General features: G+C 37.6%; 5 protein-coding genes across 8 annotated transcripts; all 5 read left to right on the forward strand.

The window, feature by feature from the left end:
* Positions 1–14492: 14492 nt before the first annotated feature.
* Positions 14493–78097, forward strand: LOC143849830 (linoleate 13S-lipoxygenase 2-1, chloroplastic-like). Of its 4 annotated transcripts, none has more exons than XM_077359056.1 (10): positions 14493–15051; positions 55678–55952; positions 57310–57547; positions 71560–71877; positions 71969–72054; positions 74172–74282; positions 74499–74800; positions 75717–75983; positions 76840–77181; positions 77494–78097. In XM_077359056.1, exons 1-10 carry the CDS (start codon positions 14700–14702, stop codon positions 77909–77911), a joined length of 2709 nt encoding a protein of 902 aa, XP_077215171.1. In that variant the 5' UTR covers positions 14493–14699; the 3' UTR covers positions 77912–78097. The 4 variants fall into 4 exon arrangements, with proteins under 4 accessions (XP_077215171.1, XP_077215193.1, XP_077215159.1 ...); XM_077359044.1 differs by lacking the exons at positions 55678–55952; positions 57310–57547; positions 71560–71877; ... (4 more) ...; positions 76840–77181; positions 77494–78097 and adding exons at positions 17433–17707; positions 18791–19028; positions 23956–24273; ... (4 more) ...; positions 28267–28608; positions 28912–29436 and having other exon boundaries at positions 14592–15051; XM_077359067.1 differs by lacking the exon at positions 14493–15051 and adding an exon at positions 49627–50010.
* On the forward strand, positions 41100–45592 carry LOC143849823 (phosphoinositide phospholipase C 2-like). Its single transcript, XM_077359031.1, has 5 exons — positions 41100–41259; positions 41432–41549; positions 44189–44341; positions 44435–44521; positions 44994–45592. The coding sequence occupies exons 2-5, from the start codon at positions 41514–41516 to the stop codon at positions 45285–45287; spliced, it is 570 nt and encodes a 189-aa protein (XP_077215146.1). The 5' UTR covers positions 41100–41259; positions 41432–41513; the 3' UTR covers positions 45288–45592.
* An 8003-nt stretch (positions 78098–86100) lies between the features above and the next one.
* LOC143849840 (phosphoinositide phospholipase C 2-like) lies at positions 86101–87254 on the forward strand. Its single transcript, XM_077359099.1, has 3 exons — positions 86101–86265; positions 86359–86445; positions 86918–87254. The coding sequence occupies exons 1-3, from the start codon at positions 86137–86139 to the stop codon at positions 87209–87211; spliced, it is 510 nt and encodes a 169-aa protein (XP_077215214.1). The 5' UTR covers positions 86101–86136; the 3' UTR covers positions 87212–87254.
* Positions 87255–113717: 26463 nt separating this feature from the next.
* On the forward strand, positions 113718–128254 carry LOC143849836 (linoleate 13S-lipoxygenase 2-1, chloroplastic-like). The gene is made up of 10 exons (XM_077359092.1): positions 113718–114181; positions 116519–116793; positions 117858–118095; positions 122780–123097; positions 123183–123268; positions 124396–124506; positions 124718–125019; positions 125965–126231; positions 127093–127434; positions 127741–128254. Exons 1-10 carry the CDS (start codon positions 113830–113832, stop codon positions 128156–128158), a joined length of 2709 nt encoding a protein of 902 aa, XP_077215207.1. The 5' UTR covers positions 113718–113829; the 3' UTR covers positions 128159–128254.
* A 10711-nt stretch (positions 128255–138965) lies between these two features.
* On the forward strand, positions 138966–141494 carry LOC143864514 (phosphoinositide phospholipase C 2-like). Its single transcript, XM_077375415.1, has 5 exons — positions 138966–139202; positions 139312–139547; positions 139719–139836; positions 140599–140685; positions 141158–141494. The coding sequence occupies exons 1-5, from the start codon at positions 138966–138968 to the stop codon at positions 141449–141451; spliced, it is 972 nt and encodes a 323-aa protein (XP_077231530.1). The 3' UTR covers positions 141452–141494.
* Positions 141495–144179: the final 2685 nt, after the last annotated feature.

The raw sequence follows: 144179 nt of genomic DNA on the forward strand, positions 1-144179 counted from the left end.
TTCTTCGAAGTGGGTTTGGAAATGGGTTTTGGGTAGAGATGGGGGTGGTTGCGGTGGCTGAGAAGGGGGTTTTTTTTGGGGGTGGTGGCTGGTAAAGAGGAAATGGAGAAGAAGATGCAGAGAATGGTCATGTGAGGTGGGGTTCCCATGGAGGGAGGTGGAGGTAGAGGTGAAGAAGGGAGGTGGCTGTGGGTGGATTCGGTCGGCGGCTCTTCCTCCTCCCTCTCTCTGTTTTCTTTTCTTAATTTTTTTTCTTTTCAAAATGAGGCCTCCCCCTCCACAGAACCCTAATTGAATGGCATTTTATAGGTGAGGTGAGGTTTTCTTGACCAAGAAGCAACCGAATTTTCAGTACCCTTTCTTTCCCAGAACAACCCTCTTTTGGATTTTTTTCACTGGCTTTTCTCTGCCCAGGGCACCTCCTGACTTGACTAATTCGACCCCCTTCTGCACTATTTTTCGAAATGAACCCCATTACCCAGGTAAATTCTGTTGAATCTCGTTGAAACTTCATGGGGGCCCACTGACGGTCTCGAGCTATCCCAGATTTAACCCCGGAGCCTTAAGCTGCTAATTTATAGGCTATTATTATCTAGTTTTTTTTCTTTTCCTTTTTTTTTTTCTCGAGGACCTATCCGGGTCCAGCTGCTCAGGGATTTTCCAATTTTTTTTTGTTGTTTTTTTTTTGTTTTGTTTTTGGGGCTTGGTCAAAATGGGGTGTCTACACAAACTAACAAAACTTAAAAAACAAAAGAGGGAGTCAATCCAAACCACTGATTACTTCACATGGGAAGGATTCCACGTACACTGCAACTGGGGCAGTGCCCCGTGTAAAAGGGGCGAATTATCATTTCCCTTAAACTATTTGAAGCTGTTTCTTTGTGCCACTTAAAATTGGGCATGAAATGAGATGTAAATTTATTTAGGGAAAATTATTAAAAAAATACAAAGTTTTGTCTAAATTGTGAATAAAGGATAGTGATTTGAAATTTATAAAAAAGGTGTTGTCAGGTGAGAGAAGATGGCTTTTAGGACAAATATACCCCTCCTACCTCTTTTTTCCATCCACCTTTTTGCACCTATCCTTGTGCACTTATTACCTTTTCACCTACCACCGTCTTCTTTCTCAAGGCTTTTCTAACGTGGAAAACTCCATGGAAGGGTTTTGAATGTTGCCATTTACAACAGGGTTTCGTATTCACGAGGACTTATTCATTATAAACTTATCGAAGTAGTGTTACAAAATGCAAAGAAAATGAATTTTGAGCTTAAAACTGAATTTTGTTGTTTTCCCCATTTTCAAGATAAATCCATTTTCTTTGCATTTTTGGATTCTAAAACATCAAAACCAAGCTTCAATTTATGGTTGCCTGCATGATACTAAGATCACAACGTATATCTTTATTATCCTTGGAATTATTACTCAATTTGAAGATAAAAATCCTTGGAATATCCCTATTCTACTGGCTTATGTTGGAAGTCCGAACAAAACTTTGGACTTATGAATGGAAGCCAGTATACGTAACCAAATTACTGGTTCCATTTGGAAGTCCGTAGGTTTGTTCGGACTTTCGAGGGAAGGTAGTCGGACTTTGTAGTTCGGTAATTGTCATATGTTAGTACATCATTTCGATATTTTTTTCGTAATTTTACTACTTTGCTTCCATTTTTCTGTAATTTTTCATTTAAAACTTAGAACTTTTGCTACAAATCTGTAATGATTACTATTTTTTGCTATTATGTTTTTGCTAGCCACCTTTGCACCCATATTACTTCTGCCAATCTTTGCATCAAAGGATGGGCCACAAGCCGACAAGTGGCCTCGGTGAAGGTGGCTAGCAAATTCCTATACAAAAAAAAATCTTAAAAAATACGACAAAAATCCGGGTGACCCACGGGTCGACCTGGCTCGTACGGGCTGGGTGCGGGTCCAGGCTCAGTGACCCGTAATTGCCAGGTCTAAATAAAACTCAAAAGATAAGATTTGCCCAAGAATTTCTCCCATTTTTTCTGAGGGAAAAAATATAGTGGGGCCTCCTTATTTGAGGGATCTAAACCATTTACTTGCTGGGCCCATTCATGTAGTGCCATAAAATCTTCTCTACAGGATGATCATAAACCTCTGATTTGTTAAGGCTGTTTTTATGGGATCCATTCATTCTAACCCTCTATAATCCTAATGGTTCAGATCATCCTATGGGATCCATTCATTCTAACCACATTTTCTACCCCGGAATCACTAGGGAACCACATTTTCTACCCTGGAACCACTAGGAAACCACATTTTATACCCTTGAACCATTAGAAAACCACATTTTCTGCCCCGGAACCACTAGGGAACCACATTTTATAGTCCAGAACCACTAGGGAACTACATTTTATACCCCGAAACCACTAGGGAACCACATTTTCTACGCCGGAACCACTAGAGAACCACATTTTATACCCTGGAACCACTAGGAAACCACATTTTATATAACAACCCGGGTTTTTTTAGAAATACCAACTTGGTGCGTAGAAGATATTACATCATCTTTCTCAAAAACTTTCATTATTCCCAAGATCTCAAATACAACAACTATGTTTAGAGGGTTTACAGAAATTAGGTCTAACTTATTACATCTTAATTCAAGACATAGTTAAGACATATTTAAAACATATTTGTCCTTTGGAACAATTCTGGATTCAACTCTAACGTTCCTCGTCTTTCATCTTTATTTCACCTGGGGGTTGGAACAATAAAATAAGGAAAAAAGAGTGAGCTCAAATAGCCCAGTCGGGTATAAACAGCAAGTGATGTAGAATTGTCAAAGCTCATAAGAACATGATATTTTGCAGATAAAACATCTTACATTATAAACATGGAAAGAAAGAATAAGCACAACATACTTTCCAAACGTATAGAGAAAACTTACATAATATGATATTAAGAAATATATATATATATATATATATATGGACTTCATTAAGCATAGATGCTTTCATTCATAGCCATATCTCGGCTCATTCATAGCCATACCTCGGCTCATAATCTTCTAGGTTTACACTCTCTAGAGTCGTCAATACCCACGTGCACATGGAGGACTATAGCGAGTCCACCCGTTATCATATCATAACTCAGTTCATATTTAGAATTAGGGCATCACAAGATAAACCCTACACATATCTCAAGGAAACAAGTTTCAAAATACCAATAGAATTATAGCTTTATCATTTATCTGAAAGGAATGGGGTCTGAAAGAAAGGATCCCCCTTGGATTCTCATCAGTTGTGGATCTCAGAAGGATAGAAACTCTTATAGCAATTGCATATAAAGAGAATCAAAGAATAGAAAATAATTTCATCTAGTATAGCAAAAGAGAATCAAAGGAAGAAAACCCTTACATCAAGTTTAGCAAAAAGATAATCAAAAGATAGGGAACCCTTACATAAAAAGGGAATCAGAAGATAGGGAACCCTTACATCAAATATAGCAAAAAGGAATCAAAGGAAAGGAAACCCCTACCGAAAAATTTTCCGATCACAGGTTTTTCGCGCTTACACCTTGGAGTGGATTGAACTGCAAATATCCTGTAAAAATTTAATATATTATAATTTTAATATATTCTAATCTCAAAACAATGTCCTTGTTATCCAGATAGTGTCATTTCTATCTAATTTATGCTTCAGGGTAGCGTCCTTTTGTCAAATTTATTTTATGGTTACTATGCGTAGCAGTTCACCATTCTTTGATTTAGTTTACTTCTTGGCTACTATGCTCAGCTGTTCGTCTTTCCTTAATTAAAGTTTATTTCAGGGCTACTATGCTTAGCAGTTCACCTTTAAGTTTATTTCACGGCTACTATGCTAGTAGTTCACCGTTCAAATATTTTTAATGCTTGCATCATGAGGCATTGTTAATCCACCTGGCTAAGTCAATTTTATAAATTAAACCTTCATTGTGAATAAAAACTTCTCACTGGAGTTTCTAAAATATAATAATAAAACTTGCATAATTTATAGTGAGTTATCGCCTCTTATGCATGCTTCATCCCAATATTTTGGAAACAAAATCTAACATAGGTGGTAGAACCGACCCATATTAGTAATACCCATAACAAATAACTTTAAAACTATCTATTATGATGCATATTAAAGACTTACTTTGGTGGTGATGAACAAGGAAAAGTAGTTTTCCTAAGTCTTTTTATTCCTCTTTTCTTCTTCTCTCTCTTCCTCTCTCTCTGCTTTTTCTTAACACTCTTTATTCTTCTTTTTTCTCTCTCTCTTCCTTTATATTTTTCTTCTTCTTCTCTTCCTCTATTTACAGGGGAAGCTGAAGTGAATAATGACATGAATAGTGTTTGAATAGTGACATTTGAATAGTGACTGAATAGTGAATGGATAGTGACACTGAATAGGGAACAACAACTTTTGTAACTTTCGTCAACTTTTTCAAGTACTGTCTTAAATGCATTTACGAAAATATATAAATAGTGAAGGTATAAATAAATGAATAGTAAAGGCTGCTTAATAGTAATTGAATGATTAATATTATTTTTCTAGGTGAAGCGCAACTACTCATTAATGATAGTGGTTGTGGAGTTCATCCGCTTAATCAGTGAGTTAATGAAAGTGGTTGTGGTGTGTCCTTTGGTAATGGTTCCTACTAGTGATGGGTCCCGCTGGCGGTGGGTTCCGCTTGTGGTGGGTCCCACTGGTGGTAGGACCCGCTTGTGGTGGGGGCCACTGGTGAATAGTACTTGGTGGGTCATACTGTGAATAGTAAATATGAATAGTGATGTAAATACTGTCAATTCATAGTAATTTTGAATAGTGACTGTTGTGAATAGTAAATATAAATAGTGATGTAAATAATGTCAATGCATAGTAATTTTGAATAGTGATTATTGGTAATATTCAATATATGTAAGTATATCTACTCATTTCTAATTGACATCGGGGCGGTGGCTTAGTGGCAGGAAGCCATTCAGTCCACGCTCAGCGTCGGGTTCGAATCGCGTAAGCCCCATTATGCCAGATGTCCTCATGCCCGATTAACTCGGAAAAAAATGAGTAATGGCCGATGATTACCCACCTATGAGGCTGTCACGCCCCGAACCCAAAATCCGGGGTCCGGCGCACGTGACAGCCATCGCACACCGGTAGGGTCGCCCCTACAAGCATGCAAGGCTTCTACACAACCAACTATTCTCAATATTTAGAGCGACTAATAAAAGCGGAAATTTTAGTCTCAATTAAAGCTCAAACGAAATACATATATAGGTCCAAAAGTCTAAATCCACAATAAAATAACAAACACTTCTAAACTAGAAATATTGAAAGAAAGCAAGAATTGTCTTAGGTTCCAATCCAAGTGCTTGAATTCCTCAGCAAGTCTACTGCCGCTCCTCTGTATCTGAAAATTGTTAAACCACATAATGAGCTAACAGCCCAGCCGGTCGGTTTTCCAAATCCAAGTCAGCTAATAGGAAAACGAAAACATGCTGGTGCGAAAAAGAAGTAACATGCCATAAAATTTAGCCAATGCAGAAATTGATAAGAAGCAAGAAAATCATTTCTACATAAGTTACATACAAAAAATACATTCTTTTACTAAAAACGGTTCCAACCACTCGGTTATGCAGTTTTCCACTTTGAAATCAATGATAAAGAATATATATTTTCAAACACTTGGTCTTGCAGTTTTCCATTTAGAAAACAAATACTTAACAGTCTTCTCTATGGCCAATTTCCAACCTTATTGGCAAGTAGCGTAATCCAAGGTGAACACTCGTTCACAGGACTCACAGGTCCTAAAGCGCAATATCACAATATCAATAGCCAGAGGACTACCTACTGGCCGCCCGAGATCAACCTTACGGGCAAATAAACTCGACCGGTCTACGTGATCACGTCCAGTGTACTCACCCACTGGCAGGTTGGGCACTAGATCCCCACCAGAGATCAACCTTACTAGCGGAATCCATTCCATACCAAGACTGCATAAAAATATAGAGAGAAGCAATTTAATGTTTGCAATACCGTGCCATAAATTTTGTAGACGATGCAAACCATGGGGGCTCCCCCGTTCCAAACCATCGAAACCATATCATATATAAAATGATTTTCAATAGTGTTTCATGAACTTGAGTTTCCAAAAATCATGTTAGTCACAAAGCTCTTTTCTTTTTTTTGTATAGATAAGGAAGCATGTTAAGACTAAACCATTTCATGGATAATGACAATTCAATCATTTGGAATGACATGCTAAAAGAAAACAGTGAGAAACCTTTTCAAAACAAGTTCCATGTAATGAACTGTAATAAAAGCTTGCAACAAATCTAAGTATATGAAATATACATAATACACTGACATAGGGTAGGATCACCTACTTTAAGCGTAATCTCTAGAAATTTCCTTTTGAAAGGTTGAGGCCAAGACCCAAGAGTAGATCCTTCTAAACAGCAGAGAGACGAGAAGTAGTGTAAATTCTACAATCCTTTGTCTGCAGACATAACTCTTAGCCCGAGAAATATGGACAAAAGATGGTTACAGATCCTCGAAAACAAATGGGGCAGCGGGTATCTTCAACGCTAGACTCTTGACGTGATCTACTTGGCAACAAAGGGCAACAAATAAAACAGTTGTTCTAGGCTTAACACATGAAGCAAGGGGAAGGATTTTAAGGGACAATTTGATCTTTCAGGGGAGGTTTAGGTAGCTAAGGCATTTGATGGCTCAAACTCTATGCTGGATTTTGCGGAAGAACATGCAATGAAGACCCATAGGACTTCAATCCGAGAAGCAACAACAAAATGAACCCACGACAGCCCATGCACTCCCTTTTTTTTTGTGTGTGTTAAAAGAAGCCCAATAGTCAAAGCCAATTCCCACAAGAGAAATAATCTTCACATGATCAACGAACTGCCCTTGATCAAGGAGGCTCACGGTAGAGACTCGACTGAAAAATTAATTAGTCATCAAGAATAGGTGATTCCATCAAGATATTCATCTCATATGATTAGGAAGAACTCCCTTCTACATCTAAATTCGAAACTAAAAGAAACAGTACCTCAAGCAATTCTTGGATGAGTTTTATGATCTTCAAAGGAAGTAATCCATTAGCCCTCTAATGAGATGACCACCCCACAACTTCAATCGTTCACGAGCATTTGATGTCTTCAAGAGATCTAGTGTAAACAATGTGAAAATGGATGAATGAATTCTCTCAATGTGTTTCCAAAAGAAAACTCTGCCTTCCTAATCTCTCAATACATATATAGAGGAATAGATTTATGTTACAATTGTTAGCCGAATGAGAAAGAATCTTGGCACTCCAAATTGGTAGGTTGTAATTGTATTGCCATGGGTAAATGGGTCAATGAAGGAAACTTGCCTATGACCGACCATTCCAACTTTAATTTCTAGTTATATCAGCCCAAAAATCCTAAATGGAAGTTACTTCCAATAAGGGATAGAGAGGTGAAAGATTACTAAAAAAAATGGAATCTCATCCCACATGAAAATAGTAACATGCCACTCCAATTAGCCTAGAATCTTCTCCTTTCTAATTTGCCCAAATGCCCAATTGATTCTTACTGGAATTAGTCCAATTTGTGGTTCACATGCCCTTTTTATAAGGAAAACATCCAAAAGAAAGTTGACCGACCCACATATAAATAGTAACTTTGCTTTCCCAAACATAGTCTTACTATGTAAATCATGTTCCACTTCTTATATTGGATACAAGTCCAAAGAAAACTAGGCTTCTTATAATAGACCCAGTCTCATTCGATCCCTCCGCAACTATCTGCAATCCAAATTAGAAATTGCCCCTTGATAAAATATAAAATAAAATACCATAGCAATAATTTAGAAATAGGATGTGCTATTTGACTCTAATCTCATCCATCCAAACATCCATATTACTCATCCATTTAACTGATAAAAACACCCCATTTCAAAGATCATAAGCTCAATTGCGATAACAACACCCATTCCAAGCAATTAATCCTAATCTCGATATTGGTAACAACACCCATTAGAGAAATAGAAAAAAAAGGCTATAGTTCAATTTGATATTAACACCCATTTCAAGTAGTTAAAACATATTCAAGCATTGGGGCTGGGTGTTACAGAGGCCATTTTTATTTATTATATATATATATATATATATATATATATATATATATATATCGGTTATTACATTTTATACCCCGGAACCACTAGAGAACACATTTTATACCTCGGAACCACTAGGGAACCACATTTTATACCCTGGAACCACTAGGGAACCACATCTTATACCCCTAAACCAGTAGGGAACCACATGTTATACCCCAGAACCAATAGGGAACCACATGTTATACCTCGGAACCAATAGGGAACCACATTTTCTACCTCGGAACCACTAGGAAACTACATCTTATACCCCAGAACCACTAGGGGACCACATCTTATACCCCGGAACCACTAGGGAACCACGTTTTATATCCCGGAACCACTAGGGAACCACATTTTCTACCCCGGAACCACTAGGGAATCACATTTTATACCCCGGAACCGCTAGGGAACCACATTTTATACTCCTGAACCACTAGGGAACCACATTTTTTACCTCGGAACTACTAGGGAACCATATCTTATACCCCGGAACCACTAGGGAACCACATTTTATACCCCGAAACTACTAGGGAACCGCATCTTAACCCTGAAACCAATAGGGAACCAAATCTACTGCCTTCTGTCGGAAGTTCGAACGTTTGTTCGGAAGTCCGACTCGGAAGTTCGAACAAACCTTCAGACTTCTGAATGGAACCAGTAATTTGGTTACGTATATTGGCTTCCATTCGGAAGTCTGAAGTTTTGTTCGGACTTCTGACGGAAGCCAGTAGAATAGGGATAATTTCAAGGTTTTTATCTTCAAATTGAGTAATAATTCCAAGGATAATAGGGATATACGTTGTGATCTTAGTGTCGTGCAGGCAACCATAAATTGAAGCTTGGTTTTGATGTTTTAGAATCCAAAAATGCAAAGAAAATGGATTTATCTTGAAAATGGGAAAAGCAACAAAATTCAGTTTTAAGCTCAAAATTTAATTTCTTTGCATTTTGTAATACTGCTTCGATAAGTTTATCATAAATAAACCCTCGTGAATACGAAACCCTGTTGTAAATGGCAACCTTCAAAACCCTTCTATGGAGTTTTTCACAATAGAAAAGCCTTGAGGAAGAAGAAGGTGATAGATGAGAAGGTAATAAGTGCTAGGGATAGGTGCAAAAAGGTGGAGGGAAAAAAGAGGTAGGAGGGGTATATCTGTCCTAAAAGCCATCTTCTCTAATCTGACGGCATATTTTTTTATAAATTTCAAATCACTACCATTTATTCACAATTTAGACAAAACTTTACATTTTTTTAATAATTTTTTCATTTATTTATGTTTAGACTCCCACGTGAACATGTTGGAGAGACTAAGATACTTCTCCAAAAGTCGTGGTATTTAGATGCCATAACTAATCCACATGACGTTTGTGGGGACTACTAGTTCATCACCATGATGGCCGGATTCCCACGTGTACGTGGAGGAGAAAGTCAGATACGTGACACTTGAGGATAATTTTTGGGGAGTGATCAAGCGACCCCTCTATATCTTAAATCGACCCCTTTTAATGGGAAGCGTTAGGGCGTGTGAGTTGTATTCGGGGTCTTCGGTCTTTCATTAGGAAAATAATTTCGCTCCCTTGTTGTGATAATAACACCCTCATTTTTAAAGATAATAAATGGAGCAAGTCTTTACCTCGGTCTTTAATCTCTCCTTCTCTCTGAACTCCCTCGTTTTGATAATGGCAGTCCCTTGTTTTTAAAGATAATAAATGGAGAAAGTCTACCACAGTCAATAGTCTCTCGCTTTGTACTCTCCCATTTTGATCATGACACTCCCTTGTTTTGATAGTAAAACTCACTCATTTTTAAAGATAATAAATAAAGAAATTCTTTACCACAATCAAACTGTCTCTACCACTTTGCAAGCCCTAGTTTTGATATTGGCACTCGTTTTGATTATGACACTCATTTTTATGAAATAATCGATGTAAAGGCCTCTACCATGATCAATAGTCTCTCTCTTTGCACGCTTTCTTGTTTTGTTAGTGGGCTGTAGTACCGCCCCCTGCCCTTTAGTGAGCTAACCTATTTTGACCCACGTATGCGTCTCCTACATTAGTCTGTTTGGGTGAAGAATCACTATCAGAACATAAGATATTTTGCTCAACAATACATAAATCAAATATCAAGGGCCTGAGGATGGATACGAGCATGTCCGCTCGTTCATCATATAATTTCTCCTTAAAAGTATTTAGAGGGGAGATTTTCCATCACAAAAAATATTTTGCAGATGGTCTGTCGCACGTCAGACCTGCCACCTTGTGAACGGAGACAGGTGCGAATGGTCAATTCGCGAAATGCCCTTAGCCATAGAGGCTGGCAAATCCCTTTATAGGGATATGTCTTTGCCTGTGTAGGGCAAGCGTCGGTCATCAATAGTTTAAAAAGTGAGATATTATTTTTGGTGATAAGACAACCTAGGACACAATCATATTTATTCCTACATAAATTAATACATGAAACACATGGGCAGCTTATCGGGACCACTATTATTTTAATTAGAAAAACTTGTTCACAATAAGCTGTCCACGTGTCTCGTTAGCAACAAAATCTACTGTGGATAGGATAACGATTCCAACTTGTTTGGATTCTTTTTCATTTTTCTTAGGCATGCAAAATCACTTCTCTTTCTTTCATTTTCTTCCTTTCTTGTCCATAGAGTGAAAGTCACTCTATGTATTGTACACCCCCATGCCTCGTGGTCCCCACACCATGTGAATTGAACGTACGGTTTTAATTTAAACGTCACATAAACTTGTTGCCGATGGAGGGGAGAAAGAGTAGAATGCACTGTGAATTCGGATCCCTTATTACTCTACTCACCTACTCCCACTATTCTAAGGCAGGTAAGATATTTTTTACAAGGATTTTTTTCCTCTATGACTTTTCCCGAGGAACGATATTCTTTTTTGCAGTGGAAAAACTCGTGCTTTATTCTAGGGTTCTGTACAGCTACCATGATCAGGACATATTGGAACCTTTCAGGAAAGGGGGGCCCACATGAGAAACCCAAACAAAGTCTAAATGTGGGCCCTCCTTTTGTTCAATATTGTTCCAAATCATTTAAGCCTTGCTATGGATATACATGCATAAAAATGTAGTCGTGGACGAATACGAATATAAGCTAGCTAGGGGTGCATCTTGAGTTTGGATCAATCCGACCCTGAAGGGCTCGGATTGGTTTGGCATTACCTCAGATTAGGTTGGGAAAAGCAACCCGATTTAATTTCTTGTTGGGTTAGGTTTGAGGCCTTGGGAAACCTACCACCCGAACCGGACCCAAGAGTTCTGAATTTTTGGTACTTATTTTTTGTTCCTCCAACCAAAGTATACCTGGCAGAAAGTGACTAGGACCCGTGGGTCGACTCGGGACGTCAAAACTGGTCCGGGCCGGGTGGACCTGCAGGTGCCCGTCTTAAATTCCTGGACGAGAAAGTGGAAAACTGTGCAATAAAATATTGTTTTAGAAACCTGTGCAATAAAAAACTGTGCTGCGCTAAAACTGTGGAATAAAAAATTGTTTTTGTAAGTCCTTTCTCTCTCTACTAGACTTAATTGGAGGTGGAAAACTGTGCAATAAAAAATTGTTTTTAAACCCAGCCATTAGTCCATCAAAACTTCTTTTAACATACGGGTGACCCACGGGTGGACCCGGCCCTTACGGGCCGGGTGCGGGTCCACATTTAGTTGTTGTTGTTGTTGTTTTGCCATCCGTTCCTTAAATAACAACAAATTATTGAGTTGGAATCTTCCTATAGTGGTGAATTTTGCTCCATTGTCCATATCATTAATTAAATAAATAGGCCTGTACGAGAACCCAACCTGATTTTACTTAAACATAGGCACCGGTCCAAGGAAACAGTGGGAGGTAGACGAGGTGGGTGGGGAAAGTGCTGATATCATTATCAGCCATGAGAATCTCGTGATGCGTATTGAACATATTTGGTAAGAAAGTATCGTTTAAAAGTTCAACTATTTGTATCTCATGCCACTTGTGCAATGAGGCACATGCTTTGATGATTAAAGATACTAGCTTCTAGAAATTATTTTTATTTTAAATTATTCAAATTGGTATCTCCACACAGTATCTCAACATTTCCACCTTTTTTGAAAAGGGTAGCGACTGCTTACTGTAGGGGGAGTGAAAATATCATTTCCCACCCCCTGCAGTACTTGCACACCCCCTTATAACGTGATTTGACATAAAGTTGGTTGCCCACTTTTCACGTCATAAGGGGGTGTGCACGTACGGCAGGGGGTGAAAATATCATCTCCCCTTTTTAGGTTTGAAGATAATGTTATATTCGACCGAGAAGATGACCAGCTCAGGTCAGACAGATGAGTAGGGCTGCAATTCGAGCCGGGTTTTACCCGATCCGACCCAAAAATAGCCTGGGTAGGGTTCAGGTTTCATGGGTTTCGGGTCGAGCCGGGTTCAGCATTCAAAAACCCGCATGAATCTCGGGTCGAGCCGGGTTTGAAGGGGCCCGACCCGACCCGACCCGACCCAAGTTACATAAGTTATAGTATATACATTTTTTTCTATTGTTAGTTAAAAGTTAAAGGGATAATTACATTTACACTCTCTCTAGTTTCTGACACATCCACTTCCACCCCTATAGTTTAAAACATGACAAATACACCCTTGTAGTTTCAATTTGTTTAAGGTAGGCCCCCTCAGCTGAAGGTTCGTCCATAGATTGAAGGGTTAGGATGATCTGATGGAGTTTGATAATTTACAAATAGAGACATCACATTTGAGTGAATTTTCCAAATCAAGTCATGCCATCAATTTGTGACCAAAATAGCCGAGATTCTTTTTGACTCGTAAAAAGATCACAGTATCCTTATATGTGAAAAGACATAGATATGACCCTCAGTGATACGTTTTGAATAAAGGGTGTGGGAAAGATCATTTCTTTATGTGCTAGCATTTTTTGCTTGTGCTAAGCTCCCACCCCATCAAAAGTTGAGGTGTAAAATGGTGGGGCCCACCCTATAAACAGGCTCGGGTGGAGGTCGTAGTAAGTAAAATGGTGGGCCCTACCCAATGCATGGGTTTTAGTTGATTTGGTGGGACCAACCCTATCAAAACATATACTTGAGCATCCCAGGTATTTTGGTCATTTTACAAGGTAATGCTCGCCCTTTTCAGGTATAAAAGGACATTTTGGTCTTTTTACGAGTAACAAAAATCTAACATGCATGTTTTGGTCACAAATTGATGGTATGAACTGATTTGCAAAATTCACTCAAATGTGATGACTCTATTTGTGAATAGTCAAACTAGAAGCCTGTTTTTGCAAATAAACCAAAGTAGGATCTTAGTCCTCCTATCCTATAGAATTGATTTTTTGGGCACAATCTATTTTCGTTGTGGTCCATCACATGGACACTTTGGACCATCCAATTGTGTGGTTCTAAAAAGTAAGGGACCTCAAGGGCTGACACCATATAAAAACACCATCTTATATTTATATTTATGCAAGATGATAATGATTGACTGATTGTGATATAGTTACCAAACAAGAGAAATAGGCATGGACGCTTAAAGTAATTTAGCAACTTTTTAAAATATAGCCATTACTATTGAACGTTTCAGAAGTATCACATGCCTTGATGTACTGTTCTTCATAAAAAAAAAGAAAAGAGGAGGCTGTGTACTTGTGTGTGTCAGTGTGTGTGAGTGAGAGAGAGAGAGGTTTCAGAAGTAGGGCTGCAACTCGGGTCGGGCGGGTCGGGTTTTGGAAAACCCAACCCTACCCGAGAAATATCTCCGGTCGGGTTTTTTTTCCGGAAAACCCATGATTCCCAAACCCGGCCCTACCCATGATAAATCTCGGGTCGGGTTGGGTTTTTTCACGTTGACACAATTTTTTAAGGAAAACTCTTGTTTGGCAAGGCAACTCAACTCATAGAAGCAGAAATTACACTCACATTACACTTGAATCAAACAATGTTGTAATCAAACAATGCTGTAATTACAATCAATCAATGCTGAATCAAACACTTGAATCAACTCAACTCAACTCATAGAAGCAGAAATTACACTCACATACTATAACAGTGCGTGCGTGGGTTTTCACTTTTAACTTTTAACTAACAAATGAAAAAAAAACACACTATAACTTATGTGACTAGGGTCGGGTCGGGCCCCTTCAAGCCCGGCTCGACTCGAGATTCATGCGGACTTTTGGATGCCCAACCCGGCTCGACCCGAAACCCAAGAAACCTGAACCCAACCCAGGCTATTTTCGGGTCGGGTCGATGCGGGTCGGGTAAAACCCGGCTCGAGTTGCAGCCCAATTCAGAAGAATCACATGCTTTAATGTACTGATTTTCATTAAAAAAGGTGGGTGAGAGAGAGAGAGAGAGTTGCTTAAAGTAATCCGAGGTGAGGTTAGCAATATCCAATTGTATTCCACCACAATTATACCTCATGAAACTCATGTACATATTTTTTTTTGTAGAAAGAGGAGAGAGAGAATTCTTTTATATAAGGTGAAATTGCACAACCCATTCCTCATATTTCCTAACCCTTACTACACCCAAAATGTTGAAGTCTCAGCTCCACCCATCTCCCCTTGCTCCCTCCCCCATCCTCCTCCATAGCTCCGTCACTTCCCATTACTGGACGCCTGCATCTATTTCCCAACTCTCCCCACTCATTTTCCGTAACCGGAGACCAAAATCCGGTAGCATTCGCTGTGAAGCCGTGAGCAATGCTCCCCTAGATGGGACCACCACAGCACGGACGACTGTCAGTGTTAACGCCGTTGTCACCATTAAGAAAACCATCGGCGGCTCCCTTACAGACGTAGGGTGGGATCGTGGCCTCGATGATATAAGCGATTTGCTTGGTAAATCTCTTCTTCTCGAGCTTGTCAGCAGCGAGCTTGATCCAAGTAAGTGATTATCAGAACAAAATTTTGGCTCCTTTCCCCTCTTTCCTCAGTATAGTTTTTTTCAGAGATTTTTCATACTATTATTATCATTGAATTTTTGTCAAAATAATTAAAATCTCCTGGGAAAGCCGATCCGCCCGTTCGATTCGTTGATCTCCTAACATGGAGGAATTAAAATCTTACATATATTAGAGCTTGAATAGCCCATCCTGGACGAACACCATATCTGTTAGATCAACGCTTAGGAGAATCCCTTTCCATTCAAGGGCTAGGATAATCCAAATGAGATGGGACCAACCCCAGCAGTTCGGGCTCATGGTTGCCTATTGGGTCAATGGAAAGGATCACGTACAAGTGGAAAATGTTGGGTCCAGGGCCTGATCATTAGGAAAAAGAACTACCAGTGACCGTTGGATAAGAATTTTTGAACTGGTTGGGAAATAAATATGTAGGAAAAATCTAAGCAAGAAATGAAAGGTTATGGATAGGTTCTCTACCAAAATAAGGGAGAGTAAGGCCATGTTTGGATTGCTGGATTTCTTTGGAAAAGTTCGTAAAAGAAAAACTTTTCCAGAGTTTCTTGCTTTTTTATGAAAATTAAAGAAGTAACTTTAACCGCATCAGTTCAAGTTTTATTTTGAAGAGACCTTCAATTTATAATGATAACCCTCTAAATAAGTCATAACCATATCAGTTCCTCTAAATTGTGGAAATGAAATAATTTATCCAGGAAGAAATTTTTCACAAGAAATATTTTTCTTGCAATTCAAAAAGATCCTACTCGAAAAATCACTGAATTACAAGGTGGTCTTGCTGATTTCTATGCAACGTTGCATAGAAATCAGCCAAAAACTTATTTAATTTTTCGCTTAGAAACTTTGTTTGGATGGATCTTAGTTCACGGCAAAGCTACAGGAAAAGTTACTTTACTACTTGTCATAAAAATATAGGCTACTGATATTGACACTAGCATGTTTTAATCACTGTTCAAACTCAGCTTGTCTATTCTTTTTTAATTGCCTTATTAAAGCTTTTTAGTGAATTTAATAACCTTTTGACAGCTGTTTAAATAATAAAAGACAAGATGAGAATGTGTGAATATCAGAAGCCAAAATATATTGTACCATGATGGGAAGTGATACTTACGCCCCTTTTCATTTCCAGGGACACCTGGCGCCAGTGTATCAATGACTAAAAGGGGGCTCATGTACTTGACGTAAAAAAAAATCCAATGGCCTTGATTGCCACGTACACTGGCGTTGGGTGTCCCTGGTGATCAAAAGGGCGTAAATATCACTTCCCTTTTTTGAGGGGCAAAATTATTGGGAGCGGCGCACACATGGCTGCGTCGTGCCTCATTAGTCCGACTATTCTAACCTATGATTGTTTTTTTTTTTTTTTTTAAATTTCTGCTGACTTTCTCATGAAAAATCTTCTTAATCTTTGGTAAAACATCTTTCTCATTCAAAAAATAGGGTAAAAGAACAGATGAAGTGTGTGAGGTAGATTATGACAACGTTGTCGTTACCTGTAGTACAGATAGATCTTGAATATTGGTGTACAAATGAAGACAAATAATGGTTTCGTAAATGGATGAGATGCAGCACATTTTAATGGGAGCGAATGATGCGCTTTTGGTGTCTTCCCAACCACAAACTCCATTCATTCTGGACCATTTGGAGTAGCAAATGTGGGTACCGAGGCTGAATCTTGTACAACCATAACAGTGACGGTTGGATAGCAATTTGTACCTAGACTAGCCACCACCCACATAGTTCAAATGAAAACTCAACTCGAAAAGTGAGTCAAATACGAGTCAACTCAGACGAGTGACCATGGGAGGGAATAAAAAAGTAGAAGAGGGGGACATATATACCTAGAATGCCCAAAGAGCCGGTCCTTTTGGCCTCAACTCTATAACCAAAGATTGAAGTTCCTGTCAATAATATTTAATGGACCATGGGGATTCCTTCTTGTCAACAACCTTATCAATCGAGGTTTAATTGTCTGCTTCCAGCCAAATGTTAGATAGGCCAAATACTTTACAGTACCTCAGCTCATCCAACATACTTCTAGTCTCTGCCTACAAGTTAGTGCCATTATCATAAAAGTGAGAAAAAGCAAATAAAATCTCACATTTATGGTTTCTTATAAATCCTCCACCACAAAACCAGGATTGCCTTTGGAAGCACCATCTCTGTTCAATTTGAACTCATTCTTCTTAGGCCAAATTATTATTATGGTATTTATGCTTCTAATCATTAAATTGTGCACCCTCTTGCACTATACATAACTATTTGAAAAACATAACTGTTGAACTCCTAATCTGCAATTTGATTTCATGGTCTAGACAAAATTTGTTTTATTTATTTATTTTGAAGGAACTGGATTGGAGAAGAATACAATTAAGGCAGAGGCACATAGGTCAAAGTTGAGTCATTCGAATGATGAGGTGAAATATGAGGCTGATTTCGAGGTTGAGAAGAATTTTGGTGAAATTGGAGGTATTTTTGTAACAAATGAGCACCACAAGGAGATGTACTTTAAAGACATTGTTCTCTCCGGATTTCCCAACGGACCTCTTCATTTTACATGCAATTCATGGGTTCATTCCAAGACCGCTAGTCCAGAGAAGAGGGTCTTCTTTGGTAGCAAGGTCTGCTCTCTCTCTCTCTCTCTCTCTCTCTCTCTCTCTCTCATCACTTAGCATATTTGCAGGAAGAAGCTCTATTTTATTCTAGTTGCAACTTATTGAAGTATAAATGATAAAAGTTTAACATGGTATCATGGTATCAGAGCAATTGCCTCAGGGCAGGTCTTGGGCTCCAAACCCAACAACTTATAGAGTTGTAAAAAATCCATGAATACGATGAACCCAAAAAAAAGGGGCCACGCTTGAGGGGGAGTGTTGAAGTATATATAAATGATTAAAGAACACTAACTCTGACAGGTTAAGCTTTAAGAGTAATTGGTTGTTTAACACAGCTGTTCAATAGCACCTACTAAGAAATAAACACCTAAAACTAATTAAAGAAAAAGATTAATAAGAAATTGGTTTTTAATAGCAACCACCAACAAACTTGTAAAGCAATTATTAAAATTGACTAATATCACTACCATGTTTTGAAAATGGGATGAACTCACCCTGTTTTTTAAAAAACAACTGGCTAGTGAGAGTTTTTGGGAATTGTATTAGCATTTGATTACTGGTTAAGTAAAAAAGACAAGGTGAGTTTGGTTATATCAAAACATGGTAGTGGGAATATCAGTAGCCTTAAAATAAAGAGAGCTTAGAGATAAAGGATTTTCTCTATGATCCCAAATGAATTTCCACTGGCAAAAAATGCATTAACTGGCAATATTTTTGGATAAAAATACCACTATCTTTTTAATAGCAACCACCCACGAACTTGTAAAATAATTATTAAATTAATTCAACCGACAAACAATGCACTAATTGGCAATGTTTTCTGGACAAAAATACCCCCATCTTTTTACAAATTGACCAACATATCTCTACTTCAGTGGACATGGCCATTTTATGAACCTGACACAAGGTGTCAAGAACACAAGCTCATGTCTTAGTATCTTTTTCCAAACTTTTCAAGATCTTTTGATGAAATGTTTTACCTGGAAAAACCTTTTACCTAAAGATATGGGTTGAATTTTGAAATACAATTTTTCAACCATTTCAGCAACAGTATTTTTACGTACTTACGTGTATTTGTGTGTGGAACAGTCTTACTTGCCATCACAGACACCAAGTGGTCTGAAGCGGCTGAGGGAGAAGGAATTGGAAACTCTACGAGGCAATGGAGAAGGAGAACGCAAGACCTTTGAGAGGATTTACGATTATGACAAATACAATGATCTAGGGAACCCTGACAAGAGCGATGACCTTTCGAGACCTGTTCTTGGTGGCAAAGACCACCCTTATCCAAGGCGTTGTAGGACAGGGCGGGGAAGATCGAAGAAAGGTTCGATGCCATAAACTTTCCTCTTCCATGCATGCAAACTCAAAAGGATATATGTTCTAAAGAGGAATAATGATCATGTCTTCATTAGAGAAAACCCTTTTTTCCGAATTTTCTCCCATTTTGTTAAGGGTGTCAATTGGTCAGGGTCGGGTTGGGTTGAAGCCAGCCCAGCCCTATAACCCAATCCATGGTACCTCAACACTAACCCAGCCCAACCTGAAGATCAGGTTGATGAGTGTCAACCCTAACCTAACTCTCCTTTAAATCACTCAAACCTGACGCCACCCTTCTGTCCTTGGGTCAGCTCGGTTTAGGTTGGCCAAGGGCAAAATTAGAAAAAAAAAAAAAAAAAAACTATATATATATATATATATATATATATATATATATATATATATATATATATATATATATATATATATATGAGGAAAATGATTGTGAGCTTGAAGCTCATATAGCTTATATGAGCTTGAGGGCCCAAACACATGTGGGCCCACATTATTAGGATGATCCAAAGCATTCATTTGAAAGGCCCTTACTTAGATAGGGTGTGTACAAAAAATCAGCTCCATAGGATCATCCTAACCCATCCAAAAGTGGAGGGCAAAATGGACAGATACCATTTGCCACAAATCTGCCCATTTTTGCCCTCTGCTTTTGGAGGGGTTAGGATGATCCAATGGAGCTGATTTTTGGTACACACCCTATCTATGATGGGGCCTTGCAAATGAATGGTTTGGATCACCACAAAAAGTGTGGGACCCATGTGTTTGGGCCCTCAAGCTCATATAAGCTATAGGACCTTCAAGCTCACAATCATTTTCCTATATATATATATATATATATATATATATATATATATATAGAGAGAGAGAGAGAGAGAGAGAGAGAGAGAGAGAGAGAGAGAGAGAGAAAACAGTTCCTACACATATGTGTAGAGAGTTCTCTACACACTAGCTTAAAATACAGTGCGGGCCCACATTGTTTGGGTGATCCAAGCCATCCATTTTAAAGGCCCTCACATAGATATGGTGTCTACAAAAAATCAGATCCATAGGATCATCCCAACCCTACGATTTGTGGAGGTAAAATGGATGTCTTTAAACCTTCACAAATTAGTCCTTTTTTTCCCTCCACAGTTCGAATGGTTAGGATGATCCTATGGATCTGATTTTTTGTGGACACCCTATCTATGTGAGGACCTTAAAAATGAATGGTTTGGATCACCCAAATAATGTGGCCCCCACTGTATTTTAAGCTAGTGTGTAGATAACTTATCTACACATGTGTGTAGGAACCGTTTTCTCATATATATATATATATATATATATATGAGAAAAGTGTTGGTGTGCTTAAGTGGTTATAACGCCTCTCATTCATTTAAATGTTTGGGTTCCACATACAGGAACCAATGGGAGACGTTATAACAACTAAAGGGCACAAAAAATGGTGCGCCAACAGTTCTCTCTCTCTCTCTCTCTCTATATATATATATATATATATATATATATATATATATATATGTTATAACACTTCCCATTCGTTTAAATGTTTGGGTCCCGTTGGGCCCCGCTTAAGCACACCAATGTGGGCCTTATAACAACTTAAGCGCACCAAAAAAGTGGTGCGCCTCACCAACAGTTTTCTCATACATATATATATATATATATATATATATATATATATATATATATATGTATGTATATATACTAGTAAAAAAACCCTTTGCAATGCACGGGCCGACAAAGAACTGTACGGACCACATCATAAGTTGATCCAAACCATCCATGTGATGGAACACAACGTAAATAGGCTGGATCCGTAAAATCATTTCCATAGGCTGATCTTAGCCCTCCAATCTATAGAGGTTTCTATAATTGTTGTTCATCTGAAGGTGTCTGGAATTCGTCAATATTTTTAAAGGTGTCTTGAATTCGTAATATCATGTAATTACTACAAACTTTCCATAATTTTGCATATAGAAACGCTGTCAATGTTGACTTTCGTGACACATTTATATTAAAAAAAGTAGGGGGAAAATACTAAAATGACTTGTTGACCCTCACATAGTTAGTTTGGACATACATATGACAAGGGCATTAACTGTAAAAAACCACCATGTTGATGTGTTAAATTAGATGAATTTTGAAATAAATCAAAAAATTATTCTCTTTTCTCTTCTGCTATATATATATATATATATATATATATATATATATATATATATATATATATATACTAGTAAAAAATCTCGTGCGATGCACGGGCCGACAAAGAACTGTACGAACTACATCATAGGTTGATCTAAACCGTCCATGTGATGGAACACAACATAAATAGGTTGTGCTCGTAAAATCATTTCTATAGGCTGATCCTAGCCCTCCAATCTATAGAGGCTTCCATAATTGTTGTTCCTCTAAAGGTGCCTAGAATTCTTCAATATTTTTAAAGGTGTCCAGAATTCGTAATAACATGTAATTACTACGAACTTTCTGTAATTTTGCATATAGAAAGGCTGCCAATGTTGCCTTTCGTGACACATTCATATTAAAAAAAGTAGGGGGAAAACAATAAAATGACTTGTTTACCCTCATATAGTTAGTTTGGACATACATATGGCAAGGGCATTAAACAGTAAAAAACCACCATGTTGATGTGTTAAATTGACAGAATTTTGAAATAAATCAAAAAATTATTCTCTTCTCTTCTATCTATATATATATATATATATATATATATATATATATATATATATATATACACACACACACACACACACACTAGTAAAAGACCCCGTGCGATGCACGGGCCGACAAAGAACTGTACAGACCACATCATAGGTTGATCCAAACCGTCCATGTGATGGAACACAACATAAATAGGTTGTGCCTGTAAAATCATTTCCATAGGATGATCCTAGCCCTCCAATCTATAAAGGTTTCCATAATTGTTGTGCCTCTTAAGGTGCACGGAATTCGTCAATATTTTTTAAGGTGACCGGAATTCGTAATATCATGTAATTACTACAAACTTTTCATAATTTTGCATATAGAAAGGTTGCCAATGTTGACTTTTGTGACACATTCATATTAAAAAAGTAGGGGGCAAATAATAAAATGACTTTTTTACCCTCACATAGTTAGTTTAGACATACATATGGCAAGGGCATTAAACAGTAAAAAACCAACATGTTGATGTGTTAAATTGACAGAATTTTAAAATAAATCAAAAAATTATTCCCTTTTCTCTTCTGCTATATAGATATAGTGGGATCCAGAATATTTTGACAGGTGGCCGAAATCCGTAGTATTATGTACCAAACGCACGCGTTCTGTGTTAAAAAATAATCGGGTTCGTCAATATTTTGAAAGATGTCATGAATCCGTAGTATTATGTAATATGTTCACAAAAATACGTAATATTATGTAACATATGCACCAAATCCGTAATCTTGCAAAGAAAAAAGGCCACCATGTTGACTGTGGACAAAATATATAATAAAAAATTGAAAAAGCAGGGTAAAATAGGTATTGTGAAGGGGTATGATTGGAAATATGGAGCTTTAATGGGGGCTTTTGTTAACAAAAGCAAAAAAAAGTGATGTATAATTCTATTAGAATTTTGGAAGAAATTCAAATAAATGTTTCCTTTTATACTCCTTTGTTAACAAAAGCAAAAAAAAGTGATGTGTAATTCTATTAGAATTTTGGAAGAAAATTCAAATAAATGTTTCCTTTTCTACTCCTTTGTCCATTTAAAGCTGATTTTTGGTACACACTCCATCTATGATGCGGCCTTTCAAATGAATGCTTAGGATCAGCCCAACAATGTGGCCCACCCTTGTTTTACACTAACGTTAGCAGCTAAGCTAGCTGCTAACGTTAGCAGGAACCCTTTCCTCTCTCTCTCTCTCTCTCTCTCTCTATATATATATATATATATATATATATATATATATATATATAGAGGAAAGTGAAGCTACACCACCGGTGTAGCTAACTTAGCTACACCGCCCGCTTAAAATACAATTGGCCCACATTGTTTTGGTGATCCAAAGAATTCATTTGATTGGCCCTCACATAGATAGGGTGTCCACCAAAAATCAGCTCCATAGCATCATCCCAACCCTACGATTTGTGGAGGCAAAAATGAACGTGTAAAAACCTTCACAAATTTGTCCATTTTTGCCTCCATAGTTTGAAGGGTTAGGATGATCCTATGGAGCTGATTTTTGGTGGACACCCTATCTATGTGAGGGCCAATCAAATGAATGGTTTGGATCACCAAAACAATGTGGGCACATTGTATTTTAAGCGGGTGGTGTAGCTAAGTTAGCTACACCGGTGGTGTAGCTTCACTTTCCTCATATATATATATATATATATATATATATATATATATATATATATATATTTTGGGTTCGAAGTTGCGGTCGGGTCTCAATAAAATTTTGAATTTTGAATTTTACATGTTCTTTTGCATCTCCTAAAGAGATAACCTCTGCCTTCTCTCTCTCTCTCTCTCTCTTGTAATCTCTTATAACAAGAAATTGTTGTAATATTTTATAAATAGAAAGCATCCCCTCATACCAAGCTCGTGTATCTATCCTTCTTATGATGATGTGCCTCAACACTAACCCAATCCATAATTAAATCGGATTGGCTTTTCCCAACCCAACTCAACAGAAGGCCAACCTAACCCCGGTAGAAATCGGGTTAAACCCATTGTTCGGGTTGGACCCGACCCAAGTTGCGCTCCCACCTTTTGTTTGTCATTTCACAAACATCACTTTACTTTCAGTAAAAGACAAACAAAACGGGTGGAATTTTGGGAGAAGGGGTGGAAATATCATTTCCCAGACGCAAATAGAATGTCCTAAATCTATCTTTGAGAAATTAATGTTGTTTATAGTGTGTGCATGACTCAGATCCTTTATCGGAAAAAAGTGGGTCGACCTATGTGCCAAGAGATGAAGCATTCTCGGAGGTGAAGGATGTGACCTTCTCAGCAAAGACATTGAAATCAGTATTGCATGCTTTAGTTCCTTCCATTGAGACAGCTTTAGTGGATACGAAGCTCGGATTCCCTCTTTTCAAGAACATAGACGACCTCTTTAATGCAGGTCTGACCTTACCACCCCCTAAAAAGGCTGGGTTCTTTCAGCTCCTCCTCCCAAGGCTTGTTAAGGCTATTAAAGATGGTGAAGATGACCTCTTACTCTTTGAGACCCCCAAAATGATTAAAAGTAAGAATAAGATCAATATCTCTCTCAATCGTTTTTTGAATGATACCTCTCTCTTATCCATTTTTTCCTTACTTTTTCTCCATAGGAGACATATTCTCTTGGATTAGAGACGAGGAGTTCGCTCGTCAGACTCTTGCAGGCATCAACCCTATGGCCATTCAATTGGTTACGGTAAGAACATATATTGAAACCTAGAAGCTTACATGCAGAAAAAACCTTTCTAAAATCATGCCAAAAGACCAAGATTTGATGCTTTAAAAATATGCAACAAATAAAATGACGAAAATATAAAAAATAAAAAATAAAATACTTGTTAAGATGACGAAAATATAGAAAATAAAAAATAAAATACTTGTTCAACACCAGGGGCGGAGCTACATGTCGCATAAGGCCCAACTTAATTAGGCCAAAGTCCTTAATAGGCCCAACCCAATTGAGCCTAGCCCCCTTTAAAATTTGAGCTGCCCCCTATGTATAAGCTTGCCCCCCTTATGTGTAAATCCTGGCTTCCCCACTGTTCAACGCCATGCGTTCTCTATCAAATTGGTTACTGTAAGAACATATTACATAGAAGCATGCATGCATGCATGGGATCCTATGTGTGAGGTGTTTAATACAAGGAATTCCTAACTCAGGGGGCACCCTTGCAACAATCAGCTGAAAGGGTACCCCGATTGGCGGCACGTCACCAAAGTGCATTTAATCTTAAACTCAGGGGCATCCTTTCATATAATGCACTTTGGTGACATGCAGCCAATGGGAGCACCCTTTGATCAGCTGATTTTTGCAAGGGTGCCCTTGAGTTTAGCATACCTCGTTTAATATACATAAGTATATTAACGTCGAGGATATTGAAGTATAACTGCTAGCAAAATGGGATTTCGTTTGGGAAATACAGAAAAAATCCGATACATGCGCTGATGTGCGCTGATGTGCAAGACGACAAAGTGAGCTCCCCTCTAATGCAAATTGTTTGACTTTCATCTTTATTTTCAAAACAAAATCCTGTTTTGGAATTGTTTTCCAATGATTAAATAACATCAACACTAACAGCTTAAGCTTTTGGAGTACTTGGTTGCAGCAATTGCCTCATACATATGGCAGGTCCTGAGTTTAAAACCCAACAACTCCATGATATTAAAAATTACCAGCTCAAAAAGCAAAAAGAGAGGCAGTTATGCTGGGATTGAACCTAAGACCTCTAGATTGAGATACAAAGACTAACCATTTGAGCTAAAGGCTCAATTCCCATGTTAATTAAATTGCTTCAATTATGCAATTTAAATTGAAATTTGTGCAGGAATTCCCATTGTCGAGCAAACTCGATCCTGAGATCTATGGCCCACCGGAGTCTGCAATCACGAAAGAAATTATCGAACGAGAAATAAAATCGGTTATGACAGTGGAAGAGGTAAGGAAGAAAACAACATGCTCTTATATAATTATTTTTTTTATCAAAGTTCAGAACACAGAGGGTTCTCTCAGGGGAAGTGGTATGACCACCCACGTTTTTCATCTCATTAGTTCATATACAAATAATAGGGTGATGCTGAGATGGTATTAGATATGTCGAAGAGCTACAGAGAAGGAATCATCTCTCTAACCCCACTTATTTTTTGCAGGCCATAAAGCAGAAAAAGCTGTTCATTCTAGATTATCATGATTTGTTTTTACCACATGTGAACAAAGTAAGAGAGCTAGAAGACACCACACTGTATGGGTCACGCACGCTCTTTTTTCTTTCCCATGAGGACACTCTGATGCCCATTGCGATTGAGCTTACTCGCCCCCCTTCGCCAACCAAACCCCAATGGAAGAGAGTCTTCACTCCTGGCTGGGATGCCACCAACGCCTGGCTCTGGAAGCTCGCTAAGGTTCATGTCTGTGCTCATTGCTCTGGCTATCACCAGCTTATCAGCCACTGGTAAGAATTCACCCTCCTTTCATTTCATTAGCCCTTTTTTTGTTGCCCCCAAGTTAGTAAGAATTCGAAAGATCAGACATTAAATAAGCTTGTATTTCTTTAAGCATTTTGTTGGGTTCGTCGTGAGAAAACATTATATTTCTATTAAAATAATATTGAGATTGTCTATGGCTCTATGCCACCAAAGGATTGATCTCAAAGTTAAATGGTGAAACATCGAAGTTCTTATAAGAATCCACCTACCTTTCGTTTCATTGTTGGAAATCTAAGCTTGACAATTTGACTATCTTGAAACTTGCTACATGCATGGAGCTAGCCATGCACCCATTGAATGTTGATGCATTGGAACTTTGATACTTTAGGACCAACTAAATTGAGACTTGTCACATTGACTTGACTGCATGGGAAATTTACTCTCTTGTGGGTTTATGTTCGTGGGCCTTAGGTTTTGTTTTGGAATTGTGCTAGTCATCTACTTTACTTATGTTTTACATTTGTTAGTGTTTTCGTGGCAGCTTAGGGAAGCTAAATATAGTTAAGAAATGTTAATCTCCATTTTCCCATGTAAGCCTGTTGACTAGTGTAACATCTTAGGCTTCATTCTTTGTGCTTTTGGTCTTAAGAGAACAATTTTATTCTCTTGAGTCACATGCATCTTCTCCTTCCATCTAGTTGGTCTCATTCCAACATTCATTAAGCCTATTTCCCCCCCAAAGTTAGCCGGGATTCAAAAGATCTAAAGTTGAGAAAAATTATGTTTCTCTAGGCATTTTGTTTGATTCGTCATGTTAAAACACTACATTTCTATTAAAAACACTATTGAGATTGACTTTGCCAAAAAAGATTAATCTTTTATAATCAAACTTAACTGGTGAAACATCGAAGTTCTCTCATCACTATGTTTCAAATCTAGCTATAAGAATGTGATCTATGCTTTTGCAGGCTAAGAACACATTGCTGCACAGAGCCTTACGTAATTGCAACAAATCGGCAATTAAGTGTGATGCACCCAATTTATAGACTTTTACACCCCCATCTCCGGTACACAATGGAGATCAATGCACTCGCACGGGATTTTCTCATCAACGCGAATGGAATCATAGAGAGCAGCTTCTCTCCAAGGAAGTACTCCATCGAAATAAGCTCTGACGCCTATGACCAGTTGTGGAGATTCGACACTGAGGCACTACCAGCTGACCTGATTAAAAGGTAATCCCATGTATAATCTTGAGTTGTTGATTGTTCAGTTACATTAGCAGAACTAGTAATTTAACATTAGAGGGGAAATTTTCCTTTATATAATCTCAAAATATGGTATTGCTAAAAGTACAAGATATTTAAAGATTGAAATAAATCAATAATCTTATATAAATAGGACAAACACTAATCCTAATCAAATTATGATGAAAATACCTTAGTATTTTCTTCATTTTCTCCAAACAATTTTTTCTAAACATACAATTTTCATCATACTATTGCTGTGAATATTGCAGACTGATCCATCCACAATTTTCTCCAGCACCTTCCATTTTTTTTTCTAGCGTATTCCATTTTTTCCTGCTTTCATTTTTCTTTTCCTTCTCCTTCCGTCTTTTCTTCTTCATCTTCCTCTTCTTCTTCCTTTTTTTATTCCTTCCTCTTCCTCTATTTTCTAATGGCTCCTCTTCCTTTTCCTCTTCCTTTTTTTGATTCTTCCTCTTCTTCTTCCTCTTCCTCTTCTTCATCTTCTAAGTTGCAGCGCGGTGACGGAGATGGAAAAGAAGAAAAATTTTGAAAAGAAGAAAAAAAGTGAAAAGAAGAAGAGGGCAAAACTTTCTTTTAGGGGCACGTATATTAAATCAAATAATAGTGTCATTCACCTATCATTTCAGATATTCAAAGCAATTCTTTTGTAAATTTACCTAAAATAAATTAATCAAAAAGAAAACTCATTCAAATAGCATACTACTTCAATGAAAAACACCCAAAGCTCGAGGTGGGAATGTATAAAATAAACCACAATCTTTGGAAGTGTTTTCCTTTTCAATATCTTAGCTAACTAAAGCTACTTTCATGTTCCAAAATAATAGGGGCATGGCGGTTGAGGATCCAACGGCCGCCGAAGGCCTAAAATTGACGATTGAGGACTACCCTTATGCCAAGGATGGCCTCCTCATCTGGTCAGCCCTCAAGCAATGGATCACCGACTATGTAACTCACTACTATCCTGATCCAAACGGCGTTTCATCAGACTCTGAACTCCAATCATGGTGGACTGAAATCCGAACTAAAGGCCATGAGGACAAGAAAGACGAACCATGGTGGCCGGTCTTGAAAACCACTGACGATCTAATCCAAATCCTTACAACTATCATTTGGGTTGCTTCCGGCCACCACGCCGCCGTCAACTTCGGCCAATATCAATTTGCAGCGTAATGTGAATCAACCAATTACTCCAAAAGCTTAAGATATTAAAGTTGTTACTTAATCATGGATTTTGGTAGGGCAATGATTAATTAAGGTGCATTGGAAATATAATTTTACACGTTTTGAGAATGTTTTGAAATTTTTACATGTGTTTTAAGACTTTTTCAATGGAAACTTGTGGAAAATTATGTTTCCGATGTAATCATTTATACTTAACACCCGTGTGTAAATGCCATGTGAATCGACCAATTACTCAAAAAGCTTAAGCTGTTAGAGTTGGTGTTATTTAATCATTTATACTTGAACAGGTACTTCCCCAACCGGCCCACGATTGCTCGAAAGAACATGCCAATAGAAGATGAGTCAAGCCAAGAATTCTCACGCTTTCTGGATTGGCCAGAATCTACACTACTAGAGCTTTTGCCTAGCCAAATTCAGGCCACCACAGTGATGGCAATCTTGGACGTGTTATCGAACCATAACCCCGACGAGGAGTATTTAGGAGATGTGCCAGAGCGGGCTTGGGTGGAGGAACCAATTATAAACGCGGCATTCAAACAGTTTAGTGGGAGATTAAAGGAGATTGAAGGGATCATAGATGGGAGGAATGCGGATCCAACTCTGAAAAATAGAAGTGGTGCTGGTGTTGTCCCGTACGAGCTTCTTAAACCCTTCTCTGTACCTGGGGTCACAGGAATGGGTGTTCCTAACAGCATCTCCATTTGAAAGTAGTTCTTATTGCCCCTTGTTTGGTAATCTTTTTCATGTTAAGTCTAGCATGTCCTTTTTTTTTGAAAAGGGCAACAGAATATATATATATATATATATATATATATATATATATATATATATATATATATATATATATATATATATATGTAAAAACAGAACCGAGGTGGTCCTGAAGGAACAAAGATAATACAAAGATAGCAGTACAATAATTTAAGGAGGTAGATAGTCAAAGCACTCAAACGCGGCCCGAAAGACTCCTTTCTTGGCAAGGGTGTCTGCTTCCGCATTGGCTGATCTCCTGACATGGCGAAAAACTATTGAGGAGCCCTTAGCTCTGTCCTCTATTTCCTCTAAGAGAGGCAAAAATCGCCAAGGGGGAGAAGCGTTACCCGAAAGCCAGCGAATAACATTTAAGGAATCCCCTTCGACGATAATTTTGTCGCACTCTAGACGAGGCATCGAGAGAAGCCCGCTATGAACGGCTCGGACCTCTGCCTCGTTTGAGTCTGCCACTCCGATAGGCCCCGAGTAGGCCTAGAGGACTTCCCCTTTGTGGTTTCTACATAACCCCCCTACTCCTGCCATTTCTAGCATGTCCTTTTTAATAAGATATTAAATGCCAAATAAGACGACTCATGGTAGGAATTAATGTTGCTATGTTAATTTTGCCTCTGGTTAAGGCTTTCATTAAAATAAACATCGAAAGGTACACAACCGTAGTAGACAGATATTGTAGCCACTTTGGTTAGTTACATCAACTAACTAATAGTGGGCACAACTATGTTTTGATAATTGCACTAATATCTTGTCTTTTAAAAAGGTTATGACAGTTTCTAAAGTGCTCTATGAAGCCAATTAAAAAATAAAAGACAAGCTGAGTTTCTGCGATTATTAAAATATGGTAGTGCCAACATCAATAGCCTTTCAATTATTAGATTGAAGATGACTAAGTCAAATCACAACATTTGGGGTAAATGTCGTGGGAGAAGGGAAGCTACTTACCCCCACGAGAACGGAAAATTGAGGGGAATAACCCCACTGGAACAATCATAACGTTAGGATAGAGGATAGCCAATTATTTAACGCAACTAGAACTATAGAAGACACCCACACCTCTTCATGTCCGCTTACTCATGGGGAAGCTTGGATTTGAAATACACAGGGAGGTAGCGAGCGCAATAAAAAAACAACGGAAATATATATTTCTTATTTTTTTTTATGGCCAGAGGATTATGGCCTAAAATAGGGACAGGTTTTCAGAGGAATTTAGGCTTGAATGTAGGTGGTTGATTGAAATATGTGGGTAGATGGGTTGTCACTTGTCAGTTGAAGGATGGAATTGATGGTCGGTGGTTCCATTGGCTGCAAGGCTAAAGGTTCTATGGTCTGTCAAAACAAGACAACGACTAGGGGTAGTGGCAGCCAAAGGGAAAGTGTAAAACATACCTTGTAAATCGATAGAGGCAAGCAAAATATGGCTGCCTCTTCTCTAAACAAGGAACGGATTGCTTGTTCTTCTACGGTGAGCGGCAACAATGATAAGCAAGCAGCAGATGGCTTGCGAAAGGCGACAACAAGTAGCAGTGGACTTGTTTTCAATGATAACAGCGGGTGGCTATCACGTTGGGACGCAAATAAAGGCAACTAAAATTTTATTCACAATAAGATATCTAAAAACAATTACAATGGATGGCCTTTTATAGATTTTCTATGGCCAACATAAAGAAGAATCCTAAATAAACTCTAACTTCACTATAATTAAGAAATAAAACAAATCCCTAGGATATCTCCTTATTTGGACGATCAACAGTGAAAGCCAAATTTAGTGATAAATCGACTCCCCAAATGGATGAATCGACTCCCCATGTGTCAATTTGGGGAGTCGATTTATCACTCCCCATTTTAGAATCCTAAAGTTTCTCTACTACTTCCTAATTTTACTCAAAGAAAATCCTACCAAAAGTAAAACTCCTAAATTCTCTCACCTCAATCCACGTAAAAGTAAACCTCTCTAAATACATTCTCACCTTGGACGTCCCAATTAAAGAAAATATCTAAAAATAATTAAAACAAGTCCAAACTAAAATAGGACTCTAGAAGAGTAGTAATCAACGTGGACCATTGATCTAGATGCCATCTTATATCTTCTGATCTGACCTTTGATCAAGGTTCTGACGATCTTGACCGTTGATCTTTGTCATCGGGCGAGATGCACCTGCATCATCCCCCCCACCAGTCAACCACAACAAGGTAGGACAAACCCAAAAATATGCAGATCGTACATTACCTCTGTCCCTGAGAACCCAAGGCCTACTACCTATTCCATCTGCACCTTCAATCCGTTTATTCTAGCCCCTACGTCCAGTGAACTCTGGATACAACCCGAGACAGCAATCATTCTTGGAAGTACTATTGTCCAATTTCCAACCAAAAATTCTCGACCTTTTTGGGATCTTGTGAGTTTTTTCTTGAGCTCCTGGATAGCTGATTATTAGCATCGTGGCCCAACAAGGGTTTGATTTTATGGAAGCTAGTATTGTTGACCTGATAGTCCTTTGGAATTAGAGGAATGCTAGCACTTTCAAGTAAGAATTGTGATGAGATCGTCGCCTCACATGGAACCCCCCCAACACCCACGCGCCCTCTCAAACCTCATCCATAAATCTAGGTTGGTTGAAGTTAAACTTTGATGGTTCTACCGTGGGTAATGTTGCCGGTGGATATCGGAGATGTTCTTAGAGACGAGAAGGGCTCTATCAAGTGGGCCTTCTCTAGGTCGATAAGACAGAAGTGAGGGTGATCCTTCAACGCATTAGATTGATGGTGGATAGTGAGATGGATAATCTTAGACTGATCAAAAATTAAATTGCCCTCTGCCCCCACTTTATTTCTCAAATTAACAAAATGCCTAATGTACCCTCTGCCCTCCTTTATTTCTCAAAGGGAAATGATATTTATAGGGAATTGTTATAAGCAATACCATATTTTGATGATCGCACTCCTCACTTTATTAAAAAGTAAGGTATGGCCCGCACCATAGGATGATCCAAACCTTCCATTAGATGAGCCACAGCCTAAATAGTTTGTGCCCTAAAAATCATTTCCATAGGTTGATCCTAACCCTCCGATCTATAGAAGGTTAGGATCAACTCTCTAATATTCAGTCCCTCTATAGATCAGAGGGTTAGGATCAACCTATGGAAATGAATTTTGTGGCACAACCTATTTAGGCTGTGGCCCATCTAATGGACGGTTTGGATCATCCTATGGTGCGGGCCATACCGTACTTTTTTAGTAATGTGTGGAGTACGATCATCAAAATAGGGTAGGGGTGATATCATTTCCCTTTCTCAAATTAACGATAAACCTAATGTACCCTCTGCCCTCCTTAATTTCTCAAACCCTTTGCCCCATTTTAATTCTCAAAATGGGATCCCGTGCTTGGGAAAAGCACGAGATCTTCTACCGTGACACCGGCGCATAAAACAAAAAAAAAGAAAAGAAAAGTGGGCGCCTATCTCGACTACACATCAAGATTGCCAAATCGATCGGCCATAGTTATCCCGTCTATACTTTCGGGAGGGGCCCTTTTCAGATTTTCGCAAAACTCATCAATTTACAAAAACACACCTTGAAAATTCGTTATTTTATGGAAAATTGAAATGACAAGTTTTGTTCTAGTGTTTCTCGTTCTCCACGATGGCACAACTCCACGGACCCCAGTGATTTTGATTCATGTATGCTCATTCCTTAATGTCTCTCTCTCAATCTCTCCCTCTCTTTTTTCAATCTCTATTCGTCTCTCCCTCTCTCTGGGTCTCTCAATCTCATGGTTTCTCTCGACTTAGGGTTTAGGTTTCAATGATTTGCGGCTTGAGATATAAGGTTCTGTTCAATCACTATGCCAAATACGTTAATTTATGAGGAATGGGCTGAGATCGGCTAACCATATTATGGGAAAGACCCTGCAACTCCCAGAGCCCTTCTAGCAATCCATGGAGCAGGCGACTACTTTTGTAAAATAGTAATACAAAATGAACAAAGCAAAGCAAAGTACACGTAATTGAAGAAGTGGGCCCCAAATGAGCAAACCAAAATCATCTGTTAGTTAACTTTGGACCCTGAACTGTCCAAGGAAGCCAGGTAGGGTCCAGTCTGGGACAGTTCAGATTGATGAAGTGGGCCCAAAATGTGTGTAACGATTTATGCTCCACCCACTAGAGCATCCCCTTTGGTTCTTTATATTGTTTCGTTGTCTTCTCATGGTGTCTTTGAATGAAGTCTGGGTTTTCTAGTAGACACTTTGGAAACTCTTCCCTTAATTAAGTTGGCAAGTCAATTCATTATTTTAAAGTTTGCGTTATTTAAGCATAGTATAGTGTTTACCTTTTCTTTAGAGGTTTTGCTCGTAAATGAGCATTTAAAGCACCTATTTTCATGTACCCCACGCATATATCCTCAAACACCCCATGCATATATATATATATATATATATATATATATATATATATATATATATATATATATATATAGAGGAAACTGTTGAGCTCACCAAACTTACGGTGAGCTAGCTTGCCCAATCACATGAGGGCCCACTTTGTTAGGATGATCCAAACCATTCATTTGAAAGTCCCTTACATAGATGGGGGGTGTACCGAAAATCAGCTCCATAGGATCATCCTAACCCCTCCATTTGTGGAGGACAAAAATGGACAGACTCACCCTATCTATGATAAGGCCTTGCAAATGAATGGTTTGGATCACTCCCCAAAATGTGGGACCCATGTGATTGGGCAAGCTAGCTCACCAACAGTTTCCTCATATATATATATATATATATATATATATATATATATATATATATATATATATATATATATATATATAAGAGAACATTTCCTACACACTTGTGTAGGTAAGTTACCTACACACTACCTTAAAATACATTGGGGGCCCACATTGTTTGGGTGATCCAAACAATTCATTTGAATGGTCCTCACATAGATAGGGTGTTCACAAAAAATCAGATCCATAGGATCATCCTAACCATTCAAACTATGGAGGCTAAAAATGGACTAATTTGTAAAGGTTTATACACGTGCATTTTACCTCCACAAATCGTAGGGTTGGGATGATCCTATGGATCTGATTTTTTGTGGACACTCTATCTATGTGAGGACCATTCAAATGAATTGTTTGGATCACCCAAACAATGTGGGCCCCCACTGTATTTTAAGGTAGTGTGTAGGTAACTTACCTACACAAGTGTGTGGGAAATGTTCTTTGTCTCTGTCTCTCTGTCTCTCTGTCTCTCTCTCTCTCTCTCTCTATATATATATATATATATATATATATATATATATATAGAGGAAAGTGTCTCTAGTCTCTCCCCTAGATAAGCTTATCTACTCCTCCCTTTAAAAAAACACAGTGGGCCCACGCTGTTTGGATGATCCAAAGCATTCATTTGATAGGTCCTAACATAGATAGGGTGTGCCCAAAAAATCAGCACCAAAGGGTCATCCTAGAACTTCGTTTTGTGGTGCATTGTGGTACCCAGAATGGACGCATATAAACGTCCACATTTATATGCGTCCATTTTGGACACGGTGTGCCCCACAAAATGAAGTTCTAGGATGACCCTTTGGTGCTGATTTTTTGGGCACACCCTATCTATGTTAGGACCTATCAAATGAATGGTTTGGATCATCCAAACAGCGTGGGCCCACTGTGTTTTTTTAAAGGGAGGAGTAGATAAGCTTATCTAGGGGAGAGACTAGAGACACTTTCCTCATATATATATATATATATATATATATATATATATATATATATATATATATAGAGAGAGAGAGAGAGAGAGAGAGAGAGAGAGAGAGAGAGAGAGAGAGAATGGTTTCTGTACACATGTGTAGATAAGTTATCTACACACTAGCTTAAAATACAATGGAGGCATACACACTAGCTTAAAATTAGGGCTGCAACTCGAGCCGGGTTTTACCCGACCCGCATCGACCCGACCCGAAAATAGCCTGGGTTGGGTTCAGGTTTCATGGGTTTCGGGTCGAGCCGGGTTGAGCATTCAAAAGCCCGCATGAATCTCGGGTCGAGCCGGGTTTGAAGGGGCCCGACCCGACCCGAGTTACATAAGTACATTTTTTTCTACTTCTATGAGTTGAGTTGATTCAAGTGTGTACATTTTTTTCTATTGTTAGTTAAAAGTTAAAAGTGAAAACCCACGCACCCACTGTTATTGTATGTGATTGTAATTTCTACTTCTATGAGTTGAGTTGATTCAAGTGTTTGATTCAGCATTGTTTGATTGTAATTACAACATTGTTTGATTACAGCATTGTTTGATTCAAGTGTAATGTGAGTGTCATTTCTGCTTCTATGAGTTGAGTTGCCTTGCCAAACAAGAATTTTCCTTAAAAATTTGCGTCAACGTGAAAAAACCCGACCCGACCCGACCCGAGATTTATCATGGGAATCGTGAGTTTTCTGAAAAAAAAAACTCGACCCGAGATATTTCTCAGGTAGGGTTGGGTTCTCCAAAACCCGACCCGAGTTGCAGCCCTACTTAAAATACAGTGGAGGCCCACATTGTTTGGGAGATCCAAACCATTCATTTGATTGGCCCTCACATAGATAGGGTGTGCCCAAAAAGTCAGCTCCATAGGATCATCCTAACCCTTCGAACCGTGGAGGCAAAAATGGACAGATTTGTAAAGGTTTATACACGTCCATTTTACCTCCACAAATTGTAGGGTTGGGATGATCCTATGGAGCTGATTTTTTGTGGACACCCTATCTATGTGAGAGCCAATCAAATGAACAGTTTGGATCACCCAAACAATATGCCCTCCACTGTATTTTAAGCTAGTGTGTAGGTAACTTATCTACACTTGTGTGTAGAAACCGTTCTCTCTCTCTCTCTCTATATATATATATATATATATATATATATATATATATATATAGAGAGAGAGAGAGAGAGAGAGAGAGAGAGAGAGAGAGAGAGAGATTTGCTAGCGTCCATCACAAAAGGCATTTTGTGGATGGTCTGTTGCACGTAAGAGCAGCCACACAACCCTGAAAATGAGCCGGGAGTGATCAAAGGTGATAAACGCTTGATTGTATTCTTGAATGATTCAATTGATAAGGAGAGATAATGGTACCCCAACTATCCCCAAGGGCTGTCGTGTTTACCATTTTCACCAGTGTTTAAAAACACGGATGTGACGCGGAACGCGGCTAAGAAAAATCCTCGTCGACTAAGCGCAGATACAGCCAAGAATGTGGTTATAACTCGGGAGAGTCAAAGGAGTTTTTAGAGATTGTAGGGCAAAACACGGAATGCGGTGGTGCAATGCAGAATGCAACCAAGAAAAATCCTTGCCGACTCGGGCGAGTTCCTTGGCTTGTCAACGAGTTTTTAAACACTGGTTTTCACCAAGCGAGCTTTTCAGAGAGGCTTTGGGGGGGGGGGGGGGGGATACTTGTGTGAGATGGGATTTATGCTCCGCTCGCCCTCTAATCGGCAGTTTATCCTCTATACACCTACCCCTTCGCCGAAGCTTCTGGCTTTTGATCAAGGCCCGTAGACTCCTTATGTTCACGAGAATGGACAGCTATGAGCTCCTATCTGTCAGATTCGTTAGATCATGATAGAGTCTTCGCGCTCTACTCTGGCGAATAATCCAGTGAGTGTGTTCAGGTAACACTCTTAAAACATAATAGAACCAATCAGTGTCTCATAGCACGGGTGAATAAAAGCACTTACTACAAAAATATGCCTTACTCGAAACTTCAAGTTGTAGTGGAGAAACACCAGATGAATCAATCTTTGATGCTCCAATTTGTTTATCTTCTTGAAGTGTATGTCTTTGAAAGTACTCTAGTTCCTTTTGCATGCTATCGAACTATCCTCCTCTCTTTGAAACAAGAGGCGGTTCCGGTTCTGCCCGTGCTTCAAACAATTTTGTCTTTGTTTGACATTAGCATTTGAATTGCAAATCTTTGCAATTTGGGACATCATTTGCCAATTTGTGTATACATGCAAAGTGCAATAATAGAGTTGACTCACTCAACAATGCCTTATTAAAATTTCAAATCTAATTAAAACATAATATAAACACATAATAATTAACAATATTAATTAATTTACCTAGACTTAGCTTCTTTCAGTTGTGGATTGCCATAGCCAATGACATCAATGTTAGTGATTGCGCCTATAATTTATGCGGTCTATATAAGCCAAAGGATAGAAGTACTTTTATGCCCTCTTGTAATAGTCTACAGTCCATGGCCATATATGGAATTATCCATTTATTTAATATATAATGGAGAAGGAGACGAGTTGTAGGGTTTGTCTTGGAACTCTTTGCCCAGAGACAGTTAGTGTGATGTGGTTTGCTCTCCCTCTCTCCCTTGCGCAACCCAACCCCCCCCCCCCCGCCCCACACACACACACACACACCCTCTCTCTCTCTCTCTCTCTCTCTCTCTCTCTCTCTCTCTCTCTCTCTCTCTCTTCTCTCTCTCCAAGCTACTAGTTTGTCAAACGAGTAAACTTCAAGAAATCTTTTCATGTGAAGGAAGGGATACACCCATCCAGTCGATTTTTTATTTATGTTTATATATATAGTCCTTCATATCTCCTATGTGGAGTTTAGGATTTGTTTAAGTTTTTTTTTTCTTTCTGTTTTGGCAAATTACAAATCATCTATGAGTTGTTCATGATCTGATTTGCATTGGATTTCCATGCTTCTAATTTGATTCTTTTACGATTTATAGTTCTTTAGCTCTTGTGATTTAAAATAGTTAGTTTGATTCATGACCTGTTGAGCACTTTATGAGGTGATTTTGAGGTTCTTGTACAGAACATTGTGAAGGTATTCAGTTCCTCCCTTTGGACTTGTTATCATTTTTTACATAATAGTGGTTGTTTCAATTATACTTTAGTGATCTATCAGTGTTGGCCCAAGTGATAGATCTAATTCCATCTGTCAATTTTTATGAAATAAGTGTTCCCTTCACTCTTAGAATTCCATTTCCGCATCTTTGTTGAAGGTAATGGAATGATGGAGAGGTTATACAGGTCTGATATAGAACCCTCTTATGGCAAGGAGATGACTCACTATTCCCAATATCAAATGGGAGTTGGATAACTACCGACCTATTGCTCTCAACGTTAAATATACCAGAAATTAGACATAACAGATGAGGATCTTTGATTCTTAACAGGATTGAACACTTAAGGTATAGAGGGTTCCTGTACAGATTCTCTTCCTCTAGTTGTGGTTGTCTACAACTATATTAGAGGTATGCTGAGCAAGAGAGAAAGTGCAAAGCTTCTCAAAGGAGGTAGTGATGTAAACTCTTGTCTACTTGTTGTATATAGTAGTAACTAGAATTTAATTAGGTTGCACCTAACATTTGTCAACTGCCAGTGACACTATCTACCAGTAATCAATGTCATTGATAAGGTTTAAATTGTTCACATGTGTGTCAATTTCGACGGACCTGTGTCGACATCCATTGGCACCAAAGTCGAAGTCCAGTTCTAAGTTTGATTCCTTGAGGTGCACCCGCATAATAAAAATGCCTCGTATATCACAAAAGTATTAGTACCATTCCATTAATAAGATGAGTTAGTTGAGCAGTAAAAGAAATGGCACACTCATCAATTTTCAAAAAATATTTATTCTTAAAATGATCATTATTGTTTTATGCGTGTCACTAGGTGTTTGATCTTGATAAACCATTATGGATGGTTGTCTTGCTTATGTGATTGTTTCTAAGTGTATGTTTGTACTTATTTTAGTATTTTTTGAGGTTTTATCTTAAATTTCAATAATTTCCATGGACTTCCCTAAGCTTCTATGATTTTTACAAGATTTCCATGGACTTCTATAGGCTTCCACAGAATACTTCCACTTTCGTGGGGACTGAAGTGCATACAAAATCCGAAATTTGGAACTTAGTCATGTATCCATGGATCTGGTTCCACATCCGAGTGTATGATTTTCCTTTTGAAAAATGAAAAGTACTAAAAAGTAGGAAAATTAAATAAAAACAGTACAAATAATGAAATGTTACTATTCTGCAATTACTCAACAGTCAACATCACTTATCCATGTATATAGTGCCAAATCAATGCATTTATGATGTTGCATTAGAAACATAAAAACATAGAAAAAGGAAAAAATGTTAAAGCATTAAAATATACTAGTCTACCATAGTTACATCATTGATGCATGGATTACAATATTATTACAGGTCTACATCTAAATCTAGAACACATAAAATGCTATATCTCAAAAAGAAAAGAAAAAAGGAAATTGGATGCTTTGTCTGATTTGCCAATTTCTGCTCCAATCAATGTTTTACGGTAGCTTAATCACCTTCAATTGTATTTCTTTGTTTGATTTTGAGAATCAAAGCAAATAAAATTGGGGAAGAATGGCGGGGAAATGAGTTTTTCTTATCTTTGAATCATTATTTTAATGAAAAATTTAAAGGAAACATGCCATCTTTTCTAATACCTTCAGAAGTTTTAGTTTGTCTTTAGAAGTTGCAGTTCGTCTTTTTTGTAAAATTTGGACAGAAAAATGTATTCTTCTTGCCAATTCGATGTTCGTTGTCTCATAATAAAAATTAGTTTTGCGTAGTGATTATCTAAGGGTTGCAGCGAACTTAATTTGGGTAGACTGGACTGATTTGTGGGTTTAGGATTTTTGGTACTGTTTATGTATTCATAATTGCAGCAAATTCAATGGAAAGTACTTACATGTTTCACTTTTATGGTGCTCATGAGCATATGTTTGAATTTCGACGTTTACTTATTTATTTCTCGAAGTAGCTTCGTTGAATTCTCTCTACCTGTATTGTGAAAATTCAATTTGTATTTTGTGAGATCTTATTTATTTCTCAAAGTAGCTTTGTTGAATTCTCTCTCTACCTGTATTGTGAAAATTCAATTTGTATTTTGTGAGATTGTTGATTTTCCAAAGCAATTCCCCTTCTTTTGTTCGATTCCTAGTGATTTGCTTGTATTATATATGCATCACCTTTTTTCTGTTTAAAATCGTTTCGATTAATGGATTACTCTAGGACTTTGACTGCTCCGGTGGAACTAATCAACTGTTTGAGGTCCATAAAAGAGCATGCCTTCTCTGCATCTCCGTACCCTGTCGTTATAACTCTGGAAGACCACGTTACTCCAGATCTTCAGGCTAATGTCGCTGAGGTGAGGATTCATTTTCCTCTTTCTCGACTCTTACCACCCAGTTTCTTTTCAGTTCACCATTTTTATGATTGAACGCTTTTTTTTTGTCTACATGGTCCACGAAACATTTGGAGATATACTGTTTTACCCGGAGTCAGATTGCTTACAGGAATTTCCTTCTCCAGAACAATTGAAGCATCGGATAATTATTTCAACCAAACCACCGAAAGAGTTCCTTGAGTAAAAAAGTTTTAAGGAAGATGGACCCAAAGTTGGAAAGGAAGCTGACGAAGAAGCATTGGGAAAGGAGGTCACAGACCTTAAAGTTGGACCTGTATCTGATGTTAAGGTGCACTTAAAAGTTACATTCATTGTGTTATTCTATTGATATAGTACACTTTATCCGACCTATTAACATCCATTTCTTTAAATTCTTCCAATTTGCAACTTGCGAGCAGAATGAGCATGATCAGGGTGAATTCAATCATGATGAGGAAAATCATGAGGATGGGGACCAGAAGTTGCATCAGAGGTCAGCACCGGAGTACAAGCGGCTAATTGCTATTCATGCTGGGAAACAGAAAGGTGGGGTGAAAGACTGGCTAAAAGTGGACCCCTCTAAAGTTAAACGTCTCAGCTTGAGTGAAGTAGAACTTGAGAAGATCGCAATCACTTATGGAACTGATCTTGTCAGGTATTTAATATACTTATCCGAAAGGTTCAGTCATGGGAGATTTGTTTGTGTGCATATGTGGGTACAAATGTACAATTATAGATTATGATTCCACTTGGCATTTTGGGGTTCATAGTTCAAGCATTTGCTTAAATTTCTGAAGTTCTTGGTGATGATTGCCATTTCTTTTCAGGTTCACCCAAAGGAATTTGCTTAGAGTATACCCAAAGGGTACACGTGTTGACTCCTCGAATTACAACCCACTAATTGGGTGGATGCATGGTGCTCAGATGGTTGCATTTAATATGCAGGTTAGTCTCTCTCCCTGTGTTGCAATTCAAATTTCAACTTCTTTTGGACATATTATGGTAAACCTTTTGCGTAGTCTCCTTGTGTTGCAATTCAAAGTTGAACTTCTTTTGAATATATTATGGTAAACCTTTTGCTTTTACCCCTCTTCAGTTTCATCTGTCACTTCTTGCTGAAATTTTGCTTCACGGCAGCTAAGAGAACTGAAAATACAGTTCAGGTTATATTTCATCTCATTAAGTACTTGTTAGAATATTTTAGCCTCTAGTAGATATTCCATGAGAATGCATTTCTTCTCAAAAAAGATTGGAATGAGTATACAATATGTTAATTCATATTAGCTTCCTTAGTTGCACAAAGTCATAGATGGTGCAACTGTTCTAAAAAAGTCAAGAAATCGGATCAGCTAGAAACTGTCTGAATGAATGAAAAAAATTCAACTTTTTGACAGATAGGACGTTTGCATTGCTTGTCATTGCTTTTACATGCATAGTTTTAAATTTTGTACGATTTCGGATGGGACCGAAACCGAAATTTGCTTGAAATCCGAAATTTTGGATTTCCCAAGTTTCGGCCGAAATGTCAGAAATTCAATTTTTTAAAAAAAAAACTAATATTTTTATGAAAATTCTGCCGAAACTTCCGAAATTTTGTAAATGATTAATTAATTATTATTATTTTTTACCGAATTTCGGCCGAAATTTCGGTTTCAGTCAAGTCCGAAATTGGGACCGAAACCGAAATTTAAATCCATATTTACATGTATGTTTTGAAGGTTATTAATGACCAGTTAGAACGGCGGCCATCAACTTGCAGCTATTTTAATCATCTTTACATTGATTAATATGTATGTATCATGGGCTACTGTAGTGTATTTAGATTGAAAGTATTCATAATGGGAATTGATTGGAGTGAGCAATATGTTGAAATCCATGTACACAGGAGGGGAACATTTAAACCTGCTTCCAACACGTACCACCACCTCAAGGAATTGGAAGGATATTCTAAAGGTGTGGCTGGATCCAAAATAGTAGATGGTTGGGTAAGTTCTTACTACAAGTACTCCAAAGCTTAGAAGTACAAAGCGGGTGTGGGTGCGGGGGCGGAGGTGGGAGCGGGGCTAAGGAAGCGTGGGGGTCTAGAAGAGTCCAAGTTTGGGAGCGCCATGAGAGCGTCTATGTAATATTTTCTTTATATATCTTTCAAAATTCAAGTACATCAAAAAATAATAGTTTCTAACCATTTTCATACATATTTTTCAAATTTTAAGTACATAAAAAAGCAGTAATTTCTAACCATCTTCATTTCCGTGTACTCATTCCTCGTGCCTTCTGAAGATGCACAAACCTTTGTGCTTGCTCCAATGAAGTGCTTTGAAGAGTTGAAGGAGTTTGATGCAAGAATGTAGGTGATGGTGGGACTTATGGAGTAATAGAAGCAGGCTTGGAGCGTCATGGGAGGTTCATGTCCCTTTGGGGTCGCGCTCCCTGGAAGCTCCTTCCTAAGGAGTGCCGAATCGAGGTTCCGAGGTGGGAGCAGCACCCCGAGGAAAGATTCCTGCTTCTAAGCTCCAGAGTTACGAAGTGTTCTTTCATGTCAACTAGCCTAGCTTGAAGGGTAGCTCTTCTTAATTCCATGAGTGTGCAACTTGAAGGTTTTGACATCATTAGAGACATGTATGCCAATGATGAAGACTTCTGTGAAATTTGGAAGCTTTGTAGACAAGGGAAGCATGATGATTATCTTCTCCTAGATGATTTTCTCTTTTAGGGGATTCGCCTTTGCATTCCAAAATGCACCCTTAGAGAGAATGTTATTAAAGATCTACATTCTGGAGGTTTAGGAGGACATTTTGGAAGAGACAAAACTATTTTTCTAGTGAAAGAGAAATATTTTTGGCCTACCATTTACCGAGATGTGACTCATTATGGGAGGAGGTGCCGAATATGCCAAACATGCAAGGGACCATAGATGGTTTCAACACTTCCCCATGTCATCCTGATTGGCCTGAGTCAACTCTCTTTTACCTTAGCCGCATTCTTGTCCGAGTCCGCATTTTACCCTAGTCAATCAAAACTGCTTGGTCTCTCCTAAGTTACGCCCACATCAACCGTGTACTCGGCCGCATCATGCCGAGTTGAGTAGGATTTGCTTTCGCCGCGTTTTGACCCACATCCGCTTTCTGAAACAATGAATTAGACATCCACGATTCCTTCCTTTCCTTTTTTTTCAAAAAAGTTAAATAAAAATGATGATTAATAAGAAAAAGATTGTGCCACTTCAAGTTATTTAAACAATTGTTAAAATCGAAAAACAATTTTTGATGATACTTGATGCATTTGGAGTTGTTTCCTGGGTTTTTTTTTTCCTGTGATGAGGTCGGTCATCTCATCTTTTCTTTTTCAATACATTACCTTAACCTTTCATAAAGAAAAAGTCTATAGAAAAAGATTCCATTTGCGTAATATTTGACTGCTTAGATCAAACCCGTGTTGTTTGCATTAGTATCACCATCATAGGTTTAAGCAAAAGTATTTACATTAAAGCTTAGTAATTACAGAACCAAATCATTTACTTCATACATGATTTCTCATAATTTTGCTGGCATCATTAAAGAATCAAGTGGGTCTTTCTGTGATAGGGATTTGGAAGATCACTCTGGTTGATGCATGGAATGTTCAGAGCCAATGGAGGGTGTGGTTATGTAAAAAAACCTGATTTTCTGTTGAAGACTGATTCAAATACTGAGGTCTTTGATCCTCAGAAACATTTTCCTGTGAAGAAAACATTGAGGGTGAATATTTTCCCGCAGAACTGACTTTTTTGAGTCCTGAGTATTTTCTTTTGCATATCCAACTCTGATTTGAGCTCCATTATTACTAAACAGGTGAGAGTATATATGGGAGATGGATGGCATTTGGATTTCCGTCGAACACACTTTGATGCATACTCGCCACCAGACTTCTATGCAAGGGTAAAATGATGAATCTCTAATCTTTTGCTCACACATCGCGCCATGGTTGCTCTTAAGGTTATCTACTGCCATGAGCTGCGCTCGGTTAGTCAAGTACTATTTACTTCAGGAGGACAATGTAGACCACCAATCTCTCACTGAAATTGTAGTCGACTTTTAAACAAAACTGGTTAAGACAAATTAATATGTGCCCATTCTTTACTGATTTATTCTGTCCATTTATTTCTGCGTGTATTGATGTTTCTAACAATCTATAAGCCAAAAGAGTCCTTTTTTTCATTGAAAGAGCGAAAGATTGTCAGTCTCTCATGTACTATACTCATAAGAGCGGCATAGGGCCACCATTAATGTATAGTACTTTTGAAAAACAGAAAGTGTGGGAGAAATATCAATGAACCACACCACAAAAGTTGTGAAAACATGGATAGTGCAAAAATGTAAAACCTGTATCCACTAATCAATCTGTCTACAGGTCGGGATAGCAGGAGTACCAGATGATACCATAATGAAGAAAACAAGAACTATCGAGGATAACTGGACACCTGTTTGGGATGAGGAGTTTACGTTCCCATTGACTGTTCCAGAACTCGCTTTGCTTCGGATTGAAGTGCATGAGTATGATATGTCTGAGAAGGATGACTTTGCTGGCCAGACTTGTTTGGCTATAACAGAGTTGAGGTCAGGGATCCGAGCTGTGCCGCTTTGTGATCGCAAGGGAGAAAAGCTCAAGTCTGTAAAGCTACTTATGAGGTTTGAATTTGTTTGAGATTGCTCCATACTTGAATTGATGTTCAGCTTTTCCTGCAATTATTCATTGTGTTTATTATATTGGCCATATATACCTGGCTTTAGAACTCTAAATGTTGTATATTTCTACATGAATCTTTTGAATGCATTCTGTATATTATAGTACTCGTTTCTACTAAAGCTTCAGTGATATAAATGTTTTATATTGCAATCTAAATGTTGTTGTAACGTCTTGTTGCTTTATTTTATGATTAGCACATCATGAAATGGGTCGGACAATCGACAATAAATGGGAAGGGTGTTTGATTGTTGATTTTTCGTCGAGTTTATCTTAAGTGCGGTTGTTTTGTTCATTAACTTTTACAGGCCTTGATCTGAGTAACAAATTTCTCCCATATACAGAAAAATTCTTGAAATAATCTCAGAATCTTTTATGCCAGGTTAATTTTTTTTTTTTAATTAATTTATGCCTGGTTTCAAACTTAAAAAAAATTCATGAATAATTCAAAATTTCTAGCGTCTTTGAATTACACACACATAAAAATGGTGGTCCTCGCCCCATAAAAATGAGGTGTAAAATGGTGGAGCCCATCATATACACGGGTTTAGGTGGAGATGGTACACTCCACTATATCAAAACATGAGGTGTTATATAATTCCATAGAAAATAATATTCAATGAAAAAAAAATCCAAGGTCTAGTAGGTTTATAATTTTTCTTGAAAAGGAAAATATTTATTTTTCAAAATAATTTCCATGAAAAATGAGTTACAAAATGCTGAAAATTTTATATTTGATGGAAACAATTTCAAAAAAAATAAAAATATATATGAGGAAACTGTTAGTGCGCTTAAGCTCACCAAACTTATGGTGAGCTTAAGCGCCCAGTCACATGGGGCCCACTTTGTTAGGATGATCCAAAGCATTCATTTGAAAGTCCCTTACATAGATGGGGGGTGTACCAAAAATCAGCTCCATAGGATCATCATAACCCCTCCATTTGTGAAGGACAAAAATGGACAGACACAAATCTCCCCATTTTTTGTCCTCCACAAATGGAGGGGTTAGGATGATCCTATGGAGCTGATTTTTGGTACACCTCCTATCTATCATAAGGCCTTGCAAATGAATGGTTTGGATCACCACAAAAAAGTGGGCCCCCATGTGATTGGGGAGCTTAAGTGCACCATAAGTTTGGTGCGCTTAAGCTCACCAACAGTTTCCTATATATATATATATATATATATATATATATATATATATATATATATATATATATATATATATATATATATATAATTTTATTTTTTTTTCAACAAGGAAATCTCTTTCTAAATAGCCAAGCCTCAGTAGTTGTACTAACATGAAAAGGTTAGCAATGTAAGGTATTCACTTTTTGAGTGTAGAATGAGACCTTTGAAGCAAAGAATGATCAATAGTATCAAGGTTTTTATTTAGTGCTAAATACCAAAGTTGGTTCTATTCGTATGACTTATTTTGGCTATTTGAACCCATATTGTACTGTGGATCCGGAGAGAATCTCTCTCTCAACTGTACATACGACTTTCATCTCCAGGCAAATGGTTGCAACTCCTCAGTTTAGATTGCAGGCTGGAACTTGTTATCATGGGGGTGACCACCTAATTGATACCAACGAGTACAATCTCCTTGTGCCTCAGGACCCATGATAGCAACAAAGAATGCGCTAAAGAAAAGAACAAATTGTGTCTAAATGCCTCAAAAGAAAATTCAAGACGGGACATCAATCTTCTAAAAATCAATCTTCAACAGTTCAAACTCAGTTGAACCATGGTTCCATTAAAACTAATTTTAAAATAAAAACGACAAGTTTAAGATAACTTTTTCCCACCTCAACCCTCTTTTAAGTATGGAGAAGATGGAAACAGAGTTAAAACGTTTGGTACTTCCCTTTTTTATTTCGAATATTCTACTTAGGGAATGCTTTGTTGACCTGGAAAACTATTCCATGGAATATTAGTGGAGCCAATAGTGAGAGATTGGTGGAGAGAGAAAGAAACTTGAGAGGATGTGGCTGAGGGGGACATGAAAAGCCCCTCAAAAACAGGGGAAAAACTCAAACTTGAAATACGGTGTTTGGGATTTTGAAGGTCATGTGAATTCTTGCTAACTCTCCTTAACGTACAGTGAGAGACTTTGACTTCGAATGTGGGGGACATCTAGTCTGTCTTCAACTTTCGTGAACTTTGATGAGAACTTTGAGTGAATTAAACTTTTAGGAACTTGCCAGTGCCACTAACCGTCCATTTTTGGAGTTCTCCAAAAAAGACGCACACGACTCATAATATGCCCAATTCCTCAAATCCGCTAAAAGTCGTGTAAATCCATTGCAACTAACCCCCCAAACTAGCCGTTTGAAGCAACTTTTGAGGGGGTATTTTCAGGTTTTTCAAAAATAAAAAATACATTTTATAAAGGGGGAACCGGACTAGCGGGCCGCCCAACCAAGCCCGGCACAGCCCGCTGCTTTGTGCCGTGCCGGCACGGTACGCGTCACTGTAGCTATCCGTGCTTGCCGGCCACCTTCATGTGCATCTTGCTAGCACTCTTTATTAATAATGACTAACCAAATAGAAGAGGGAGGATTCGGCTAAAGGTGGTTGAATGATATTATAGACGACTTTATGACTTAGCCCTTGACAACTATTTAAGTAAATAAATATCTAAAAATTGGTGATCCATCAATGCAAGGGCACTCGTTAAGGAGCATTTAAAGCACCTATTTTCATGCACTCCACGCATATATCCTCAAACACCCCACGCATATATCCTCAAACACATTTATTACTGGAGCAACGATTGTAGTCGAGATTTTATTTCCATAATTACAATTTCAACAAAAGAGGCTTGGTTTTGGTTTTTACAAAAATACCCCCACCATGACAAAATAACAAGAATACCCTTATCTCATAAAAGATAACGAAAATATCCCTACTTAAATCTCATGAAAAATGATAAAAATACTTATATCTCATAGAAAGTGTTAAATACACCTATCTCATCGAAAAAAAAAAAAAACTCATATATCATGGAAAATAAAAAGACCCTATCTCATAGAAAATGATCAAAGTACCACTCACTCATAAAAAATGACCAATATACTTATATCTCTAAAACACACGTTTATCAACCCTACAGTATACTTATTACTTAGGGCTCGTTAAGGAGCATTTAAAGCACCTATTTTCATGTACCCACACTTTTATCCTCAAAACACATTTATTATTAGAGAACCGTTTCCCACAATTTCATTTCTATTACGAGAAAATAACAAGAATACCCCTATGTCATAAAAGATAATAGCCAAAGTACCTTAGCCCATTTTCCATGAGATTGAAATATTTTATTATTTTATATGAGATAAGTTTATTTTTTTCATTTTCATGAGATAGTGTATTTTGTCATTTTTATGAGATAGTGTATTTTGTTCATAGGATCGATGATCCTATCCTTCCAATCTATGCATTTTTTTTTATTGTGGTGTCCATTTTAAACTTCCTCAAATCAAAGGGTTAAGATCATTCTATGGAGAAGATTTTACGGGCCCACATTATCTACATTAGGGCCCAACAAATGAATGGTTGGATCACCCACCCAAACAATGTCGGCACACGTATTTTTTTCATTTGTTGGGGGTGTGCCCAGAAAATATTTTTCAATCCTAACCCCGATCTATGTAGATTTTTATATTGCGGTGTCCATTTTAAACCTTCTCAAATCAAAGGGTTAAGATCATTCTATGGAGAAGATTTTATTAGAGAATAAAATTAGATCTGAATTAGAGAATAAAATCAGGGCCCAACAAAATGAATGGTTGGATCACCAAAAAAATGTGGCCACCAGTATTTTTTTCGGGTTGTACGTAAGTGTAGAGGCATCCACCATGTAAATTGTCTTGCATTAGATAGGTCTTTTTTATTATTTTCTATGAGATATAAGTGTATTGGTCATTTTTTATGAGTGAGTGGTACTTTGATCATTTTCTATGAGATAAGGTCTTTTTATTTTCCATGATATATGAGTTTTTTTTTTTTTTTTTTTTTTTCCGAAGAGATAGGTGTATTTAACACTTTCTATGAGATATAAGTATTTTTGTCATTTTTCATGAGATTGAAGTAGGGATATTTTCGTTATCTTTTATGAGATAAGGGTATTCTTGTTATTTTGTTGAAATTGTAATTATGGAAATAAAATCTCGACTACAATCGTTGCTGCAGTAATAAATGTGTCTGAGGATATATGCGTGGGGGTGCATGAAAATAGGTGCTTTAAATGCTCCTTAACGAGTGCCCTTAGAGCACTTCTTCTATATAAGGTACAATTGGTTTACCCATTCCTCATATTTCCTAACCCTAACTACACCCAAAATGTTGAAGTCTCAGCTCCACCCATCTCCCCTTGCTCCCTCCCCCATCCTCCTGCATAGCTCCTTCACTTCCCATTACTGGACCCCTGCATCTATTTCCCAAATCACCCCAGTCATTTTCCGTTACCGGAGACCAAAATCTGGTAGCATTCGCTGTGAAGCCGTGAGCAATGCTCCCCTAGATGGGACCACCACAGCACGGACGAATGTCAGTGTTAACGCCGTTGTCACCATTGAGGAAACCATCCGCGGCGTTCTTACAGACTTCGGCAATGATACAAGCGATTTGGTTGGTAAATCTCTTCTTCTCGAGCTTGTCAGCAGCGAGCTTGATCCAAGTAAGTGATTATCAGAACAAAATTTTGGCTCCTTTCCCCTCTTTCCTTAGTATAGTTTTTTTCAGAGATTTTTCATACTATTATTATCATTGAATTTTTGTCAAAATAATTAAAATCTCCTGGGAAAGCCGATCCGCCCGTTCGATTCGTTGATCTCCTAACATGGAGGAATTAAAATCTTACATATATTAGAGTTTGAATAGCCCATCCTGGACGAACACCATATCTGTTAGATCAACGCTTAGGAGAATCCCTTTCCATTCAAGGGCTAGGATAATCCAAATGAGATGGGACCAACCCCAGCAGTTCGGGCTCATGGTTGCCTATTGGGTCAATGGAAAGGATCACGTACAAGTGGAAAATGTTGGGTCCAGGGCCTGATCATTAGGAAAAAGAACTACCAGTGACCGTTGGATAAGAATTTTTGAACTGGTTGGGAAATAAATATGTAGGAAAAATCTAAGCAAGAAATGAAAGGTTATGGATAGATTCTCTACCAAAATAAGGGAGAGTAAGGCCATGTTTGGATTGCTGGATTTCTTTGGAAAAGTTCGTAAAAGAAAAACTTTTCCAGATTTTCTTGCTTTTTTATTGTTTGATTACGCATGAAAATTAAAGAAGTAACTTTAACCACATCAGTTCAAGTTTTATTTTGAAGAGACATTCAATTTATAATGATATCCCTCTAAATAAGTCATAACCATATCAGTTCCCTCTAAATTGTGGAAATGAAATAATTTATCCAGGAAGAAATTTTTCACAAGAAATATTTTTCTTGCAATTCAAAAAGATCCTACTCGAAAAATCACTGAATTACAAGGTGGTCTTGCTGATTTCTATGCAACGTTGCATAGAAATCAGCCAAAAACTTATTTAATTTTTCGCTTAGAAACTTTGTTTGGATGGATTTTAGTTCACGGCAAAGCTACAGGAAAAGTTGCTTCACTACTTGTCATAAAAATATTGGCTACTGATATTGACACTAGCATGTTTTAATCACTGCACAAACTCAGCCTGTCTATTCTTTTTAAATTGATATAGAATAAGCTCGTTACACAACGATTGACATTTAACGTACTATATATAAAGGCAAAATGATGGGTTAATGTCTTCCACCCTTTGCCGAAAATTCCATCTGTATCCCAGTTGTATTATGCATATTCTCTTCAATAAGACCTTATGATATTACCTACTTTCTTTAGGGTAAAATTATAATCTACATCTATCTACATATGTAAAGGTAAAATCTTGGGTTATTTTCTTCCACCCTTTGCCAAAAATTCCATCTGTATCCCAGTTGTATTATGCCTATTCTCTTCAATAAGACGTTATGATATTACCTACTTTCTTTAGGGTAAAATCGTAATCTACATACGAAAAGTACCGACACAGGGTACCTGTCTATGACAATTACGGAAAAAAAGTACCAAGAAGAGGTAAAGACATATGACAATGACGAAAGAATTACTTGATATTACGCATGCAGGACACTTGCAAAATATTGACGGATTCCGGACACCTTAAGAGGAACAACAATTATTGAAACCTCTATCGATTGGAGGGCTAGGATCAGCCTATGGAAATGATTTTATGGGCACAACCGATTGATGTTGTGTTCCATCACATGGATGGTTCGGATCAACCTATAACCCACTATAGATCAGAGGGTTCAGATCAACCTATGAAAATTCTTTTGGGGGCACCACCTATGTGGCCCATCTAATGGAAGGTTAGAATCATCCTATGGTATTGGCCATACCGTACATTTTAATAAAGTGAAGAGTGCGATCATCAAAATACGGTGAGTAGTGCCATTACAAAATATGGTAGTGAGGACATTAGCACTATATATAATTTGAAACCATCGTTGTTACTTGGATGTTCCCACGCGGGTTGGGTTCAACCCGAACCTGACGGGTTCAACCTGAATTTGGGTTGGGTCGGGTTAAGCTTTTTGGCAAATCGGGTTGGGTCGGGTTAGGAAAAATTAACCCGAATTGGAAATCGGGTCGGGCTGTCGGGCAACCCGATCCTACCCGAAACCCGAATTTGGGTTCCATCTGAAGAAGTTCTGTATATGTGTTTTTCTTTTTCAACATTGAAATAGTCTCCACAGTCCACAATAGATGGTTTGGATAATGCTATGGTGCGGGCGATACCGTACTTTAATAAAGTGAGGAGTGTGATCATCAAGATATAGTAGTGCAGATAACATTTTCCTTTGTTAATTGTTAGTCCCTGTTTGGTTTGGGTTTTGAGAACCTATTATGAGTTACAAACTAATTATTGTTGACTCACTATTGCTTCTCAAAATCCAAAACAACCCGACTTAAGTTGAGGTGGTCATCAATTGGTACTATATCTAAGTGACATAGATTCATTGACATAGATGCAGTCCAATCTCTGCCAAAGGGGATAAAAAATCGGTCAATGCATTGGAAATGAATGATTGTGAAACTCTATTTTTTGGCAAAACTAAGAAGGTATATTTTATAGTTTACATTTACTTTCTTCTTAATTTGTCATCTTCATATTAACACATCATTTAGTTATTTAGTGACTTGCAAATTTATGTCTCTCATACTTCTTCTTTTTTTCTTTTGAAAATTTTACTTTTATTTATTTATACGCCAATACTTACATTGTCTCTTCGATTTATTTCTTTTTCTTTTATTTATATGCATCCATCTAAGAAATAAGCTCTCAACTTTATTGTAGGTTAATTAATATAAATTTCCTTTGTGAAGTCTTCTTAATCACATTGTCTTAGGGTTTACTTATGCTAAATGTTTGTACCAATTCACATGGCAAATGGTCTTTATCATAAAAAAATTTCATTTGTGCTTATGGCTATCTATATGCATAGAGTTCACTTCTGTAGGTTTTACAGCTATTTTTAGGCCATTACTTAATTTGTGGTTATTCTTACGCGAAATGTATTGCACGTGCATTTTTACTAGTAACCACTAAAACCAAAGTGAATGCAAACATCTAAACACTGAAAATTTCCAAAAAAACAAAGCCCATATGCACTCACATCCAAAATCCCCCAAAAACGTGAAAAGTACCCTACATACGCTTTTATCCAAGCATTTCCATGAAACCTAGCTGAGGTTTGCATTAGGATATATATATATATATACTTTTCCTTGGTTCAAAAACCAAGGCAGCAGGTTTTGTCTCCTTCCGTCCTTTACATTTTGACAGTCGGGCATCATATAATTTCGAGAGAGAGAGAGAGAGAGAGAGAGAGAGAGAGAGAGAGAGAGAGAGAGGCAAATTGAGGTTTCGAGATAGGGAGATAAAGACAAACGTTGATTTAGATCAATCAAAAGATTAATTGAATATTTGCAGCCATCAAATTGCTGTTATTATTATTATTATTTACAAAAGTGGCATACGGGAGCATGGTTTTAAATTTCGAACTGAAATCCAACCGAAACTGAAATTTCACATAATAAGAAATTTCAAGTTTGCCAAATTTGGGCCGAAATTTCTTAAATATCGATAAATTGAATATATTCCAAATTTCATCCGAAATTTTGGATATATTAAAATATTACTTCTTTTTTTTCTATTACTGGATTTTGGTCGAAATTTCGGTTTCAGCCAAGGCCAAAAATGGTACTAGAATCAAAATTTAAAACCATGTACTAGCGTAGCCAGAAGCGCAAAGAACAAGTCAAGATTGTTCACAATCATCCGCCGATTAGGTAAACCATCGAAGGGACGTTCACCAAACACTCGAAGAACAAAGTAAAACCAAGAAAAAACATTTTAATCCTTTGATTTTCAGCAAAAATAAAGTCAATCCTACAAACAACCCTTTCACATAGGTTCTATAAAATTACTAACTTCCTATTCCAAATAAAACTCTACCTAAGCCATTGATCTTATCTAATGACGGTGATTAAACCCCTAAAACTCAGACTCCTAAATCTACTATGACTCTCATTCTAAGACGGCTGTTGTCTCCCACAAAAGTGAGTCGCGAAATGGCTTTCCGCAAATTTACCTAGCAAATCCCATACTATATTGATTGGTCTAGAAGAGTGTGAGGTAGATTATGACAACGTTCTCGTTACCATAGAGATATGTTGAATATGGGTGTACAAAGGAAGACAAATAATGGTCCCGTAAATGGATAAGATGCGACAAATTTTAATGGGAACTAATGAAACGCTTTTGGTGTCTTCTCAACCAAAAACTCCATTCATTGGCTACTATAGTGATTTCTATTTCAATTCTTTGTTTATGGGTGTGGTCTGCGCAGCCTTAGCCATTGGCTCGACCATTTGTAGTAGCAGCTGTGGGGACCGAGGCTGAATCTTGTACAACCATGACAGTGATCGTTGGATAGCAATTTGTACCTTTAGACTAAAGCCACCACCCATAGTTCAAATGAAGAGCCACCACGCACATATATAGTTCAAATGAAAACTCAACTCGAAAAGTGAGTCAGGTACGAGTCAACTCAAACGAGTGACCATGGGAAGGCATCTTCCTATTAATGCATGGATATTTAATAGATATACTAATCTATATTATATTAATTCAACAAGATCCGCGGATCCTAGAGATTAGTGTTATTTTGCTCCTTGGTTCCAATCTTCTAGTAGCATTTTGTACTTTTTTTTATGTCTCACGAGTTCAAAGGAACTCAATTTGTTTTAAAGGCGAGTTCAGTCATATCTCTCTCTCTCTCTCTCTCTCTCTCTCTCTCTTTCTCTCTCTCTCTCTCTCTATATATATATATATATATATATATGGACCCCCGCATGGAGGTCTGGACAAGTCTTCGAATCCGTTTCGGATCTCTCGTTGGCCACAATCTAAATACAATATTTTGCATGAAAAAAATAAAAAAATATTATGTGAAGGAATTTATTATTATGGTATTTTTTCCCCTGGAATTTATCAAAGGAACGCGCGAACCTCAAAATTTTATTGATAGATTAAAAAGGTACAAGAGGGGGACATACCACCTTACCTCAAAACAAAAATAAAAAGGAAATTACTTATATCGAATACCTGGGATGCCCAAAGAGTCACATCTTAAGGTGCTCCTAGCCCTTCTAGGAAGGTCCTTCCACTGCCAGTATGTATGATTCTCTTTAATTTTGTAGACAAAATTAGCTAAAGAGTCAGCAACCTAGTTAGCTTCTCTAAATTAACGTGACACTTTTGGCCTCAACTCTATAACCAAAGATTGAAGTTTCTGCCAATAATATTTAATGGACCATGGGGGATCCTTCTTGTCAACGACCATATTAATCAAGGTTTTAGTTTCTGCTTCCAGCCAAATCTTAGATTGGCCGAATGCTTTACAATACCTCAGCCCATCCAACATACTTCTAGTCTCTGCCTACAAGTTAGTTTGCCATTCTCATAAAAGTGAGAAAAAGCAAATAAAATCTCACCTTTATGATTTCTTATAATTCCTTCTCAACCTGATAAATCAGGATTGCCTTTGGAAGCACCATCCGTGTTCAATTTGAATTCATTCTTCTAAGGCCAAATTATTATTATGGTATTTACGCTTCTAATCATTAAATTGTGCTCCCTCTTACACTATGCATATTTGAAAAACAATATACTGTTGCACTCCTTATCTGCAATTTGATTTCATGGTCTATACACAATTCATTTTATTTATTTATTTTGAAGAAACTGAGTTGGAGAAGAATACAATTAAGGTAGAGGCGCATACGTCAAAGTTGAGTAATTCGAATGACGGGGTGAAATATGAGGCTGATTTCGAGGTTGAGAAGAATTTTGGTGAAGTTGGAGGTATTTTTGTAACAAATGAGTACCACAGGGAGATGTACTTGAAAGACATTGTTCTCTCCGGATTTCCCAACGGACCTCTTCATTTTACATGCAAGTCATGGGTTCATTCCAAGACCACTAGTCCAGAGAAGAGGGTCTTCTTTGGTAACAAGGTCTGCTCTCTCTCTCTCTCTCATCACTTAGCATATTTGCAGGAAGAAGCTCTATTTTATTCTAGTTGCAGCTTATTGAAGTATAAATGATAAAAGTTTAACATGGTATCAGAGCGATTGAGGGGGAGTGTTGAAGTATATCTAAATGATTAAAGAGCACTAACTCTGACAGGTTAAGCTTTAAGAGTAATTGGTTGTTTAACACAGCTGTTCATTAGGGCACCTATCTTTGTCCTTTGAATTGATTGTCGACCCTAAGAATAGAAAAAGGGAAATAAAACCCTTGCACCAACGAAGAAATTATTTACGTAGACAAATAAAAACCCGAAACTAATTAAAGAAAAAGATTAATAAGAAATTGGTTTTTAATAGCAACCACCAACAAACTTGTAAAGCAATTATTAAAATTGACTAATATCACTACCATGTTTTGAAAATGAGATGAACTCACCTTGTTTTTTAAAAAAAAATTGGCTAGTGAGAGTTTTTGGGGATTGTATTAGCATTTGACTGCTGGTTAAGTAAAAAAGACAAGGTGAGTTTGCTTATATCAAAACATGGTAGTGGGAATATCAGTAGCCTTAAAATAAAGAGAGCTTAGAGATAAATTAAGGATTTTCTCTATGATCCCCAATGAATTTCAACCGGCAAAAAATGCATTAACTTGCAATATTTTTGGATAAAAATACCACTATCTTTATGAGAAAAGTGTTTATGTGCACGTGCGCAGGGACACTCCCTGCGCACAAGTGGCTTAAAAAGCCACTGATTGGTTCGTATGGTGGGTCCACCTCTGCGGGGTCTACAAAAAGTGACCAATCGGTGGCTTTTTAAGCCACTTGTGCGCAAGCCTGCGCACGTGCACAGAAACACTTTTCTCTTTTTTAGAATTTGAACAATATATCATTATAGCGACCATCGACGAACTTGTAAAATAATTATTAAATTAATGAGAGTTGCGATTCCAATTATTTTATGGGGTACTATAGATGAAGACTACATATCAATAACTCCCAATGAATTTCAACAGACAAACAATGCATTAATTGGCAATATTTTCTGGACAAAATACCCCCATCTTTTTACAAATTGACCAACATATCTCTACTTTAGCGAACAGGGCCATTTTATGAACCTGACACAAGGACAAGGACACAAGCTCATGTCCTAGTATCTTTTTCCAATACCTACCAAAAAGAAAGTATCTTTTTTCCAAACTTTTCAAGATCTTTTGATGAAATGTTTTAACTGGAAAAACCTTTTACCTAAAGATATGGGTTGAATTTTGAAATACAATTTTTCAACCATTTCAGCAACAATATTTTTACGTACTTACGTGTATTTTTTTGTGGAACAGTCTTACTTGCCATCACAGACACCAAGTGGTCTGAAGCGGCTGAGGGAGAAGGAATTGGAAACTCTACGAGGCAATGGACAAGGAGAACGCAAGACCTTTGAGAGGATTTACGATTATGACAAATACAATGATCTAGGGAACCCAGACAAGAGCGATGAGCTTTTGAGATCTGTTCTTGGTGGCAAAGACCACCCTTATCCAAGGCGTTGTAGGACAGGGCGACCCAGATCGGAGAAAGGTTCGATGACATAAACCTTCCTCTCTGCCATGCATGCAAACTCAAAAGGATATATGTTCTAAAGAGGAATAATGATCATGTCTTCATTAGAGAAAACCCTTTTTCTCGAATTTTCTCCCATTTTGTTAAGGGTGTCAATTGGAAACTGTATATATATATATATATATATATATATATATATATATATATATATATATATATATATATATATATATATATATATATATATATATATATACAGGAAACAGTTGGTGAGCTTAAGCTCACCAAACTTATGGTGAGCTTAAGCTCACCAAACTTATGGTGAGCTTAAGTGCCCAATCACATTGGGGCCTACTTTGTTAGGATGATCCAAAGCATTCATTTGAAAGGCCCTTACATAGATGGGGTGTGTACCAAAAATCAGCTCCATAGGATCATCCTAACCCATCAATTTGTGGAGGTCAAAATGGACAGACATTATTTGTCCACAAATCTGCCCATTTTTGTCCTTCACAAATGGAGGGGTTAGGATGATCCTATGGAGCTGATTTTTGGTACACACCCTATCTATGATAGGGCCTTGCAAATGAATGGTTTGGATCACCACAGAAAATGTGGGACCCATGTGATTGGGGCGCTTAAGCTCACCATAAGTTTGGTGAGCTTAAGCTCACCAACACTTTCCTCTATATATATATATATATATATATATATATATATATATATATATATATATATATGAGGAAAAGGATTGTACGCTCGAGTGTACGTAACCTTAGGTACGCTCGAGTGCCAAATCACATGGGTCCCACATTTTTTTTGGTCATCTAAACCATTCATTTGCAAGGCCCCATCATAGATAGGGTGTGTACCAAAAATCAGCACCATTGAATCATCCTAACCCATCTATTTGTGGAGGTCAAAATGGACAGACACTGTTTGTCCACAAATCTGCCCATTTTGCCCTCCAGTTTTGGAGGGGTTAGGATGATTCAATGGTGCTGATTTTTGGTACACACTCTATCTATGATGGGGCCTTGCAAATGAATGGTTTAGATGACCAAAAAAATGTGGGACCCATGTGATTTGGCACTCGAGCGTACCTAAGGTTATGTACACTCGAGCGTACAATCCTTTTCCTCATATATATATATATATATATATATATATATATATATATAGAGGAAAAGTGTTGGTGTGCTTAAGTGGTTATAACACCTCTCATTCATTTAAATGTTTGGGTCCCACATACAGGAACCAATGGGAGGCGTTATAACAACTTAAGCGCACGGTGCGCTTAAGTTGTTATAACGCCTCCCATTCGTTTAAATGTTTGGGTCCCGCTTAAGCGCACCAATGTGAGGCGTTATAACAACTTAAGCGCACCAAAAAAATGGTGCGCTTAAGCTCACCAACAGTTTTCTCATATATATATATATATATATATATATATATATATATATACTAGTAAAAAACCCTGTGCAATGCAAGGGCCGACAAAGAACTGTACGGACCACATCATAGGTTGATCCAAATCGTCCATGTGATGGAACACAACATAAATAGGCTGGATCCGTAAAATCATTTCCATAGGCTGATCCTAGCCCTCCAATCTATAGAGGTTTCTATAATTGTTGTTCATCTGAAGGTGTCCAATATTTTTAAAGGTGTCTTGAATTCGTAATATCATGTAGTTACTACAAACTTTCCATAATTTTGCATATAGAAACGCTGTCAATGTTGACTTTCGTGACACATTCATATTAAAAAAAGTAGGGGGGAAATAATAAAATGACTTGTTTACCCTCACATAATTAGTTTGGACAAACATATGACAAGGGCAATAAACTGTAAAAAACCACCATGTTGATGTGTTAAATTGGCAGAATTTTGAAATAAATCAAAAAATTATTCTCTTTTCTCTTCTGCTATATATATATATATATATATATATATATATATATATATACTAGTAAAAAACCTCGTGCGATGCACTGGCCTACAAAGAACTGTACGGAGACACCCCATTTTGACCGTACCCTAAACCTCTCATGTTTGAGCAAAACCTAACTAAACCAATGTTTTAAAACTCCAAATTTAATTCCAAGGTAGGTTAGAGTCCCAGCAAGGTCTCTGCGAAATTTCGTCCGAATCCGAGCGTGTTTGCATAGCAAACGAGCTGAGAGAGAATCATAGTGTAAACCAGAGAGGGGGGTGAATATATTCTGAGAGGGGGGCGAATTTATCCTGGAAAGGACGAATCTAGGCCTAAACAGACGTGGATTGCGCGCGCGCGTTCATCAATTTTTGTGCGCTTATCCAATGGTAGTGCCAATATCCGCACCCTTATTTTGGTATAAATATACGTTTTCTCTCATTTTTTTTAAAAAGGAAAAAAAAAGAGAAATTCCAGAGAGAGAGAGAGAGAGAGAGAGAGAGAGAGAGAGAGAGAGAGTAGATCTTACGGTTTAAACCCTAACCGATCGCGTTTATTTTCTCCGGTCTCTTTTCCGGCGAGCTCCTGTCAAGCTCCGGCCGGCATACTTCTTCCATTTTCTTCCTTATTTTCCTCTGTAACTATTGATTTCCAGTTCTTTCTCTTCATAAAACCTTAGAAATCTTAGATCAAAGGCACAAAACCCTAAGATCCTTGCTCATTTTCAGATCTAGAGTTCCTCGTGTTCTTGAAAGAGAAAAATCCCTAAAAATCCTCGAAAATCTAATCTAGTTTTATTTCATCATCTTCTCAGATCTTTACACCGGCAATTTTTCCGTTCATCTTCTTCAAATTCCGGCCGTATTCTAGTGAAGCTCCGGGTGAAACTTCAGTCAAATCTTTCATTTTCTTGTCTGATTGTTCTTATTGTGTGTCTCTCCTTTTTTAATTTTTCCATCTCAGATTTGAAGCTTTTAAATCTCATTTTCTGGCCTTAGAAACCTAAGATCTGCAAATTTTTACACTTAGATCTATGATCTGTGATTTTTTTTTTCTCGAAAAATCTTAGATCTGTTGATTGTGAAGATTTTATACAAAGGAAAGGAAGGAGCATCTGCACATCTAGCCTTGTAAGCCTTTGATCCATTGATTGTGTAGCCTGAAGAAAATCTAAAGGAAATAGGTATTTATTTTTTTAATTGAATTACTTTTCTTTGATCTACATGATCTCTAGCTCCTTGATTTTATAACTGTTGAATTGATTATTCATGTTATCATTTATTATTGCTTTATTAACCTTATAGGTAGTATAGTTTATAGCAATTTAAGATTCCAGTAGGTTTTGATCTTGAAGTGTATGTTTTGTATCCAATTATTTATTTTTTATCTGGCGGTATTTATAATTTTTTTAGAGATTTGGCTTCTTGTTTGAGCATTGATATGTATGGTGCTCGAATTGATTTTTACAAGGAATTTGGGATTAGTATTGTTTTGAGTTGATCTTGTGCATTAATAAAAAAAGAAAGAAGGGGGATTTAAGTTGCATATTTATTTGTTAGTTAATTCTATCTTATGAGAAATAAATCAACCTTAATGAATAGCAGATTTCTTATCATTTCTTTTTTAGTGTTTGTTTAATATTTTGAAAAATCTATAGTTCTGAATTTCATGCACTTTGTGCTACCAAAAGAATTCCAGCGGAAATTCCAACATTACTTTAGTATAAGATACCACTCCCTCAGATGTTTATGGCCAGTATTTTACCATTTCTGTGTAATTTCTCTTAAGCTATATTTCATATTCACAGGCTTGTGGGGCCATAAGATTTACACAATATGTAGCATTTTGTTCATCGTTTTTGTCATTCTTATTGTAGTCACGACATTCTTAAGTATTAGATTGACATATTTCCAGCTTGCCAGGGAAAACCTTGAATGGTAGTAGAAATCTGTTTTATGTGGGGTCACGAGTTCCATTTTTGTGTATGGTTATCACTGCTATTTTGTCCTAAATCACAAATGAGAGGTTTTGATACACCATATATATATATATATATTTATTCTGATGAAATTATAAATCTCAGCACTGTTTTGCATAGAATTCAATGACAACATAATCTATACTTAGTTTTGTTTTGGATTTGATAACTTATATATGCTTTGATGAAGTAGAAAAGTTAGAAGCAGAGTTTTCATATCATAATCCTTGGTATGTTTGAGAAAATCATCTTTTTGTTTGTTTGTCTGAATAAAAGTTGTAAGTCATAGAATAGATTTTCATGGATTCTATTTTGATTCTATGTTTTGTCTAGATTATTTTACCATTTCTGGTTTGTAGAGTTGAATGTTTTTCAGAATATGCTTTGATGTGGTTAAGAAATTTCAAGGTATAATTTTTTAGTTAACTTAATCATTATGTGTTTTATTGTTTGAGTAAATATGGAGAATGTTGGAGTAGACCCTGTTTACGAGGAATTCTCTAATGGATTTTGGAAAATATTATGCTTTCTTTGACAGGTGTGATACCGTTTGTACTGGCCTTGTATATTTAGTAAAAAAATTTATTGTCCTTTTTGAGAATCAAATGTTTAAATTTGTCAAAAAAAAAAAAAATGCAAAAATCTGTTTTAAAGATGATACAAGATTAAACAATGTTCTTTAAGCAGCTCAAAGTATTATAGCGGATCTTATGTCATGCATCATAATCATTTCATGATATGATAAAAATTTTCAAGAAATAAACTGGAAGAGATTGTCATTAGTCTATACATGTTTGAGTTGTTATTTGCAGCCTTACATCTTTTGATAATGGTCACCTTCATCTCATTGATTTTTAATGCCATCATTACATATTGATATTGCTGCCCTGTTTGGTATACAATTTCAATACAAAATCTGTCTACATTTGATGCTTAATTTCAACACAGATCTGTCCCTGTTTGATGCACAGATTTTACTCACTTTAGACCCTGTTTGATGCACAGATTTTACTCACAATCTAGCCCATGCTTGGCACTGTTTTGGCACAGATTCATATAGATCCGGCCCTATTTTGCCTTTGTTTTAGCATAATTATGTTCACATTTCACACCCAGTTTTCCCATAGTATTTGTTAAATGTCTTCAAAAGGATTTGGGCATAAGGTTTTGTGTTGTTTGAATATTTTCAAATGAGCAGGTCTGTACTAAGATAATATTTACTTCGGAAATCTTTTTCTCCTTATCCTTAATTCTATCAGGTTGAATTGTTTACTGAAATTTTTTCTCAAGACCACTCTAAAGTGCATGCCATTTTAAATTGGATACCATATGGAAACTCAGATTTGTATGAAGTATTGAGCTATTAATGAATATTAAATTCATGATTATCTAATGCAACAGAAATATGTTATTGATTTATTGTTGATTAAGAGTGAAATGCTCTCTTTAGATATCCTCTAGTAAGAATCTATCTTTGTTTTGATTTAGTTCATGCTCTTGGGATAGTATAATGATGTGATGATGCTATAGATATTGTTGTATTGTAATAGCCTCGCAGATTTGTTACTTCCTTTATAACATATACAGAACTATCGATAGTAGCAGTTTTGAATTGTGAGATCTATGTCTTATGTCTTATATCTTATCATCTGTAGACTGATCTCTAATGGCTTACAATAGTAGTTTTTCCCTGGTGAGTCACAGAAATGTCCATTAGTTGCCCCTTCTTTTGTATATAACAATTTGTTTTTTATTGTTGAGTTAAGATACTCATAGCAGCTCCTCTATTGTAGAGTTACGGTGATGCTCATAGCAGGTCTTCCATTGGATTTTGAGTCTTGGTAAGGCTCATAGTGGTTATAAGTCACACGTTGTTCTGTTTATAATTGTTTGGAATTAATAAACTAATATAGACATTGAGGAGATGTAGTCTGAAAGTTAGTAGTCCCTAGACTTCTCTGAATGGCTCTTAATTTTTTTCATCAAGTGAAAATTGGATGTTTCATATTGTCAAAATTTATAATTCCAATGATTCAAATTTGATAGCTTGATGGCATACACAAGAAAACTGATGATCACACTGATGTTTTTAAGTATCATCTATTTTTATATTGATCATATAAGTTTTGGGTGTAAGAGCTTGCTTTATCTTGGATATACCTACTGTTTCAGCACAGTTTCTGTATATTTCACCCCTCTTCAGCCCTTATTTAAGTATAGTTTTTCACCCACGAATCTGTCCATGTTTCATCCACAAAATCTGCACAGTTTTAGGTACAAGATTTGCTCGTTTTTTGCACAATACAGCCCAATTTCTGTACATTTCTGCTCACAACTTAGCCCCAGTTTCTGTATATATATTTTTTTTTTCACAACTTCAGCCTCCTGCTTCAGCACATTTTTCACCCATTGCTGCCCCAGGTTTGAACCCAAATCTGCCCCTGTTTGAGCCCCGCTTTTTGCCCCCTAAATCTGTCCCAGTTTTAAGCCCAAATCTGTCCAGTTTTGAGCCCAAATCTGTCCAGTTTTGAGCCCAAATCAGTCTATGTTTTAAGTACATATCTGCCCGCAGATTCACCCTTTTTGTTACCAGTTTTAGCCCTCATTACAACCCCTGTTTTAGCCCAAGTCAGCCCTTGTTTTTTAGCATATTTCAGCCCCTATTTTTTAAACACAGTGCAGCATTATTTTTAGCACAGTTCAGTCCCTAAATCTTTTTCATAATTAGCAGCCCCTACAAACCATTTTGATATGTGTAGCCCCTAACCAGTTTTTGGTATGTGTAGCTCCCTAACTATTTTTAATAAGGGCAGCCCTTAACCTTTTTGGGTATGTGTAGCCCCTAATTACTTTTGACATTGGCAGCCATCATACCCATTTAATATTAGAAGCCCTTGCACCTTTATGATATTGGCAGCCATTACATGTATTTGAATGAGGGTAACCCAATCATCTTTTATTGTTTCTAACCTTGTCTTTACTACACTCTCTTACCTATTCAGTGAACCGAGTAAACATATGGAGGTATATGTTTTAGTATTTGGAATATTATACAAATAAAAGGTTCTTTAACTCAAACATTGATATCTCATTACAAATTTTAAACCATATTCTGAAACGTGATAATGCCTATATGCTTGCAGACTTTTCATATTAGAATAAAAGGGGTGAGGGAGGAAGTAATTTTGCTTTGCCTCATTTGATGTGGCCTGATTTTTTCTTTAAATAACATTGTTCATCATTAAGTGTTTTTAATTGTTTTTTTTTAAAAAAAAAAAAAAAGAAAGAAAAAAAGATAGTCAATTTCATTATTGATAAACCCTGTCAAGCTTTAGGCATATTTTATTTAGCTAAGATCCTCAATCAAGAATGAAGCCTGATTCAAATGATAAGAGGATATTCAGTTATTTTGTCATAGCACCATAATGTTTTCTTATCATTTCTGCAGGTTTGTATATTCTTCTCTCCATTTTTTTTTATATGACCATTGCTTTTGAAAACCAGTTAGAGTTTGCTGTCATTGTGCTAAAGTAATAGTTTTTGTAGCTCATTTTCATGGAGTTAAACTGTGAGTTCTTATGAGTCATTGATATTGTGTTACGTTGAGAGGTCTTGTGGTTCGTTCATACGACTAAAAGTAAGGTTGAAGTGATTGTATGATAATATTTTGTGCACAATAATTTGTAGTGTCTGTATGAATTGGCAAGGATTGTTTTTGAGTGTTTGGTGTTCATTCGAATGCTAAGGGATAAACAGAGTTACTGTAATCACTAGGGATGAAGTTATGTTGTGCTTTCATATTCAATCAGACTCTTAGTTCCTCATAGATTCAATGAAGTGAGTCACAATGGATGAAATAGAGTGGACCTATGTATGTTATGATAAGTTTTTTTTTTTTTTTTTTTTTTTCATATATCTTATGGTCACTGACATTTCAATACCTATGAATCATTAATAAGGTTTTATAATACACCATGTTCTTTTAAAAGAATATTTCGGCCCTGTTTGTATTGTTTTTATGTCTTAAAAGTTTTGACAACTTGAATGTTTCTTCGAATCAAACACGTTTTGGTGTAAATTGTTTATAAACTTCGGTTTCGAAAATACTTTGGATACTTTTATGTATGTTTGGAATGAATGTTTAATTATTATATATATATATATATATATATATATATATATATATATATATATATATATATATATTTAAGAATTTGGCAAAATAAGTCTTTTTATGAAGTTAGTATGCTAAAAGGAAGTTTCATTTCAATTTATATCCTTAAATATGGCAGAAAATATTTTTGTCATTTGATATCTGTTATTTTTGGTTTTTGGTTTTGTTTTTTTTTTACTCAGGACAAATTTTAAAAGAGGGGTAGTGTAACTAGAAGAATATTACTTTGATTATTTTAATGTGTGGTTTGTCCTGTTCATGATTTCTTCTTCAAAGTCTGTGAATATGTCATGTGCCCTGCAAGGTTTCATTATTTGAGTGTACAAAGTTTCAGTGGTAGAACAATAAAGATTACATGTCTTTAGCTTTGATCTGTAGTCTTTACACCTAATTGGTTCTTGTTTGGTGTATGTTGGCTATTTAAAATGCATGTTGTAAATAAATATCTCAAATATGGATTTTATATATGACACTGTTTTTATTGTTTGAATTACATAGCAGCTCATGCTTGAATCATCATCATTCATTTATTCTTAACTTGTTTGCCCTAACAGTTAATTGGAACTCATGATGATTAGGTTGTGGTTTGTAGAGCTTGTCAACTGATTTGATTGCTTAGTTTAAATTTATACTAAAATAATCTTAGGTTTGCATATAGTTCTGTCCGTGGTCATATTCTTTGATGTATTTTCTAGGTGTTAATGAGTCCCTCATCACTTATTTAGATTAGCAAATGAATTTGATTCATAGTTTTGTCCAGACCTGTACAAAGCTAGTTCAGCTCATTACAAATGAACTGTATTCATAATGGCTTGACATTTGTGATATGTAAGAAGGTGTAAAATCTCTTTGAGTAAAAAAAAATATATAGCATAAGGATTTTGTGCTACTGACATTAATATCACATTTGTTATTCTTATTCAGCCGTTATTTGTTCTTTTATTCTAAATGGCACAAGAAATTATAGGGATTATAACAGTATTAGTAGTCATTTTAGAAAGAGTAAAGCATTAGTAGCCCAAACTCATCTATAGGGGACTTACTCAGTCCCAGTAAGGTTTCTCCTCTTTTATTTAGAAAACTTTTTCTAATCTTTTAGATGGTAGCTTTTCCTTTTCATTGATTGAGCGATGAAAGAGTCATTTAGAGTGTGTCCTTGAGAAGGTTATTTTAGCAAAGAGTACTCATAGGAGGCATGTCTTGCCTCATTTTTGGAGTCCCTGTTTAGAGACATCATTTGTCTCATTTAGGGAGTTCCTCTTTTAGGAGGTTTACTCAACCTCATGTTAGTGTCTCCCTCATTTCTAGAGCGAGTCTTTGACTCATTTGCCCTCCTTTATAGAGCAATAGAGAGTGTTGGATTCATTGGTTTCTCATTTAAAATTGGTTATCCTACATGTTAGGAGTTCGCCCCGTAGCCTTTTTAGTTCATCTATTAGATAGAAGTTTGTCCTTTCAGTGGTTTTTATCTGCTAGGGTTCTTAGATCATTTTTCTTTGTTCTTGAGACTTTTGTTTACTTGTTTGTAGATTGCTGCAAATTGTTTTGAAATATTAGTTTGTTGGTTTGGGGTTTCCCCGTTACCCTAAGGGTTTTACCCTAGGGTGTTTCTTTGTGTGTTCCCTTTGGCCTTTGACCAAAAGGGTGAAAACATTTAAAATTTTAAAATCCATAAACCATTGAAATCTTAAAATCACAAGGGCATTGAAATCATTTAAAATCACAAAAACATTAGAAACTTAAAACCCAAAAACAATTAAATATTTTAAATCACAAAAACATTAGAAACTTAAAACCCAAAAACAATTGAATATTTTAAATCACAAAAACATTAGAAATTTGAAACCTAAAAACAATTGAATATTTTAAAATTCAAAAAAAAAAAAAAACATTGAAATATCTTAAAATTCAAAAACAGTCGAAAAATATCAAAAATCTTCAGTCATTTTGAAATGCTTTTGAACTTTTTAGGGTATTAGGAGAGTTCGTTTTCGAACTACGTTGGCTTGATCCTCTTTCATGAGGTACGTAGTGCAGCTTGGGATCTTTATCCCAAGTCCAGCCAAACTTTTAAAAATAAATTTGTCAAACCTTCCAAAAATGCAAAACTTCTTCAAAACCTTTTTTCAAAGAGATCTTCCCCTAGAGTTAGGAGTCTGTCCTAGCCGTTTGGTTTGTTTTAGAGTTAGGAGTCTGTCCTGATTTGTTTGATATGGTGTGTCCTGTCGTGTGAGTGTCCCTAGAGTTAGGAGGCCTCGAGTCGATCGGTTAGACATTTAGTCGAACCGATGGCTAGACCAGGAAGCATATAGTAATCCTATTGTTTTTCCTTAAGATGCACGACCTAGTTACACATAGGATATATGGCCCACCCGCATTAGCTTAAGGCTAATCAACTTGCATTAGTTAAGGCATATAGAGAGTCCTAAAAATTACAATTCACCTGAACTTAAGCAATCATGCAAAAAGCTTTAAAAATCAGTCGAGTCTAGTGGATCGAGTCTAGGATAGCGGTTCTAGATGGTTAGGCATTGTAGTTTAGAATATGTCATTCGAACTACGTTGACTCCGATTCTTCCCGAGGCCGGGATACGTAGAGCAGCTGGGATGGACGGCCATCTTGGTCCGAGTCAAGTCGCATTAGAGTTAGGACTTGTCTTGTCCTGTCATATATAGGTTTGATTTGTGTTTTATGTTTTGATGTGTTTTCTTACTTTCTTGTACTTATACTATACCTTTAGCTGTAGCTTGCATGTGTATGTCCACCGGAACTTAGACACCCATTAGACATGTCACTCATAACCTAGCTTTGCTTAGGTGACACATTCTTTTCATTTCATTTTGTATATGCTTATTTCTTTATTCTCAGGAAATGCATGCTTAGGTAGACGATTCGTGAGAATTGTTCCTATTTCATATGATTTTCGCCCGAAACTCTTCGAGGTTAATAATAAATGGCATAAGAGACCAAGTGCTTGCACTCGGACGAATTGGGGGTGCTCTCAGACCTTCTCCATTCGTAATCAGGCACGACCCCATATATATTTCTGGTTATCCATGGTATACAGAGCATATTTTTGTTTAAAGGATCCATGGCCGTATACCGTAGATGGCGACTCTGAGTTTTTTTAGATACGTTTCGAATCCGGACTTGTTCCCGAATCGAGAGGTATCTCTTTTATATCGCCACTCGTGCTATGCTATGAGGGTGGCAACCGTTTCGAGAGTTCCTTGGTAGAGCTCTCCTTCACACGTGGATGATCCAAGAGGCCGCTGGGGGCTCATCCCCCACCTCTCTCCCGGATCGGGGTCCACAGGACCACATCATAGGTTGATCCAAACCGTCCATGTGATGGAACACAACATAAATAGGTTGTGCTCGTAAAATCATTTCCATAGGCTGATCCTAGCCCTCCAATCTATAGAGGTTTTCATAATTGTTGTTCCTCTAAAGGTGCCTAGAATTCGTCAATATTTTTAAAGGTGTCCAGAATTCGTAATAACATGTAATTACTACAAACTTTCTGTAATTTTGCATATAGAAAGGCTGCCAATGTTGCCTTTCGTGACACATTCATATTAAAAAAAGTAGGGGGAAAACAATAAAATGACTTGTTTACCCTCACATAGTTAGTTTGGACATACATATGGCAAGGGCATTAAATAGTAAAAAACCACCATGTTGATGTGTTAAATTGACAGAATTTTGAAATAAATCAAAATATTATTCTCTTCTCTTCTCCTATATATATATATATAGAGAGAGAGAGGAAAGTGAAGCTACACCGCCGGCTTAAAATACAATGGGCCCACATTGTTTTGGTGATCTAAACCATTCATTTGATTGGCCCTCACATAGATAGGGTGTCCACCAAAAATCAGCTCCATAGGATCATCCCAACCCTTCAAACTGTGGAGGCCAAAAATGGACAAATTTGTGAAGGTGTTTACGCGTTCATTTTTGCCTCCACAAATCGTAGGGTTGGGATGATCCTATGGAGCTGATTTTTGGTGGACACCCTATCTATGTGAGGGCCAATCAAATGAATTCTTTGGATCACCAAAACAATGTGGGCCCATTGTATTTTAAGCCGACGGTGTAGCTAAGTTAGCTACACCGGCAGTGTAGCTTCACTTTCCTCATATATATATATATATATATATATATATATATATATATATATATATATATATATATATATATATATATATATATATATATATACACACACACACACACACTCACTAGTAAAAGACCCCGTGCGATGCACGGGCCGACAAAGAACTGTACAGACCACATCATAGGTTGATCTAAACCGTCCATGTGATGGAACACAACATAAATAGGTTGTGCCTGTAAAATCATTTCCATAGGATGATCCTAGCCCTCCAATCTATAGAGGTTTCCATAATTGTTGTGCCTCTTAAGGTGCCCGGAATTCGTCAATATTTTTGAAGGTGACTGAAATTCGTAATATCATGTAATTACTACAAACTTTCTGTAATTTTGAATATAGAAAGGTTGCCAATGTTGACTTTTGTGACACATTCATATTTAAAAAGTAGGGGGCAAATAATAAAATGACTTTTTTACCCTCACATAGTTAGTTTAGACATACATATGGCAAGGGCATTAAACAATAAAAAACCAACATGTTGATGTGTTAAATTGACAGAATTTTAAAATAAATCAAAAAAATATTCCCTTTTCTCTTCTGCTATAGAGATATAGTGGGATTCGGAATATTTTGACAGGTGGCCGAAATCCGTGGTATTATGTACCAAACGCACGCGTTCTCTGTTAAAAAATAATCGGGTTCATCAATATTTTGAAAGGTGTCCTGAATCCGTAGTATTATGTAATATGTTAACAAAAATACGTAGTATTATGTAACATATGCATCAAATCCGTAATCTTGCAAAGAAAAAAGGCCACCATGTTGACTTTGTGGACAAAATATATAATAAAAAATTTATAAAGCAGGGTAAAATAGATGTTGTGAAGGGGTATGATTGGAAATATGGAGCTTTAATGGGGGCCTTTGTTAACAAAAGCAAAAAAAAGTGATGTATAATTCTATTAGAATTTTGGAAGAAATTCAAATAAATGTTTCCTTTTATACTCATTTGTTAACAAAAGCAAAAAAAAAGTGATGTGTAATTCTATTAGAATTTTGGAAGAAATTCAAATAAATGTTTCATTTTCTACTCCTTTGTCCATTTAAAGCTGATTTTTGGTACACACTCCATCCATGATGCGTTCTTTCAAATGAATGCTTAGGATCAGCCCAACAATGTGGCCCACCCTTGTTTTACACTAACGTTAGCAGCTAAGCTAGCTGCTAACGTTAGCAGGAACCCTTTCCTCTCTCTCTCTCTCTCTCTCTCTCTCTCTCTCTCTCTCTATATATATATATATATATATATATATATATATATATAGTTCGAAGTTGCGGTCGGGTCTCAATAAAATTTTGAATTTTGAATTTTACATGTTCTTTTGCATCTCCTAAAGACATAACCTCTGCCTTCTCTCTCTCTCGTAATCTCTTATAACAAGAAATTGTTGTAATCTTTTATAAATAGAAAGCATCCCTCATACCAAGCTCGTGTATCTATCCTTCTTATGATGATGTGCCTCAACACTAACCCAATCCATAATTAAATCGGATTGGCTTTTCCCAACCCAACTCAACAGAAGGCCAACCTAACCCTGGTAGAAATCGGGTTAAACCCATTGGATTCGGGTTGGACCCGACCCAAGTTGCGCTCCTACCTTTTGTTTGTCATTTCACAAACATCACTTTACTTTCAGTAAAAGACAAACAAAACGGGTGGAATTTTGGGAGAAGGGGTGGAAATATCATTTCCCAGACGCAAATAGAATGTCCTAAATCTATCTTTGAGAAATTAATGTTGTTTATAGTGTGTGCATGACTCAGATCCTTTATCGGAAAAAAGTGGGTCGACCTATGTGCCAAGAGATGAAGCATTCTCGGAGGTGACGAAACTGACCTTCTCAGCAAAGACATTGAAATCAGTATTGCATGCTTTAGTTTCTTCCATTGAGACAGCTTTAGTGGATACGAAGCTCGGATTCCCTCTTTTCAAGAACATAGACAGCCTCTTTAATGCAGGTGGGACCTTACCACCCCCTAAAAAGGATGGGATCTTTTGGCAACTCCTCGCAAAGTTTGTTAAGGCTATTAAAGATGGTCAGGATAACCTCTTACTCTTTGAGACCCCCAAAATGATTGAAAGTAAGAATAAGATCAATATCTCTCTCTCTCTCAATCTTTTTTTGAATGATACCTCTCTCTTACCCGTTTTTTCCTTACTTTTTCTCCATAGGAGACATATTCTCTTGGATTAGAGACGAGGAGTTCGCTCGTCAGACTCTTGCAGGCATCAACCCTATGGCCATTCAATTGGTTACGGTAAGAACATATATTGAAACTTAGAAGCATACATGCAGAAAAAACCTTTCTAAAATCATGCTAAAAGATCAAGATTTGATGCCTAAAAAATATGCAACAAATAAAATGACGAAAATATAGAAAATAAAAAATAAAAGACTTGTTCAACGCTAGGGACGGAGCTACATGTAGCATAAGGGGGGCAGCTGCCCGTGTTGAGTTTGGCCAGAGTCCTTAATAGGCCCAACTCAATTGGGCCCCCCTTTAAAATTTGAAGCCTGTCCCCCTTATGGGTAAATCCTGGCTCCGCCAATGTTCAACGCCATGCGTTCTGTATCAAATTGGTTACGGTAAGAACATTATTAAGTAGAAGCATGCATGCATGCATGGGATCCTATTAGCGAGGTGTTTAATACAAGGAATGCTAAACTCAGTTGGCACCCTTGCAACAATCAGCTGAAATTGTACCCCCATTGGCAGCACATCACCAAAGTACATTTAATGTTAAACTCATGGGCATCCTTTCATATAATGCACTTTGGTGACATGCAGCCAATGGGAGCACCCTTTGATCAGCTGATTTTTTCAAAGGGTGCCTTGAGTTTAGTATACCTCGTTTAATATACAGCATAATTATATTAACGTGGAGGATGTTGAAGTATAAATGATTAAGACAGCTGCTAGCAAAACGGGATTTCGTTTGAAAATAATGACAAAATCTCATGTTATGATCTTAATCTCCTCATCCAGACGCCTTCTAATTCCATTACCAGAAGGAATGATACTCTCTTGACTATCCATTTATGAAAACCCTAAATCTTCAAGAGAACAAAGTAAATCCTTAGTAGGATTGAATTGATGTGTTACGATGAAGAAAGTGTTACGATGAAGAAAGGGCCTATGTTGTGGATCTTACACCACTAGAAACTGCTGACGATTAATTGGTTAGCAATGGGAAAGTTTCAGACAAGAAGCCCAGAATTGCCCGTTCACCTTCTTCAAGCTCTCTGGTTCACTTGAGGTAAGTGATTCTTATTCCCTGCTATTTAACCACCTGTTCTTCAAACTTGTTTTGGAAGAAGAGAGGAATGCAAGGAGGCTTAACTGGGAGGCTAATCAGGTGGCTGGAATTCGACGAGTGAAAGAAAGGATCGCTGAAAGAATATGCCCTAGTCGATTGGAACGGATTCCAGTGGAGCTCCTCTTCGAGATGCCGGATTTCCTTATCAAGCACATTTTAGAGGAATTGGAGAAGGGTGCGGCTAAATTTAGGCTTAATCTAGTGGGGTTTTCTTATATTCTAATTTGAGGTTTGGTTTTGAGTGGATAATGGATTATGGTCAGCCCTCTTTTTGGGGCTTTTGGTTTGATAGCAAGGTTTGGAAATACTGTTCGTTTTATTTTAGGGTTACATTCTGCTTTGGTTCGCGGTATGGGGTTTTTTTGTTATTGGATTTCTTTTCCTGGGATTCCTTTTGAGGTCAGTTTTGACAAGAGGTAGGGGATTTAGTATGTTCAGAAGTTTGGGTTGTGGATCTTGTCAATAGGTCGGAATTAGATTCGTAGATTATTTCTCTGATTACTTCTATACTTGCTGGTTCTGGGTATCCTCGATCCAGTTTTTGATATTTGTATTGTGGGACTTCTGGTCCCCATTGCTCTTCTATCAATGAAACATGTCGCTTTTCAAAAAAAAAAAATCCCATGGTATGATACATGCGCTGATGCCCAAGAAGACAAAGTGACTCCCCACTAAATGCAAATTGTTGGGCAGTTTCACTTTTGTCTTTATTTTCAAGACAAAATCCTGTTTTCAACGTGTTTTTCAAATGATTAAATAACATCAACTAGCCTACCAAGAAAAAAATAACATCAACTCTAGTAGCTTAAGCTTTTGGGGTACTTAGTTGTTTTACATGGTACTAGAGCTATTGCCTCATATATGGCAGGTCCTGAGTTTAAAACCCAATAACTCCTTGATATTAAAAATTATCAGCCCAAAAGGTGAGTTAGTCATGCTGGGATTGAGCCTAAGACCTCTAGATTGAGATACAAAGACTAACCATTTGAGCTAAAGGCTCAATCCCCATGTTAATTAAATTGCTTCAATTATGCAATGTAAATTGAAATTTGTGCAGGAATTCCCATTGTCGAGCAAACTCGATCCTGAGATCTATGGCCCACCGGAGTCTGCAATCACGAAAGAAATTATTGAACGAGAAATAAAATCGGTTATGACAGTGGAAGAGGTAAGGAAGAAAACAACATGCTCTTATATAATTATTATTTTTTTTATCAAAAGTTAAGAACACTCTTGGGTTCTCTCAAGGGAAATGGTATGACCACGCACGTTTTTCATCTCATTAGTTCATATACAAATAATAGGGTGATGCTGAGATGGTATTAGATATGTTGAAGAGCTACAGAGAAGGAATCATCTCTCTAACCCCACTTATTTTTTGCAGGCCATCAAGCAGAAAAAGCTGTTCATTCTAGATTATCATGATTTGTTTTTACCATATGTGAACAAAGTAAGAAAGCTAGAAGACACCACACTGTATGGGTCACGCACACTCTTCTTTCTTTCCCATGAGGACACTCTGATGCCCATTGTGATTGAGCTTACTCGCCCCTCGTCGCCAACACAACCCCAATGGAAGAGAGTCTTTACTCCTGGCTGGGATGCCACCAACTCCTGGCTCTGGAAGCTCGCTAAAGCTCACGTCTCTGCTCATTGCTCTGGCCATCACCAGCTTATCAGCCACTGGTAAGACTTCGCCCTCCTTTCATTTCATTAGGCCTTTTTTTCTTGCCCCCAAGTCAGTAAGAATTCAGAAGATCGAACATTAAATACTCTTGTATTTCTTTAAGCATTTGGTTGGGTTCGTCGTGAGAAAACACTATATTTCTATTAAAAAAATATAGTGAGAGTGAACCAAAGGATTTATCTCAAAGTTAAACGGTGGAACATCGAAGTTCTTGTAAGAATCCACCTACCTTTCATTTCATTGTTGGAAATCTAAGCTTTACCAATTGACTATCTTGAAACTTGCTACATGCATGTGCGTAGCTGGCCATGCACCCACTGAATATTGATGCATTGGAAATTCGATACTTTAGGACCGACTAAATTGAGACTTATCACATTGACTTGACTACATTGGAAATTTACTCTCTTGGGGGTTTATGCTCGTGGGACTAAGGTTTTGTTTTGGAATTGTACAAGTCATCCACTTTATTTATGGTTTATATTTGTTAGTGTGTTAGTGATAGCCTAGGGAAGCTAAATATAGTTAGGAAATGTTAATCCCCATTTTGACATGTAAGCCTGTTGACTAGTGTAACATCTTAGGATTCAATCCTTGTGCTTTTGGTATTAAGAGAACAATTTTACTCTTTGAATCGCATCTTCTCCTTCAATATAGTTGGGTCTCATTATTATGCCTATTTCCCCCCCAAAGTCAGCAAGGATTCAAAAGATCAAAAGTTGAGTAAAATTTTATTTCTCTAAGCATTTTGTTTGATTCGTCATGTTAAAACACTACATTTCTATTAAAAACACTATTGAGATTAACTTTGCCAAAAAAAATTAATCTCTTAAAATCAAACTTAACTGGTGAAACATTGAAGTTCTCTCATCACTATGTTTCAAATCTATAAGGATGTGATCTATGTTTTTGCAGGCTAAGAACTCATTGCTGCACAGAGCCTTATGTAATTGCAACAAATCGGCAATTAAGTGTGATGCACCCAATTTATAGACTTTTACACCCCCATCTCCGGTACACAATGGAGATCAATGCACTCGCACGGGGTTATCTCATCAATGCGAACGGAATCATAGAGTTCAGCTTCTCTCCAAGTAAGTACTCCATGGAAATAAGCTCTGACGCCTATCACCAGTTGTGGAGATTCGACACGGAGGCACTACCAGCAGACCTGATTAAAAGGTAATCCGATCTATAATCTTGAGTTGTTGATTGTTCAGTTACATTAGCAGAACTAATACTGTAATATTAGAAGGGAATTGTTCCTTTATACAATCTCAAAATATGATATAGCTAAAAGTACAAGATATTTAAAGATTGAAATAAATCAATGATCTTATATAAATAGGACAAACTCTAATCCTAATCAAATTATGATGAAAATATGGTTGTATTTTCTTAATTTTCTCCAAACATACAATTTTCATCATACTATTGGTGTAAATATTGCATACTAATCCATCCACAATTTTCTCCGGCATTTTTTCTAGTGTATTCCATTTTTTCCTTTTTTTTTTTTTTTTTTTTTTTTTGAAATGGCGTATTCCATTTTTTCCTGCTTTCATGTTTTTCTTTTTCTTTCTTTTTCCGTCTTTTCTTCTTCTTCCTTTTTTTATTCCTTCTTCTTGTTCTATTTTTTAATGGCTTCTCTTCCTTTTCCTGTTCTTTTTTTGATTCGTCCTCTTCGTCTTCCTCTTTCCCTTCTTCATTTTCTACGTTGCAGTGCGGTGACGGAGATGGAAAAGAAGAAAAAATTTTAAAAGAAGAAGAGGGCAAAACTTTCTTTTAGGGGCATGTATATTAAATCAAATAATAGTGTCATTCACCTATCATTTCAGATATTCAAAGAAATTCTTTTGTAAATTTCCCTAAAATAAATTAATCAAAAAGAAAACTCATTCAAATAGCATACTACTTCAATGAAAAACACCCAAAGCTCGAGGTGGGAAAGCGTATAAAATAAACCACAATCTTTGGAAGTGTTTTCCTTTTCGATATCTTAGGTAACTAAAGCTACTTTCATGTTCCAAAATAATAGGGGCATGGCGGTTGAGGATCCAACGGCCGCCGAGGGCCTAAAATTGACGATTGAGGACTACCCTTATGCCAAGGATGGCCTCCTCATCTGGTCAGCCCTCAAGCAATGGATCACCGACTATGTCACTCACTACTATCCTGATCCTAAAGGCGTTTCATCAGACTCTGAACTCCAATCATGGTGGACTGAAATCCAAACAAAAGGCCACGAGGACAAGAAAGACGAACCATGGTGGCCGGTCTTGAAAACCACCGATGATCTAATCCAAATCCTTACAACTATCATTTGGGTTGCTTCCGGCCACCACGCTGCCGTCAACTTCGGCCAATATCAATTTGCAGGGTAATGTGAATCAACCAATTACTCCAAAAGCTTAAGTTATTAAAGTTGTTATTTAATCTTGGGTTTTGTTAGAGCAATGGTTAATTAAGGTGCATTGGAAACCTAATTTTACACACGTTTTGAGAATGTTTTGAAATTTCATTGGAAACTTGTATAAAATTATGTTTTCAATGCACCTTAACGAATAGGCAAAACCCTTTAATCATTTATACTTAATGCCTCCTGTGTGCAAACGCCATGTGAATCGACCAATTACTCGAAAAATCTTAAGCTGTCAGAGTTGGTGTTATTTAATCATTTATACTTCAACAGGTACTTCCCCAACCGGCCCACGATTGCTCGAAAGAACATACCAATAGAAGATGAGTCAAGCCAAGAATACGCACGCTTTCTGGATAGGCCAGAATCTACACTACTAGAGCTTTTGCCTAGCCAAATTCAGGCCACCACAGTGATGAGAACCTTGGCCGTGTTATCGAACCATAACCCTGAGGAGGAGTATTTAGGAGATGTGCCAGAGCGGGCTTGGGTGGAGGAACCAATTATAAACGCGGCATTCGAACAGTTTAGTGAGAGAATAAAGGAGATTGAAGGGATCATAGATGGGAGGAATGCGGATCCAACTCTGAAAAATAGAAGTGGTGCTGGTATTGTCCCGTACGAGTTTCTTAAACCCTTCTCTGTACCTGGGGTCACAGGAATGGGTGTTCCTAACAGCATCTCCATTTGAAAGTAGTTTTTATTGCCCCTTTTTTGGTAATCTTTTTCATGTTAAGTCTAGCATGTCCTTTTTAATAAGATATTAAATGCCAAATAAGACGACTCATGGTAGGAATTAATGTTGCTCTGTTAATTTTGCCTCTGGTTAAGGCTTTCATTAAAATAAACATCGAAAGGTACACAACCGTAATAGACAGATATTGTAGCCACTTTGGTTAGTTATGTAATCAGCTGTGTTTTAATAATTGCACTAATATCTTGTCTTTTATTATGTAATCAGCTGTAAAAAGGTTATGACAGTTTCTAAAGTGCTCTATGAAGCCAATTAAAAAATAAAAGACAAGCTGAGTTTTTGCGATTATTAAAATATGGTAGTGCCAACATCAATAGCCTTTCAATTATTAGATTGAAGATGACTAAGTCAAATCACAACATTTGGGGTAAATGTCGTGGGAGAAGGGAAGCTACTTACCCCCCACGAGAACGGAAAATAGAGGGGAATAACCCCACTGGAACAATCATAACGTTAGGATAGGGGATAGCCAATTATTTAACGCAACTAGAACTATAGAAGACACCCATACCTCTTCATGTCCGCTAACGCATGGGGAAGCTTGGATTTGAAATACACAGGTAGGTAGCGAGCGCAATAAAAAAACAACGGAAATATATATTTCTTATTTTTTTTTATGGCCAGAGGATTATGGTCTAAAATAGGGACAGGTTTTCAGAGGAATTTAGGCTTGAATGTAGGTGGTTGATTGAAATATGTGGGTAGATGGGTTGTCACTTGTCAGTTGAAGGATGGAATTGATGGTCGGTGGTTCCATTGGCTGCAAGGCTAAAGGTTCTATGGTCTGTCAAAACAAGACAACGACTAGGGGTAGTGTTAGCCAAGGGAAACTGTAAAACATACCTTGTAAATAGATAGAGGCAAGCAAAATATGGCTGCCTCTTCTCTAAACAAGGAACGGATTGCTTGTTCTTCTACGGTGAGCGGCAACAATGATAAGCAAGCAGCAGATGGCTTGCGAAAGGCGACAACAAGTAGCAGTGGACTTGTTTTCAATGATAACAGCGGGTGGTGGCTATCACGTTGGGACGCAAATTAAGGCAACTAAAATTTTATTCACAATAAGATATCTAAAAACAATTACAATGGATGGCCTTTTATAGATTTTCTATCGCCAAAATAAAGAAGAATCCTAAATAAACTCTAACTTCACTATAATTAAGAAATAAAACAAATCCCTAGGATATCTCCTTATTTGGACGATCAACAGTGAAAGCCAAATTTAGTGATAAATCAACTCCCCAAATGGATGAATCGACTCCCCATGTGTCTATCTCTCTCCTCTTTCTCTCTCTAACCCAGAGGAGAGAGAAAGACACGTGGGGAGTCGATTTATCAATTTGGGGAGTCGATTTATCACTCCCCATTTTAGAATCCTAAAGTTTCTCTACTACTTCCTAATTTTACTCAAAGAAAATCCTACCAAAAGTAAAACTCCTAAATTCTCTCAACTCAATCCACGTAAAAGTAAACCTCCCTAAATACATTCTCTCCTTGGACGTCCCAATTAAAGAAAATATCTAAAAATAATTAAAACAACTCCAAACTAAAATAGGACTCTATTGAAGAGTAGTAATCAACGTGGACCATTGATCTAGTTGCCATCTTATATCTTCTGATCTGACCGTTGATCAAGGTTCTGACAATCTTGACCGTTGATCATTGTCATCGGGCGAGATGCACCTGCATCATCCCCCCACCAGTCAACCACAACAAGGTAGGACAAACCCAAAAATATGCAGATCCTATCACCCACATTACCTCTGTCCCCGAGAACCCAAGGCCTACTACCTATTCCATCTGCACCTTCAATCCGTTTATTCTAGTCCCTACGTCCAGTGAACTCTGGATACAACCCGAGACAGCAATCATTCTTGGAAGTACTATTGTCCAACTTCCAACCAAAAATTCTCGACTTTTTTGGGATCTTGTTGACTAGTGTAACATCTTAGTTATCCCGTCTATACTTTCGGGAGGGGCCCTTTTCAGATTTTCGCAAAACTCATCAAGTTACAAAAACACACGTTGAAAATTCGTTATTTTATGGAAAATTGAAATGACAAGTTTTGTTCTAGTGTTTCTCGTTCTCCACGATGGCACAACTCCACGGACCCCAGTGATTTTGATTCATGTATGCTCATTCCTTAATGTCTCTCTCTCAATCTCTCCCTCTCTTTTTTCAATCTCTATTCGTCTCTCCCTCTCTCTGGGTCTCTCAATCTCATGGTTTCTCTCGACTTAGGGTTTAGGTTTCAATGATTTGCGGCTTGAGATATAAGGTTCTGTTCAATCACTATGCCAAATACGTTAATTTATGAGGAATGGGCTGAGATCGGCTAACCATATTATGGGAAAGACCCTGCAACTCCCAGAGCCCTTCTAGCAATCCATGGAACAGGCGACTACTTTTGTAAAATAGTAATACAAAATGAACAAAGCAAAGCAAAGTACACGTAATTGAAGAAGTGGGCCCCAAATGAGCAAACCAAAATCATCTGTTAGTTAACTTTGGACCCTGAACTGTCCAAGGAAGCCAGGTAGGGTCCAGTCTGGGACAGTTCAGATTGATGAAGTGGGCCCAAAATGTGTGTAACGATTTATGCTCCACCCACTAGAGCATCCCCTTTGGTTCTTTATATTGTTTCGTTGTCTTCTCATGGTGTCTTTGAATGAAGTCTGGGTTTTCTAGTAGACACTTTGGAAACTCTTCCCTTAATTAAGTTGGCAAGTCAATTCATTATTTTAAAGTTTGCGTTATTTAAGCATAGTATAGTGTTTACCTTTTCTTTAGAGGTTTTGCTCGTAGATGAGCATTTAAAGCACCTATTTTCATGTACCCCACGCATATATCCTCAAACACCCCATGCATATATATATATATATATATATATATATATATATATATATATATATATAGAGGAAACTGTTGAGCTCACCAAACTTACGGTGAGCTAGCTTGCCCAATCACATGAGGGCCCACTTTGTTAGGATGATCCAAACCATTCATTTGAAAGTCCCTTACATAGATGGGGGGTGTACCAAAAATCAGCTCCATAGGATCATCCTAACCCCTCCATTTGTGGAGGACAAAAATGGACAGACTCACCCTATCTATGATAAGGCCTTGCAAATGAATGGTTTGGATCACTCCCCAAAATGTGGGACCCATGTGATTGGGCAAGCTAGCTCACTATAAGTTTGGTGAGCTTAAGCTCACCAACAGTTTCCTCATATATATATATATATATATATATATATGTATATAAGAGAGAACATTTCCTACACACTTGTGTAGGTAAGTTACCTACACACTACCTTAAAATACATTGGGGGCCCACATTGTTTGGGTGATCCAAACAATTCATTTGAATGGTCCTCACATATATAGGGTGTTCACAAAAAATCAGATCCATAGGATCATCCTAACCATTCAAACTATGGAGGCTAAAAATGGACTAATTTGTGAAGGTTTATACACGTGCATTTTACCTCCACAAATCGTAGGGTTGGGATGATCCTATGGATCTGATTTTTTGTGGACACTCTATCTATGTGAGGACCATTCAAATGAATTGTTTGGATCACCCAAACAATGTGGGCCCCCACTGTATTTTAAGGTAGTGTGTAGGTAACTTACCTACACAAGTGTGTGGGAAATGTTCTCTGTCTCTGTCTCTCTCTCTCTCTCTCTCTCTCTCTATATATATATATATATATATATATATATATATATATATATATATATATATATATATAGAGAGAGAGAGAGAGAGAGAGAGAGAGAGAGAGAGAGAACGGTTTCTGTACACATGTGTAGATAAGTTATCTACACACTAGCTTAAAATACAATGGAGGCATACACACTAGCTTAAAATTAGGGCTGCAACTCGAGCCGGGTTTTACCCGACCCGCATCGACCCGACCCGAAAATAGCCTGGGTTGGGTTCAGGTTTCATGGGTTTCGGGTCGAGCCGGGTTGAGCATTCAAAAGCCCGCATGAATCTCGGGTCGAGCCGGGTTTGAAGGGGCCCGACCCGACCCGAGTTACATAAGTTATAGTATGTACATTTTTTTCTATTGTTAGTTAAAAGTTAAAAGTGAAAACCCACGCACCCACTGTTATTGTATGTGATTGTAATTTCTACTTCTATGAGTTGAGTTGATTCAAGTGTTTGATTCAGCATTGTTTGATTGTAATTACAACATTGTTTGATTACAGCATTGTTTGATTCAAGTGTAATGTGAGTGTCATTTCTGCTTCTATGAGTTGAGTTGCCTTGCCAAACAAGAATTTTCCTTAAAAATTTGCGTCAACGTGAAAAAACCCGACCCGACCCGACCCGAGATTTATCATGGGAATCGTGAGTTTTCTGGAAAAAAAACTCGACCCGAGATATTTCTCAGGTAGGGTTGGGTTCTCCAAAACCCGACCCGAGTTGCAGCCCTACTTAAAATACAGTGGAGGCCCACATTGTTTGGGAGATCCAAACCATTCATTTGATTGGCCCTCACATAGATAGGGTGTGCCCAAAAAGTCAGCTCCATAGGATCATCCTAACCCTTCGAACCGTGGAGGCAAAAATGGACAGATTTGTAAAGGTTTATACACGTCCATTTTACCTCCACAAATCGTAGGGTTGGGATGATCCTATGGAGCTGATTTTTTGTGGACACCCTATCTATGTGAGAGCCAATCAAATGAACAGTTTGGATCACCCAAACAATATGCCCTCCACTGTATTTTAAGCTAGTGTGTAGGTAACTTATCTACACTTGTGTGTAGAAACCGTTCTCTCTCTCTCTCTCTCTCTCTCTCTCTCTCTATATATATATATATATATATATATATATATAGAGAGAGAGAGAGAGAGAGAGATTTGCTAGCGTCCATCACAAAAGGCATTTTGTGGATGGTCTGTTGCACGTAAGAGCAGCCACACAGCCCTGAAAATGAGCCGGGAGTGATCAAAGGTGATAAACGCTTGATTGTATTCTTGAATGATTCAATTGATAAGGAGAGATAATGGTACCCCAACTATGCCCAAGGGCTGTCGTGTTTACCATTTTCACCAGTGTTTAAAAACACGGATGTGACGCGGAACGCGGCTAAGAAAAATCCTCGTCGACTAAGCGCAGATACAGCCAAGAATGTGGTTATAACTCGGGAGAGTCAAAGGAGTTTTTAGAGATTGTAGGGCAAAACACGGAATGCGGTGGTGCAATGCAGAATGCAACCAAGAAAAATCCTTGCCGACTCGGGCGAGTTCCTTGGCTTGTCGACGAGTTTTTAAACACTGGTTTTCACCAAGCGAGTTTTTCAGAGAGGCTTAGGGGGGGGGGATACTTGTGTGAGATGGGATTTATGCTCCGCTCGCCCTCTAATCGGCAGTTTATCCTCTATACACCTACCCCTTCGCCGAAGCTTCTGGCTTTTGATCAAGGCCCGTAGACTCCTTATGTTCACGAGAATGGACAGCTATGAGCTCCTATCTGTCAGATTCGTTAGATCATGATAGAGTCTTCGCGCTCTACTCTGGCGAATAGTCCAGTGAGTGTGTTCAGGTAACACTCTTAAAACATAATAGAACCAATCAGTGTCTCATAGCACGGGTGAATAAAAGCACTTACTACAAAAATATGCCTTACTCGAAACTTCAAGTTGTAGTGGAGAAACACCAGATGAATCAATCTTTGATGCTCCAATTTGTTTATCTTCTTGAGCAGTAAATTGTTCACATGTGTGTCAATTTCGACGGACCTGTGTCGACATCCATTGGCACCAAAGTCGAAGTCCAGTTCTAAGTTTGATTCCTTGAGGTGCACCCGCATAATAAAAATGCCTCATATATCACAAAAGTACTAGTACCATTCCATTAATAAGATGAGTTAGTTGAGCAGTAAAAGAAATGGCACACTCATCAATTTTCAAAAAATATTTATTCTTAAAATGATCATTATTGTTTTATGCGTGTCACTAGGTGTTTGATCTTGATAAACCATTATGGATGGTTGTCTTGCTTATGTGATTGTTTCTAAGTGTATATTTGTACTTATTTTAGTATTTTTTGAGGTTTTATCTTAAATTTCAATAATTTCCATGGACTTCCCTAAGCTTCTATGATTTTTACAAGATTTCCATGGACTTCTATAGGCTTCCACAGAATACTTCCACTTTCGTGGGGACTGAAGTCCATACAAAATCCGAAATTTGGAACTTAGTCATGTATCCATGGATCTGGTTCCACATCCGAGTGTATGATTTTCCTTTTGAAAAATGAAAAGTACTAAAAAGTAGGAAAATTAAATAAAAACAGTACAAATAATGAAATGTTACTATTCTGCAACTACTCAACAGTCAACATCACTTATCCATGTATATAGTGCCAAATCAATGCATTTATGATGTTGCATTAGAAACATAAAAACATAGAAAAAGGAAAAAATGTTAAAGCATTAAAATATACTAGTCTACCATAGTTACATCATTGATGCATGGATTACAATATTATTACAGGTCTACCTCTAAATCTAGAACACATAAAATGCTATATCTCAAAAAGAAAAGAAAAAAGGAAAGGGATGCTTTGTCTGATTTGCCAATTTCTGCTCCAATCAATGTTTTACGGTAGCTTAATCACCTTCAATTGTATTTCTTTGTTTGATTTTGAGAATCAAAGCAAATAAAATTGGGGAAGAATGGCGGGGAAATGAGTTTTTCTTATCTTTGAATCATTAGTTTAATGAAAAATTTAAAGGAAACATGCCATCTTTTCTAATACCTTCAGAAGTTTTAGTTTGTCTTTAGAAGTTGCAGTTCGTCTTTTTTGTAAAATTTGGACAGAAAAATGTATTCTTCTTGCCAATTCGATGTTCGTTGTCTCATAATAAAAATTAGTTTTGCGTAGTGATTATCTAAGGGTTGCAGCGAACTTAATTGGGGTAGACTGGACTGATTTGTGGGTTTAGGATTTTTGGTACTGTTTATGTATTCATAATTGCAGCAAATTCAATGGAAAGTACTTACATGTTTCACTTTTATGGTGCTCATGAGCATATGTTTGAATTTCGACGTTTACTTATTTATTTCTCGAAGTAGCTTCGTTGAATTCTCTCTACCTGTATTGTGAAAATTCAATTTGTATTTTGTGAGATCTTATTTATTTCTCAAAGTAGCTTTGTTGAATTCTCTCTCTACCTGTATTGTGAAAATTCAATTTGTATTTTGTGAGATTATTGATTTTCCAAAGCAATTCCCCTTCTTTTGTTCGATTCCTAGTGATTTGCTTGTATTATATATGCATCACCTTTTTTCTGTTTAAAATCGTTTCGATTAATGGATTACTCTAGGACTTTGACTGCTCCGGTGGAACTAATCAATGAAAGAGAAATATTTTTGGCCTACCATTTACCGAGATGTGACTCATTATGGGAGGAGGTGCCGAATATGCCAAACATGCAAGGGACCATAGATGGTTTCAACACTTCCCCATGTCATCCTGATTGGCCTGAGTCAACTCTCTTTTACCTTAGCCGCATTCTTGTCCGAGTCCGCATTTTACCCTAGTCAATCAAAACTGCTTGGTCTCTCCTAAGTTACGCCCACATCAACCGTGTACTCGGCCGCATCATGCCGAGTTGAGTAGGATTTGCTTTCGCCGCGTTTTGACCCACATCCGCTTTCTGAAACAATGAATTAGACATCCACGATTCCTTCCTTTCCTTTTTTTTCAAAAAAGTTAAATAAAAATGATGATTAATAAGAAAAAGATTGTGCCACTTCAAGTTATTTAAACAATTGTTAAAATCGAAAAACAATTTTTAATGATGCTTGATGCATTTGGAGTTGTTTCCTGGGTTTTTTTTTTTCCTGTGATGAGGTCGGTCATCTCATCTTTTCTTTTTCAATACATTACCTTAACCTTTCATAAAGAAAAAGTCTAGAAAAAGATTCCATTTGCGTAATATTTGACTGCTTAGATCAAACCCGTGTTGTTTGCATTAGTATCACCATCATAGGTTTAAGCAAAAGTATTTACATTAAAGCTTAGTAATTACAGAACCAAATCATTTACTTCATACATGATTTCTCATAATTTTGCTGGCATCATTAAAGAATCAAGTGGGTCTTTCTGTGACAGGGATTTGGAAGATCACTCTGGTTGATGCATGGAATGTTCAGAGCCAATGGAGGGTGTGGTTATGTAAAAAAACCTGATTTTCTGTTGAAGACTGATTCAAATACTGAGGTCTTTGATCCTCAGAAACATTTTCCTGTGAAGAAAACATTGAGGGTGAATATTTTCCCGCAGAACTGACTTTTTTGAGTCCTGAGTATTTTCTTTTGCATATCCAACTCTGATTTGAGCTCCATTATTACTAAACAGGTGAGAGTATATGTGGGAGATGGATGGCATTTGGATTTCCGTCGAACACACTTTGATGCATACTCGCCACCAGACTTCTATGCAAGGGTAAAATGATGAATCTCTAATCTTTTGCTCACACATCGCGCCATGGTTGCTCTTAAGGTTATCTACTGCCATGAGCTGCGCTCGGTTAGTCAAGTACTATTTACTTCAGGAGGACAATGTAGACCACCAATCTCTCACTGAAATTGTAGTCGACTTTTAAACAAAACTGGTTAAGACAAATTAATATGTGCCCATTCTTTACTGATTTATTCTGTCCATTTATTTCTGCGTGTATTGATGTTTCTAACAATCTATAAGCCAAAAGAGTCCTTTTTTTCATTGAAAGAGCGAAAGACTGTCAGTCTCTCATGTACTATACTCATAAGAGCGGCATAGGGCCACCATTAATGTATAGTACTTTTGAAAAACAGAAAGTGTGGGAGAAATATCAATGAACCACACCACAAAAGTTGTGAAAACATGGATAGTGCAAAAATGTAAAGCCTGTATCCACTAATCAATCTGTCTACAGGTCGGGATAGCAGGAGTACCAGATGATACCATAATGAAGAAAACAAGAACTATCGAGGATAACTGGACACCTGTTTGGGATGAGGAGTTTACGTTCCCATTGACTGTTCCAGAACTCGCTTTGCTTCGGATTGAAGTGCATGAGTATGATATGTCTGAGAAGGATGACTTTGCTGGCCAGACTTGTTTGCCTATAACAGAGTTGAGGTCAGGGATCCGAGCTGTGCCGCTTTGTGATCGCAAGGGAGAAAAGCTCAAGTCTGTAAAGCTACTTATGAGGTTTGAATTTGTTTGAGATTGCTCCATACTTGAATTGATGTTCAGATTTTCCTGCAATTATTCATTGTGTTTATTATATTGGCCATATATACCTGGCTTTAGAGCTCTAAATGTTGGATATTGCAATCTAAATGTTGTTGTAACGTCTTGTTGCTTTATTTTATGATTAGCACATCATGAAATGGGTCGAACAATCGACAATAAATGGGAAGGGTGTTTGATTGTTGATTTTTAGTCGAGTTTATCTTAAGTGCGGTTGTTTTGTTCATTAACTTTTACAGGCCTTGATCTGAGTAACAAATTTCTCCCATATACAGAAAAATTCTTGAAATAATCTCAGAATCTTTTATGCCAGGTTTTTTATTTAAAAATAAAAAAAATTTATGCCCGGTTTCAAACTTAAAAAAATTCATGAATAATTCAAAATTTCTAGCGTCTTTGAATTACACACACATAAAAATGGTGGTCCTCGCCCCATAAAAATGAGGTGTAAAATGGTGGACCCCATCATATACATGGGTTTAGGTGGAGATGGTACACTCCACTATATCAAAACATGAGGTGTTATATAATTCCATAGAAAATAATATTCAATGAAAAAAAAATCCAAGGTCTAGTAGGTTTATAATTTTTCTTGAAAAGGAAAATATTTATTTTTCAAAATAATTTCCATGAAAAATGAGTTACAAAATGCTGGAAATTTTATATTTGATGGAAACAATTTCAAAAAATTAAAAAAAAAAAAAATATATATATATATATATATATATATATATATATATATATATATGAGGAAACTGTTAGTGCGCTTAAGCTCACCAAACTTATGGTGAGATTAAGCGCCCAGTCACATGGGGCCCACTTTGTTAGGATGATCCAAAGCATTCATTTGAAAGTCCCTTACATAGATGGGGGGTGTACCAAAAATCAGCTTCATAGGATCATCCTAACCCCTCCATTTGTGAAGGACTCCACAAATGGAGGGGTTAGGATGATCCTATAGAGCTGATTTTTGGTACACCTCCTATCTATCATAAGGCCTTGCAAATGAATGGTTTGGATCACCACAGAAAAGTGGGCCCCCATGTGATTGGGGAGCTTAAGTGCACCATAAGTTTAGTGCGCTTAAGCTCACCAACGGTTTCCTCTATATATATATATATATAATTTTTTATTTTTATTTTTATTTTTCAACAAGGAAATCTCTTTCTAAATAGCCAAGCCTCAGTAGTTGTACTAACATGAAAAGGTTAGCAATGTAAGGTATTCACTTTTTGAGTGTAGAATGAGACAGTTCTTTGAAGCAAAGAATGATCAATAGTATCAAGGTTTTTATTTAGTGCTAAATACCAAAGTTGGTTCTATTCGTATGACTTATTTTGGCTATTTGAACCCATATTGTACTGTGGATCCGGAGAGAATCTCTCTCTCAACTGTACATACGACTTTCATCTCCAGGCAAATGGTTGCAACTCCTCAGTTTATATAGCAACAAAGAATGCGCTAAAGAAAAGAACAAATTGTGTCTAAATGCCTCAAAAGAAAATTCAAGACGGGACATCAATCTTCTAAAAATCAATCTTCAACAGTTCAAACCCAGTTGAACCATGGTTCCATTAAAACTAATTTTAAATTAAAAACGACAAGTTTAAGATAACTTTTTCCCACCTCAACCCTCTTTTAAGTATGGAGAAGATGGAAACAGAGTTAAAACGTTTGGTACTTCCCTTTTTTATTTCGAATATTCTACTTAGGGAATGCTTTGTTGACCTGAAAAACTATTCCATGGAATATTAGTGGAGCCAATAGTGAGAGATTGGTGGAGAGAGAAAGAAACTTGAGAGGATGTGGCTGAGGGGGACATGAAAAGCCCCTCAAAAACAGGGGAAAAACTCAAACTTGAAATACTGTGTTTGGGATTTTGAAGGTCATGTGAATTCTTGCTAACTCTCCTTAACGTACAGTTAGAGACTTTGACTTCGAATGTGGGGGACATCTAGTCTCTCTTCAACTTTCGTGAACTTTGATGAGAACTTTGAGTGAATTAAACTATTAGGAACTTGCCAGTGCCACTAACCGTCCATTTTTGGAGTTCTCCAAAAAAGACGCACACGACTCATAATATGCCCAATTCCTCAAATCCGCTAAAAGTCGTGTAAATCCATTGCAACTAACCCCCCAAACTAGCCGTTTGAAGCAACTTTTGAGGGGGTATTTTCAGGTTTTTCAAAAATAAAAAATACATTTTATAAAGGGGGAACCGGACTAGCGGGCCGCCCAACCAAGCCCGGCACAGCCCGCTGCTTTGTGCCGTGCCGGCACGGTACGCATCACTGTAGCTATCCGTGCTGTGCCGTGCTTGCCGGCCACCTTCATGTGCATCTTGCTAGCACTCTTTATTAATAATGACTAACCAAATAGAAGAGGGAGGATTCGGCTAAAGGTGGTTGAATGATATTATAGACGACTTTATGACTTAGCCCTTGACAACTATTTAAGTAAATAAATATCTAAAAATTGGTGATCCATCAATGCAAGGGCACTCGTTAAGGAGCATTTAAAGCACCTATTTTCATGCACTCCACGCATATATCCTCAAACACCCCACGCATATATCCTCAAACACATTTATTACTGGAGCAACGTTTGTAGTCGAGATTTTATTTCCACAATTACAATTTCAACAAAAGAGGCTTGGTTTTGGTTTTTACAAAAATACCTCCACCATGACAAAATAACAAGAATACCCTTATCTCATAAAAGATAACGAAAATATCCCTAATTAAATCTCATGAAAAATGACAAAAATACTTATATCTCATAGAAAGTGTTAAATACACCTATCTCTTCGAAAAATAAAAAACTCATATATCATGAAAAATAAAAAGACCCTATCTCATAGAAAATGATCAAAGTACCACTCACTCATGAAAAATGACCAATACACTTATATCTCATAGAAAATAATAAAAAAGACCTATCTAATGCAAGACAATTTACATGGTGGACGGGTCTGCACTTACGTGCAACCCGAAAAAATACTGGTGGCCGCATTTTTTTGGTGATCCAACCATTCATTTTCTTGGGCCCGGATTTTATTCTCTAATTTAGATCTAATTTTATTCTCTAATAAAATCTTCTCTATAGAATGATCTTAACCCTTTGATTTGAGAAGGTTTAAAATGGACACCGCAATATAAAAAAAACTACATAGAACAGGGTTAGGATTGAAAAATATTTTCTGGGCACACCCCCAACAAATGAAAAAAATACGTGTGCCGACATTGTTTGGGTGGGTGATCCAACCATTCATTTGTTGGGCCCTAATGTAGATAATGTGGGCCCGTAAAATCTTCTCCATAGAATGATCTTAACCCTTTGATTTGAGGAAGTTTAAAATGGACACCACAATAAAAAAAAAATGCATAGATTGGAAGGATAGGATCATCGATCCTATGAACAAAATACACTATCTCATAAAAATGACAAAATACACTATCTCATGAAAATGAAAATGACAAAAATAAACTTATCTGATATAAAATAATAAAATATTTCAATCTCATGGAAAATGGGTTAAGGTACTTTGGCTATTATCTTTTATGACATAGGGGTATTCTTGTTGTTTTCTCGTAATAGAAATGAAATTGTGGGAAACGGTTCTCTAATAATAAATGTGTTTTGAGGATAAAAGTGTGGGTACATGAAAATAGGTGCTTTAAATGCTCCTTAACGAGTGCCCCTTTCTTTAGTTGCATTCAATTAATTTAAACTGAGGTGCTCAATTCATTCAGCATTTTAATTTCTCCACCTCGATCTCTCTCGCTCTCTCAATTTCGGGGAGAATGGGGGTGTAGCATTGGGGTTTGTTCTGTCTTATGGTTGTTCTAACTTCTATCCACTGATATATTAGAAAAATCTTTTGATACATTTTGCAAATATAATTTTTGGAAGTACCATGTCTATCTAGCGTCCATCGCAGATGGTCTGTTGCATGTCAGACCAACCACACAGGCTCACTTTACAACAACTTTTGTCTTCATTCATGAGGTGGCTCATCTGACATGCAACAGACCATCTGCGATGGATGCTAGCAAATCCCTTTTCTACGGGATTTGCTAGCGTCCATCGCGTAGCGTCCGCATGTTAGACCAGCCACATGAGCTCACTTTACAATCCCACAAGCATACAAGGCTACAAAGTAATAACAGAAATAAACCTGGCATTCCATAACTAGAATATCAAAGTCTCAAGTAATGTGGACTCCACATAGTCAAATCAAATATTAATTCTTCCCTGAACCACAATAAATAAGCATAGACGTAGTCTTACACATTTGTTTACCAATACTCACTGTCTGAAACAAAAGCAAATAAGCAAAATAAAATCTCCAAGCTCCTACGGTTATGAAACTAAGCTTTTTCTTCCTCGTTCACCTCATGAGCATCAAACTCTGAAAATGTTAATATAACCACAGTCAGTTGAAAAGCTCAGTACATAATAACGCACTACAAAAGTTCGGTCAAAACATGCTATATAAAGAGAATCAATGGTAAACAAAGATGGCAAAAATTTCACTTGATGTGACTAATACAAATACAATAACTGGGAGACAAAGCTTACAAAGTCATATTTCAAAGTGTTACATCAAAGAGGGTCTCATTAAGAGAAGTCACAAACTCTTAAGAGATCACTGAAAGCAATCAGAAAAGTACAAAACCACCCAAAGGTTATCGACTTAGCCCCAAAAGCATGTTATTTTACCCGACTGCCTGCCGTTCGAAACTAGTTTTTAAGTTCATATACATGTCGACAGGGTCAGTGAATAGTACCAACTGACGGGACCCAAAAGCAAACATATAACTCCCATTGGTGCAGGCCCTTATAGTTCACATATAAACCTAAGCCTCCACAAAAGGTGTCCGCTTATACAAAATGTCCAAAGATACATACAAAGTTCCAAAGATTGTAGTTCACATTGGTGCCATAAGATTTTCCAGAATAGTTGGGTATACAATGATCAAAAGGTTCGTATATCAAAAGGGTCACATATTCAATGCAAAAGTCATAGGTTATCAATGAGTACAAAATCAATAGATTGTGTTTAATGAAGGATAAGCATGCAAACCCAAATCAAAGGCTAAGGTTATCATAGGTTTCACATATTTAAAGAGAATAGAGAGTTACAAATCAAAAAAGCATATCATTCAATGGCGAATCATATCACTAAAGAAGTACGAAATTACGTACCTTTATAATGAAAACTTTTCCTTTTCTTAATCACCTTAGCTACCTACAATCAAGAGTATAAATATTCTCCATGAGTTTCATCATTAATTTCGCTCATATCAGGCATATATATCCTTCCACTGACACAAGACACTCTTTGGTGCTTAATCGGAAAAGAATCAATAAACTGTCATATGGTTCTTTTTAGTATTTTGAAATTATCATCTTTATAAAGTTTTTAAAACCTTTTAAAACTATTTTTAACAGAAAGAACGTGTTTCCAGCATGTCCGTAGAGTACAAGAGCGTCGAAAACGGACAAGAACGAAGAAGTTATGAATTTCCGAAGTTTAAACTGCAGGGGGAAAAACTGCTATGCCGGATGTCCTGAAACTTTGCCGGACGCCCGAAAAAATTTTGTTTGCCCAACTACATACAGTCGGACGACCGCCATTTTTGCCAGTCGACCGCCCCTGCTCGGACCCAGTTTTCCTCGAAACGCGATTTTCACCCTTTTTTATACTAAAACGGCCATAACTCATTCATTTGAACTCCAAATCTCGCGTTGTACAATCCGTTAGACTCATATCGACGAGAGAAATCCATAAAACCCAATTTCACTCTCTGAAATCCTTAAATCTAATTACTACATTTAATCTAAGCTTTTAGGGCATAACCCAAACCTATATTCTTAGAGTTCCAAAACTCAACTCTTAGTTTCTTAGGGATCCATAGATTCATTTCTAAATTCTTATACAATTCATTACACCAAACCTAATAATCTAAATCATAATAATAAGTCTTAGATCCTAGTTTTAGGATTCTTAACATGCCAAATCTTATGTAGAACATAGATCTTACCTTGATTCGCATTTTCTCCTTTCAAATCGTGCTCTTCCTCTCTTTCTCTACGTAAATATTTTCTTAGGGTTGCAAAACGGTTTAGGGTTTCTTAATAGCTATACAATTCTTCTTAAAAGGTTATTTATAGGCTTTTCTAAAGAGCCCTAATTCTAATTTTACTCATCACCTAATTCTAATTTTACTCTTGATGATAAAAATACCCTTGGTTCACATGGGGGACGAATTTTAAAAGGGAAGGCAAATTCGGATATTTACACCATGCTTGTCGAAAGTAACTTTCGTAGGTGCTTTCCTAAAAGTCAAGTCCTGTGTTGACCTGAAATCCCATTCATTTAATAAGTGGTTACAAAAATTAATGGCTATACTCTTCTTGAAAACCCTTAGAGAATGTCATTGGCTCAAATAGCTACAGTTATCAAGTTATGGTGGATGTGGCAAGAATGGAGTGGACTCCAAATCAACGATCCGGATATCACTCTTCACATGTGTACGCATGGTTCTGAGTCACTTGCCACATGTTTATGCTACTATACGTTTGTGTGGCATACAATTGGGATTGGGGCCAAGCTACCCTTTTTTGTGCTGGACTTCTAAGTTTGGCACCTAATTTTTGTTAATTGAACTAATCTTTTTCGTATAATAGAAGTTATGCTAGTGACTTTTTGGAAAAACTGCTCAAAAACTAGTATCTTTTTCACTATTTCGTGATTGGTCATGGTTAGTTGGGAGAGAGGGCTGGATTCCCATACTTATGTTTAGGCGTGTCATTCAAAATAAAATGTTTAGGCGCTTCCACCCATGTTGATTTGTCTTATTTCATATATTTTTACTTTGAGGAATGCTAAACACGAGAGTCACCCTTGGATAAATAAGATGAAAGGGCGCCCCCATTGGTCCCCCATTGACTTTCAACCAATGGAGGCGCCCTTTCATCTTATGTTTATGCAAGATGATAGTCAGTGTGATATAGTTCCCAAATAATAGGTGTGGACGCTTAAAATATAGGCATTACTATTCAACGTTTCAGAAGTATCACATGCCTTAATGTACAGATTTTCTTAAAAACAAGGAGAGAGAGAGAGAGAGAGAGAGCGAGCGAGTAATCCAAGGTGTGGTTACCAATATCCAATTGTATTCCACCACAATTATACCACATGAAAGTCATGTACATATTTTTTTTGGACAGAGAGGAGAGAGAGAATTCTTCTATATAAGGTACAATTGGTTTACCTATTCCTCATATTTCCTAACCCTAACTACACCCAAAATGTTGAAGTCTCAGCTCCACCCATCTCCCCTTGCTCCCTCCCACATCCTCCTGCATAGCTCCTTCACTTCCCATTACTGGACCCCTGCATCTATTTCCCAAATCACCCCAGTCATTTTCCGTCACCGGAGACCAAAATCTGGTAGCATTCGCTGTGAAGCCACGACCAATGATCCCGTACATGGGACCACCACAGCACGGACGACTGTCAGTGTTAACGCCGTTGTCACCATTAAGAAAACCATCGGCGGCTTCCTTACAGACGTAGGGTGGGATCGTGGCCTCGATGATATAAGCGATTTGCTTGGTAAATCTCTTCTTCTCGAGCTTGTCAGCAGCGAGATTTCTTTGGATTGCTGGATTTCTTTGGAAAAGTTCTCTACCAAAATAAGGGAGAGTAAGGCCATGTTTGGATTGCTGGATTTCTTTGGAAAAGTTCGTAAAAGAAAAACTTTTCCAGAGTTTCTTGCTTTTTTATTGTTTGATTACCTACGAAAATTAAAGAAGTAACTTTAACCGCATCAGTTCAAGTTTTATTTTGAAGAGACCTTCAATTTATAACGATAACCCTCTAAATAAGTCATAACCATATCAGTTCCCTCTAAATTGTGGAAATGAAATAATTTATCCAGGAAGAAATTTTTCACAAGAAATATTTTTCTTGCAATTCAAAAAGATCCTACTCGAAAAATCACTGAATTACAAGGTGGTCTAAGCTATTTTTTAATTGAATACAGCAACGTTGCATAGAAATCAGCCGATAGCTTTACTACTTGTCATAAAAATATAGGCTACTGATATTGACACTAGCATGTTTTAATCACTGCACAAACTCAGCCTGTCTATTCTTTTTCAATTGGCTTATTAAAGCTTTTTAGAAAATTTAATAACCTTTTGACAGCTGTTCAAATAATAAAAGACAAGATGAGTTAATGCAATTATAAAAAAAAATAGAAATGAGAATATCAGCAGCCAAAATATAGTGTACCATGGGTTTTTCAGGGGCAAAATTATTGGGAGGGGCGCATGCATGGATGCGTCTTGCCTCATTAGTCAGACTATTCCAACCATTGATTTTTTTTATTTTTTATTTTTTAAATTTCTGATATAGAATAAGCTCATTACACAACGATTGACATTTAACGTACTAAAGCATCTCCATTTAACAAAAACGACAAAATCCAATCTAATCTAATCTAATCTAATCTAATCTAACTACTATATAAAGGCAAAATGATGGGTTAATGTCTTCCACCCTTTGCCGAAAATTCGATTTCTATCCCAGTTGTATTATGCATATTCTCTTCAATAACACCTTATGATATTACCTACTTTATTTAGCGTAAAATCATAATCTACATCCATCTACATATATAAAGGTAAAATCTTGGGTTATTTTCTTCCACCCTTTGCCAAAAATTCCATCTATATCCCAGTTGTATTATGCCTATTCTCTTCAATAAGACGTTATGATATTACCTACTTTCTTTAGGGTAAAATCGTAATCTACATACTAAAAGTACCGACACAGGGTACTTGTCTATGATAATTACGGAAAAAAAGTACCAAGAAGAGGTAAAGACATATGACAATGATGAAAGAATTACTTGATATTACGCATGCAGGACACTTGCAAAATATTGACGGATTCCGGACACTTTAAGAGGAACAACAATTATTGAAACCTCTATAGATTGGAGGGCTAGGATCAGCCTATGGAAATGATTTTATGGGCACAACCGATTGATGTTGTGTTCCATCACATAGATGGTTTGGATCAACCTATAACCCTCTATAGATCAGAGGGTTCGGATTAACCTATGAAAATTATTTTTGGGGCACCACCTATGTGGCCCATCTAATGGAAGGTTAGGATCATCCTATGGTATTGACCATACCGTACATTTTAATAAAGTGGGGAGTGCGATCATCAAAATACGGTGAGTAGTGCCATTACAAAATATGGTAGTGAGGACATTATCACTATATATAATTTGAAACCATCGTTGTTACTTGGATGTTCCGACGCGGGTCGGGTTCAACTCGAACCTGACGGGTTCAACCTGAATTTGGGTTGGGTCGGGTTAAGCTTTTTCGCAAATCGGGTTGGGTTGAGTTAGGAAAAATCAACCCGAATTGGAAATCAGGTCGGGTCGGGTTGGGCTGTCGATCAACCCGATCCGACCCGAAACCCGAATTTGGGTTCCATCTGAAGAAGTTCTGTATATGTGTTTTTCTTTTTCAACATTGAAATAATCTCCACAGTCCACAATAGATGGTTTGGATAATGCTATGGTTCGGGCCATACCGTACTTTAATAAAGTGAGGAGTGTGATCATCAAGATATAGTAGTGCAGATAACATTTCCCTTCGTTAATTGTTAGTCCCTGTTTGGTTTGGGTTTTAAGAACCGATTATGAGTTACAAACTGATTATTGGTGACTCACTATTGCTTCTCAAAATCCAAAACAACCCGGCTTGAGCTGAGGTGGTCAACAATTTGTACCATATCTCAGTGACATAGATGCAGTCCAATCTCTGCCAAAGGGGATAAAAAATCGGTCAATGCATTGGCAATGAATGATTGTGAAACTCTATTTTTTGGCAAAACTAAGAAGGTATATTTTATAGTTTATATTTACTTTCTTCTTAATTTGTCATCTTCATATTAACACATCATTTAGTTATTTAGTGACTTGCAAATTTATGTCTCTCATACTTCTTCTTTTTTTCTTCTGAAAATTTTACTTTTATTTATTTATACGCCAATACTTACATTTTCTCTTCGATTTATTTCTTTTTCTTTTATTTATATGCATTCATCTAAGAAATAAGCTCTCAACTTTATTGTAGGTTAATTAATATAAATTTCCTTTGTGAAGTCTTCTTAATCACATTGTCTTAGGGTTTACTTATGCTAAATGTTTGTACCAATTCACATGCCAAATGGTCTTTATCATTAAAAAAATTTCATTTCTGCTTATGGCTATCTCAATGCATAGAGTTCACTTCTGTAGGTTTTACAGCTATTTTTAGGCCATTACTTAATTTGTGGTTATTCTTACGCGAAATGTATTGGTCCAAAAGTCTAAATCCACAATAAAATAACAAACACTTCTACACTAGAAATATTGAAAGAAAGCAAGAATTGTCTTAGGTTCCAATCCAAGTGCTTGAATTCCTCAGCAAGTCTACTGCCGCTCCTCTGTATCTGAAAATTGTTAAACCACATAATGAGCTAACAGCCCAGCCAGTCGGTTTTCCAAATCCAAGTCAGCTAATAGGAAAACGAAAACATGCTGGTGCGAAAAAGAAGTAACATGCCATAAAATTTAGCCAATGCAGAAATTGATAAGAAGCAAGAAAATCATTTCTACACAAGTTACATACGAAAAATACATTCTTTTACTAAAAACGGTTCCAACCACTCGGTTATGCAGTTTTCCACTTTGAAATCAATGACAAAGAATATATATTTTCAAACACTTGGTCTTGCAGTTTTCCATTTAGAAAACAAATACTTAACAGTCTTCTCTATGGCCAATTTCCAACCTTATTGGCAAGTAGCGTAATCCAAGGTGAACACTCGTTCACAGGACTCACAGGTCCTAAAGCGCAATATCACAATATCAATAGCCAGAGGACTACCTACTGGCCGTCCGAGATCAACCTTACGGGCAAATAAACTCGACCGGTCTACGTGATCACGTCCAGTGTACTCACCCACTGGCAGGTTGGGCACTAGATCCCCACCAGAGATCAACCTTACTAGCGGAATCCATTCCATACCAAGACTGCATAAAAATATAGAGAGAAGCAATTTAATGTTTGCAATACCGTGCCATAAATTTTGTAGACGATGCAAACCATGGGGGCTCCCCCGTTCCAAACCATCGAAACCATATCATATATAAAATGCTTTTCAATAGTGTTTCATGAACTTGAGTTTCCAAAAATCATGTTAGTCACAAAGCTCTTTTCTTTTTTTTGTATAGATAAGGAAGCATGTTAAGACTAAACCATTTCATGGATAATGACAATTCAATCATTTGGAATGACATGCTAAAAGAAAACAGTGAGAAACCTTTTCAAAACAAGTTCCATGTAATGAACTGTAATAAAAGCTTGCAACAAATCTAAGTATATGAAATATACATAATACACTGACATAGGGTAGGATCACCTACTTTAAGCGTAATCTCCAGAAATTTCCTTTTGAAAGGTTGAGGCCAAGACCCAAGAGTAGATCCTTCTAAACAGCAGAGAGACGAGAAGTAGTGTAAATTCTACAATCCTTTGTCTGCAGACATAACTCTTAGCCCGAGAAATATGGACAAAAGATGGTTACAGATCCTTGAAAACAAATGGGGCAGCGGGTATCTTCAACGCTAGACTCTTGACGTGATCTACTTGGCAACAAAGGGCAACAAATAAAACAGTTGTTCTAGGCTTAACACATGAAGCAAGGGAAAGGATTTTAAGGGACAATTTGATCTTTCAGGGGAGGTTTAGGTAGCTAAGGCATTTGATGGCTCAAACTCTATGCTGGATTTTGCGGAAGAACATGCAATGAAGACCCATAGGACTTCAATCCGAGAAGCAACAACAAAATGAACCCACGACAGCCCATGCACTCCCTTTTTTTTTGTGTGTGTTAAAAGAAGCCCAATAGTCAAAGCCAATTCCCACAAGAGAAATAATCTTCACATGATCAACGAACTGCCCTTGATCAAGGAGGCTCACGGTAGAGACTCGACTGAAAAATTAATTAATCATCAAGAATAGGTGATTCCATCAAGATATTCATCTCATATGATTAGGAAGAACTCCCTTCTACATCTAAATTCGAAACTAAAAGAAACAGTACCTCAAGCAATTCTTGGATGAGTTTTATGATCTTCAAAGGAAGTAATCCATTAGCCCTCTAATGAGATGACCACCCCACAACTTCAATCGTTCACGAGCATTTGATGTCTTCAAGAGATCTAGTGTAAACAATGTGAAAATGGATGAATGAATTCTCTCAATGTGTTTCCAAAAGAAAACTCTGCCTTCCTAATCTCTCAATACATATATAGAGGAATAGATTTATGTTACAATTGTTAGCCGAATGAGAAAGAATCTTGGCACTCCAAATTGGTAGGTTGTAATTGTATTGCCATGGGTAAATGGGTCAATGAAGGAAACTTGCCTATGACCGACCATTCCAACTTTAATTTCTAGTTATATCAGCCCAAAAATCCTAAATGGAAGTTACTTCCAATAAGGGATAGAGAGGTGAAAGATTACTAAAAAAATGGAATCTCATCCCACATGAAAATAGTAACATGCCACTCCAATTAGCCTAGAATCTTCTCCTTTCTAATTTGCCCAAATGCCCAATTGATTCTTACTGGAATTAGTCCAATTTGTGGTTCACATGCCCTTTTTATAAGGAAAACATCCAAAAGAAAGTTGACCGACCCACATATAAATAGTAACTTTGCTTTCCCAAACATAGTCTTACTATGTAAATCATGTTCTACTTCTTATATTGGATACAAGTCCAAAGAAAACTAGGCTTCTTATAATAGACCCAGTCTCATTCGATCCCTCCGCAACTATCTGCAATCCAAATTAGAAATCGCCCCTTGATAAAATATAAAATAAAATACCATAGCAATAATTTAGAAATAGGATGTGCTATTTGACTCTAATCTCAACCATCCAAACATCCATATTACTCATCCATTTAACTGATAAAAACACCCCATAAGCTCAATTGCGATAACAACACCCATTCCAAGCAATTAATCCTAATCTCGATATTGGTAACAACACCCATTAGAGAAATAGAAAAAAAAGGCTATAGTTCAATTTGATATTAACAGCCATTTCAAGTAGTTAAAACATATTCAAGCATTGGGGCTGGGTGTTACAGAGGCCATTTTTATTTATTATATATATATATATATATATATATATATATATATATATATATATATATATCGGTTATTACATTTTATACCCCGGAACCACTAGAGAACACATTTTATACCTCGGAACCACTAGGGAACCACATTTTATACCCTGGAACCACTAGGGAACCACATCTTATACCCCTAAACCACTAGGGAACCACATGTTATACCCCAGAATCAATAGGGAACCACATGTTATACCTCGGAACCAAAAGGGAACCACATTTTCTACCTCGGAACCACTAGGAAACTACATCTTATACCCCAGAACCACTAGGGGACCACATCTTATACCCCGGAACCACTAGGGAACCACGTTTTATATCCCGGAACCACTAGGGAACCACATTTTCTACCCCGGAACCACTAGGGAATCACATTTTATACCCCGGAACCGCTAGGGAACCACATTTTATACTCCTGAACCACTAGGGAACCATATTTTTTACCTCGGAACCACTAGGGAACCATATCTTATACCCCGGAACCACTAGGGAACCACATTTTATACCCCGAAACTACTAGGGAACCGCATCTTAACCCTGAAACCAATAGGGAACCAAATCTACTGCCTTCTGTCGGAAGTTCGAACGTTTGTTCGGAAGTCCGACTCGGAAGTTCGAACAAACCTTCAGACTTCTGAATGGAACCAGTAATTTGGTTACGTATATTGGCTTCCATTCGGAAGTCTGAAGTTTTGTTCGGACTTCTGACGGAAGCCAGTAGAATAGGGATAATTTCAAAGTTTTTATCTTCAAATTGAGTAATAATTCCAAGGATAATAGGGATATACGTTGTGATCTTAGTGTCGTGCAGGCAACCATAAATTGAAGCTTGATTTTGATGTTTTAGAATCCAAAAATGCAAAGAAAATGGATTTATCTTGAAAATGGGAAAAGCAACAAAATTCAGTTTTAAGCTCAAAATTTAATTTCTTTGCATTTTGTAATACTGCTTCGATAAGTTTATCATAAATAAACCCTCGTGAATACGAAACCCCGTTGTAAATGGCAACCTTCAAAACCCTTCTATGGAGTTTTTCACAATAGAAAAGCCTTGAGGAAGAAGAAGGTGATAGATGAGAAGGTAATAAGTGCTAGGGATAGGTGCAAAAAGGTGGAGGGAAAAAAGAGGTAGGAGGGGTATATCTGTCCTAAAAGCCATCTTCTCTAACCTGACGGCATATTTTTTTATAAATTTCAAATCACTACCCTTTATTCACAATTTAGACAAAACTTTGCATTTTTTTAATAATTTTTCCATTTATTTATGTTTAGACTCCCACGTGAACATGTTGGAGAGACTAAGATACTTCTCCAAAAGTCGTGGTATTTAGATGCCATAACTAATCCACATGACGTTTGTGGGGACTACTAGTTCATCACCATGATGGCCGGATTCCCACGTGTACGTGGAGGAGAAAGTCAGATACGTGACACTTGAGGATAATTTTTGGGGAGTGATCAAGCGACCCCTCTATATCTTAAATCGACCCCTTTTAATGGGAAGCGTTAGGGCGTGTGAGTTGTATTCGGGGTCTTCGGTCTTTCATTAGGAAAATAATTTCGCTCCCTTGTTGTGATAATAACACCCTCATTTTTAAAGATAATAAATGGAGCAAGTCTTTACCTCGGTCTTTAATCTCTCCCTCTCTCTGAACTCCCTCGTTTTGATAATGGCAGTCCCTTGTTTTTAAAGATAATAAATGGAGAAAGTCTACCACAGTCAATAGTCTCTCGCTTTGTACTCTCCCATTTTGATCATGACACTCCCTTGTTTTGATAGTAAAACTCACTCATTTTTAAAGATAATAAATAAAGAAATTCTTTACCACAATCAAACTGTCTCTACCACTTTGCAAGCCCTAGTTTTGATATTGGCACTCGTTTTGATTATAACAACTCATTTTTTTTGAAATAATCGATGTAAAGGCCTCTACCATGATCAGTAGTCTCTCTCTTTGCACGCTTTCTTGTTTTGTTAGTGGGCTGTAGTACCGCCCCCTGCCCTTTAGTGAGCTAACCTATTTTGACCCACGTATGCGTCTCCTACATTAGTCTGTTTGGGTGAAGAATCACTATCAGAACATAAGATTTTTTGCTCAACAATACATAAATCAAATATCAAGGGCCTGAGGATGGATAATGTCCGCTCGTTTATCACATAATTTCTCCTTAAAAGTATTTAGAGGGGAGATTTTCCATCACAAAAAATATTTTGCAGATGGTCTGTCGCAACAAAAAATATTTTGCAGATGGTCTGTCGCAACAAAAAATATTTTGCAGATGGTCTGTCGCACGTCAGACCTGCCACCTTGTGAATGGAGACAGGTGCGAATGGTCAATTCGCGAAATGCCCTTAGCCATGGAGGCTGGCAAATCCCTTTATAGGGATATGTCTTTGCCTGTGTAGGGCAAGCGTCGGTCATCAATAGTTTAAAAAGTGAGATATTATTTTTGGTGATGAGACAACCTAGGACACAATCATATTTATTCCTACATAAATTAATACATGAAACACATGGGCAGCTTATCGGGACCACTACAGCTTTTCACGATCACTATTATTTTAATTAGAAAAACTTGTTCACAATATAAGCTGTCCACGTGTCTCGTTAGCAACAAAATCTACTGTGGATAGGATAACGATTCCAACTTGTTTGGATTCTTTTTCATTTTTCTTAGGCATGCAAAATCACTTCTCTTTCTTTCATTTTCTTCCTTTCTTGTCCATAGAGTGAAAGTCAGTCTATGTATTGTACACCCCCATGCCTCGTGGTCCCCACACCATGTGAATTGAACGTACGGTTTTAATTTAAACGTCACATAAACTTGTTGCCGATGGAGGGGAGAAAGAGTAGAATGCACTGTGAATTCGTGATCCCTTATTACTCTACTCACCTACTCCCACTATTCTAAGGCAGGTAAGATATTTTTTACAAGGATTTTTTTCCTCTTATGACTTTTTTGCAGTGGAAAAACTCGTGCTTTATTCTAGGGTTCTGTACAGCTACCATGATCAGGACATATTGGAACCTTTCAGGAAAGGGGGCCCACATGAGAAACCCAAACAAAGTCTAAATGTGGGCCCTCCCTTTGTTCAATATTGTTCCAAATCATTTAAGCCTTGCTATGGATATACATGCATAAAAATGTACTCGTGGACGAATACGAATATAAGCTAGCTAGGGGTCCATCTTGAGTTTGGATCAATCCGACCCTGAAGGGCTCGGATTGGTTTGGCATTACCTCAGATTGGGTTGGGTAAAGCAACCCGATTTAATTTCTGGTTGGGTTAGGTTTGAGGCCTTGGGAAACCTACCACCCGAACCGGACCCAAGAGTTCTGAATTTTTGGTACTTATTTTTTGTTCCTCCAACCAAAGTATACCTGGCAGAAAGTGACTAGGACCCGTGGGTCGACTCGGCACGTCAAAACTGGTCCGGGCCGGGTGGACCCGCAGGTGCCCGTCTTAAATTCCTGGACGAGAAAGTGGAAAACTGTGCAGTAAAATATTGTTTTTAGAAACCTGTGCAATAAAAAACTGTGCTGCGCTAAAACTGTGGAATAAAAAATTGTTTTTGTCAGTCCTTTCTCTCTCTCTCTGCTGGACTTAATTGGAGGTGGAAAACTGTACAATAAAAAATTGTTTTTAAACCCAGCCATTAGTCCATCAAAACTTCTTTTAACATACGGGTGACCCGCGGGTGGACCCGGCCCTTACGGGCCGGGTGCGGGTCCACACTTTGTTGTTGTTGTTTTGCCATCCGTTCCTTAAATAACAACAAATTATTGAGTTGGAATCTTCCTATAGTGGAGAATTTTGCTCCATTGTCCATATCATTAATTAAATAAGTAGGCCTATACGAGAACCCAACCTGATTTTACTTAAACATAGGCACCGGTACAAGGAAACAGTGGGAGGTAGACGAGGTGGGTGGGGAAAGTGCTGATATCATTATCAGCCATGAGAATCTCGTGATGCGTATTGAACATATGTGGTAAGAAAGTATCGTTTAAAAGTTCAACTATTTGTATCTCATGCCAATTGTGCAATGAGGCACACGCTTTGATGATTAAAGATACTAGCTTCTAGAAATTATATTTATTTTAAATTATTGAAATTCTTACTGTAGGGGGAGTGAAAATATCATTTCCCACCCCCTGCAGCACTTGCACACCCCTTATAACGTGATTTGATAATTTACAAATAGAGACATCACATTTGAGTGAATTTTCCAAATCAAGTCATGCCATCAGTTTGTGACCAAAATAGCCGACATTCTTTTTGACTCTTAAAAAGATCACAGTATCCTTATATGTGAAAAGACATAAATATGACCCTCAATGATACGTTTTGAATAAAGGGTGTGGGAAAGATCATTTCTTTATGTGCTAGCATTTTTTGCTTGTGCTAAGCTCCCACCCCATCAAAAGTTGAGGTGTAAAATGGTGGGGCCCACCCTATAAACAGGCTCGGGTGGAGGTCGTAGTAAGTAAAATGGTGGGCCCTACCCAATGCATGGGTTTTAGTTGATTTGGTGGGACCAACCCTATCAAAACATATACTTGAGCATCTCAGGTATTTTGGTCATTTTACAAGGTAATGCTCGCCCTTTTCAGGTATAAAAGGACATTTTGGTCTTTTTACGAGTAACAAAAATCTAACATGCATGTTTTGGTCACAAATTGATGGCATGAACTGATTCGCAGAATTCACTCAAATGTGACGACTCTATTTGTGAATAGTCAAACTAGAAGCCTGTTTTTTGCAAATAAACCAAAGTAGGATCTTAGTCCTCCGATCTTATAGAATTGATTTTTTGGGCACAATCTATTTTCGTTGTGGTCCATCACATGGACACTTTGGACCATCCAATTGTGTGGTTCTAAAAAATAAGGGACCTCAAGGGCTGACACCATATAAAAACACCATCTTATATTTATATTTATATTTATGCAAGATGATAATGATTGACTGATTGTGATATAGTTACTGTTAGGTCTAAAATTGGTAACAGGTTATGGTAGGGCTGGATGGTCCGAGCTAACAAGTCACGATTGAAGGGCTGGTGGAGTCCTGCGCTGCACAAGGGTACAGACAAGAAAGAAAAAGGTCAGAGGACCAACCCGGAGTGATACTCCGAACGGGCGCTTCGACACTCAAGTCAGTATGAGCAGGAGTGCAGAGCAATGTCAGAGCAAAAGCTTAGAGTTTTGATTCTCAGATCCCTCACCTTTGCACAAGTGAAGGCTATTTATAGTGATTCCGAGCCACCTGTCTAGGACAGGTGGTAGTTCTGAGCCACCTGTCCAAGACAGGTGGTGGCCTCTGTATGGACCAGGTCTCATACCTAAGGAGGGCAGGTGGAAGTCCCTGATTGGTCCAGGTGTCATACCTAGTAGGGACAGGTGTTGGCCTTCCAACGGTCCTTGTGAGGGCCACGTGCCAGCAGCCAATTGGATGCTGAGTTCGGACCCATCAGTGCTGAGTCCGGATTCCATCAGTGCTGAGTCCGGACCCCATCAGTTACCAAACAAGAGAAATAGGCGTGGACGCTTAAAGTAATTTAGCAACTTTTTAAAATATAGCCATTACTATTAAACGTTTCAGAAGTATCACATGCCTTGATGTACTGTTCTTCATAAAAAAAAAAGGAGGTCGTGTACTTGTGTGTGTTAGTGTGTGTGAGTGAGAGAGAGAGAGAGGTTTCAGAAGTAGGGCTGCAACTCGGGTCGGGTTTTGGAAAACCCAACCCTACCCGAGAAATATCTCCGGTCGGGTTTTTTTCCGGAAAACCCATGATTCCCAAACCCGGCCCTACCCATGATAAATCTCGGGTCGGGTCGGGTTTTTTCACGTTGACACAATTTTGTAAGGAAAACTCTTGTTTGGCAAGGCAACTCAACTCATAGAAGCAGAAATTACACTCACATTACACTTGAATCAAACAATGTTGTAATCAAACAATGCTGTAATTACAATCAATCAATGCTGAATCAAACACTTGAATCAACTCAACTCAACTCTTAGAAGCAGAAATTACACTCACATACTATAACAGTGCGTGCGTGGGTTTTCACTTTTAACTTTTAACTAAGAAATGAAAAAAAAAAACACACTATAACTTATGTGACTAGGGTCGGGTCGGGCCCCTTCAAACCCGGCTCGACCCGAGATTCATGCGGACTTTTGGATGCCCAACCCGGCTCGACCCGAAACCCAAGAAACCTTAACCCAACCCAGGCTATTTTCGGGTCGGGTAAAACCCGGCTCGAGTTGCAGCCCAATTCAGAAGAATCACATGCTTTAATGTACTGATTTTCATTAAAAAAAGGTGGGTGAGAGAGAGACAGAGAGTTGCTTAAAGTAATCCGAGGTGAGGTTAGCAATATCCAATTGTATTCCACCACAATTATACCTCATGAAACTCATGTACATATTTTATTTGTAGAAAGAGGAGAGAGAGAATTCTTCTATATAAGGTGAAATTGCACAACCCATTCCTCATATTTCCTAACCCTTACTACACCCAAAATGTTGAAGTCTCAGCTCCACCCATCTCCCCTTGCTCCCTCCCCCATCCTCCTCCATAGCTCCGTCACTTCCCATTACTGGACGCCTGCATCTATTTCCCAACTCTCCCCACTCATTTTCCGTAACCGGAGGCCAAAATCCGGTAGCATTCGCTGTGAAGCCGTGAGCAATGCTCCCCTAGATGGGACCACCACAGCGCGGACGACTGTCAGTGTTAACGCCGTTGTCACCATTAAGAAAACCATCGGGATTCCTTCTTGTCACCAACCTTATCAATCGAGGTTTAATTGTCTGCTTCCAGCCAAATGTTAGATAGACCAAATACTTTACAGTACCTCAGCTCATCCAACATACTTCTAGTCTCTGCCTACAAGTTAGTACCATTATCATAAAAGTGAGAAAAAGCAAATAAAATCTCACATTTATGGTTTCTTATAAATCCTCCACCGTAAAGTCAATCCTGCAAACAATTCTTCCACATAGACTACTAACTTTCTATTCCAAATAAAATTCTACCTAACCAATTGATCAAATCTAATGACTCCCCTAAATCTCGACTTCCTAAAGCTAATATAAGTCTACTAACAGCTGTTGTCTCCTGCAAAAGTGAGCCACGAAATGGCTTCCTCAAATTTGCCTAGAAAATCCCATACTATAATATTGATTGGTCTTGAAGTGTGTGAGGTAGATTATGACAACGTTGTCGTTACCTGTAGTACAGATAGATTTTGAATATGGGTGTACAAATGAAGACAAATAATGGTTTCGTAAATGGATGAGATGCAACACATTTTAATGGGAGCGAATGATGCGCTTTTGGTGTCTTCCCAACCACAAACTCCATTCATTCTGGACCATTTGGAGTAGCAAATGTGGGTACCGAGGCTGAATCTTGTACAACCATAACAGTGATGGTTGGATAGCAATTTGTACCAGACTAGCCACCACCCACATATATAGTTCAAATGAAAACTCAACTCGAAAAGTGAGTCAAATACGAGTCAACTCAGACGAGTGACCATGGGAGGGAATCTTCCTATTAATGCATGGATATTTAATTAGATATACTAATCTATATTATATTAATTCAACAAGACCGGCAAATCCTAGAGATTAGTGTTAGTGATAGAATAAAAAAGTAGAAGAGGGGGACATATATCGAATACCTAGAACGCCCAAAGAGTCGCATCTTAAGGTGGAGTCGCATCTTAAGGTGGTCCTAGTTAGCCAAACGATTGAAGTTCCTGGCAATAATATTTAATGGACCATGGGGATTCCTTCTTGTCAACAACCTTATCAATCGAGGTTTAATTGTCTGCTTCCAGCCAAATGTTAGATAGACCAAATACTTTACAGTACCGCTCATCCAACATACTTCTAGTCTCTGCCTACAAGTTAGTACCATTATCATAAAAGTGAGAAAAAGCAAATAAAATCTCACATTTATGGTTTCTTATAGATCAGCCCTTCCAGCCCTACCATAACCTGTTACCAATTTTAGACCTAACAGTTCCAAATCATTTAAGCCTTGCTATGGATATACATGCATAAAAATGTACTCGTGGACGAATACGAATATAAGCTAGCTAGGGGTGCATCTTGAGTTTGGATCAATCCGACCCTGAAGGGCTCGGATTGGTTTGGCATTACCTCAGATTGGGTTGGGAAAAGCAACCCGATTTAATTTCTTGTTGGGTTAGGTTTGAGGCCTTGGGAAACCTACCACCCGAACCGGACCCAAGAGTTCTGAATTTTTGGTACTTATTTTTTGTTCCTCCAACCAAAGTATACGCAGAAAGTGACTAGGACCCGTGGGTCGACTCGGCACGTCAAAACTGGTCCGGGCCGGGTGGACCCGCAGGTGCCCGTCTTAAATTCCTGGACGAGAAAGTGGAAAACTGTGCAATAAAATATTGTTTTTAGAAACCTGTGCAATAAAAAACTGTGCTGCGCTAAAACTAGGGGTGTCAATGGATCCAGACGGTCCAATGGATCGTCCGAATCCGAACATTAATGAACGGGATCTAAACATACGAATAGGATCCATGGGCTTATTTCGGACCCTAAAATCTGGGATCCGAAAAATTTCGGATTGGGTATGGGCACGGTAGAGATGCCCCATTGGATAGTCACGATCCGAAATGTTTGACAAAAATACCCTCCAAATTTTGTAAATGCTATTATTTCTATGAAGGGTAATTTGGTCAAAACATCTCTTATCACTAATGAATAGGATAAGGCAGCAGAATTTCCTTTAGGGAGCTGATATATATGCCCCTTCAATTCTGCGGACACCTTTTCTGAAACATTTGTCCCGGCTAAAGCAAGTGGCCAATTACACGTAGGGATTATTTTGGAAAATGACCAAAACACCCATGCAGGCATCCAATATCCCATCTCGTTTCTGTCTCTCTCACCTACCTCTCGCCCAAATGCAAAGCCCAACTTCAGAAACCAAATCCAGCGCCTGTCTCTCTCATTATTCATTGGTGGACATGGGTGTTGGAACCAAATGTGATATAGAAACTAAGCATAAAAATGGTATTCTTATGGCATGGGGCCATCATATCGAAATTCTGTATCTAGAAAATCAGAGAAGTTTTCTCTGTACAAAGTTCCTTAGCTGCCTCAGGCTTGATGACCCTGATGGTAAAAGGGTAAGTAAAATTTCAATTTGTGCAGAAAACTTGTGAATCATATATTGTGAATCATTCACAATTCTCTATAGATCAAAGGGTTTCGAAAGAGAAAACCATCAGCTCCCATAAATTGCCCAAATCTGCCTCCAAGTTTATGTTTATGTTAAAAAATCTTGGGTGGCAGTGAGAAGGGTGTCAAAATAGAAAAGCTTCTTCTCCTAAGCAGCAATGGTCTCTATCTTCCTCGTTTTGTTGGTGGGTTACAAATTAAGATGTTCTAAAAGAACAAAATTTCCAGATTTGTTGATTTCTAGAGAGAGACCTAGGGCGTTTCTGCACTTCTTGGGGCATCTCTGAACTTGGGCTCCTATGGATTTGGGCGAGAGTAATGGGCAAAGATGCGGGACGAGTGTTGCTTGGGCATTTTGGTCATTTCCTAAAAGGACTAAATATATCTAACCGGATACTCTCATTAGCCGGTCAGGAGGTTTTGAATCGGGTGTCCCTAGTAATGAAAAGGGGCGAATATATCAGCTCCCTTTCCTTTATTTTCAGACTTTCAGTTTTTCCCTAGTAATGAAAAGGATTATCATGGTGAGTCTTTTTTTTTCTTGATTCATTTTCTCAGTTTTTACTTTCATTATGCTGGTCTATTGAACATATATGCCGTCATGAATATATTATTAGTTCATCAGTTTTTATTACTGAATGTTATTGTTATGAATCATATTTCTTGATAATAGTTATACATTATATTTGTGTATGTAATTTTGATTAGTTTTATTGTTTACAAGCATTATTTTACACATAGATTAAACATAGATAAATTTTTAATTTAGTAGAAGAAAATGCATAGAGACACACTAATAGTGGACTGCCATTCTTACTCCTTTTAAAAAAAATAGTTGTTTACTTAGCTTAGTGGGACATAATAGGACACTCCGATGGACGGTCCGAATTAAAATGGATCGTGATCATGACTTGGAAATTAGGATCCGAAGAACAATCCGAGTCCGACCCGACCGATAAGGAATTTGAATGGATCGTGACTGTGACATAGGTGGATCCGACCCGAAGTGGATCCGTTGACACCCCTAGCTAAAACTGTGGAATAAAAAGTTGTTTTTGTCAGTCCTTTCTCTCTCTCTCTCTACTGGACTTAATTGGAGGTGGAAAACTGTGCAATAAAAAATTGTTTTTAAACCCAGCCATTAGTCCATCAAAACTTCTTTTAACATACGGGTGACCCACGGGTGGACCCGGCCCTTACGGGCCGGGTGCGGGTCCACACTTATTTGTTGTTGTTGTTGTTGTTTTGCCATCCGTTCCTTAAATAACAACAAATTATTGAGTTGGAATCTTCTTATAGTGGTGAATTTTGCTCCATTGTCCATATCATTAATTACATAAGTAGGCCTATACGAGAACCCAACCTGATTTTACTTAAACATAGGCACCGGTCCAAGGAAACAGTGGGAGGTAGACGAGGTGGGTGGGGAAAGTGCTGATATCATTATCAGCCATGAGAATCTCGTGATGCGTATTGAACATATGTGGTAAGAAAGTATCGTTTAAAAGTTCAACTATTTGTATCTCATGCCACTTGTGCAATGAGGCACATGCTTTGATGATTAAAGATACTAGCTTCTAGAAATTATTTTTATTTTAAATTATTCAAATTGGTATCTCCACACAGTATCTCAACATTTCCACCTTTTTTGAAAAGGGTAGCGACTGCTTACTGTAGGGGGAGTGAAAATATCATTTCCCACCCCTGCAGTACTTGCACACCCCCTTATAACGTGATTTGACATAAAGTTGGTTGCCCACTTTTCACGTCATAAGGGGGTGTGCACGTACGGCAGGGGGTGAAAATATCATCTCCCCTTTTTAGGTTTGAAGATATTGTTATATTCGACCGAGAAGATGACCAGCTCAGGTCAGACAGATAAGTAGGGCTGCAACTCGAGCCGGGTTTTACCCCACCCGCATCGACCCGACCCACAAATAGCCTAGGTCGGGTTCAGGTTTCATGGGTTTCGGGTCGAGTCGGGTTCAACATTCAAAAACCCGCATGAATATCGGGTCGAGCCGGGTTTGAAGGGGCCCGACCCGACCCGACCCGACCCGACCCAAGTTACATAAGTTATAGTATATACATTTTTTTCTATTGTTAGTTAAAAGTTAAAGGGATAATTACATTTATACCCCCTCTAGTTTCTGACACATCCACTTCCACCCCTATAGTTTAAAACATGACAAATACACCCTTGTAGTTTCAATTTGTTTAAGGTAGGCCCCCTCAGCTGAAGGTTCGTCCATAGATTGAAGGGTTAGGATGATCTGATGGAGTTTGATAATTTACAAATAGAGACATCACATTTGATTGAATTTTCCAAATCAAGTCATGCCATCAATTTGTGACCAAAATAGCCGAGACTCTTTTTGACTCGTAAAAAGATCACAGTATCCTTATATGTGAAAAGACATAAATATGACCCTCAATGATACGTTTTGAATAAAGGGTGTGGGAAAGATCATTTCTTTATGTGCTAGCATTTTTTGCTTGTGCTAAGCTCCCACCCCATCAAAAGTTGAGGTGTAAAATGGTGGGCCCTACCCAATGCATGGGTTTTAGTTGATTTGGTGGGACCAACCCTATCAAAACATATACTTGAGCATCTCAGGTATTTTGGTCATTTTACAAGGTAATGCTCGCCCTTTTCAGGTATAAAAGGACATTTTGGTCTTTTTACGAGTAACAAAAATCTAACATGCATGTTTTGGTCACAAATTGATGGCATGAACTGATTTGCAAAATTCACTCAAATGTGATGACTCTATTTGTGAATAGTCAAACTAGAAGCCTGTTTTTGCAAATAAACCAAAGTAGGATCTTAGTCCTCCTATCCTATAGAATTGATTTTTTGGGCACAATCTATTTTCGTTGTGGTCCATCGCATGGACACTTTGGACCATCCAATTGTGTGGTTCTAAAAAATAAGGGACCTCAAGGGCTGACACCATATAAAACACCATCTTATATTTATATTTATATTTATGCAAGATGATAATGATTGACTGATTGTGATATAGTTACCAAACAAGAGAAATAGGCGTGGACGCTTAAAGTAATTTGGCAACTTTTTAAAATATAACCATTACTATTGAACGTTTCAGAAGTATCACATGCCTTGATGTACTGTTCTTCATAAAAAAAAAAAAAAAAAAGGAGGTCGTGTACTTGTGTGTGTCAGTGTGTGTGAGTGAGAGAGAGAGAGAGAGGTTTCAGAAGTAGGGTTGCAACTCGGGTCGGGTTTTGGAAAACCCAACCCTACCCGAGAAATATCTCCGGTCGGGTTTTTTTCCGGAAAACCCATGATTCCCAAACCCGGCCCTACCCATGATAAATCTCGGGTCGGGTCGGGTTTTTTCACGTTGACACAATTTTGTAAGGAAAACTCTTGTTTGGCAAGGCAACTCAACTCATAGAAGCAGAAATTACACTCACATTACACTTGAATCAAACAATGTTGTAATCAAACAATGCTGTAATTACAATCAATCAATGCTGAATCAAACACTTGAATCAACTCAACTCAACTCATAGAAGCAGAAATTACACTCACATACTATAACAGTGCTTGCGTGGGTTTTCACTTTTAACTTTTAACTAACAAAAGAAAAAAAAAAAACACTATAACTTATGTGACTAGGGTCGGGTCGGGTCGGGTCGGGCCCCTTCAAACCCGGCTCAACCCGAGATTCATGCGGACTTTTGGATGCCCAACCCGGCTCGACCCGAAACCCGAGAAACCTGAACCCAACCCAGGCTGTTTTCGGGTTGGGTCGATGTGGGTCGGGTAAAACCCGGCTCGAGTTGCAGCCCAATTCAGAAGAATCACATGCTTTAATGTACTGATTTTCATTAAAAAAGGTGGGTGCGAGAGAGAGAGAGAGAGATGCTTAAAGTAATACGAGGTGAGGTTAGCAATATCCAATTGTATTCCACCACAATTATACCTCATGAAACTCATGTACATATTTTTTTTGTAGAAAGAGGAGAGAGAGAATTCTTTTATATAAGGTGAAATTGCACAACCCATTCCTCATATTTCCTAACCCTTACTACACCCAAAATGTTGAAGTCTCAGTTCCACCCATCTCCCCTTGCTCCCTCCCCCATCCTCCTCCATAGCTCCGTCACTTCCCATTACTGGACGCCTGCATCTATTTCCCAACTCTCCCCACTCATTTTCCGTAACCGGAGACCAAAATCCGGTAGCATTCGCTGTGAAGCCGTGAGCAATGCTCCCCTAGATGGGACCACCACAGCACGGACGACTGTCAGTGTTAACGCCGTTGTCACCATTAAGAAAACCATCGGCGGCTCCCTTACAGACGTAGGGTGGGATCGTGGCCTCGATGATATAAGCGATTTGCTTGGTAAATCTCTTCTTCTCGAGCTTGTCAGCAGCGAGCTTGATCCAAGTAAGTGATTATCAGAACAAAATTTTGGCTCCTTTCCCCTCTTTCCTCAGTATAGTTTTTTTCAGAGATTTTTCATACTATTATTATCATTGAATTTTTGTCAAAATAATTAAAATCTCCTGGGAAAGCCGATCCGCCCGTTCGATTCGTTGATCTCCTAACATGGAGGAATTAAAATCTTACATATATTAGAGCTTGAATAGCCCATCCTGGACGAACACCATATCTGTTAGATCAACGCTTAGGAGAATCCCTTTCCATTCAAGGGCTAGGATAATCCAAATGAGATGGGACCAACCCCAGCAGTTCGGGCTCATGGTTGCCTATTGGGTCAATGGAAAGGATCACGTACAAGTGGAAAATGTTGGGTCCAGGGCCTGATCATTAGGAAAAAGAACTACCAGTGACCGTTGGATAAGAATTTTTGAACTGGTTGGGAAATAAATATGTAGGAAAAATCTAAGCAAGAAATGAAAGGTTATGGATAGGTTCTCTACCAAAATAAGGGAGAGTAAGGCCATGTTTGGATTGCTGGATTTCTTTGGAAAAGTTCGTAAAAGAAAAACTTTTCCAGAGTTTCTTGCTTTTTTATGAAAATTAAAGAAGTAACTTTAACCGCATCAGTTCAAGTTTTATTTTGAAGAGACCTTCAATTTATAATGATAACCCTCTAAATAAGTCATAACCATATCAGTTCCCTCTAAATTGTGGAAATGAAATAATTTATCCAGGAAGAAATTTTTCACAAGAAATATTTTTCTTGCAATTCAAAAAGATCCTACTCGAAAAATCACTGAATTACAAGGTGGTCTTGCTGATTTCTATGCAACGTTGCATAGAAATCAGCCAAAAACTTATTTAATTTTTCGCTTAGAAACTTTGTTTGGATGGATCTTAGTTCACGGCAAAGCTACAGGAAAAGTTACTTTACTACTTGTCATAAAAATATAGGCTACGGATATTGACACTAGCATGTTTTAATCACTGTTCAAACTCAGCTTGTCTATTCTTTTTTAATTGCCTTATTAAAGCTTTTTAGTGAATTTAATAACCTTTTGACAGCTGTTTAAATAATTAAAGACAAGATGAGAATGTGTGAATATCAGCGCCAGTGTATCAATGACTAAAAGGGGGCTCATGTACTTGACGTAAAAAAAAATCCAGTGGCCTTGATTGCCACGTACACTGGCGTTGGGTGTCCCTGGTGATCAAAAGGGCGTAAATATCACTTCCCTTTTTTGAGGGGCAAAATTATTGGGAGCGGCGCACACATGGCTGCGTCGTGCCTCATTAGTCCGACTATTCTAACCTATGATTGTTTTTTTTTTTTTTTTAAATTTCTGCTGACTTTCTCATGAAAAATCTTCTTAATCTTTGGTAAAACATCTTTCTCATTCAAAAAATAGGGTAAAAGAACAGATGAAGTGTGTGAGGTAGATTATGACAACGTTGTCGTTACCTGTAGTACAGATAGATCTTGAATATGGGTGTACAAATGAAGACAAATAATGGTTTCGTAAATGGATGAGATGCAGCACATTTTAATGGGAGCGAATGATGCGCTTTTGGTGTCTTCCCAACCGCAAACTCCATTCATTCTGGACCATTTGGAGTAGCAAATGTGGGTACCGAGGCTGAATCTTGTACAACCATAACAGTGATGGTTGGATAGCAATTTGTACCTAGACTAGCCACCACCCACATAGTTCAAATGAAAACTCAACTCGAAAAGTGAGTCAAATACGAGTCAACTCAGACGAGTGACCATGGGAGGGAATAAAAAAAGTAGAAGAGGGGGACATATATACCTAGAATGCCCAAAGAGCCGCATCTTAAGGTGGTCCTTTTGGCCTCAACTCTATAACCAAAGATTGAAGTTCCTGTCAATAATATTTAATGGACCATGGGGATTCCTTCTTGTCAACAACCTTATCAATCGAGGTTTAATTGTCTGCTTCCAGCCAAATGTTAGATAGGCCAAATACTTTACAGTACCTCAGCTCATCCAACATACTTCTAGTCTCTGCCTACAAGTTAGTGCCATTATCATAAAAGTGAGAAAAAGCAAATAAAATCTCACATTTATGGTTTCTTATAAATCCTCCACCACAAAACCAGGATTGCCTTTGGAAGCACCATCCCTGTTCAATTTGAACTCATTCTTCTTAGGCCAAATTATTATTATGGTATTTATGCTTCTAATCATTAAATTGTGCAAATTGTGCTCCCTCTTGCACTATACATAACTATTTGAAAAACAATATTACTGTTGAACTCCTAATCTGCAATTTGATTTCATGGTCTAGACAAAATTAGTTTTATTTATTTATTTTGAAGGAACTGGATTGGAGAAGAATACAATTAAGGCAGAGGCACATAGGTCAAAGTTGAGTCATTCGAATGACGAGGTGAAATATGAGGCTGATTTCGAGGTTGAGAAGAATTTTGGTGAAATTGGAGGTATTTTTGTAACAAATGAGCACCACAAGGAGATGTACTTTAAAGACATTGTTCTCTCCGGATTTCCCAACGGACCTCTTCATTTTACATGCAATTCATGGGTTCATTCCAAGACCGCTAGTCCAGAGAAGAGGGTCTTCTTTGGTAGCAAGGTCTGCTCTCTCTCTCTCTCTCTCATCACTTAGCATATTTGCAGGAAGAAGCTCTATTTTATTGTAGTTGCAACTTATTGAAGTATAAATGATAAAAGTTTAACATGGTATCATGGTATCACAGCAATTGCCTCAGGGCAGGTATTGGGCTCCAAACCCAACAACTTATAGAGTTGTAAAAAATCCATGAGTACGATGAACCCAAAAAAAAGGGGCCACGCTTGAGGGGGAGTGTTGAAGTATATATAAATGATTAAAGAACACTAACTCTGACAGGTTAAGCTTTAAGAGTAATTGGTTGTTTAACACAGCTGTTCAATAGCACCTACTAAGAAATAAACACCTAAAACTAATTAAAGAAAAAGATTAATAAGAAATTGGTTTTTAATAGCAACCACCAACAAACTTGTAAAGCAATTATTAAAATTGACTAATATCACTACCATGTTTTGAAAATGGGATGAACTCACCCTGTTTTTTAAAAAACAACTGGCTAGTGAGAGTTTTGGGAATTGTATTAGCATTTGATTACTGGTTAAGTAAAAAAGACAAGGTGAGTTTGGTTATATCAAAACATGGTAGTGGGAATATCAGTAGCCTTAAAATAAAGAGAGCTTAGAGATAAAGGATTTTCTCTATGATCCCAAATGAATTTCCACTGGCAAAAAATGCATTAACTGGCAATATTTTTGGATAAAAATACCACTATCTTTTTAATAGCAACCACCCACGAACTTGTAAAATAATTATTAAATTAATTCAACCGACAAACAATGCACTAATTGGCAATGTTTTCTGGACAAAAATACCCCCATCTTTTTACAAATTGACCAACATATCTCTACTTCAGTGGACATGGCCATTTTATGAACCTGACACAAGGTGTCAAGAACACAAGCTCATGTCTTAGTATCTTTTTCCAAACTTTTCAAGATCTTTTGATGAAATGTTTTACCTGGAAAAACCTTTTACCTAAAGATATGGGTTGAATTTTGAAATACAATTTTTCAACCATTTCAGCAACAGTATTTTTACGTACTTACGTGTATTTGTGTGTGGAACAGTCTTACTTGCCATCACAGACACCAAGTGGTCTGAAGCGGCTGAGGGAGAAGGAATTGGAAACTCTACGAGGCAATGGAGAAGGAGAACGCAAGACCTTTGAGAGGATTTACGATTATGACAGATACAATGATCTAGGAAACCCTGACAAGAGCGATGACCTTTCGAGACCTGTTCTTGGTGGCAAAGACCACCCTTATCCAAGGCGTTGTAGGACAGGGCGGGGAAGATCGAAGAAAGGTTCGATGCCATAAACTTTCCTCTTCCATGCATGCAAACTCAAAAGGATATATGTTCTAAAGAGGAATAATGATCATGTCTTCATTAGAGAAAACCCTTTTTTCCGAATTTTCTCCCATTTTGTTAAGGGTGTCAATTGGTCAGGGTCGGGTTGGGTTGAAGCCAGCCCAGCCCTAACCCAATCCATGGTACCTCAACACTAACCCAGCCCAACCTGAAGATCAGGTTGATGAGTGTCAACCCTAACCTAACTCTCCTTTAAATCACTCAAACCTGACGCCACCCTTCTGTCCTTGGGTCAGCTCGGTTTAGGTTGGCCAAGGGCAAAATTAGAAAAAAAAAAAAAAAACTATATATATATATATATATATATATATATATGAGGAAAATGATTGTGAGCTTGAAGCTCATATAACTTATATGAGCTTGAGGGCCCAAACACATGTGGGCCCACATTATTAGGATGATCCAAAGCATTCATTTGAAAGGCCCTTACTTAGATAGGGTGTGTACAAAAAAATCAGCTCCATAGGATCATCCTAACCCATCCAAAAGTGGAGGGCAAAATGGACAGATACCATTTGCCACAAATCTGCCCATTTTTGCCCTCTGCTTTTGGAGGGGTTAGGATGATCCAATGGAGCTGATTTTTGGTACACACCCTATCTATGATGGGGCCTTGCAAATGAATGATTTGGATCACCACAAAAAGTGTGGGACCCATGTGTTTGGGCCCTCAAGCTCATATAAGCTATAGGACCTTCAAGCTCACAATCATTTTCCTATATATATATATATATATATATATATATATATATATATATATATAGAGAGAGAGAGAGAGAGAGAGAGAGAGAGAGAGAAAACAGTTCCTACACATATGTGTAGAGAGTTCTCTACACACTAGCTTAAAATACTGTGCGGGCCCACATTGTTTGGGTGATCCAAGCTATCCATTTTAAAGGCCCTCACATAGATATGGTGTCTACAAAAAATCAGCCCAACCCTACGATTTGTGGAGGTAAAATGGATGTCTTTAAACCTCCACAAATTAGTCATTTTTTTCCCTCCACAGTTCAAATGGTTAGGATGATCCTATGGATCTGATTTTTTGTGGACACCCTATCTATGTGAGGACCTTAAAAATGAATGATTTGGATCACCCAAATAATGTGGCCCCCACTGTATTTTAAGCTAGTGTGTAGATAACTTATCTACACATGTGTGTAGGAACCGTTTTCTCATATATATATATATATATATATATATATATATATATATATATATATATATATATGAGAAAAGTGTTGGTGTGCTTAAGTGGTTATAACGCCTCTCATTCATTTAAATGTTTGGGTTCCACATACAGGAACCAATGGGAGGCGTTATAACAACTTAAGGGCACAAAAAATGGTGCGCTTAAGCGCACCAACAGTTCTCTCTCTCTCTCTCTCTCTCTCTCTATATATATATATATATATATATATAACACCTCCCATTCGTTTAAATGTTTGGGTCCCGTTGGGCCCCGCTTAAGCACACCAATGTGGGCGTTATAACAACTTAAGCGCACCAAAAAAGTGGTGCGCTTAAGCTCACCAACAGTTTTCTCATATATATATATATATATATATATATATATATATATATATATATATATACTAGTAAAAAAACCCTCTGCAATGCACGGGCCGACAAAGAACTGTACGGACCACATCATAAGTTGATCCAAACCATCCATGTGATGGAACACAACATAAATAGGCTGGATCTGTAAAATCATTTCCATAGGCTGATCTTAGCCCTCCAATCTATAGAGGTTTCTATAATTGTTGTTCATCTGAAGGTGTCTGGAATTCGTCAATATTTTTAAAGGTGTCTTGAATTCGTAATATCATGTAATTACTACAAACTTTCCATAATTTTGCATATAGAAACGCTGTCAATGTTGACTTTCGTGACACATTCATATTAAAAAAAGTAGGGGGAAAATACTAAAATGACTTGTTTACCCTCACATAGTTAGTTTGGACATACATATGACAAGGGCATTAAACTGTAAAAAACCACCATGTTGATGTGTTAAATTGGATGAATTTTGAAATAAATCAAAAAATTATTCTCTTTTCTCTTCTGCTATATATATATATATATATATTAGTAAAAAATCTCGTGCGATGCACGGGCCGACAAAGAACTGTATGAACCACATCATAGGTTGATCTAAACCGTCCATGTGATGGAACACAACATAAATAGGTTGTGCTCGTAAAATCATTTCTATAGGCTGATCCTAGCCCTCCAATCTATAGAGGCTTCCATAATTGTTGTTCCTCTAAAGGTGCCTAGAATTCGTCAATATTTTTAAAGGTGTCCAGAATTCGTAATAACATGTAATTACTACGAACTTTCTGTAATTTTGCATATAGAAAGGCTGCCAATGTTGCCTTTCGTGACACATTCATATTAAAAAAAGTAGGGGGAAAACATTAAAATGACTTGTTTACCCTCACATAGTTAGTTTGGACATACATATGGCAAGGGCATTAAACAGTAAAAAACCACCATGTTGATGTGTTAAATTGACAGAATTTTGAAATAAATCAAAAAATTATTCTCTTCTCTTATATATATATATATATATATATATATATATATATATATATATATATACACACACACACACACACACACCCCCACTAGTAAAAGACCCCGTGCGATGCACGGGCCGACAAAGAACTGTACAGACCACATCATAGGTTGATCCAAACCGTCCATGTGATGGAACACAACATAAATAGGTTGTGCCTGTAAAATCATTTCCATAGGATGATCCTAGCCCTCCAATCTATAAAGATTTCCATAATTGTTGTGCCTCTTAAGGTGCCCGGAATTCGTCAATATTTTTTAAGGTGACCGGAATTCGTAATATCATGTAATTACTACAAACTTTTCATAATTTTGCATATAGAAAGGTTGCCAATGTTGACTTTTGTGACACATTCATATTAAAAAAGTAGGGGGCAAATAATAAAATGACTTTTTTACCCTCACATAGTTAGTTTAGACATACATATGGCAAGGGCATTAAACAGTAAAAAACCAACATGCTGATGTGTTAAATTGACAGAATTTTAAAATAAATCAAAAAATTATTCCCTTTTCTCTCTTGCTATATAGATATAGTGGGATCCAGAATATTTTGACAGGTGGCCGAAATCCGTAGTATTATGTACCAAACGCACGCGTTCTGTGTTAAAAAATAATCGGGTTCGTCAATATTTTGAAAGATGTCATGAATCCGTAGTATTATGTAATATGTTCACAAAAATACGTAATATTATGTAACATATGCACCAAATCCGTAATCTTGCAAAGAAAAAAGGCCACCATGTTGACTTTGTGGACAAAATATATAATAAAAAATTGATAAAGCATGGTAAAATAGGTATTGTGAAGGGGTATGATTGGAAATATGGAGCTTTAATGGGGGCTTTTGTTAACAAAAGCAAAAAAAAGTGATGTATAATTCTATTAGAATTTTGGAAGAAATTCAAATAAATGTTTCATTTTATACTCCTTTGTTAACAAAAGCAAAAAAAAGTGATGTGTAATTCTATTAGAATTTTGGAAGAAAATTCAAATAAATGTTTCCTTTTCTACTCCTTTGTCCATTTAAAGCTGATTTTTGGTACACACTCCATCTATGATGCGGCCTTTCAAATGAATGCTTAGGAACAGCCCAACAATGTGGCCCACCCTTGTTTTACACTAACGTTAGCAGCTAAGCTAGCTGCTAACGTTAGCAGGAACCCTTTCCTCTCTCTCTCTCTCTCTCTCTCTCTATATATATATATATATATATATATATATATATATATATATATATATATATAAAATGGACGCATATAAACGTGGACGTTTATATGTGTCCATTCTGGGTACCACAAGGCCCCACAAAACGAAGTTCTAGGATGACCCTTTGGTGCTGATTTTTTGGGCACACCCTATCTATGTTAGGACCTATCAAATGAATGCTTTGGATCATCCAAACAGCGTGGGCCCACTGTGTTTTTTTAAAGGGAGGAGTAGATAAGCTTATCTAGGGGAGAGACTAGAGACACTTTCCTCTCTCTCTCTCTCTCTATATATATATATATATATATATATATATATTGGGTTCGAAGTTGCAGTGGGGTCTCAATAAAATTTTGAATTTTGAATTTTACATGTTCTTTTGCATCTCCTAAAGAGATAACCTCTGCCTTCTCTCTCTCTCTCTCTTGTAATCTCTTATAACAAGAAATTGTTGTAATCTTTTATAAATAGAAAGCATCCCCTCATACCAAGCTCGTGTATCTATCCTTCTTATGATGATGTGCCTCAACACTAACCCAATCCATAATTAAATCGGATTGGCTTTTCCCAACCCAACTCAACAGAAGGCCAACCTAACCCCGGTAGAAATCGAGTTAAACCCATTGTTCGGGTTGGACCCGACCCAAGTTGCGCTCCCACCTTTTGTTTGTCATTTCACAAACATCACTTTACTTTCAGTAAAAGACAAACAAAACGGGTGGAATTTTGGGAGAAGGGGTGGAAATATCATTTCCCAGACGCAAATAGAATGTCCTAAATCTATCTTTGAGAAATTAATGTTGTTTATAGTGTGTGCATGACTCAGATCCTTTATCGGAAAAAAGTGGGTCGACCTATGTGCCAAGAGATGAAGCATTCTCGGAGGTGAAGGATGTGACCTTCTCAGCAAAGACATTGAAATCAGTATTGCATGCTTTAGTTCCTTCCATTGAGACAGCTTTAGTGGATACGAAGCTCGGATTCCCTCTTTTCAAGAACATAGACGACCTCTTTAATGCAGGTCTGACCTTACCACCCCCTAAAAAGGCTGGGTTCTTTCAGCTCCTCCTCCCAAGGCTTGTTAAGGCTATTAAAGATGGTGAAGATGACCTCTTACTCTTTGAGACCCCCAAAATGATTAAAAGTAAGAATAAGATCAATATCTCTCTCAATCTTTTTTTGAATGATACCTCTCTCTTATCCATTTTTTCCTTACTTTTTCTCCATAGGAGACATATTCTCTTGGATTAGAGACGAGGAGTTCGCTCGTCAGACTCTTGCAGGCATCAACCCTATGGCCATTCAATTGGTTACGGTAAGAACATATATTGAAACCTAGAAGCTTACATGCAGAAAAAACCTTTCTAAAATCATGCCAAAAGACCAAGATTTGATGCTTTAAAAATATGCAACAAATAAAATGACGAAAATATAGAAAATAAAAAATAAAATACTTGTTAAAATGACGAAATATAGAAAATAAAAAATAAAATACTTGTTCAACACCAGGGGCGGAGCTACATGTCGCATAAGGCCCAACTTAATTAGGCCAAAGTCCTTAATAGGCCCAACCCAATTGAGCCTAGCCCCCTTTAAAATTTGAGCTGCCCCCTATGTATAAGCTTGCCCCCCTTATGTGTAAATCCTGGCTTCCCCACTGTTCAACGCCATGCGTTCTCTATCAAATTGGTTACGGTAAGAACATATTACATAGAAGCATGCATGCATGCATGGGATCCTATGTGTGAGGTGTTTAATACAAGGAATTCCTAACTCAGGGGGCACCCTTGCAACAATCAGCTGAAAGGGTACCCCGATTGACGGCACGTCACCAAAGTGCATTTAATCTTAAACTCAGGGGCATCCTTTCATATAATGCACTTTGGTGACATGCAGCCAATGGGAGCACCCTTTGATCAGCTGATTTTTGCAAGGGTGCCCTTGAGTTTAGCATACCTCGTTTAATATACATAAGTATATTAACGTCGAGGATATTGAAGTATAACTGCTAGCAAAATGGGATTTCGTTTGGGAAATACAGAAAAAATCCGATACATGCGCTGATGTGCGCTGATGTGCAAGACGACAAAGTGAGCTCCCCTCTAATGCAAATTGTTTGACTTTCATCTTTATTTTCAAAACAAAATCCTGTTTTGGAAGTGTTTATAATGATTAAATAACATCAACACTAACAGCTTAAGCTTTTGGAGTACTTGGTTGCAGCAATTGCCTCATACATATGGCAGGTCCTGAGTTTAAAACCCAACAACTCCATGATATTAAAAATTACCAGCTCAAAAAGCAAAAAGAGAGGCAGTTATGCTGGGATTGAACCTAAGACCTCTAGATTGAGATACAAAGACTAACCATTTGAGCTAAAGGCTCAATTCCCATGTTAATTAAATTGCTTCAATTATGCAATTTAAATTGAAATTTGTGCAGGAATTCCCATTGTCGAGCAAACTCGATCCTGAGATCTATGGCCCACCGGAGTCTGCAATCACGAAAGAAATTATCGAACGAGAAATAAAATCGGTTATGACAGTGGAAGAGGTAAGGAAGAAAACAACATGCTCTTATATAATTTTTTTTTTTATCAAAGTTCAGAACACAGAGGGTTCTCTCAGGGGAAGTGGTATGACCACCCACGTTTTTCATCTCATTAGTTCATATACAAATAATAGGGTGATGCTGAGATGGTATTAGATATGTTGAAGAGCTACAGAGAAGGAATCATCTCTCTAACCCCACTTATTTTTTGCAGGCCATAAAGCAGAAAAAGCTGTTCATTTTAGATTATCATGATTTGTTTTTACCACATGTGAACAAAGTAAGAGAGCTAGAAGACACCACACTGTATGGGTCACGCACGCTCTTTTTTCTTTCCCATGAGGACACTCTGATGCCCATTGCGATTGAGCTTACTCGCCCCCCTTCTCCAACCAAACCCCAATGGAAGAGAGTCTTCACTCCTGGCTGGGATGCCACCAACGCCTGGCTCTGGAAGCTCGCTAAGGTTCATGTCTGTGCTCATTGCTCTGGCTATCACCAGCTTATCAGCCACTGGTAAGAATTCACCCTCCTTTCATTTCATTAGCCCTTTTTTTGTTGCCCCCAAGTTAGTAAGAATTCGAAAGATCAGACATTAAATAAGCTTGTATTTCTTTAAGCATTTTGTTGGGTTCGTCGTGAGAAAACACTATATTTCTATTAAAATAATATTGAGATTGTCTATGGCTCTATGCCACCAAAGGATTGATCTCAAAGTTAAATGGTGAAACATCGAAGTTCTTATAAGAATCCACCTACCTTTCGTTTCATTGTTGGAAATCTAAGCTTGACAATTTGACTATCTTGAAACTTGCTACATGCATGGAGCTAGCCATGCACCCATTGAATGTTGATGCATTGGAACTTTGATACTTTAGGACCAACTAAATTGAGACTTGTCACATTGACTTGACTGCATGGGAAATTTACTCTCTTGTGGGTTTATGTTCGTGGGCCTTAGGTTTTGTTTTGGAATTGTGCTAGTCATCTACTTTACTTATGTTTTACATTTGTTAGTGTTTTCGTGGCAGCTTAGGGAAGCTATTTATAGTTAAGAAATGTTAAATCTCCATTTTCCCATGTAAGCCTGTTGACTAGTGTAACATCTTAGGCTTCATTCTTTGTGCTTTTGCTCTTAAGAGAACAATTTTATTCTCTTGAGTCACATGCATCTTCTCCTTCCATCCAGTTGGTCTCATTCCAACATTCATTAAGCCTATTTCCACCCCCCAAAGTTAGCCGGGATTCAAAAGATCTAAAGTTGAGAAAAATTATGTTTCTCTAGGCATTTTGTTTGATTCGTCATGTTAAAACACTACATTTCTATTAAAAACACTGTTGAGATTGACTTTGCCAAAAAAGATTAATCTTTTATAATCAAACTTAACTGGTGAAACATCGAAGTTCTCTCATCACTATGTTTCAAATCTAGCTATAAGAATGTGATCTATGCTTTTGCAGGCTAAGAACACATTGCTGCACAGAGCCTTACGTAATTGCAACAAATCGGCAATTAAGTGTGATGCACCCAATTTATAGACTTTTACACCCCCATCTCCGGTACACAATGGAGATCAATGCACTCGCACGGGATTTTCTCATCAACGCGAATGGAATCATAGAGAGCAGCTTCTCTCCAAGGAAGTACTCCATCGAAATAAGCTCTGACGCCTATGACCAGTTGTGGAGATTCGACACGGAGGCACTACCAGCTGACCTGATTAAAAGGTAATCCCATGTATAATCTTGAGTTGTTGATTGTTCAGTTACATTAGCAGAACTAGTACATTAACATTAGAGGGGAATTTTTCCTTTATATAATCTCAAAATATGGTATTGCTAAAAGTACAAGATATTTAAAGATTGAAATAAATCAATAATCTTATATAAATAGGACAAACACTAATCCTAATCAAATTATGATGAAAATACCTTAGTATTTTCTTCATTTTCTCCAAACAATTTTTTCTAAACATACAATTTTCATCATACTATTGCTGTGAATATTGCAGACTGATCCATCCACAATTTTCTCCGGCACCTTCCATTTTTTTTTCTAGCGTATTCCATTTTTTCCTGCTTTCATTTTTCTTTTTCCTTCTCCTTCCGTCTTTTCTTCTTCATCTTCCTCTTCATCTTCCTCTTCTTCTTCCTTTTTTTATTCCTTCCTCTTCCTCTATTTTCTAATGGCTCCTCTTCCTTTTTTTGATTCTTCCTCTTCTTCTTCCTCTTCCTCTTCTTCATCTTCTAAGTTGCAGCGCGGTGACGGAGATGGAAAAGAAGAAAAATTTTGAAAAGAAGAAAAAAAGTGAAAAGAAGAAGAGGGCAAAACTTTCTTTTAGGGGCACGTATATTAAATCAAATAATAGTGTCATTCACCTATCATTTCAGATATTCAAAGCAATTCTTTTGTAAATTTACCTAAAATAAATTAATCAAAAAGAAAACTCATTCAAATAGCATACTACTTCAATGAAAAACACCCAAAGCTCGAGGTGGGAATGTATAAAATAAACCACAATCTTTGGAAGTGTTTTCCTTTTCAATATCTTAGCTAACTAAAGCTACTTTCATGTTCCAAAATAATAGGGGCATGGCGGTTGAGGATCCAACGGCCGCCGAAGGCCTAAAATTGACGATTGAGGACTACCCTTATGCCAAGGATGGCCTCCTCATCTGGTCAGCCCTCAAGCAATGGATCACCGACTATGTAACTCACTACTATCCTGATCCAAACGGCGTTTCATCAGACTCTGAACTCCAATCATGGTGGACTGAAATCCGAACTAAAGGCCATGAGGACAAGAAAGACGAACCATGGTGGCCGGTCTTGAAAACCACTGACGATCTAATCCAAATCCTTACAACTATCATTTGGGTTGCTTCCGGCCACCACGCCGCCGTCAACTTCGGCCAATATCAATTTGCAGCGTAATGTGAATCAACCAATTACTCCAAAAGCTTAAGATATTAAAGTTGTTACTTAATCATGGATTTTGGTAGGGCAATGATTAATTAAGGTGCATTGGAAACATAATTTTACACACGTTTTGAGAATGTTTTGAAATTTTTACATGTGTTTTAAGACTTTTTCAATGGAAACTTGTGGAAAATTATGTTTCCGATGTAATCATTTATACTTAACACCCGTGTGTAAATGCCATGTGAATCGACCAATTACTCAAAAAAGCTTAAGCTGTTAGAGTTGGTGTTATTTAATCATTTATACTTGAACAGGTACTTCCCCAACCGGCCCACGATTGCTCGAAAGAACATGCCAATAGAAGATGAGTCAAGCCAAGAATTCGCACGCTTTCTGGATTGGCCAGAATCTACACTACTAGAGCTTTTGCCTAGCCAAATTCAGGCCACCACAGTGATGGCAATCTTGGACGTGTTATCGAACCATAACCCCGACGAGGAGTATTTAGGAGACGTGCCAGAGCGGGCTTGGGTGGAGGAACCAATTATAAACGCGGCATTCGAACAGTTTAGTGGGAGATTAAAGGAGATTGAAGGGATCATAGATGGGAGGAATGCGGATCCAACTCTGAAAAATAGAAGTGGTGCTGGTATTGTCCCGTACGAGCTTCTTAAACCCTTCTCTGTACCTGGGGTCACAGGAATGGGTGTTCCTAACAGCATCTCCATTTGAAAGTAGTTCTTATTGCCCCTTTTTTGGTAATCTTTTTCATGTTGAGTATAGCATGTCCTTTTTAATAAGATATTAAATGCCAAATAAGACGACTCATGGTAGGAATTAATGTTGCTCTGTTAATTTTGCCTCTGGTTAAATCTTTCATTAAAATAAACATCGAAAGTTACACAATTAATGGTACACAACCGTTCTTATTGTAGCCACTTTGGTTAGTTACATCAACTAACTAATAGTGGGCACAACTATGTTTTGATAATTGCACTAATATCTTGTCTTTTATTATGTAATCAGCTGTAAAAAGGTTATGACAGTTTCTAAAGTGCTCTATGAAGCCAATTAAAAAATAAAAGACAAGCTGAGTTTTTGCGATTATTAAAATATGTTAGTGCCAACATCAATAGCCTTTCAATTATTAGATTGAAGATGACTAAGTCAAATCACAACATTTGGGGTAAATGTCGTGGGAGAAGGGAAGCTACTTACCCCCACGAGAACGGAAAATAGAGGGGAATAACCCCACTGGAACAATCATAACGTTAGGATAGGGGATAGCCAATTATTTAACGCAACTAGAACTATAGAAGACACCCATACCTCTTCATGTCCGCTTACTCATGGGGAAGCTTGGATTTGAAATACACAGGTAGGTAGCGAGCGCAATAAAAAAACAACGGAAATATATATTTCTTATTTTTTTTTATGGCCAGAGGATTATGGCCTAAAATAGGGACAGGTTTTCAGAGGAATTTAGGCTTGAATGTAGGTGGTTGATTGAAATATGTGGGTAGATGGGTTGTCACTTGTCAGTTGAAGGGTGGAATTGAAGGATGGAATTGATGGTCGGTGGTTCCATTGGCTGCAAGGCTAAAGGTTCTATGGTCTGTCAAAACAAGACAACGACTAGGGGTAGTGGCAGCCAAAGGGAAAGTGTAAAACATAACTTGTAAATCGATAGAGGCAAGCAAAATATGGCTGCCTCTTCTCTAAACAAGGAACGGATTGCTTGTTCTTCTACGGTGAGCGGCAACAATGATAAGCAAGCAGCAGATGGCTTGCGAAAGGCGACAACAAGTAGCAGTGGACTTGTTTTCAATGATAACAGCGGGTGGCTATCACGTTGGGACGCAAATAAAGGCAACTAAAATTTTATTCACAATAAGATATCTAAAAACAATTACAATGGATGGCCTTTTATAGATTTTCTATCGCCAACATAAAGAAGAATCCTAAATAAACTCTAACTTCACTATAATTAAGAAATAAAACAAATCCCTAGGATATCTCCTTATTTGGACGATCAACAGTGAAAGCCAAATTTAGTGATAAATCGACTCCCCAAATGGATGAATCGACTCCTCATGTGTCTATCTCTCTCCTCTTTCTCTCTCTTACCCAGAGGAGAGAGAAAGACACGTGGGGAGTCGATTTATCAATTTGGGGAGTCGATTTATCACTCCCCATTTTAGAATTCTAAAGTTTCTCTACTACTTCCTAATTTTACTCAGAAAATCCTACCAAAAGTAAAACTCCTAAATTCTCTCAACTCAATCCACGTAAAAGTAAACCTCCCTAAATACATTCTCACCTTGGACGTCCCAATTAAAGAAAATATCTAAAAATAATTAAAACAACTCCAAACTAAAATAGGACTCTATTGAAGAGTAGTAATCAACGTGGACCATTGATCTAAATGCCATCTTATATCTTCTGATCTGACCGTTGATCAAGGTTCTGACAATCTTGACCGTTGATCATTGTCATCGGGCGAGATGCACCTGCATCATCCCCCCACCAGTCAACCACAACAAGGTAGGACAAACCCAAAAATATGCAGATCCTATCACCCACATTACCTCTGTCCCCGAGAACCCAAGGCCTACTACCTATTCCATCTGCACCTTCAATCCGTTTATTCTAGTCCCTACGTCCAGTGAACTCTGGATACAACCCGAGACAGCAATCATTCTTGGAAGTACTATTGTCCAATTTCCAACCAAAAATTCTCGACTTTTTTGGGATCTTGTGAGTTTTTTCTTGAGCTCCTGGATAGCTGATTATTAGCATCGTGGCCCAACAAGGGTTTGATTTTATGGAAGCTAGTATTGTTGACCTCTATCTCAGTCCTTTGGAATTAGAGGAATGCTAGCACTTTCAAGTAAGAATTGTGATGAGGTCGTCGCCTCACATGGAACACCCCCCCCCCCCCCCCCCCCCCCCCCCCCAACACCCACGCGCCCTCTCAAACCTCATCCATAAATCTAGGTTGGTTGAAGTTAAACTTTGATGGTTCTACCTTGGGTAATGTTGCCGGTGGGTATCGGAGATGTTCTTAGAGACGAGAAGGGCTCTATCAAGTGGGCCTTCTCTAGGTCGATCAGAATCAAGGATTCTAATAAGACAGAAGTGAGGGTGATCCTTCAACGCATTAGATTGATGGTGGATAGTGAGATGGATAATCTTAGATTGATCAAAAATAAAATTGCCCTCTGCCCCCACTTTATTTCTCAAATTAACAAAATGCCTAATGTACCCTCTGCCCTCCTTTATTTCTCAAAGGGAAATGATATCATCACTACCGCATTTTTATAGGGAATTGTTATAAGCACTACCATATTTTGATGATCGCACTCCTCACTTTATTAAAAAGTAAGGTATGGCCCGCACCATAGGAAGACTCAAACCTTCCATTAGAGGGGCCACAGCCTAAATAGTTTGTGCCCTAAAAATCATTTCCATAGGTTGATCCTAACCCTCCGATCTATAGAAGGTTAGGATCAACCCTCTAATATTCAGTCCCTCTATAGATCAGAGGGTTAGGATCAACCTATGGAAATGAATTTTGTGGCACAACCTATTTAGGCTGTGGCCCATCTAATGGACGGTTTGGATCATCTATGGTGCGGGCCATACCGTACTTTTTTAATAATGTGTGGAGTACGATCATCAAAATAGGGTAGGGGTGATATCATTTCCCTTTCTCAAATTAACGATAAACCTAATGTACCCTCTGCCCTCCTTTATTTCTCAAACCCTTTGCCCCATTTTAATTCTCAAAACGGGATCTCGTGCTTGGGAAAAGCACGAGATCTTCTATCGTGACACCGGCGCATAAAACAAAAAAAAAGAAAAGAAAAGTGGGCGCCTATCTCGACTACACATCAAGATTGCCAAATCGATCGGCCATAGTTATCCCGTCTATACTTTCGGGAGGGGCCCTTTTCAGATTTTCGCAAAACTCATCAATTTACAAAAACACACCTTGAAAATTCGTTATTTTATGGAAAATTGAAATGACAAGTTTTGTTCTAGTGTTTCTCGTTCTCCACGATGGCACAACTCCACGGACCCCAGTGATTTTGACTCATGTATGCTCATTCCTTAATGTCTCTCTCTCAATCTCTCCCTCTCTTTTTTCAATCTCTATTCGTCTCTCCCTCTCTCTGGGTCTCTCAATCTCATGGTTTCTCTCGACTTAGGGTCTAGGTTTCAATGATTTGCGGCTTGAGATATAAGGTTCTGTTCAATCACTATGCCAAATACGTTAATTTATGAGGAATGGGCTGAGATCGGCTAACCATATTATGGGAAAGACCCTGCAACTCCCAGAGCCCTTCTAGCAATCCATGGAACAGGCGACTACTTTTGTAAAATAGTAATACAAAATAAACAGAGCAAAGCAAAGTACACGTAATTGAAGAAGTGGGCCCCAAATGAGCAAACCAAATCATCTGTTAGTTAACTTTGGACCCTGAACTGTCCAAGGAAGCCAGGTAGGGTCCAGTCTGGGACAGTTCAGATTGATGAAGTGGGCCCAAAATGTGTGTAACGATTTATGCTCCACTCACTAGAGCATCCCCTTTGGTTCTTTATATTGTTTCGTTGTCTTCTCATGGTGTCTTTGAATGAAGTCTGGGTTTTCTAGTAGACACTTTGGAAACTCTTCCCTTATTTAAGTAAAAAATGATAACAAATCCAAAGGGAGGAACTGAATACCTTCACAATGTTCTGTACAAGAACCTCAAAATCACCTCATAAAGTGCTCAACAGTTCATGAATCAAACTAACTATTTTAAATCACAAGAGCTAAAGAACTATAAATCGTAAAAGAATCAAATTAGAAGCATGGAAATCCAATGCAAATCAGATCATGAACAACTCATAGATGATTTGTAGTTTGCCAAAACAGAAAGAAAAAAAAAACTTAAACAAATCCTAAACTCCACATAGGAGATATGAAGGACTATATATATAAACATAAATAAAAAATCGACTGGATGGGTGTATCCCTTCCTTCACATGAAAAGATTTCTTGAAGTTTACTCGTTTGACAAACTAGTAGCTTGGAGAGAGAGAGAGAGAGAGAGAGAGAGAGAGAGAGAGGGTGGGGGGGGGGGGGGGGGGGGGGGGGTTGGGTTGCGCAAGGGAGAGCAAACCACATCACACTAACTGTCTCTGGGCAAAGAGTTCCAAGACAAACCCTACAACTCGTCTCCTTCTCCATTATATATTAAATAAATGGATAATTCCATATATGGCCATGGACTGTAGACTATTACAAGAGGACATAAAAGTACTTCTATCTTTTGGCTTATATAGACCGCATAAATTATAGGCGCAATCACTAACATTGATGTCATTGGCTATGGCAATCCACAACTGAAAGAAGCTAAGTCTAGGTAAATTAATTAATATTGTTAATTATTATGTGTTTATATTATGTTTTAATTAGATTTGAAATTTTAATAAGGCATTGTTGAGTGAGTCAACTCTATTATTGCACTTTGCATGTATACACAAATTGGCAAATGATGTCCCAAATTGCAAAGATTTGCAATTCAAATGCTAATGTCAAACAAAGACAAAATTGTTTGAAGCACGGGCAGAACCGGAACCGCCTCTTGTTTCAAAGAGAGGAGGATAGTTCGATAGCATGCAAAAGGAACTAGAGTACTTTCAAAGACATACACTTCAAGAAGATAAACAAATTGGAGCATCAAAGATTGATTCATCTGGTGTTTCTCCACTACAACTTGAAGTTTCGAGTAAGGCATATTTTTGTAGTAAGTGCTGTTATTCACCCGTGCTATGAGACACTGATTGGTTCTATTATGTTTTAAGAGTGTTACCTGAACACACTCACTGGACTATTCGCCAGAGTAGAGCGCGAAGACTCTATCATGATCGAACGAATCTGACAGATAGGAGCTCATAGCTGTCCATTCTCGTGAACATAGTGATTCTACGGGCCTTGATCAAAAGCCAGAAGCTTCGGCGAAGGGGTAGGTGTATAGAGGATAAAGTGCCGATTAGAGGGTGAGCGGAGCATAAATCCCATCTCACACAAGTATCCCCCCCCCCAAGCCTCTCTGAAAAGCTCGCTTGGTGAAAACCAGTGTTTAAAAACTCGTTGACAATCCAAGGAACTCGCCCGAGTCGGCAAGGATTTTTCTTGGTCGCATTCTGCATTGCACCACCGCATTCCGCGTTTTGCCCTACAATCTCTAAAAACTCCTTTGACTCTCCCGAGTTATAACCACATTCTTGGCTGCATCTGCGCTTAGTCGACGAGGATTTTTCTTAGCCGCGTTCCGCGTCACATCCGTGTTTTTAAACACTGGTGAAAATGGTAAACACGGCAGCCCTTGGGCATAGTTGGGGTACCATCATCTCTCCTTATCAATTGAATCAATCAAGAATACAATCAAGCGTTTATCACCTTTGATCACTCCCGGCTCGTTTTCAGGGCTGTGTGGCTGCTCTTACGTGCAACAGACCATCCACAAAATGCCTTTTGTGATGGACGCTAGCAAATCACTCTCTCTCTCTCTCTCTATATATATATATATGAGGAAAGTGAAGCTACACCGCCGGTGTAGCTAACTTCGCTACACCGCCGGCTTAAAATACAATGGGCCCACATTGTTTTGGTGATCTAAAGGATTCATTTGATTGGCCCTCACATAGATAGGGTGTCCACCAAAAATCAGCTCCATAGGATCATCCCAACCCTTCCAATTGTGGAGGCAAAAATGGACAAATTTGTGAAGGTTTTTACACGTTCATTTTTGCCTTCACAAATCGTAGGGTTGGGATGATCCTATGGAGCTGATTTTTGGTGGACACCCTATCTATGTGAGGGCCAATCAAATGAATTCTTTGGATCACCAAAACAATGTAGGCCCATTGTATTTTAAGCCGGCAGTGTAGCTAAGTTAGCTACACCGGTGGTGTAGCTTCACTTTCCTCTATATATATATATATATATATATATATATATATATATATATATATAGAGAGAGAGAGAGAGAGAGAGAGAGAGAGAGAGAGAGAACGGTTTCTACACACAAGTGTAGATAAGTTACCTACACACTAGCTTAAAATACAGTGGAGGGCATATTGTTTGGGTGATCCAAACTGTTCATTTGATTGGCCCTCACATAGATAGGGTGTCCACAAAAAATCAGCTCCATAGGATCATCCCAACCCTACGATTTGTGGAGGTAAAATGGACGTGTATAAACCTTTACAAATCTGTCCATTTTTGCCTCCACGGTTCGAAGGGTTAGGATGATCCTATGGAGCTGACTTTTTGGGCACACCCTATCTATGTGAGGGCCAATCAAATGAATGGTTTGGATCACCCAAACAATGTGGGCCTCCACTGTATTTTAAGTAGGGCTGCAACTCGGGTCGGGCGGGTCGGGTTTTGGAGAACCCAACCCTACCTGAGAAATATCTCGGGTCGAGTTTTTTTTTCAGAAAACTCACGATTCCCATGATAAATCTCGGGTCGGGTCGGGTTGGGTTTTTTCACGTTGACGCAAATTTTTAAGGAAAATTCTTGTTTGGCAAGGCAACTCAACTCATAGAAGCAGAAATGACACATTACACTTGAATCAAACAATGCTGTAATCAAACAATGTTGTAATTACAATCAAACAATGCTGAATCAAACACTTGAATCAACTCAACTCATAGAAGTAGAAATTACAATCAGATACAATAACAGTGGGTGCGTGGGTTTTCACTTTTAACTTTTTTTAACTAACAATAGAAAAAAATGTACATACTATAACTTATGTAACTCGGGTCGGGTCGGGCCCCTTCAAACCAGGCTCGACCCGAGATTCATGCGGGCTTTTGAATGCTCAACCCGGCTCGACCCGAAACCCATGAAACCTGAACCCAACCCAGGCTATTTTTGGGTCGGGTCGATGCGGGTAGGGTAAAACCCGGCTCGAGTTGCAGCCCTAATTTTAAGCTAGTGTGTATGCCTCCATTGTATTTTAAGCTAGTGTGTAGATAACTTATCTACACATGTGTACAGAAACCTCTCTCTCTCTCTCTCTCTCTATATATATATATATATATATATATATATATAGAGAGAGAGAGAGAGAGAGAGAGAGAGAACATTTCCCACACACTTGTGTAGGTAAGTTACCTACACACTATCTTAAAATACAGTGGGGGCCCACATTGTTTGGGTGATCCAAACAATTCATTTAAATGGTCCTCACATAGATAGGGTGTCCACAAAAAATCAGATCCATAGGATCATCCCAACCCTACGATTTGTGGAGGTAAAATAGACGTGTATAAACCTTCACAAATTAGTCCTTTTGTAGCCTCTATAGTTTGAATGGTTAGGATGATCCTATGGATCTGATTTTTTGTGAACACCCTATCTATGTGAGGACCATTCAAATGAATTGTTTGGATCACCCAAACAATGTGGGCCCCCAATGTATTTTAAGGTAGTGTGTAGGTAACTTACCTACACAAGTGTGTAGGTAACTTACCTACACAAGTGTGTAGGAAATGTTCTCTCTCATATATATATATGAGGAAACTGTTGGTGAGCTTAAGCTCACCAAACTTATGGTAAGCTAGCTTGCCCAATCACATGGGTCCCACATTTTGGGGAGTGATCCAAACCATTCATTTGCAAGGCCTTATCATAGATAGGGTGAGTCTGTCCATTTTTGTCCTCCACAAATGGAGGGGTTAGGATGATCCTATGGAGCTGATTTTTGGTACACCCCCCATCTATGTAAGGGACTTTCAAATGAATGGTTTGGATCATCCTAACAAAGTGGGCCCCCATGTGATTGGGCAAGCTAGCTCACCATAAGTTTGGTGAGCTCAACAGTTTCCTCTCTCTCTCTCTCTCTCTCTCTCTCTCTCTATATATATATATATATATATATATATATATATATATATATATATATATATATATATGCATGGGGGTGTTTGAGGATATATGCGTGGGGTACTGAAAATAGGTGCTTTAAATGCTCATTTACGAGCAAAACCTCTAAAGAAAAGGAAAACACTATACTATGCTTAAATAACGCAAACTTTAAAATAATGAATTGACTTGCCAACTATAATAGTGGTTGTTTCAATTATACTTTAGTGATCTATCAGTGTTGGCCCAAGTGATAGATCTAATTCCATCTGTCAATTTTTATGAAATAAGTGTTCCCTTCACTCTTAGAATTCCATTTCCGCATCTTTGTTGAAGGTAATGGAATGATGGAGAGGTTATACAGGTCTGATATAGAACCCTCTTATGGCAAGGAGATGACTCACTATTCCCAATATCAAATGGGAGTTGGATAACTACCGACCTATTGCTCTCAACGTTAAATATACCAGAAATTAGACATAACAGATGAGGATCTTTGATTCTTAACAGGATTGAACACTTAAGGTATAGAGGGTTCCTGTACAGATTCTCTTCCTCTAGTTGTGGTTGTCTACAACTATATTAGAGGTATGCTGAGCAAGAGAGAAAGTGCAAAGCTTCTCAAAGGAGGTAGTGATGTAAACTCTTGTCTACTTGTTGTATATAGTAGTAACTAGAATTTAATTAGGTTGCACCTAACATTTGTCAACTGCCAGTGACACTATCTACCAGTAATCAATGTCATTGATAAGGTTTAAATTGTTCACATGTGTGTCACTTTCGACGGACCTGTGTCGACATCCATTGGCACCAAAGTCGAAGTCCACTTCTAAGTTTGATTCCTTGAGGTGCACCCGCATAATAAAAATGCCTCATATATCACAAAAGTATTAGTATCATTCCATTAATAAGATGAGTTAGTTGAGCAGTAAAAGAAATGGCACACTCATCAATTTTCAAAAAATATTTATTCTTAAAATGATCATTATTGTTTTATGCGTGTCACTAGGTGTTTGATCTTGATAAACCATTATGGATGGTTGTCTTGCTTATGTGATTGTTTCTAAGTGTATGTTTGTACTTATTTTAGTATTTTTTGAGGTTTTATCTTAAATTTCAATAATTTCCATGGACTTCCCTAAGGTTCTATGATTTTTACAAGATTTCCATGGACTTCTATAGGCTTCCACAGAATACTTCCACTTTCGTGGGGACTGAAGTCCATACAAAATCCGAAATTTGGAACTTAGTCATGTATCCATGGATCTGGTTCCACATCCGAGTGTATGATTTTCCTTTTGAAAAATGAAAAGTACTAAAAAGTAGGAAAATTAAATAAAAACAGTACAAATAATGAAATGTTACTATTCTGCAACTACTCAACAGTCAACATCACTTATCCATGTATATAGTGCCAAATCAATGCATTTATGATGTTGCATTAGAAACATAAAAACATAGAAAAAGGAAAAAATGTTAAAGCATTAAAATATACTAGTCTACCATAGTTACATCATTGATGCATGGATTACAATATTATTACAGGTCTACATCTAAATCTAGAACACATAAAATGCTATATCTCAAAAAGAAAAGAAAAAAGGAAATTGGATGCTTTGTCTGATTTGCCAATTTCTGCTCCAATCAATGTTTTACGGTAGCTTAATCACCTTCAATTGTATTTCTTTGTTTGATTTTGAGAATCAAAGCAAATAAAATTGGGGAAGAATGGCGGGGAAATGAGTTTTTCTTATCTTTGAATCATTATTTTAATGAAAAATTTAAAGGAAACATGCCATCTTTTCTAATACCTTCAGAAGTTTTAGTTTGTCTTTAGAAGTTGCAGTTCGTCTTTTTTGTAAAATTTGGACAGAAAAATGTATTCTTCTTGCCAATTCGATGTTCGATGTCTCATAATAAAAATTAGTTTTGCTTAGTGATTATCTAAGGGTTGCAGCGAACTTAATTTGGGTAGACTGGACTGATTTGTGGGTTTAGGATTTTTGGTACTGTTTATGTATTCATAATTGCAGCAAATTCAATGGAAAGTACTTACATGTTTCACTTTTATGGTGCTCATGAGCATATGTTTGAATTTCGACGTTTACTTATTTATTTCTCGAAGTAGCTTCGTTGAATTCTCTCTACCTGTATTGTGAAAATTCAATTTGTATTTTGTGAGATCTTATTTATTTCTCAAAGTAGCTTTGTTGAATTCTCTCTCTACCTGTATTGTGAAAATTCAATTTGTATTTTGTGAGATTGTTGATTTTCCAAAGCAATTCCCCTTCTTTTGTTCGATTCCTAGTGATTTGCTTGTATTATATATGCATCACCTTTTTTCTGTTTAAAATCATTTCGATTAATGGATTACTCTAGGACTTTGACTGCTCCGGTGGAACTAATCAAATGTTTGAGGTCCATAAAAGAGCATGCCTTCTCTGCATCTCCGTACCCTGTCGTTATAACTCTGGAAGACCACGTTACTCCAGATCTTCAGGCTAAAGTCGCTGAGGTGAGGATTCATTTTCCTCTTTCTCGACTCTTACCACCCAGTTTCTTTTCAGTTCACCATTTTTATGATTGAACGCTTCTTTTTTTTTTGTCTACATGGTCCACGAAACATTTGGAGATATACTGTTTTACCCGGAGTCAGATTGCTTACAGGAATTTCCTTCTCCAGAACAATTGAAGCATCGGATAATTATTTCAACCAAACCACCGAAAGAGTTCCTTGAGTCAAAAAGTTTTAAGGAAGATGGACCCAAAGTTGGAAAGGAAGCTGACGAAGAAGCATTGGGAAAGGAGGTCACAGACCTTAAAGTTGGACCTGTATCTGATGTTAAGGTGCACTTAAAAGTTACATTCATTGTGTTATTCTATTGATATAGTACACTTTATCCGACCTATTAACATCCATTTCTTTAAATTCTTCCAATTTGCAACTTGCGAGCAGAATGAGCATGATCAGGGTGAATTCAATCATGATGAGGAAAATCATGAGGATGGGGACCACAAGTTGCATCAGAGGTCAGCACCGAAGTACAAGCGGCTAATTGCTATTCATGCTGGGAAACAGAAAGGTGGGGTGAAAGACTGGCTAAAAATGGACCCCTCTAAAGTTAAACGTCTCAGCTTGAGTGAAGTAGAACTTGAGAAGATCGCAATCACTTATGGAACTGATCTTGTCAGGTATTTAATATACTTATCCGAAAGGTTCAGTCATGGAGATTTGTTTGTGTGCATATGTGGGTACAAATGTACAATTATAGATTATGATTCCACTTGGCATTTTGGGGTTCATAGTTCAAGCATTTGCTTAAATTTCTGAAGTTCTTGGTGATGATTGCCATTTCTTTTCAGGTTCACCCAAAGGAATTTGCTTAGGGTATACCCAAAGGGTACACGTGTTGACTCCTCGAATTACAACCCACTAATTGCGTGGATGCATGGTGCTCAGATGGTTGCATTTAATATGCAGGTTAGTCTCTCTCCCTGTGTTGCAATTCAAATTTCAACTTCTTTTGGACATATTATGGTAAACCTTTTGCGTAGTCTCCTTGTGTTGCAATTCAAAGTTGAACTTCTTTTGAATATATTATGGTAAACCTTTTGCTTTTACCCCTCTTCAGTTTCATCTGTCACTTCTTGCTGAAATTTTGCTTCACGGGAGCTAAGAGAACTGAAAATACAGTTCAGGTTATATTTCATCTCATTAAGTACTTGTTAGAATATTTTAGCCTCTAGTAGATATTCCATGAGAATGCATTTCTTCTTAAAAAAGATTGGAATGAGTATACAATATGTTAATTCATATTAGCTTCCTTAGTTGCACAAAGTCATAGATGGTGCAACTGTTCTAAAAAAGTCAAGAAATCGGATCAGCTAGAAACTGTCTGAATGAATGAAAAAAAATAAACTTTTTGACAGATAGGACGTTTGCATTGCTCGTCATTGCTTTTACATGCATAGTTTTAAATTTTGTACGATTTCGGATGGGACCGAAACCGAAATTTGCTTGAAATCCGAAATTTTGGATTTCCCAAGTTTCGGCCGAAATGTCAGAAATTCAATTTTTTTTAAAAAAAAACTAATATTTTTATGAAAATTCTGCCGAAACTTCCGAAATTTTGTAAATGATTAATTAATTATTAATATTTTCCCGCAGAACTGACTTTTTTGAGTCCTGAGTATTTTCTTTTGCATATCCAACTCTGATTTGAGCTCCATTATTACTAAACAGGTGAGAGTATATATGGGAGATGGATGGCATTTGGATTTCCGTCTAACACACTTTGATGCATACTCGCCACCAGACTTCTATGCAAGGGTAAAATGATGAATCTCTAATCTTTTGCTCACACATCACGCCATGGTTGCTCTTAAGGTTATCTACTGCCATGAGCTGCGCTCGGTTAGTCAAGTACTATTTACTTCAGAAGGACAATGTAGACCACCAATCTCTCACTGAAATTGTAGTCGACTTTTAAACAAAACTGGTTAAGACAAATTAATATGTGCCCATTCTTTACTGATTTATTCTGTCCGTTTATTTCTGCCTGTATTGCTGTTTCTAACAATCTATAAGCCAAAAGAGTCCTTTTTTTCATTGAAAGAGCGAAAGATTGTCAGTCTCTCATGTACTATACTCATAAGCGCGGCATAGGGCCACCATTAATGTATAGTACTTTTGAAAAACAGAAAGTGTGGGAGAAATATCAATGAACCACACCACAAAAGTTGTGAAAACATGGATAGTGCAAAAATGTAAAGCCTGTATCCACTAATCAATCTGTCTACAGGTCGGGATAGCAGGAGTACCAGATGATACCATAATGAAGAAAACAAGAACTATCGAGGATAACTGGACACCTGTTTGGGATGAGGAGTTTACGTTCCCATTGACTGTTCCAGAACTCGCTTTGCTTCGGATTGAAGTGCATGAGTATGATATGTCTGAGAAGGATGACTTTGCTGGCCAGACTTGTTTGCCTATAACAGAGTTGAGGTCAGGGATCCGAGCTGTGCCGCTTTGTGATCGCAAGGGAGAAAAGCTCAAGTCTGTAAAGCTACTTATGAGGTTTGAATTTGTTTGAGATTGCTCCATACTTGAATTGATGTTCAGATTTTCCTGCAATTATTCATTGTGTTTATTATATTGGCCATATATACCTGGCTTTAGAGCTCTAAATGTTGTATATTTCTACATGAATCTTTTGAATGCATTCTGTATATTATAGTACTCGTTTCTACTAAAGCTTCAGTGATATAAATGTTTTATATTGCAATCTAAATGTTGTTGTAACGTCTTGTTGCTTTATTTTATGATTAGCACATCATGAAATGGGTCGGACAATCGACAATAAATGGGAAGGGTGTTTGATTGTTGATTTTTAGTCGAGTTTATCTTAAGTGCGGTTGTTTTGTTCATTAACTTTTACAGGCCTTGATCTGAGTAACAAATTTCTCCCATATACAGAAAAATTCTTGAAATAATCTCAGAATCTTTTATGCCAGGTATTTAAAAAAAATAATAAAAAATTTATGCCCGGTTTCAAACTTAAAAAATTCATGAATAATTCAAAATTTCTAGCGTCTTTGAATTACACACACATAAAAATGGTGGTCCTCGCCCCATAAAAATGAGGTGTAAAATGGTGGACCCCATCATATACATGGGTTTAGGTGGAGATGGTACACTCCACTATATCAAAACATGAGGTGTTATATAATTCCATAGAAAATAATATTCAATGAAAAAAAAATCCAAGGTCTAGTAGGTTTATAATTTTTCTTGAAAAGGAAAATATTTATTTTTCAAAATAATTTCCATGAAAAATGAGTTACAAAATGCTGAAAATTTTATATTTGATGGAAACAATTTCAATAAATAAATAAATAAATAAATAAATAAATATATATATATATATATATGAGGAAACTGTTAGTGCGCTTAAGCTCACCAAACTTATGGTGAGCTGAAGCGCCCAGTCACATGGGGCCCACTTTGTTAGGATGATCCAAAGCATTCATTTGAAAGTCCCTTACATAGATGGGGGGTGTACCAAAAATCAGCTCCATAGGATCATCCTAACCTCTCCATTTGTGAAGGACAAAAATGGACAGACACAAAGCTGCCCATTTTTTGTCCTCCACAAATGGAGGGGTTAGGATGATCCTATGGAGCTGATTTTTGGTACACCTCCTACCTATCATAAGGCCTTGCAAATGAATGGTTTGGATCACCACAGAAAAGTGAGCCCCCATGTGATTGGGGAGCTTAAGTGCACCATAAGTTTGGTGCGCTTAAGCTCACCAACAGTTTCCTCTCTCTCTCTCTCTCTCTCTCTCTCTCTCTATATATATATATATATATATATATATATATATATATATATATATATATATATATATATATATATATATATATATATATAATTTTTTATTTTTTATTTTTCACAAGGAAATCTCTTTCTAAATAGCCAAGCCTCAGTAGTTGTACTAACATGAAAAGGTTAGCAATGTAAGGTATTCACTTTTTGAGTGTAGAATGAGACAGTTCTTTGAAGCAAAGAATGATCAATAGTATCAAGGTTTTTATTTAGTGCTAAATACCAAAGTTGGTTCTATTCGTATGACTTATTTTGGCTATTTGAACCCATATTGTACTGTGGATCCGGAGAGAATCTCTCTCTCAACGAGTACAATCTCCTTGTGCCTCAGGACCCATGATAGCAACAAAGAATGCGCTAAAGAAAAGAACAAATTGTGTCTAAATGCCTCAAAAGAAAATTCAAGACGGGGCATCAATCTTCTAAAAATCAATCTTCAACAGTTCAAACCCAGTTGAACCATGGTTCCATTAAAACTAATTTTAAAATAAAAACGACAAGTTTAAGATAACTTTTTCCCACCTCAACCCTCTTTTAAGTATGGAGAAGATGGAAACAGAGTTAAAACGTTTGGTACTTCCCTTTTTTATTTCGAATATTCTACTTAGGGAATGCTTTGTTGACCTGGAAAACTATTCCATGGAATATTAGTGGAGCCAATAGTGAGAGATTGGTGGAGAGAGAAAGAAACTTGAGAGGATGTGGCTGAGGGGGACATGAAAAGCCCCTCAAAAACAGGGGAAAAACTCAAACTTGAAATACTGTGTTTGGGATTTTGAAGGTCATGTGAATTCTTGCTAACTCTCCTTAACGTACAGTTAGAGACTTTGACTTCGAATGTGGGGGACATCTAGTCTCTCTTCAACTTTCGTGAACTTTGATGAGAACTTTGAGTGAATTAAACTTTTGGGAACTTGCCACTAACCGTGCATTTTTGGAGTTCTCCAAAAAAGACGCACACGACTCATAATATGCCAAATTCCTCAAATCCGCTAAAAGTCGTGTAAATCCATTGCAACTAGCCGTTTGAAACAACTTTTGAGCGGGTATTTTTGGGTTTTTCAAAAATAAAAAATACATTTTATAAAGGGGGAACCGGACTAGCGGGCCGCCCAACCAAGCCCGGCACAGCCCGCTGCTTCGTGCCGTGCCGGCACGGTACGCGTCACTGTAGCTATCCGTGCCGTGCCGTGCTTGCTGGCCACCTTCATGTGCATGTTGCTAGCACTCTTTATTAATAATGACTAACCAAATAGAAGAGGGAGGATTCGGCTAAAGGTCGTTGAATGATATTATAGACGACTTTATGACTTAGCCCTTGACAACTATTTAAGTAAATAAATATCTAAAAATTGGTGATCCATCAATGCAAGGGCACTCGTTAAGGAGCATTTAAAGCACCTATTTTCATGCACTCCACGAATATATCCTC

The sequence above is a fragment of the Tasmannia lanceolata genome, unplaced genomic scaffold, assembly GCF_043159265.1.
Source record: "Tasmannia lanceolata isolate RefF3 unplaced genomic scaffold, GAP_Taslan_0.1 ptg000003l, whole genome shotgun sequence".
Classification (NCBI taxonomy): Eukaryota; Viridiplantae; Streptophyta; class Magnoliopsida; order Canellales; family Winteraceae; genus Tasmannia; species Tasmannia lanceolata.

Bases quoted from the DNA above. Each gene is read 5' to 3' on its own strand.
- LOC143864514 (XM_077375415.1), top strand. From the start codon at position 138,966: ATGGTCCACGAAACATTTGGAGATATACTGTTTTACCCGGAGTCAGAT. The intron at 139,203-139,311 runs GTGCACTTAAAA...ACTTGCGAGCAG, and splicing joins GACCTGTATCTGATGTTAAG to AATGAGCATGATCAGGGTGA. The intron at 139,548-139,718 runs GTATTTAATATA...ATTTCTTTTCAG, and splicing joins TATGGAACTGATCTTGTCAG to GTTCACCCAAAGGAATTTGC.
- LOC143849823 (XM_077359031.1), top strand. From the start codon at position 41,514: ATGCATGGTGCTCAGATGGTTGCATTTAATATGCAG. The intron at 41,550-44,188 runs GTTAGTCTCTCT...TTTCTGTGATAG, and splicing joins TGGTTGCATTTAATATGCAG to GGATTTGGAAGATCACTCTG. The intron at 44,342-44,434 runs GTGAATATTTTC...ATTACTAAACAG, and splicing joins CTGTGAAGAAAACATTGAGG to GTGAGAGTATATATGGGAGA.
- LOC143849840 (XM_077359099.1), top strand. From the start codon at position 86,137: ATGCATGGAATGTTCAGAGCCAATGGAGGGTGTGGTTATGTAAAAAAA. The intron at 86,266-86,358 runs GTGAATATTTTC...ATTACTAAACAG, and splicing joins CTGTGAAGAAAACATTGAGG to GTGAGAGTATATGTGGGAGA. The intron at 86,446-86,917 runs GTAAAATGATGA...ATCTGTCTACAG, and splicing joins CACCAGACTTCTATGCAAGG to GTCGGGATAGCAGGAGTACC.
- LOC143849830 (XM_077359056.1), top strand. From the start codon at position 14,700: ATGTTGAAGTCTCAGCTCCACCCATCTCCCCTTGCTCCCTCCCCCATC. The intron at 55,953-57,309 runs GTCTGCTCTCTC...TTTGTGGAACAG, and splicing joins GGGTCTTCTTTGGTAACAAG to TCTTACTTGCCATCACAGAC. The intron at 77,182-77,493 runs GTAATGTGAATC...ATACTTCAACAG, and splicing joins GGCCAATATCAATTTGCAGG to GTACTTCCCCAACCGGCCCA.
- LOC143849836 (XM_077359092.1), top strand. From the start codon at position 113,830: ATGTTGAAGTCTCAGTTCCACCCATCTCCCCTTGCTCCCTCCCCCATC. The intron at 118,096-122,779 runs GTTCGATGCCAT...TGCATGACTCAG, and splicing joins GCGGGGAAGATCGAAGAAAG to ATCCTTTATCGGAAAAAAGT. The intron at 126,232-127,092 runs GTAATCCCATGT...CCAAAATAATAG, and splicing joins CCAGCTGACCTGATTAAAAG to GGGCATGGCGGTTGAGGATC.